Raw genomic sequence first — 144,179 nt, 5'->3', positions numbered from 1 at the left:
TAATTTAATTCAGGTCTTAGTGCTCGCTACTGCTACACGAACGGCGTTAAAAATCGCGAGCGCAAAGATATTGATTTAAGAGATTAGGATCATGTTGTATACCCCAGCAGCGTGTTTATACCTCAGCAGGATCATGTCATCTACCCCTGCAGCATGTTTATACCTCAGCAGGATCATGTTTTCTTCCCCTGCAGCATGTTTATACCTCAGCAGGATCATGTCATCTACCCCTGCAGCATGTTATACCTCAGCAGAATTATGTCATATACCCCTGCAGCATGTTATACCTCAGCAGAATTATGTCATATACCCCTGCAGCATGTTATACCTCAGCAGGATCATGTCATCTACCCCTGCAGCATGTTATACCTCAGCAGGATCATGTCATCTACCCCTGCAGCATGTTTATACCTCAGCAGGATCATGTCATCTACCCCTGCAGCATGTTATACCTCAGCAGAATCACGTTGTATACCCCTGCAGCATATTATACCTCAGCAGAATCACGTTGTATACCCCTGCAGCATGTTATACCTCAGCAGAATCAGATTTACACCAGTCGTAATGCATGGTTAACATACCAGCATTATCACTTCACAAACCTGCATCAACATTTCTACTTCAGCATGTCCTGTCTTCAGCCAAGCAGTAGAAAACATCACAACCTCCATCACATGGGTTACACTGTAACGCAGGTTCACCCCAGGTTAGTTAACATCCATATATCACCAATGATCAGAGCTCCAGATAAGCTTTTGGTATTTTACCCATGCATTTAAAAATCATTGGGTATCAGTAATTCTATCCGGTATTCAAATTCCAGTTACCCACTAGTTTTTAAACATGTGGGTATTTAAGTTAAATATTTAAAAACACTATTCATCTAGGCCCTGCAAAATGGTTTCGTGTGGGTTCGAGAGCTTTAAACGGAATGCCCGTTTATAATTTCAAAATAAGTTGCTGATTTGCTAATCGAATATGCAGGGTTACTTCACAATATTTTGATGATACACACAAGTTTTATTTTTGTAGCGTATCTGTCGTTGCGTATTTGATAAGCTTGGATTTTATTTTACTGCGTATTTCTGCATTTGTGATGCGTGTTTTACGCAGATACGCAGCTTATCTGGAGCTCTGAATGATGCATCATCACTGTTGTAGTTCAGTATTCTACCCCGAAGCAGGAGAAATGGGGTTTGACATCAAATTCAAGATGATTGCACTTACGTACATAGCGATGTGCATGCATGTGTGTGTGTGTGTGTGTGTGGCTACTTGCATTAGTCTGCACTTATGCTGGTTTTATAGTGCTAGCCTACTGAGATACCATGTCACAGTTCAACATGGATATCCCACTCAGACACAGTATACTGACTCCGAGCTGACAAGTCCTTGTTTTAGCCCCTTTATTCCGAGCACGAGGCAGGGTAACAAAAAATATGACGTGGCCGGGGATTGAACAACTGACCTTACTCTCTCCAGGCAGACCCTATATAGTCTGGACCATTGAGGCAGTCTGCAACATGAGACTTGTTTAGCAAACAAGTACATTAGTAATGGTGATTCAGCTAGGAAACAGCTGTCAGGAAATCCTGTTTTGTACATTTGGAAAACAATCTGATGTTTCCACAGATCTTTGTCGCTGAAGCTATTTTGACCTACAAAATAAAAAAACCCATTGCAACTAACAAGTTCTACAGAGCTATCTGTGTCAATCTCTCATGTCATGACTTTTTCATGACTACAGTCAATCTTTCATGTCATGACTTTTTCATATGACTACAGTCAATCTGTCATGTCATGACTTTTTCATGACTACAGTCAATCTTTCATGTCATGACTTTTTCATGTGACTAGTCAATCGGTCATGTCATGACTTTCTCATGACTATAGTCAATCTCTCATGTCATGACTTTTTCATGACTACAGTCAATCTTTCATGTCATGACTTTTTCATATGACTACAGTCAATCTGTCATGTCATGACTTTTTCATGACTACAGTCAATCTTTCATGTCATGACTTTTTCATGTGACTACAGTCAATCTTTCATGTCATGACTTTCTCATGACTACAGTCAATCTGTCATGTCATGACTTTTTCACATGACTACAGTCAATCTGTCATGTCATGACTTATTTTTCATGACTAGTCAAAGTGTCATGTCATGACTTTTTCATGACTAGTCAATGTGTCACGTCTTGACTATGAGTGAGTGAGTGAGTGAATATTGCTTAACGCCGCATCAGCAATTTTGCAGCTATTCGCGGCGACACGTCTTGACTATAGTCAATGTGTCATGTCATGACTTTTTCATGACTAGTCAATGTGTCACGTCTTGACTATAGTCAATCAGTCATGTCATGACTTTTTTGGGGGCACAGGTGGCCCAGTCGTCTAAAGCGCCGCGATTCGCTGTGCAGAGTTGCGTCCCTTGGGCACGCCAGAAACCTATGATTGTGAATTCCAATCCCGGTTCGCCACGATTATGTTTCTAGGTTTGTCAGCACCATACCCGTGCTCCTGGGTTTCACTGAAGTGGTAAACGTCTGAGACCTGCATCACTTCGGGCTCTCCACCCACATTAAGCTGACATGCCGTGATATAACTGGAATAATGTTAAAAAGTGGGGTTAAACCCAACTCACTCACTCGTGGACTTTTTCATGACTGCGGTCAATCTTTCATGTCATGACTTGTTCATGACTAGTCAATCTGTAATGTCATGATTTTTTTCAAATGACTAGTCAATCTGTTATGTCATGACTTTTTCATATGACTACAGTCAATGTGTCATGTCATGACTTTTTCATATGACTACAGTCAATGTGTCATGTCATGACTTTTTCATGACTACAGTCAATGTGTCATGTCATGACTTTTTCATGACTACAGTCAATGTGTCATGTCATGACTTTTTCATGACTAGTCAATGTGTCATGTCATGACAGATAAACTATCGTAATATAAAAAACTTGGTCGTACAAAAAAGAACACATTTTCCACTTGACACTTATTTATTTGAATGAAATGAAATATTTGAGTTGAGTGAGCAACGAGACACTATAATATTATAATTTAGCATAGCATCAACATGATCAATTGTAATAGTGTATTTGTTTCAATACCTACAGCCATCTACAACATCTGCTATCAAATTTACTTGTACCAGCTGTGTACACTGATATAACTCAAGAGTTCTTAAATTGGATGCAAAGACAAACTGAGTGGTACCATTGGGGGTGTGGCACCCTCATGAAAGCATAAAGTAGCCATTTGTCATGTTGAACAATATTCAATCCTCAAAAGAAGTGACCAAAAGTTCTTACAAAACTGCCAGAGATTTACCCAAACCTGCTCCAAGACTTCTATTCCACCCCAAATCTGCAACAAAATGTCAGTAAAAATTCCCAAAATAAGAATTTCCAGTTTCATGTTTATCGTTTATACATAGTTATATGTTATATGAATAGTTAAAACTCATGTCATGGCTTTATAAAGGTGAGTGAGTGAGTGAGTTGGGTTTAACATCCCTTTTAACAGCATTCCAGTTGTATTGCTGCGTGTCAGCTTAATGTGGGAGGAAAGTGATGTAGGTCTCAGACTTTAACCACTTCGGTGAAACCCACGAGCACGGGTATGGTGCTGACAAACCTAGAAACATAATGGGGCGAACCGAGATTGGAACCCACAATCATAGGTTTCTGGCGTGCCCAAGGGACGCAACTCTGCACAGCAGTCGCAGCACCTAAGACGACTGGGCCACCCGTGTCCCCCTTTGTAGAAGTGACTGGTCTTTCAATGATAACATGGTCAATAAGGAAGAGGCTCTAATGTTCACGTTTACATTATTGCATCAAATGTAAACATGGTAAAGTTACTCAGGGCTATATGCGACACACAAACGTTGAGAATGGACACAGAAAAAGGATATACCGTGTCCTGAGGGACGCACGATATATCTTTGTACCTACAGAACATCAAAAGCATTTGTGGGTGTCAGCCATTTTGTCCATCAACCCTGACCTCTGTCGAAATGATCATTGATTCATCCCAGGCTCTAAAGTAATTACGAAAACGTACAGTACACAACATTACTGACAGGACCCTTATATTGTCTGCAAGGACCCTTAAAATTAATGATTGTGAACCCTGGACCCCTACTTTTACTTCAAACTAAAACCCAGGAACTCATGCCTGGGGCTGGGACTGTACACCAAATGTGGGATCCTATCTGAATCACAATGGCCAAATACCTGGCACACCAACAATTTACAGTTGGCGGGGTCATGTATGGCACAGTTGATGAAAATATTTTTGTTTTCACTACTAATTAGTGTTTGGAGTAGCAGTTATCAATGAAAACATTTAAGGTAAGAATCAACATTTAATACTTAGTGTGCAACTGTGATCGATACTTGTACTCAGAAGTAAAAAAGCATGATCCACAGATGCATCATCCCACTCCTACACGTTTTAACATACAGTGTTAACATGGTTTAAAAAGATTGAATAAAGAAAAAAATAAGTAATCAGAAACCCAATTTTGAGCAAAAAACCCACATTGTTTCTCAATTTGCTTGCCAAAGGCAATTAGGTTGGATGCTTAGACAAATCCCTGACTTATATCACCAGGGCCCATTTTGCATGTTGGCAGGAAAACCAAGTTGCGCCAGACTAAACCAGGTTGCACCCTCGTCCCATCAATTTATCAAAGTTGAAACACAGATGCATAAACTCATCTAAATAAGAAACATTACTGTGTTATATGTCATGAAACTGACACAACAAAGAAAGTTTGTTCAAAGATTGATGTTGTGTGGACATGTAAGGCTTAATCAGACACAAATTTGAATTTATGGTACATGCACTGACTCAGCCAAGTAGACATAAAAATTGGGCTGCATTTTTCAATAATAGGTTGCACTGGTGCATGTTTTATAAGCTTAATCGAGCCATGACCACGTAAACATGGTAAACTAATACTGCAATCTATACCAAACCCTTTTGAACATGCTGAGTCTACGAGCCAAAACTCGTCCTTTGGCAACGTTTTGAAAGCTTTTAAAGATAATTATATGGGTTGTTATGAGCTGAGCTTACAAGACAGACAGAAATGTCACTAGACAGCCTTCAGTGAGTGAGTAAGTGAGTGAGTATGGTTTTACGCCGCTTTTAGCATGTTTAGCAATATCACGGCGGGGGACACCAGAAATGGGCTTCACACATTGTACACATGTCGGGAATCGAACCCGGGTCTTCGGCGTGATGAGCGAACGCTTCAACCACTAGGCTACCCGACTGCCCCTCTCAGCTTTCAGAGCAACGGTGAAAGTTGCAGACTGATAAAGCCCGGAGAATTCTTGTACATGTAATAAATGTAAGGTTAACATAATATACTAGTCAAAAGACGTTAAAGAACACCTGATTTGTTTCTTGACTTTAGTTAAGTTGTCATGGCTGGTGGATATTACAGCACACAGCCTTCCAAGAGTGGGTCTTCTTGTTTTGAGTAGTATATAAATGCCATCAGCAAACACTACTTTTCTACACATACAAAATCTTTTTCTCATCGTTGAATGTTGTTGAAACTTGTCCTACTTCCAGTACTCACAGAGTGACTTGTTACCATTGTTACAGCAGTCTTTGAAATTCACGCTAGGCTGCTAGTCCAAGTCTACTATAATGTGCTGCGGACAAGTAAAAATGAAGTGTTGGTAGACCCCACTGACTAGAAGCATTTGATGGCAATAATTCTGAACCTCAACAGGCCATGTTACAATCACTGCTTCACACCTTAGTTGAGGCCTTCTTTCATCCCAGTGACAGTAACCATGGTAACAATGTACAAAATGATGTCAAAAAGTATTTTTTAATCTTAAAAGGATTAATAATATTACCGAGAACATATTAATGAGAAAACATGAACATGATGAAAAAGGTATTAACCGGAATAAAAATAAAAACCATTGTTAAACTTTGTCATCATGATTAGTCTGCCTACATCATGTACATTACCAAGCTTTTTCTTCTGCATGGTTAGTTTATATACATGATATAAGCTTAAATAACAATACCAAAAGAAAGCCCACAGTACTGAGGCTTTAGACTCACACATGTAGCTAAAATGGCAAGCTATGATACCTGCCATTCACGCAATGATTCAATAAGACAGAATCTGACACTGCCTATCCAGCCTTCGACATTCACGCTAGCCCGAGACCACTGTTGTGCTGTCAAGTAAAAATCCCATGATGGGAGTCCACATTGAACCAGTTCTCAGTGCTCCAACTTTGCTACAAATTGGTTTTGAAAAAACTGACAGGAGTATAAAGAGTCAATATTTCTGTCTTGTTCAAGCAGTTCTTGGTACAAACTAAGTGAAATAAGTTTTACACTAGTCCTCTGGACACGTCTCAAGATGCTGAATTTCTAAGGTTGTTAGAGCCCCAAGAATTACTACTACTGTAGACATGAGCATTATCATATTTAGAACACATAAATACACTGATGCACAATTCACATTCCAGGTAGCTTCAAGTCATGAATATGCTGAAGGAAACATGGATTTTACTTTGGTACAAAATCCATTACGATGTCAAAGAACGCTTTCCTCACCTATGCAAATGCAAAACGTTTCACTGAGGTGAAGCATAGTGAAAATATTAATTTCTTTTTGAGTATTGAGAAATCTGATGCTTCATCAGTTTCCAACAACCATATCCTTGCTCTGCCCCCCAAGTGGATTGTCAGTGTTCTCTGTTCTGATATCTTCATCCACACAATCCATCGGCTCTATCTTTGGCTGTACCAGTGCTTCAGACGGCTGGACAACGCCTAACGATGACCCTTCAAGCGTGTTCATCACAGAGTGATTCTTTCGCTGAATGGAATGAATCTCAGTGTCCCCAGGTGACTTCAGGAGTGATTCCGTCTTCCGCTGAACGTCCACAGATTGAATCACACTTAATGACTCATCTACCAGAGTGTTCAACCCTGTGTCTTCGTCCACTTGAGAGGACTGGATCTCATTCATTGTCCGCACAATCAGTGAACTGATCATTTGCTCACTAGTTGGGGGTAATTCTGATGTCTGGTGCTCACTGTCCAAGCATTTAGTTTTGTCTTTTGCACTCAACTTCAACCTCCGCAGCATCTTCATGTCCTCTGGATTGCACTCCGGCTGGTTCTTCAGCCATCGAATACACTTCTCAAAATGCACCACTGCATCTGCATCGCTAGGGAATGAAGGTTTTCGCTTTCTCTTTTCATTTGGTTTGTTTTCACTGTTGAATATTGCAATTTCCTTCTTTACTTTCTCAATGATCTCCACATCTGATAGTAAGGGAAAAAGGAGAAAAGAGTCCACTTTGTCGACCCAGTCTGCTATATCCTGCAATGTGACATCGTTGAAGAAATCATGACGGGACAGAATTTCAAGGATTTTTTCTGATACTGATTGTTGCTTGTTACACTCATTGTCTGGAATCTCAGTTTTCCTAATTGACAAATTCCTGAAAAATTCAGCCCATAAGTGTGCAATGTCCCCTCGCTTTGCATCACTCCACGCATCCACCGAGAGCTGTAGAGCTGTTTCCAGATTGAAACCATCTAAGTACTGCTTAAAAAGGAATGTTTTTGTTGAAGGTGTAGCACTGGACACAGCAAAAGCTTTCTTTACTTGTGAGAGTCTATATTCCTTTTTGAAAATTTCTGGGATACCTGAGCAGAGAGAGAGTTTTTTGTTGGTACAGTTTGGTGGCAGAAAGATTGCACGAACTGAACCATCTTCTGTTGTCAGCTCATCTGTGGCAAATGGGTGTGCTGGAGAACTCTCAAGAATTAGTACTGCATTTTGTGAATAACCATTCTTCTCTGCTTCAACTTTCACTGCGGGAATAAAACCATTCGTGAACCAATTTTTCAAAATAACTGGATCCAAACTGGCATCATCTGTGGTAACAAGTCGAGATGGAAGATCTGCATTGTCTTGTGGCCCAGCATCACTTCCTGGGTTGGCAATGACTAGCAGTGGTAGTTTGTGTGATCCTGTTCCATTTACACACAACAGAAATGTTAGTCTCTCTTTGGCTGATAACACGTCAGACTTCATCATTTGAGCTATTCTGACAGGCAATGACTTCCATGACAGTCGAACTTCACAGGCGTAATAGATCTGATGTTCAGCCAACTCTTTTTCACGAATATGAGCTTTCAGTTTTTCTTGGAAAGAAGAAATGTCTTTTTGCATAACAGCATTGAGGTCAAGTTCCGCATGTAAGTGTTCAATGCCACAACGTTGTTTGAAACGAAATAACCACCCAGAAGATGCTTTGAACTTTGTGTTCTCTCCATTAAGCTTTTGATCAAAGTAAGCTGCTTTGCGTGTGATCACTGGTCCAGTGATGAAACTTCCCTTTATCCTTTCTTGAATATACCAGATATGCATGCATCTCTCAAGTATTTCGTGAGTTGGCCTTCTCATCACCCGTCGTCGCTTTGTCATACCTTCATTTGCTAATGCAGTCGAGCAGAAATCGAACAGCTGCTTTCTATTTCGCATTATTTCGTGAACGGTAGATTTGCCGATGTCATAATGAACAGCGATATCACTTGCCCTTTCATTGTTTTCTAGTCTCTGAACAATGTCTAACTTTTCTTCGAATGTCAAAACCTTCCGTTTTCTCACTGTTGCGGACATAATGAACAATCGCGGTCACTGTATAATCACTGACAGAAAATGAAGAAAGTCTTCATTTGTGAGCTAAACGTCAACACTTTGACTAATAGAATACGCAGCAATTGAGAACATCATTGTGCGGTCGATCGCCACATATCGTAAATGTGGTATCATTCTCAAAAGTTAAAATATTTGGATAAATACGAATACTGACATTAATTTTGTCACTTGGGCGCCATATTTGTAAGGGCGGATAACTCTAAGTTATTGTTTTACTGGTTCCTGGATCCTCCGCCTTGTGTCGCTGCGCTCCCTTCCTAAACTGGCTACACTGTTGGTACGCGACGCAAGCTTAGCGGTGGACAGGTCTGTCAGTGCTCATCATGCTCATATTGGTGGATTCTGGCTGAAAGATGTAGGATCGATACAACCTAGATCGCGAGAAATATTTAAAGAAAAACCTTTTTTCACCTTTATTTACATCTTCAAACTAAATATGTGTATCTTTTTAATTAATTCTTCATTTATTACTTTATCAGATTACAATGTATTTAACTGGTGAAGATCGGGGAGCCCTATAATTTATCTCCAGCAGTCGTAAGAGGCGACTAACGGGATCGGGTGGTCAGGCTCGCTGACTTGGTTGATAGCTAGATAGCTAGATAGATATTCTTTATTTCCTCCAGATATTGAAGATACATATCATATATGATATTATGTATAATTACAGAGCTGTATAGTAAATTTAACAATATTATGAGAAATGATAACTACAAAATGCATGACAATCAAGCATTCTTATAACTGTTTTTGTAACAGATACAGCCATTTCCTACAGTATCTTGACACAATAACCATAAGGTCACCCCATAGACTTTGAGATAAAGAGCTAACACACTCAGGCATACCTCCAAGTAGTACAGACAGATTATATCATCGTCCTCACTACATAGTCTTGTAAATGAAGAGACATCTATCACATCACAAATGATTTCAAATAGTTCATTTCTGTCATTCATATTCAATGTACAATACAAAAAGACATGCTTAATAATATCACGAGCTACAATTCTTCATCGACATTCCCTAGATTCTATATTTAGGCATCCCAGCCGTACAAGATGAGACAGGTTTGGGAACTGTTCAGGACGTTCAAGTGCAAGCAGCCAGAGTCTGTGTTCTTTATCATTACGTAGCGAAACATATCTATTTAAGTTAAGTCTAGATAGCAGCTTAGAGCATACAGCGCTTGATTTCAATTACTGGAGTGTCTGGTCCAGACTCGAGTATTACATGGCGCCGTCATATAGTTGGAATATTGCAGAGTGCGGCGTTAAACAAACACAGAAAAAAAAGTGATAACAAATTGTCAAGGGGTCGCTCTATATATTTCCTGAACAATTTAACCCTGATGTTACCAGGTTATTAAGAGGAAGATCTAACATCAAAACGAACGCAGTTCTTCTGTTTCAGAATTTAAATAGGCATATGTGTGCATTTGTAAATGCTAGTATTCTATTTGTGCAGCCATTTGTGCAGCTATTGTACACAAGACACTAAAATAAAGTAACAATATTATTAAATCGCCTACCACAGAACATAAAATCATAAAATGTGGAAACTATCGTTATTGTGTGTAGATTGAATATTGCTGAGAGCGGCGATAAACAACACAAAAAACCGCACAAAACACATTTATAAGAGTATTCATTTTTTAAGTTTCAGGAGGATGTCTAACGATGCGAGGATGCGAGGGGCTGTCCAGGTTGTGTCATTTACACAATCAGACTCAGTAGTCGGCCAAGATCTTTGTGGTTTACTGCGTGTGTATAGAGACATAGAAACATAGACGTGTGGTTGCAAGACATGTTGCTTATAATGAAAGCTACTCACAGTATGTTATCTACGGCAGGCGAAAGTGATATGTCTTAAATATTGCGAAAAGCTGCGTAAAATCAAACTCATCGACTTTGTTTAAATATTTCAGCTTAGTGGGATGGGATGACCCTCTACGATTTGCTGACATATTATTACTATACAAATACATGTCCAGAACGACAGAGGAATTGAAATTTAGGACATGGTAGGGTGCTGGTCCTTGTTCAAATTACATTCTTTCTTCATGGCGAAGTCTTTGTCACTAGGTGAGCGTATTCATTGAAGCTTGCGTAAAATAACAACCAGCTCCAAAGAACTCAAAAGTCCCCACGCTTAGAGTGAGTAAGTATGGTTTAACGCCACTTTTAAGTAATACCAAGGATATTTCACGGAAGGGGACACCAGAAATGCGCTTCACACATTGTATCCATGAGGGGAATCGAACCCGGGTCTTCGGAGTGACGAGCGAACGCTTTAACTACTAGGCTACCCCCGTACGATTAGTGGTGAGGTGAGGTAAAATGGGGTTTAAAGTCGTGTTCAAGATTATTACACTTACATAGCGACGTGCATGCACGTGTGTGTGGCTGTTTGTACTAGCCCGGACTGATGCCGATTTTATAGTGCTAGCCCACTGAGATACCATGCCGCAGTTTAACATAAATACCCCTGTATTATACACAGTATACTGACTCTGAGCCGACCAGTCCTTGTTTTAGCCCCTTTATGCCTAGCTCCAGGCAGGGTAACAACAAGTACCATCTTTTAACGTTCTTTGGTATGACATGGCCGGGGATCGAACCCCGGTCTTCTCTCTCCGGGCGGACGCTATACCACTAGACCATGGAGGCGGTTCGCTCGATTAGAGGTGGTTGACTTGTGAACAACCAGAATATATTTTATCATCCATTTTAATACAATGTAACATGCCTTATTACATGTACATATTATTGCTTTTCGGCACCATGATACAGTAAAGTACGGTTATAACGAACTCAAAGGGACTACTTATTTTAGTTTGTTATAACCGTAGTTCGTTATAAGTACATATACAGCATGACTACAGCAAGTAGTCGGGACCAAAAAGTAAGTTCGTTATATCCGTCAGTTCGTTATAAGCGTGTTCGTTATAACCGTAGTTTACTGTACTGGGGTAATCGAACATTCGAGACAAGCGGAGTTAACAAAATAAATGCACCGGTTACAACATGATCATTGTGTATGCTCAAAGATCTACACTAGACAGCTATATACACATATACACATAAAGCTACTGTAATTAGATTAGTACAGGGACTGCACGTTTTAAGCCCCCTCGTAATTCAGCCTATGGACATAAAAATGGAAACATAAAACGCTTTTAAGCCCATGGGCTTAAATAAAATTGAAATATTGATTGATCTCCCTCATCGGATTTTCTTCAAACAGACTTTTTGCACGCTTCTGTATGGCCAATTTGCACCAACATTGCACCTTAAGCGCTGTTAGAGCTTTCCCTATTTCCAATCCAAAAAGAGGCCCTTACGTGGGTGATGTTCTTGATAGTTTGACAACGCATGTGACGGACATGCGTAACTGCGATAACGGTTTGCTGTTACTTTATTGACAATGGTCATTTCAGTTTTAGAACGTGTTCTTCACTCATAATTTTAAAGTTGAAAAATAAATAATGCCTTATGTTGAAATGTTGCTCTCTCATACCATTTGTGAGTATTGTTTCATTAATCTTGGGATATTCATTCGTGCTTTTTCCTTTTTCGTGTTTAAACCCTGGGCTTAAGTTTGGATAAAACGTTACTCAGTTAAAATAGGCAAAATCCTTAATTAAGCCCAGGGCTTGAAAAGCTGCAGACCCAGGAATATTCTCTTAACAGAGAAGTTTCATGGTGGCTCTTGAAATAGTCAAAGGAAGGATATAGTCCCAGGTAGAGAGGCAAATGGTTCCAAAGAAGCGCAGCTCCATAGCTAAAGTGAGTGAGTGAGTGAGTTGGGTTTAACGCCGCTTTTAACATTATTCCAATTATTATTTAACATTATTCCAATTATTATATCGCTGCGTGTCAGCTTAATGTGGGAGGGAACCCCGAAGTGATGTATGTCTCAGACGTTTACCACTTCGGTGAAACCCACGAGCACGGGTATGGTGCTGACAAACCTAGAAACATAATGGGGCGAACCGGGATTGGAACCCACAATCATAGGTTTCTGGCGTGCCCAAGGGACGTAACTCTGCACCGCGAATCGCGGGGCCTTAGACGAATGGGCCACCCGTGCTCTCACAGCTAAAAGATCTTTGACCAAAAGATTTCAGGTTTTGCACCGGGACAGTTAGAATGTGATGTCAACAGACCGTAAGGCTCTACAGCGAGTGTTTGTGTCAGGGGGTCAAACAGGTATTCTGGACCAGTGTGGTGAGATTTGTAAGCAGAGCAGAAGACACTGTAGCCTCCTCTTGTCATAACAGGAAACCAATGCAGGGTTGTAGGTAAGGAGTGATGGCACTTCACCGTGACACTCGTGCTGACAGTACGAGCTACGGTGTTCTGATCGGAGTGTTGGATAGGAGTTTCTGACATACCAGACCCCGTTGCAATAGTCCAGCTTTGACAGCACCAATGATCTGACAAGTGTATGAGCTGCATTTGTTGTCAAAGAGCTGCCGATGTTCCTGTGGCGGAGGTAACGTGCCTTGCAGGTGTTATTAACATGGCTCTTCATTGTTAACACTGAGTCTAGACGAAGTCCTAAAGGTTTTTGGACAGAAAAATATGATTTTCTGCACAACATTTGTTCCTGAAAACTATGTGGAAAAAGTCCTCGGGTAACACGATAAAAACCCCCATTTCTTTGGTAGCCTGAAAAAGAAATGAGTTGTTGGTACTAACACAAATCCCAGGCCCCCCATAATCAGTTATATGGAGAGATGTAGTGTGTACATTGGTCAGCACCCAAACGTCGAATGCTTATTTGTCATACGGCCAGAACTCATACAGTGTGATGGGAGGGGAGATGGTGAATTAAACTAGCACGTCAGTGCAAACATGGGGTCGTCTGGAGGGGCCACATATTCAATATTTGATGTGGTTTAGAAAACTCCCAATGTTGTCAGTAGCTAAACGCGAGATGATCAAGTATGATCAACGTACCGAGGCTTAACAATGGTAAAACACAACGCTGTAAAGTAAAATCTGTTTAACTTATTGTTAATTGTGATCTCCATTTAATATTTTGCAACGAATACATACATACATACATACATACAGACAGACAGACATACATACATACATACATACATACATACAGACATACAGACATACAGACAGACAGACAGACAGTGTTTTATCGTCATTTCAATTCAGTAGTACATGAGTATAAAAAAGGACCTTTATTAAAGTAACCTTAAAACTGGTTAAGTCACTAACACCTACGATAAAGAATGCGTCAAGACGAGAACCAAGTCAGTTTTCACAAGATGTTCGTGGCAATAAATCCCGACATCGCAGCAACAGGATTTTGTGTTGTGACAGATGAAGACTCCCGAGACTGTCGAGGATGTGAAATTCTTTCTAAAGGAGTGAAAAGCTATGCTTTTTTATTACTTGTCGCATGACAACAGAACCCCAGAAGGCATTTTCAAGCACGTCACGGAAAGGTTTTCCGTCTTTCTCTGGGGATCTACTTACCATTCTTGGAATAAATTGTCGTGAGTTTAGGCGATTTGCGTGGAATGGGATTGGTAAATTGCATTTCATTTCTGAGAAACAGTACCAGAGGTACAGAAGCTCACCTTTATTCAGAGATATAAAACGGGAAGGTTGCCTTTTTAATGACCTTGCACTTTGTTGTCTTTACTGATAACCTAAATAATGACCCCTAAGTCATATTTCCCTGATAGAAATATATATTCTTTTGTATATAATTTGTATCATCATATAATATGTTTTCAGAAACTTTTCTGTAAACACACACGTAGAAATATATTCAGATTCTGGCGATTGTCCAGTCGGTACTTCAGACTGTACTCCAGATTGTCTCAGATTTCCTCTTTTAAAAGGTAAACCACACATCAAACCTGTATAATGAATATACCTTTCGCTCTGTAACATTGTCAACAGTGCAGTGGTTATCTCGTTCCCCTAACTGTAACCAAAAACTGTATGTAATATAACATAGCAGGTTGATCAATTCATGCCTTACATTACTACATGTTCATTATCTATTGTTGTGGAAGAGGGGGGTCTGCAGAATACAAAGCGACATCGAAGGTGGGAGAGAGGGAATACACTGTGTAGGGATGGGGAGGATTGGTGATGAGATTGTGGATGAGGATGAAGATGAGGATGAAGATGAAGAGGATGATGAAGATGAGGATGAAGATGAGGATGAAGATGTAGATGAAGATGAGGATGAGGATGAAGATGAGGATGAAGGTGAGGATGAAGGTGATGATGAGGATGAGGATGAAGGTGAGGATGAAGATGAGTATGGAGATGAGGATGAGGATGAAGATGTAGACGAAGATGAGGATGAGGATGAAGATGAGGATGACGGTGGGGATGAGGATGAGGATGAAGGTGAGTATGAGGATGAAGGTGAGGATGAAGATGAGGATGAAGGTGAGGATGAGGATGAAGATGAGGATGAAGATGAAGGTGAGGATGAAGGTGAGGATGAAGATGAGGATGAAGATGAGGATGAAGGTGAGGATGAGGATGAAGGTGAGGATGAAGATGAGGATGAAGGTGAGGATGAAGATGAGGACGAAGATGAGGACGAAGGTGAGGATGAAGATGAGGATGAATATGAGGATGAGGATGAGGATGAAGGTGAGGATGAAGGTGAGGATGAAGATGAGGATGAAGATGAAGATGAAGATGAGGATGAAGATGAGGATGAAGATGAAGATGAGAATGAAGGTGAGGATGAAGATGAAGGTGAGGATGAAGATGAGGATGAAGGTGAGGATGAAGGTGAGGATGAAGGTGGGGATGAAGGTGAGGATGAAGATGAGGATGAAGGTGAGGATGAGGATGAAGGTGAGGACGAAGATGAGGATGAAGGTGAGGATGAGGATGAAGGTGAGGATGAAGATGAGGAGGAAGATGTAGATGAAGATAAGGATGAAGATGAAGATGAGGATGAAGGTGAGGATGAAGATGAGGATGAAGGTGAGGATGAAGATGTAGATGAAGATGAGGATGAAGATGAATATGAGGATGAAGATGAGGATGAGGATGAAGGTGAGGATGAGGATGAAGGTGGGGATGAAGATGAGGATGAGGATGAAGATGAGGATAAAGGTGAGGATGAGGATGAAGGTGAGGATGAGGATGAAGATGCGGATGAAGGTGAGGATGAGGATGAGGATGAAGGTGAGGATGAGGATGAAGGTGAGGATGAAGATGAGGATGAAGGTTAGGATGAAGAGGATGATGAAGATGAGGATGAAGATGAGGATGAGGATGAAGATCAAGATGAGGATGAGGATGAAGGTGAGGATGAAGATGAGGATGAGGATGAAGATGAGGATGAGGACAACGAGGAAGTCAATTTATCATAATTATGCCAAAGAGATAACCGAAACATACACAGTGGATATGGAAGTATGAAGATCTCAAGGTGAGTTAAGAACAACCCGTGCTTCTATCCAGATGTTACATACAGAGAATGTCTTGTTTAGTACTGATGCAACATTGATAGTTCCGCTTGATTACATTCACATATACTGGAATCAATAAACCAATAGGCCACATGTAATCATGGATTCGCTTTGGAAAGTATTTAATATATTTTGGAGCGTCAGTTTTATTTGTGAGGAAAGTCTTTGATCGCGTTAAATGAAACCCATAACCACATGGACTAATTCCTGCTGTAGTTAATTGGCATTCAAACCCACAAATGGATTCTTGATCAAATGGACGCAACTCTGACCAACGAGTTGCCACGCTCAAGATCGCTGGGCCACCCATGTCCAGTTGTAGCCGAAATTACATCCAGGGGGCACGGGTGGCCCAGTCCTCCAAGGCGCTGCAATTCCACGTGCAGAGTTACGCCCCTTAGGCAAACCAGAAACCTATGATTATTGGTTCGAATCCCGGGTTGCCCCGATCACGTTTCTATGTTTTTTCAGCACCTTAGACTTGTTCATGGGCTTCACCGAAGTGATAAACGTCGGGCTTTCCTCCCGCATTAATCTGAAACGCCGTGATATAAGTGGAATACTGTTAAAAAACGGCATTAAACTCACCTCACTCACTCACTCAGCATGACTAGTACGCTTGTCAGCACCACACCCGTGCGCACGTGTTTCACCAAAGTATTAATCATCTGACACCTGCATCATTTCGGGTTTTCCTTCCACATCAAGCTGATACGCCCTGATATAGCCAGGATACTGTTAAATGCGGCGTAGAACCAGTCTCGCTCACGAAGCGAAATCAACGAGAAGTTTAAACTGTATTCAACAGGTGTGTCAAAGTTTGTAAGATGTCTAAACAACTCAATGCAATCATAGCGGTCATTTTAGCCATTCAACAATTTGCAACATTCAGCATCGCGGTCCTATACTGTCCAAAGACCACAGCTTGTACTGAACCTCGTTCCACAGAGCGATCTTAGCACTAAGACGATCGTAAATCCAATACTTTTACAGACTTTAGGTCTGACGTGTGGAACGTGGCGCTGGTGAGTTCTGGGAGTGGGTGTTTGGGCCCCGTTCCACAAAGCAATCTTAGCGCAACGATGACTGTAAGCCTATGTTAAAGTGAGGAAGTTATGATCACCTTAGCGCTAAGATCGCTTTGTGGAACGGGGCCCTGAACTGTGTAACCATTGGTAGTAGATAGTGGGGTCATCGCACGAGATACGATGACCTAGTCATTTCGATAACAGCTTAGTATCTCTGTTCCCACGAAGCACCCTAGTCTACTCCCGTTCAGTAATTGTGACAATTAAATTAATTTTCGATTTGCGCTAAGGCAGTCTTCAGAAACTGTTTGAGCATGTTAAGGTAGAAGCGTTCTGATCGTCTTAGCGCTACGACAGGTTTGTGGATCGGGGACTTGTGGGTGCATTAAGTAGCGTAGGACCCGTGACGATCCGGATTAGAATAGGTCTTCAGCAACCCATGCTTACCGTAAAAGCAACTAACGGAATCGGGTGGTCAGACGCGCTGACTTGGTTGATGCATGTCATCGTATCCCATTTGTGTAGATCAATGCTAATGTTGTCAATCACTGGATTTTCTTGTCCAGATTCGATTATTTACAGACCGCCGTCATATGGCTGGAATATTGCTGAGTGCGGCGTTAAACATCAAACAAAGACAGTAGCGTATCGTAGAGAAAATGATCATGACTCCTGGAGCGAATGCTGATTTGAGTCCCAGGTTTTCTGTACGCAATCGACCAAGGGACAAAGGCAAAATGGTGGGTAAAATGAACAATGAGCTGCCATCAGAGGTTGTTCAACATCAACCACATCTTAAGGGTGCTATGACACACCATCAGCCAGGTTGTACATCGTAACAGCTGCAATCAGAGGTTGTTCAACATCAACCACATCTTCAGGGTACTATGACACACCATCAGCCAGGTTGTACATCGTAACAGCTGCCATCAGAGGTTGTTCAACGTCAACCACATCTTCAGGGTACTATGGCACACCATCAGCCAGGTTGTACATCGTAACAGCTGCCATCAGAGGTTGTTCAACGTCAACCACATCTTCTTGGTACTATGACACACCATCAGCCAGGTTGTACATCGTAACAGCTGCCATCAGAGGTTGTTCAACGTCAACCATATCTTCAGGGTACTATGACACACCATCAGCCAGGTTGTACATCGTTACAGCTGCCATCAGAGGTTGTTCAACGTCAACCACATCTTCAGGGTACTATGGCACACCATCAGCCATGTTGTACATCGTTACAGCTGCAATCAGAGGTTGTTCAACGTCAACCACATCTTCAGAGTAGTATGGCACACCATCAGCCAGGTTGTACATCGTTACAGCTGCAATCAGAGGTTGTTCAACGTCAACCACATCTTAAGGGTACTATGACACACCATCAGCCATGTTGTACATCGTAACAGCTGCCATCAGAGGTTGTTCAACGTCAACCATATCTTCAGGGTACTATGACACACCATCAGCCATGTTGTACATCGTAACAGCTGCGATCAGAGGTTGTTCAACGTCAACCACATCTTAAGGGTACCATGACACACCATCAGCCAGGTTGTACATCGTAACAGCTGCCATCAGAGGTTGTTCAACGTCAACCACATCTTAAGGGTACCATGACACACCATCAGCCAGGTTGTACATCGTAACAGCTGCCATCAGAGGTTGTTCAACGTCAACCACATCTTAAGGGTACTATGACACACCATCAGCCAGGTTGTACATCGTAACAGCTGCCATCAGAGGTTGTTCAACGTCAACCATATCTTCAGGGTACCATGACACACCATCAGCCATGTTGTACATCGTAACATCTGCCATCAGAGGTTGTTCAACGTCAACCACATCTCCAGGGTACTATGGCACACCATCAGCCAGGTTGTACATCGTAACAGCTGCCATCAGAGGTTGTTCAACGTCAACCACATCTTCGGGTTACTATGACACACCATCAGCCATGTTGTACATCGTTACAGCTGCAATCAGAGGTTGTTCAACCTCAACCATATCTTAAGGGTACTATGACACACTATCAGCCAGTTTGTACATCGTAACAGCTGCAATCAGAGGTTGTTCAACGTCAACCACATCTTCTTGGTACTATGACACACCATCAGCCAGGTTGTACATCGTAACAGCTGCCATCAGAGGTTGTTCAACGTCAACCATATCTTCAGGGTACCATGACACACCATCAGCCATGTTGTACATCGTAACATCTGCCATCAGAGGTTGTTCAACGTCAACCACATCTCCAGGGTACTATGGCACACCATCAGCCAGGTTGTACATCGTAACAGCTGCCATCAGAGGTTGTTCAACGTCAACCACATCTTCGGGGTACCATGGCACACCATCAGCCATGTTGTACATCGTTACAGCTGCAATCAGAGGTTGTTCAACCTCAACCATATCTTAAGGGTACTCTGACACACTATCAGCCAGTTTGTACATCGTAACAGCTGCAATCAGAGGTTGTTCAACGTCAACCACATCTTCTTGGTACTATGACACACCATCAGCCAGGTTGTACATCGTAACAGCTGCCATCAGAGGTTGTTCAACGTCAACCATATCTTCAGGGTACCATGACACACCATCAGCCATGTTGTACATCGTAACATCTGCCATCAGAGGTTGTTCAACGTCAACCACATCTCCAGGGTACTATGGCACACCATCAGCCAGGTTGTACATCGTAACAGCTGCCATCAGAGGTTGTTCAACGTCAACCACATCTTCGGGTTACTATGACACACCATCAGCCATGTTGTACATCGTTACAGCTGCAATCAGAGGTTGTTCAACCTCAACCATATCTTAAGGGTACTATGACACACTATCAGCCAGTTTGTACATCGTAACAGCTGCAATCAGAGGTTGTTCAACGTCAACCACATCTTCTTGGTACTATGACACACCATCAGCCAGGTTGTACATCGTAACAGCTGCCATCAGAGGTTGTTCAACGTCAACCACATCTTCGGGTTACTATGACACACCATCAGCCATGTTGTACATCGTTACAGCTGCAATCAGAGGTTGTTCAACCTCAACCATATCTTAAGGGTACTCTGACACACTATCAGCCAGTTTGTACATCGTAACAGCTGCAATCAGAGGTTGTTCAACGTCAACCACATCTTCTTGGTACTATGACACACCATCAGCCAGGTTGTACATCGTAACAGCTGCCATCAGAGGTTGTTCAACGTCAACCACATCTTCGGGGTACCATGGCACACCATCAGCCAGGTTGTACATCGTAACAGCTTCCATCAGGTGTTGTTCAACGTCAACCATATCTTCAGGGTACTATGGCACACCATCAGCCAGGTTGTACATCGTGACAGCTGCCAATAGAGGTTGTTCAACGTCAACCATATCTTCTGGGTACTATGACACACCATCAGCCATGTTGTACATCGTAACAGCTGCACACAAAGATTTAAAGAAATGTTGAGACCTATATATCACTGATGACTGTCGGACCAGTCGATATCCCAGACTCCTGGACTATTTATGCAAGTGAACTGAGCCGTAAGCCTTCTAAATATAAAATGTATTTTAGTTGGGACATATGGGATCTTGTGATGTGGACTTAATTAATGCCTAGCTTGTTTTCGACTGTGCAAAGGAGACTTCGCAAATAGACAGTATTACTCTCCCCGCCACAACGATCCTCTATAAATCACACGTGGATTAATGAGGCAAGGGCACACACTAGACGCAGTCTTTATAAGGACTTCCCAAACGGAGCCCGCCTCCGTGGCCTAGTGGAAAGACCGTCTGTTCGGAGAGTGGAAGGTCGGTGTTTCGATCCGCTGGCCGAGTGACAAGACGTTAAAAGATTTATTTGTTGTTATCCTGCCTGGCGCTCGGTATTAAGGGAATAAACGTAAGGATTTGTCGGCTCGGAGTCAGTATTGTTACGTGTCAATTTCCAAATTGAAACAATATGTTAACCCAAAGACTTATATAGATGTATATACGTCTTTGGTGAACCAAGAAATCTGTACGTAAAATAATTTAGTGTGAAACCAACAAACAGCCATCAAATGGTATACAATCAACAAATGTATTTACAAAATTGACTGAACGCGGTACACAGTCCGGACAAGTACAAGCACGCACGCACGCAAGCACGCACGCAGTTTTATTATACATATGCATGATAAGGGTGCACAGGTGGCCAAGTCGTCTAAGGAGCCGCAATTCGCTGTGCAGAGTTGCTTCCCTTGGGCACAACAGAAACCTGTGACTATGGGTTCGAATCCCGATTCCCCCGGTTGTATTTCTAGGTTTGGCAGCACCATACCCGTGCTCGTGGGTTTCACCAAAGTGGTTAAAATCGGGCTTTCCTCACACATTGAGCTGTTAATCGTGATATAACTGGAATACTGTCCAAAGCGGCGTTAAACCAAATTCACTCTCTCAGCATCATTAGTATGCTTCTAAAAAAATAGGGGAGGGGCGCAGCCTTGCCCACACATCACCATCATTCTCCTGGGTCCGCGTATGGTAATGCCTGAATCATCACCTCCTTTGGACGCCTTCCAAACTGCTGCGATTCTGCAATGATCTGTGCCGCCCAGACAGCCAGACCATGATCTTCAAAGCACACTTACCACGATGCCGTCTTTAGTAAACGTATTTCTATTATACACCGAGGAGCAACAGAAACTATTCCTCTCAGGTGATTTTGTCATAGGTTGATTTTCATTTGAAAAAATGAAAAAATATGAAGTTAGCGATATTGTATTGCAAATTGACTGGCTCTTAGGCAGCACTCAAGGAATACGTCTTCATTGTTAAATAAAAAACAATTGATTTAGAACTTTTAAAAATTAAAAAAGAAAACCCCTTTTTAATTACAATCGAGAATGCCCTTTCTACGAAGATTTTGAAAAAAGCGTTATGGACTCTTGCTAAACGGTTGTTTGATCAGGGTTCCAACATTCAAGGCCTTAAAGCTGTTAAACGGTTTTATGGCAGACATTTGGAGACTTTTCCAAATTTGGCATCAGTAACAAACATGATGCTTGATGCAATTCCCTATTTTGAGTGTACCACATGATTTGCCTTTGCCTTTGCGGTGGGGCAGGATACGCTCACCTTTTCGTGAACACCCGGTATCATCACTATATGATTGTGATTCATAAACACGCGATCATCATATAGTCGGAATTGTACAATAAGACATTTGTTATGGTTATGGGTAGATTGGGTTGGTTGGTTGGTTGGTTGGTTGGTTGTTTAACGCCGCACTCAGCAATATTCCAGCTATATGACGGCGGTCTGTAAATAATAGAGTCTGGACCAGACAATCCAGTGATTGATACCATGAGCATCGATCCACGCAATTGGGATTGATGGCATGCATCAACCAAGTCAGTGAGCCTGACCACCTGATCCCGTTAGCCGCCTTTTACGACAAGCATAGTCGCCTTTTACGTCAAGTATGGGTTGCTGAAGACCTATTCTACCCCGGAATCTCCACGGGACGGGTAAATTGGGTGGTAAATGTAGATCAGTTGGGCAGTCAGTTACATTTTGTACAATGCCCTGTTGAATGCCGAGATCACAATGAGTATGAGTCCGTATGACTCGTAGGCCGTTGTATTTTGCATTATGACAAGGACAAGAAGTATGGTGGTTTTTCACAAATCTATGCAGGTTCCTTTGTAGTTTTCCCCAGGCTTTTCATCCAACGTAACAATCAACCCAAGTGGATACAGCTCTTTTGAGAGGGGACGGTGCACCTAGAATGCAATTAGGGAAACAATTGACTTTGTTGGTAGACAATTAGTTAATTTCTCCTTTTTTGAAAACATTGTCACAAAATGATTTGGTTATATGTTTTGTGTATACACCAACACTATTAGACACGACAAGGCTGCATGATTAGTATGCTGCATGATTAGTACACTGCATGATTAGTATACTGCATGATTAGTATGCTGCACGATTAGTATGCTGCATGATTAGTATGCTGCATGATTAGTATGCTGCATGATTAGTATGCTGCACGATTAGTAAGCTGCATGATTAGTACGCTGCACGATTAGTACGCTACATGATTAGTATGCTGCATGATTAGTACGCTGCATGATTAGTATGCTGCATGATTAGTATGCTGCATGATTAGTAAGCTGCATTAGTAAGCTGCATGATTAGTACGCTGCACGATTAGTACGCTGCACGATTAGTACACTGCATGAATAGTATGCTACATGATTAGTATGCTGCATGATTAATATGCTGCATGATTAGTATGCTGCATGATTAGTATGCTGCACGATTAGTAAGCTACATGATTAGTACGCTGCACGATTAGTATGCTGCACGATTAGTACACTGCATGAATAGTATGCTACATGATTAGTATGCTGCATGATTAGTATGCTGCATGATTAGTACGCTGCATGATTAGTATGCTGCATGATTAGTAAGCTACATGATCAGTAAGCTGCATGATTAGTATGCTGCATGATTAGTAAGCTGCATGATTAGTAAGCTGCATGATTAGTACGCTGCACGATTAGTACACTGCATGAATAGTATGCTACATGATTAGTATGCTGCATGATTAGTACGCTGCACGATTAGTATGCTGCATGATTAGTAAGCTACATGATTAGTAAGCTGCATGATTAGTAAGCTGCATGATTAGTAAGCTGCATGATTAGTAAGCTACATGATTAGTAAGCTGCATGATTAGTACACTGCATGATTAGTATGCTGCATGATTAGTAAGCTACACGTTTAGTAAGCTGCATGATTAGTATGCTGCATGATTAGTATGCTGCATGATTAGTATGCTACATGATTAGTATGCTGCACGATCTGTACGCTGCATGATTAGTATGCTGCATGATTAGTACGCTGTATGATTAGTATGCTGCATGATTAGTATGCTGCACAATTAGTACGCTGCACGATTAGTATGCTGCACGATTAGTACGCTGCATGATTAGTACGCTGCATGATTAGTATGCTGCATGATTAGTAAGCTGCATGATTAGTACGCTGCACGATTAGTCTGCTGCACGATTATTATGCTTCACGATTAGTATGTTGCACGATTAGTATGCTTAACAATAAGACCCAGACCTACAGTTTGTTTGGTTGTTGTTTAACGCCGCACACAGCAATATTCCAGAGGTCTGTAAATAATTGAGTCTGGGCCAGACAATCCAGTGAAATGCATCAATCAAGTCAGCGAACCTGACCAGCCGATCCCGTTAGTTGCCTCTTACAACAAGCATTGGTTGCTGAAGACCAGTTGTATCTTGATCCAAATGGATCTTCACGGGTTTACCAGACCTGAAGAATAAACCTTCTGCTTCCAATTTCATGGGTTTGCAATATAAGGTCAATCCTTTGACAAATATATGGTCAATAAACGTTTTCAACCCTACATTGTGCCATGTATTTGTCAAGTACACCTATAAAAGTTGAAGTATCTGCACCGCGAACTGCAACAGCGTTTTTATTACACCTTCTGGAGGCTTGGCCAGCTTGCGCTCTACGTTGGTCTTTGATGTTGTCTACCGAAAGAAGACTTTCAGTTCTTCAGTTCAGCAAACAACTGAAATTAATGATTTTTTTGCATAATGATTTTTTTCCTTGTACGTCTTTACAAAACTAAAAAATACAGAAATTACTGCTGTAGGTTTGGTTTTTTTGTTCAAAAAGGTATTTCCCATATTACTAAAAAAAACAGATATTTAGTATATCTAGGAGAATCTAGGTTCGCCCTAAATTATTTTTTTCATTACTTTCGTTGTCTGGTTTACAAATCAACAGTCTGGTGGTCATGTTTTACCAACCCGACTGGCTATGACACTAACCCAACTGACTACAGAACTACCTTATCTTGTTATAGCACTAACAAAACTTGCTACAGCCCTAACCCAACTTGCTACAACACTAACACAACTTGCTACAGCACTTACGCAACTTGCTACAGCACTAACGCAACTGTCTGCAGCACTAAACTTCCCGCAGTTAATGCTATACAGCAACCAACGGAGAGACATATTTCTTGATTTGATCACGTACCTTCAAGATCTCCAAAGTATTCTGAGAGATCTGGTCAATGTATTATCAATAGCAGATCTAATGACAGGAGGGGCGGTCGGGTAGCCTCGGGGTTAAAGCGTTCGCCGAAGATCCGGGTTCGATTCTCGAAAATCGAGTACAATGTGTGAAGCCCATTTCTGGTGTCACCCGCCGTGATATTGCTGGAATGTTGCTAAAAGCAGCGTAAAACCATACCCATTTAATGACGGGATTTGTGTAGAGGGATATGGCAGACTGCAATGCTGTAGATACTATTTTCTTGACACTTAGTTACCATGGCTATGGATTCTAAAGACCTCATGTGAACTATTGCTTGATAGTTTCATAATATATTTTTTATTCATTAGTTATAGAATGTCAATGGAATACATCTTGCTTTATTCACTCATAAATTTCCGCGGTACATATCCAAAAAGGAAGCTTATCTAATTTTTAAAATAAGTTACCCAAATCGAGTACAATGTGTGAAGCCCATTTCTGATCTCCTCCGCCATGATATTTCTGGAATATTAAAATAATACTCACTGTCATCACTAATTAAATTTGCATGTAGAAACTGTTTTATGTTTCAAATCTATGGTTCTGAAAGATTAAAATATTGGAAAAAAGTCCATTAATAATCAAGGTTCAAAGTGGGAATGAGTGCCTCAGACATTACAGGCCTGCATTTTGCTGTGTTTTCTCAGCACCATCCCCTGTTCAATGATCTGCATTCCTTCAGGTTTCCCACCACACAAAGTGGACATGTTGTGACATGGCAAACACCTGGTGTCATCGCTGACTTTCTACTCATATAAGCTCTTAAAAGAGCTTATTCTATGCCAGTGCAATTTTGTTGGAGATGCTGGTAAGGCAGCACATGCTTACCCTTTTCACGACCACCTGGTGTCATCACTGATTTTCAATGATCCATTCATATGAGCTCTTAAAGAGCAGCACATGCTTACCCTTTTCACGAACACCTGGTGGCATCACTGATTTTCAATGATCCATTCATATAAGCTCTTAAAGAGCAGCACATGCTTACCCTTTTCACAAACACTTGGTGTCATCACTGATTTTCAATGATCCATTCATATAAGCTCTTAAAGAGCAGCACATGCTTACCCTTTTCATGGACACCTGGTGTCATCACTGATTTTCAATGATCCATTCATATGAGCTCTTAAAGAACAGCACATGCTTACCCTTTTCATGGACGCCTTGTGTCTTCACTGATTTCCAATGATCCATTCATATAAGCTCTTAAAGAGCAGCACATGCTTACCCTTTTCACGAACACCTGGTGTCATCACTGATTTTCATTGATCCATTCAATGATTTTCAAAGCTACATTGCCTTAGGCCCAATGGAATCTGTTTTGGTGGATGGTTGAGACTGGTCGTTTGACGTTTTATACATAATACTGAAATACTGGTCTAGCCTCCTGAAACCAAAGTCACTCACTCCCTGACCAATCAGATTTTACAGGACTCGGACATTGGACTATTGGATTAAGTCAAAGACTGTTATGTGCAGGCCGCGGAGACACCGCTTGGAATATCACAGACAACAGACTGTACAACCATCACACAGATGTTCGCCTTTTTTTGCAGTAAGCAATGTAAATGCATTACAGACTGAGGAATCGAACTTGAATCTGCATGAAAGCTAACACATGACCCACTGGGCCATCAAATCAGGCACCCCTGCAAATAGATAAATAAATACAAACACAAGAATCTCCATAAATCTTAATCTTTATTTACATTTTGAGACAAATAATGACAGTTAATAAATTTTTGGAAAAATTATTAATCATTTGGTATTCAAACTAAAAGGTTTAAACAGTTCAGCATTTCTCATGATAATGTTAACAATATCAAAATCTTATTTTATATTTCATGAGCAGGATAAAACAACATTAGGTGGGACAAAATGTCGATGTTGACTTATACATAACACAATCATGTCATATCTCTTTGTAAAGACACCTGTCACCTACTATAGGACTGGGTGCTGCCGAGGTCATGAGGGCAGTATGTAAGTTAGGTTTAACACCACAGAATTCCACTGATATCACTGTGTGTCAGCTTAATGCTTTAAGTCCAAGTGATGCAGGGCTCAGATGCTGCCCATCAATGAATCCACAAACAAGGGTATGGTACTGACATACCTAGAAACATAATCTGGACAAACTGGGATTCGAACCTAGGTTTCTGGCTTGCCTGAGGGACACACCTTTGCATATCAAAGATGACTGACGACTGTGCCGTGCCCCACAAAGGGACAAGAGAATCCTCCACTCCTATCTTACATGACAGGTGCCTAAGTTAACCATTGTATAGAACATGTACAATAGCATTGGATTCATGTGACATTTCAAAACTGTATCCACTGGCACATTAATCATGTTATCAAACAAAATGGATTTAAAAAGCATATCAAACAGTAGGGTACAAAATGTGCCTACAATGTATACCGGTAACACATAAAGAGCTTATCCTACAGGTAAAACAAGATCAGGACGTCTAGGCCAGGCAGTTCGCCAATGGTAGAGAAACCCGTGTGGTGAGTATTATTCATAAATGTTCCAGTCTTTTTCTTGTTTGCCAATTGAATGTCAGGAACAATTTGTCAGTCATCTCCACAAAATACTGTTTATATCTGACAAAATAATTCAGCCTCAGGACTGTTTTCCACTCAGACTAAAAAGCATAAAAATAAACAATTAGTCATTCTTATTACTAGTCCTCGTAGTAGCAGTATCAGTAGCAGCAGTAGTAATGGTATAGTTTTCTAAAACCTTCCGTCAATGGCTAAATTTTTAATATTTTAAAAACCATTTTTCTTAAAAATAATCTGGTACCATTTTTACTATTTTTTTTATTTGGCTTTACAACTTGGGTTTGCAGATCTGTATACCAAGGCTGGTATTTCAAACATGTATGGTAAGCATGATGACATTTCTGGACAACACACAGGCTTCACACATTGTACCCATGTGGGGAATCGAACCAGAGCCTAGGGCATGATGAGGGATCACATTAACCACTAGGCTACAACAACGCCCTCTGATATAAGAGCTGATCCAATAGATAGTGATGGTGTGGTATGAACGACATACAGGACATAGCAGAACAAGGAGCCTTGTTTGATGTAGATGCATGGTGACACAGAGGTACCTGCTGATCACCAGAGTGGAACATTGCACTGGATTAGTGACACTTGTCACTGGCCCATTATTGCAGTAAAGACAATTGCAAGTTCATTCAAAGTCAGACCGGTTTGTTCAGAAAAAGGATTGAAAGCTACATCGTGACTACAAGTATATCTATAAGTGGCATTTTAGAAGATGTAGTATCATACAGTGTTTGAAATTAACATAAGTTTGGTAGTCCAAGTAGATAGCAACTCTGTAGACTAACATCTACTCTCTGAAATTAACATATTTTACAGAAAAAACAGTTGTTAAATTATAGTTATAAAATATAATAAAAAGGAGCCCAGAGAGTTTCTCCACTTACCAAACATTACATACTTGCATGGGCTGTACATGTTTCAGGGTCTGTATGAAAGACAAGCAACTCTGACGCAGATCATTTTTGCAGTTTAGTGTTAAGAAAATGTAATTTCTAAACCTGTTATCAATAAACACAGAGTTAACTTATAGATTTCAATTTCATTATTTTTTCAATGCAACAATTCCAAAACTACACCAAAACATTGCATTGAAACAATAAATAAGTTGAAACCCATGAGTCAATTCTGTCTCCGTTACAGCATGACTGACACATCAACAGCAAGTTCATCTTATCTTAAAATTAAAGTCAAATAAATTTCTGACCATAAAACTAATTATTAATCCTGTCCAAGAGGTAGCCTACATTCTCTGTCTGTTTGTTACAAAAGTTTATCTGTGACCAGTTAGATAGTCAGCCTGCAGACAAGAACACAACCTAAGCAGTTTTCTACTTGAGGGAACTGAAAACATTGGATATTGTTGACCTCATAACAAATTCTTGAAAAAAAATTATGCATCATATCGTTGAAAAAAAGAAAGAAATTGTCTGCCACAAAAATTACATTGTTGCATTGTGTTTGTTTTTAAAAAATGAATTTTGGCTCACAGTCTTCATTAAAAAAACATCTGGTTTTGCAGCTGCAGCTGAAAAAATACCTGCTCTCCATACAGCTTTAAAATACTTACAAATTTCTTGAAATAATCTTTGAAATTTTGTTTTTGTGATGAAAAGCAATGAAGTATGACTTGATGAAAACTGTAAAATTGCTTGAAGGACATGATATAACACTGGTAAACAATTAGAAATCTTGCAACACAACTGGGGCAGTGTCAGCATTTAATAAGTCCTTCTGAGACTAAACATGTGTGAGGGGTCCCACAAAATCTCAGATATACAGCCTGGATTTAAATACACATCAGTGGATCCTGCATGACTAAGGGAGGCAACTTTTCCCAGTTTACTCCTATGACATATAACTTCATTCTGTAGTCCCCAATGAATCATGAAATAATGGGATTACACACTTGTGTCCTCCTTGTCATTCATAGCATCATCACCTATAGTCTTCATCACCTATAGTCATCATCACCTATAGTCATCATCACCTATAGTCTTCATCACCTCCAACATCTGCAGAAACTAGTCCAGGGTAATTTGTCCAATAGATTTCTGTGATGTGTCTTACTTCATCAAGTGATGAATGGTAAACAGAGAGTTGTCAAATAACACAATTGTTAAGTCAAACATCTCCTGGAAGAAGCTATCCTGTCCTGAACACATCTCCTGAGGTCAATGACACTTTACGCCGGAATCTTGTCTACTGAGGGAGCCTCTATTTAATATTCAAAAGACCTAGTTTATTGTCAGAGACAGGAGGAACTTTTTTTTTGTCATTGGTTAAACACATACATACAAAATTAACTTATTCTTTACAACACGTTTCTTTGCAGGACATCCCACATCTTCAGCATACAATTTTAGTTGTAGGTAACACAATTTACACAATTTAAATAAATCAATTTTTTTTAAAAATGCCCATGTCCCCATCTCCCCAGAATATCGAATGATGGATCCCGTATCATACTACAAAATCCTATTCAAGACCGTGGACTTTTTTCACTGATAATGATTATTTCAAAATATTTTTTTAAATTCCTTTGTCCAAAATCCAATTATTATTTAATGAATTTCTTATGGAGAATCTGAGCTATTCCAAGTCATTAAATAACAAAATAATTTCAGCATCAGCTCATATCTGACAATTATCATAGTTACCGTATTCAACGTAATAAGCACCCAGGGCGCTCTCAAAATTAGAAATAGGGGGCTCTTATTAGAATAAAATTTTGGTGAAAAAAAACAGAGTTGAAAGATCGTAAATTTCGTGGTTTATGCTGACAGCCTGAAATGTTTATATAAGACAAATATATTTTTCCAGAATTTAATTGCCCATATTTAAGGGTGCATATAACACATGAGTGCATATTATACACGAATATATTCCCTGGTAAGTCTTGTGTACATTAATCAATCGGAAGGGGTGTGAATTGGGACTGTTCACTAGCCAATATATTAGCCATGGGCGCTTATCAGAGCGGGGCGCTTAATACGTTGAATACGGTACTGGTGTAGCCCAAATCATTAGCCACACCTACAATAACACACAATTGTGCATTGAAATCATCACTAATGAGCCTCAGTAACCTCAAGATGCACAACAGAAATTGTACAAGTTGTAGACCAAGGTCTCAACTGCCCTGTGCCCCAAGTAAACCAACAGATGTCCCTCCGAGTCCTTGTGACAGCCATTGCTGAAGGATCAACAGACAGACTTGTTTCCCTCCAAGGAATCAATCGGCCTCCTCCTGGTGTCCATTGCTATCCCTGTCAGACTCAATGTCTCTGCAGCATTTGTCTTCATCACAGACCTGTCAGTCTTCATTACTCTATACAGTGTTTATGTTTTCTTCCTGCAATATTTCCTGACCGTAATCCCATGAGCATCTTCCCTCTTTCTGTCATATTCAAGTTCACATATCAGTTCAGCAGTCTTCACTTGCAAGATGTCCTACATCAATTATCTCTGTATTTATGCATTCCATAATTGCAAGCACCTTCTCTCTTATCCATACACATCTAGCATCTTTGTTATTTTCCTTTTTTAACAGTCTTCCTCTAACTCCTCTCATATTTATTTCCCTGTCTTACAAGCCTTCTGTTGTCTGACAGTCCAAACATAGGTTCTTTCCCTAACCAAATCCAATGTGACACAAGCCTTACAAGCTTTGTCTTGTCCAGTATTCTGAAACATAGCTAGTACCCTCTCTAATAAAACCTCCATGAAGTGTGACACACCCTGTCTTACAAGCATTCAGTTGTCCACTTCTGACACGTAGCTACGTTCCGTAACAAGGCCTCATCTCCAACATATCATGCCCTTACACAGTATTTCTCTTGCATCATTAACCTTCTCAAACCCATCCTACCCAGTGAAGTCCATATCAAAATATATTCTCCCTCAGGGCAATGTAGTATTTTTTTACAGCCCTGATCAAGGATTTGCATTTCCCTCCACTGAGCCTGTTCCTCTCACACACTCATCATCCACACGGTAGAAAAATACTCTGTACTCGTCCTTGTATCACAGGTTATTCACGCCGACGTTGACGCTTCTTCTTCCGTCTCTTCTTCTTCCTCCTCTCACTGTCCGAGTCAGATGAGGATGAAGAAGAATCTGATGAGGATGATGAGGATGAGTCGGAGTTGCTGCTGCTACTGCTGCTGCTGTTGTCAGAGTTGGTGGTTGAGCTGAGGTCAGAGGAGCTGTCACTGTCCGAGGATGACGAGGAGTCGGTGTCAGAATCGGAGGAGGAAGAGGAGGAGCTGGAGGTCTCGCCATCAGAACTGGAAGCAGCAACATGTTAGTTATGAGTGAGTGAGTATGTTGAGTTTAACACTGCCTTGAACAGTTTTTCAGTTATATTGTTTAATGTTGAGGAAAGGCCAAAGTGATGTAGGTCATAGACGTTTACCACTTTTGGGATACCCACGAACACAGGTACGGTGGTGATAGACCAAAAAACATAATTCGGGCAAATTGGATTTCGAACAAATGACTATAGGTTTATGGTGTTTCCCAAGGGACAGAAATCTACACAGTGAAGTGCAGCGCCTTGGGTGACTGGGCCACCCGTGGCCTCCGATGGCAGTTATGACTAAAACCTGTCTCATTCCAACAGCAGCAGTCAATACAGGAGTAATGATATACTGACATCACATAATCTTTAATAGAGAATACACCCGTGAAGATCCGGGGTAGAATAGGTCTTCAGCTACCCATGCTTGCTGCAAAAGGTGACTATGCTTGTCGTAACAGGCGACTAACGGGATGGGGTGTTCAAGCTCACTGACTTGAATTGCATGGATCGGTGCTCATGATGTCAATCACTGGATCGTCTGGTCCTGACTCGATTATTTACAGACTGCTGTCATATAGCTGGATTATTGTTGGGTTGGGTTGGGTTTGGTTGAGATCGGATGGGATCGGAGAAATGGGGTTTAACACTGTGTTCATGATTATTGCATATATATAGCAATGTACATGCATGTGTGTGTGTGGTTGCTTGTACAAGTCTGGACTAATGCTGTTGTTTTACTGCTGGTTCACTGAGATACCATGCTGCAGTGTAACATTGCAACATTAGAGCAATATCCCTGTGGACAGGTGTAATGCCAAACATTGTTTCAGATAGACCAATGAGGGAAAGTTTCCATGGCTGGATAGACAATAGACAACTGCCCAAACATCATACTATCAAACAAATGCTGTTTATCTTATATAATGTTTGCAGTAGAAAGTACAGAAAGCAAAATACAGTTTTACAAATATCAAACCTCTTCTTGTCTGTAGTTTTGTATGACCCATTGTCAAAAGCTTAAAGGCCGGGTCAAGATTGTCCTTAAGGTCTGTAGCTATAGTATTTGACTCAGGGAATCTTTAACATTTTACTTTAAATCCCCAGAGTAAGGCTCAACTGCGAGACAACCAGAGAATCTATATATTCAATACCGCGATTATCCTATAGGGGCCTCGTTTCCAGAGAGCAACCCGTAGAGGACCCAAATGTCAATCCCACAGTAGGTTATAGCCTAGCAGAATTAAATAATGAAAACAGCAGCAAATGTTAAAGACATGCAAGAGGTGTGACACTGCAAGTCCCATAGAGGTCCTCAACTTCATGTTGTATGACCTTAATGTACTTGTAAAGTCAATTAAAATTATTTTAGCTGGAAAATCTGTTGTTAGCTGAACAATCTGGCACCCATGGGGGACGTGAACGTGTAACTTGATTTAATTTCCTGTCTTAAATCCTAATACATTTAACCATTGTACCATCAGGCTTATGACAGAGTGAATGATTTAGGCTTAATGCTGTTTTGAACAGCATAAAGGTAAAAAGACCAAACCAATTGGTGTCAAAATTATTGTATGTTGCAGTCAGAACATTGATTAACTTTTCCAGCATCTAAGATTTACTACCTATGAGCAAACTAATCTTTCTATTTACAGAAATATATCAATATATTGCTTTTTCATACCTTCATGTCAGATCTGATTGGTTCACATGATCTCAATAAAATACTATGTATCTCGCCTTGGAAGGAATTAAATTTCTCAGCGGGAGAATAAATCTCTTATACCCCACCATGAACGAGACATGGATTTGAGAGGTAGGATAAATCCCTTATACCTTGCTTCGAAATGAAAAGCTGCATGCTTTTTCCGGAGCCATTGAAAGTCACGTGACATAGCACGAGCTAACCTCCACTCAATTGAACAGCTGTTTTCTACCAATTTTGAATTTTGTTTCAATTCTTTTACGATGTCATGCATAAACATGTCGGTAAGATAAATGCATTGTGGCAGTATCACTCAGGGTACATGGGGTTTTATATGTGACGTGAGTTGTATACCATTTATATATACCCATTGTATACCGAGTGATCCTGCTATAACTTGTATTATCATCCAACAATGGCTAACACATATCAAGCAATGTCTCCTTACTTAGGATACATCACTCAGTGAAATTGCATCACAATGCTTTGCGACCTGTGAAGATTCCGGGGTAGAATAGGTCTTCAGCAACTCATTCTTGCCGTAAAAGGTGACTATGCTTTTCGTAAAAGGCGAATAACGGGATCGGGTGGTAAGGCTTGCTGACTTGGTTGATATATGTCATCGATCCCAATTGCGTGGATAAATGCTCATGATGGTAATCACTGGATTGTCTGGTCCAGATTTGATTACGTTACAGACAGCCGTCATATAGCTGGAATATTGCTCAGTGCGGTGTTAAACAACAAACAAACAAACACAATGCTTTGCAAACCATTGTCACATCATTGACATCATCTTGGTTGCCAAGATGCCACAATCAAATGACATCATTAATCTCTCTGCCTCTAAATCAGGTTAGTTGTACTTATTACTGATTAGAAACTGAAAAAGTTGGAAAAAGATTTACACTGATAAACAGAATCTCAGCCTCATGTCTTTTGGTGTTTTAAACTTTTATCAACTTGTGATGATAGATATATCAAAAGACATGAGGCAAACATATTCTATTTAAGCTGCATTATCAATATTCACAGCTATCCAGAGGGAGGAGGCATTGCTGGTTTCTGTAATTCATCAACTATATAGAGAATCTCACTCGAGTGTCATTTGATATCAAATATATTAACACGAGTTGATAAAAGTGGAATATCTCTGAGGCTTGCCGAGGAGAATCAATTTCATTGCAGCAATATCTACAGTATAAATATCACTTGATCTCACCCAAGCGATATCTCCTGTGGAAGCCAGTTTTGGATGATAAATGCTTTTATACATATACATACCCATGCTTCTTCTTCTTTTTCTTTTCTTGGATTGTTGAAGTCTTAGCTCTGTAAAACAAGCAGCAAGTTCACTATACAGGATCAGCATACCGTATTTGCCATAATAATACTCTGGGCACTAAGAAAATTGACAAAAGCGGGTGCTCATGAGTTATATAACATGAGTTATATCTTTTTCAGAGAGGGGGGCATGGGTGGCCCAGTCGTCTAAGATGCTGCAATTTGCTGTACAGAGTTGCATCCCTTGGGCTCACCAGAAACCTATGATTTTGGTTCGCCCCAATTGTGTTTCTAGGTTTGTCAGCACCATACCTGTGCTCATGGGTTCACTTCAGGCTTTCTTCCCACATCAAGCTGACACGCTGTGATATAACTGGAATACTGTTAAAAGCGGTGTTAAACCCAACTCACTCCTTCACTCACTCACTTTTCAGAGACTGAGCAGTAGAGAACAAACTTAGGTCAAACGTCAAGGAACCGAAAACATTAACAAAATATATCAGTAGTCACGAAAAGAAAATAGTTTCTTTTGGTGCCTAGCATAGTTGCAAAACAATTATATACCCCTTCTGTGCAGCCCTTTCCTGTCCCCTAAAAAACTGTTACACACACAAGAAAATGTGTGTCTCAAATAAACTTTAGGTCTTTATTCGAGCGCTTATAAAGATTTCTTATAGATTGGTCTAGAAGTTGGTCAGGGGCGATTAATGCAGCAAATATGGTACATAAAACACCTCGCAAAGCTATAACTATACCATTTGCATAATCGCTTGATGCCCAGACATTCTGTGAGACAATCATCTCTTACATACATAGCAAATGCATCCCCGGAGACTGTCATTAGGAGAACGTTGTAAACAAGGGTGGCATCTTCCAGGAAAACAGACCGAGCCGTCTAGTTCTGCAACGCATGCACAGTATTTCAGACATCACCCTGCACCTGTGATTATCTGTGCATGATTTCAGGGACATTTGTGACAGAAAAATATGATATAGCTGCAAGTTATTAACTCTACATACTCAAAATTCATCCCAAACGAATATTTTCAAAGCCATCCATTCCTTTACATTCTACTTTTGGCAATCCTACTTAGGGGAAGATTGCTCGACAACCATTACAACTACCCACTGAAATTACAGTAATTTCGGTAAGAAAATCAAATTTTGCCACATATGAATTCTGATATTACTGTTATACTACCAAAACAATTTTTGTCTACTTTACCAAATATACACAGCAAGATTACAAAAGCGAAAGAATGATGACCTCATTAGACTGTCTGGTAAGGGTTGAACACAGCAATCTAAACAGATTAGAATGCTGTTATCTATTTCTAGCTAGGGTACTCTTTTGAAAGAGCCCCTGTCTGAGGGCCACAGCAATTTAAACAGTTGAATGCTGTTATCCCCACAACATGTGATGAGTTCTAGATCTAGCTAAGGTTCTCTTGTGAATAAATCCCTCCATCTGAGTCACATCATACAGAGGTGTAGTAAACTGAAATGTCTTTCAAATGAGGTAACACCTCCTAAGCCTATCACCAGATGGTAATAACTACTGGAAAAATATAACTTTGTTAATTTAAGAGACAGTGGAGTTGCTTGAGTGTTAAATGTTCAATTGATGGTGGAGTGAGTGAGTTAACATTGCTCTGAGCTGCATCTGCAATCTTGTAGCTATTCTCAGTGATGGTTGAAACAGACAACTAGGCAATATTCTCCAGCTGAAGCCTGGAATATTCGATCTGAAGGTGACTGAGATGAATTCCCTGTATTCACAAATTGCCATCCCTGGACAAATGTTCTCGATTTTTTTGCTTTCTCATTTCAATTTAGAATCCATTAAACTATCACATGGCATGGAAGGTGCCAGATGTGTGTTTCAAGAACATGTAACTCTTCATGAGGTCCTGTTTGATATGGAAAACAAATTCACAAATTATGCCAATATATCCTTGAACAGTGTGAAATGGGCAGTTGTTTAGGACAAATAGGTAGAGACAAGCATATCAGCTTCACTGATCTGGCAGTTCAGCAAGCGAGATGTGGAACATATTACCGGAACTTCACTAATAATTATTATCTTTCCATGTTCCAAGTAAAGAAATGGATCTTACTTTTTCAAGCCAATGTCAGTTTTTATTGTCATTGATAGGAACATTCAAACCACTTTCACTTTCATAGGGATAGTGATTTCTGAGGAGAAAATGTTTAATGACAAGAATGGAAAAAAAAGATCTTGGCATATATAAGCTGCTTGGATCTTCAGTCGACAACAAGTCTTTACACCGTTAGCTTTTTCATTGCTCACTAAACGTAGCTACATGTAACAGCACAGTAGTTGCTCCAAATCATATTTCAATATGGCTGCTTTGGCAGCCATGTTTAATCGGATAAGAACTCTCTTAGCATTTAACAATGACATGCAGTGATGTTTCATCTCAGATCGTGCAGTGTTAGAGGAGATGTGACAACATTAAATCATACAAGGAAGATGATTTATGGAAAATAATCAATATCATAAACCCACACAATCCTCTCCACAGGTGAGTGAAAAAGATCCCAAAGTTAATGCCCCATGAATATATAACCCTCAAAAAGCCATTTCAAGTAAAACTCAATCAACAGAAGTAATCAATCATGAATAATAAACCCTGAAGCAATTTCCACAGAAAATAAATGCCGAATTGATGACCCAAAACTTTCCACTGCAAATGGAATGTGACTCACAAGAGCTCTAGTTTCTGTTTGTCTTCTTCCTGTTTCATTCGCTTGATCATTTCCTTGGTGCGTGACGGCCGGTGGACATACTTTCTCTTGCCCGTACACTGATACGTCCAGTGGCCAATCTCCAGGCACTTCTGACAGCGAACCTTCTCTGAGCTCTGCTCCCTGAAACAGACAAGACAGGCCATCAGACTGACTGGCAAAATTACTCCCACAAATCACACAAGTCCCCTTGGGACCTGCACATCTTCAGTCATTATAAGGAATTACAACAAGTTTGATGAATTTGGCTCACAATTCAGCAACTTTGATGTAAATTTCTCTGTAGCAGTGACGACAGTCTAAAAAGAAAAGTTTCCCAAGTGAATTAATCTGGATATCAATCATGATTAATTGGATATCTCTATTTGTCCTGATCACATTTTTCTCACCAATGGCTGAGCTATAGGATACTTTTTCTTCGTTATGAAATCGAGTGAATGATAGGCACGTTTTTTGGTGGCGATATCTCACCAAACAGTGCATCACCCCTAATACCTGTACATGCAAATAAATCATTGCTAACCTCAGGCTGTGTGATTAATCCATTATTCTGTCGATGCAAGTTTCCTTCACAGCAATACACGTGAACCTCCAATCAATGTCCTAACGTGAGAGCTGTCAATATCGACAGCTATCACGAGCAAGTGGCTAGTCTCATTATCACATCTTTGATGCTCGATACGTAATTTCGGTTGCAACACTACTGGGATGCAGCCAGGCTGCTGCTGTTGTAGAAATGCGTTAATTACATCCCATCCCATCACTGAAGGCCTTTTTCAGTTGAAAGTGAGAAAAGATACAATGGATGAGATGAGAGAAACATACATTTTCTCTTGATAATGGAAGCTTCAAAACTACAGAGGAAACCGCTCCATATTTATAACTAATTTGTAGGGGCTATCTCAAAGAAATGGGTATAAATGGGCACAGGATGACAGAATATTGGTTTTCGTTTGTTTTTAATTCACATTTTCTAACCAAATGACAGTACTCTTTTCCTTGCAAATTGAAATGTCTTTTTGCTTTAATGTCCCTGAGTGAATGAAAGAATCATGTTTTACAGTAATTGACGGCAACTTCACAGCAATGCCTGTTATCAAGCCCGATCCCGACAGACCATTGTCGATGAAGTCTGATTAATAGAACCACACAAAACAGTGTGTGATAAAACCTGATTCATAGAACAAGACAAACTAGTGGTTGATAAAATCTCATTTTTTGAACCAGACAAGCAGTGGTTGATAAAATCTCATTAATTGAACCAAACAAGCAGTGGTTGATAAAATCTCATTTATAGAACCAAACAAGCAGTGGTTGATAAAATCTCATTTATAGAACCAGACAAGTAGTGGTTGATAAACTCTCATTTATAGAACCAGACAAGTAGTGGTTGATAAAATCTCATTAATTGAACCAGACAAGTAGTGGTTGATAAAATCTCATTAATTGAACCAGACAAGTAGTGGTTGATAAAATCTCATTTATAGAACCAGACAAGAAGTGGTTGATAAAATCTCATTAATTGAACCAGACAAGCAGTGGTTGATAAAATCTCATTAATTGAACCAGACAAGCAGTGGTTGATAAAATCTCATTAATTGAACCAGACAAGCAGTGGTTGATAAAATCTCATTAATTGAACCAGACAAGCAGTGGTTGATAAAATCTCATTTATAGACCCAAACAAGCAGTGGTTGATAAAATCTCATTTATAGAACCAGACAAGGCAGTGGTTGATACATTCTCATTTATAGAACCAGACAAGGCAGTGGTTGAAAATTCAGATTCATGGAACCAGACAAAGCAGTGGTCATTAAAATCTAATTATTAGAACCAGAAGTCCCAGTTTGCTAGTGAGTCCCAATCAATGCTGTCTGTTAGTGAACAGTGTAGGAAGGTTGGTTTGTTTGTTTGTTTGTTGTTTAACGCCGCACTCAGCAATATTCCAGCTATATGACGGCGGTCTGTAAATAATTGAGTCTGGTGATTGATATCATGAGCATGGATCCACGTAATTGGGATCGATAGCATGCATCAACCAAGTCAGCGAGCCTGACCACCTAATCCCGTAGGTCGCAGAGTGTAGGAAGGACAGACAAGAAGAGTGAGTGAGCGAGTGAGTATGGTTTTACGCCGCTTTTAGCAATATTCCAGCAATATCACGGCGGGGGACACCAGAAATGGGCTTCACACATCGTACCCATGTCGGGATTTGAACCCGGATCTTCGGCGTGACGAGCGAACGCTTTAACCACTAGGCTACCCGACCGCCCCAAGAAGAGATAAGACTTCATTACCAGAGCTGCATGTATATCACACAGTAACGTACACCATAGGGATTCTGGTTAGTACAGAACACCAGCAACAAATGCGTGGCATACAAGGCAACAAAATGGTGGGGTTGTATGGCTTCAATTGGTTGCTCGCATGTCATACAATCCGACGGAGGGTGAGAAGGCTCATATCAATCTCTGGTTTGTCTGAGACTGATTTGAATATAACTGTTCATTTGATTATTTGGAATATTGCTGATTGAGGCATTAAACAACAAACAAACAAACATTACAGGTCCATGGCAACATCAATCTAAATATGTTTCCACAGCTCAGGATAAAACAGACACCTTGCATATAACAGACCTCATCAAGGTCAACCCGTGTCAACCCGTGTCAACCAGTGCCCACCGGTGTCAACCAGTGCCCACCAGTGCCAACCACTGTCAACCAGTGTCAACCTGACCTCCATGATCATCAAGGGGAGATAATTAGATCAGCCCCCTCAACTCCAGATCAAAGCCATCCACGATGATGTCACCCATTCTATGACACATGACATAATTGTTTATGAAGCCATCTCCATTGAGCCGGATCACCCAGACAAACGGTAAATCAATGTTATTGACTGTGCTGCACTGGGATACTTTGGCAGACTGATTGTGATGTAGAGCTTTCAGACAGAACCAACACTAGGATGACAAATCCATTAGTCCTGTCCTGACTGAAACACAGCCATGAATGCAGTCTGACATTTAAAAATAATGCTGATTCCATAACCCTTCTCATGAAATAGAAATCTTCCTATAATGGTAACCAGACTTTCATCACCTGCAACTTGTTGACTGTGTGTGCATGGTCTTCTGTCTAGGCCTCTTTCTATCATTTGAGCATTTGTCCTGATAGTGGAAGGTCGGGGTTCAATCCCCAGCCGTGTCATACCAAAAGACGTTAAAAGATGATACTTGTTGTTACCCTGCCTGGTGCTCAGCAAAAAACAGACTAGTACATGTACAAGCCCTGAAGGCACACACACACACACATACACACACACACACACACACACACACACACACACACACACAGCTATACAAGTGCTATGATATGGACAAGACCTCACCTCTTTGGACTAAGTATAATGAGAGGACGCGAGCACACACATAAAACAAAGTGCAATAATTCTGAACGCAACATTAAACCCCTTTTCACCTTCCCTCTTTCTATGATTGACTTGGAATGGGAATTAGTATCTCTCCATTCAGAATACATGTACTTTGAAAGCTACTTGGAAGCTATGGAACACATCAATCAATAATGAAGTCGGATCAGGACCACAGGTTATATTGCCATTCAGATTAAACCAATAATTGTAATTCATCTGTTCATGTGAATCAACTGAAGTTATGCACCATCACTGACACTGACCGATTCACATTGACTGTTTTACTTGTGCTCACCGACCGATGAACATCCGGGTTAGAATTGTCTTCAGCAACCCATGCTTGTCATAAGAGACGACTAAAGGGATCAGTGGTCAGGCTCGCTGACTTGGTTTGAAGTATGTCATCATATCCCAATTGCATAGATTGAAGTTGATCCCTCACTGGATTACTTTTTGATAGGCATTTAGAAGTTGGAGTACTAAGTAAGGATAAGAATTTATGGATGTACAACTTCTTTATTACAATTAAGAGCGACGTTTGGTGTAGGTTTTAACACCGTTATCACTTGCTTGACAACGGTGGATTGCTTGGTTCACATTTGATTACCGTATTTGACATATTAAGTGCCAACGGACATATTTGTTAATATATTGGCTAGTGAACCATCCCAATAAACACCTCTTCCGATTGATCAATGTACACAAGACTTATTTATTAATGTATATAATACGCACTCATGTGTCATGTGCACCCGTAGTTAAGGGCAATTAGATTCTGGATAATATGTCTGTTTTGTGTAATACATACAGACTTTTCTTTTTTATTATTTCAGAGTGTCAGCATAAACCATGAAATTTACGATCTTTCAACTCTTTTCTCACTAAAATTATATTCTAATAAGAGCCCCCCATTTCTAATTTTGAGAGCGCCCTGGGCCCATATTACATCGAATACAGTATATACAGACCGCCATCTGGAAGATTGCTGAATGCAGCGTTTAACAACAAACAAACAAACAAAAGTTGTGCTCACCCGTCGTACAACAGTAAAGAGAACATCTCATACACTACAGTAGCACCATGGACATAAACAAAACAATTGCTGTTTCAAAGTTGATCATGTAATAGAGAAAAAATTGTTGAGAAAGCAGCAAGATATTTATATGAAGCAGCACAGGACTAGATCTGATACATAAAGCCCCTTTTAGCACGTTTAGTCCCACTGGAAATGTCAAAAGGAAAAAAAGGATTTTTTTTTGTAACTTCAAGAGCAGATCTATGAGTAAGTCTGTGACCCACCCTGATGGGTTATATACCATGTTTGAACTATCTTTATCTACATGAAATCAAACAGCTAGGACCAAATGCTTGCACATGCCAAACCTTAGAACCCCCCCCTACCCCCACCCCCCCAAAAAAAACCCAAACAACCCCAAAACCACCAAACAAACAACAAACAACAAACTAGCTTTTTAACATTGTTTAAATAAATATTATTTTATATTTTTACAATTGGTCTTGTTATAAGTTCAAAACATGGAAGTGGTAAAATGAAAAACATATATGTAATGTGTGAGATAAGAGCTTGCCCAATAGCCTGTGGCTACTTTATTTTATTCCTGGCAAGTGAAAATAAAAACAGCTAGCCCGACGAGCTTACTTAATTGCAGCTGTCAAATATGAACATGCTTAACAGGAATATCCTGCCAAAATGGCCAGAAATCTAGATTCTATGTGGGCGAGTTCTGACTGCAGGGATGTACTGTACATGTGTCATGCCTGTTACAGTCCCTTGTTACAGTCCCTTGTTACAGACCCTTGTAACTTGTTCTACAAGTGACAAAATCCTGTTTGATATTGACTGAGACTGAAGCTCCAATGTTATTAAAACTTGAATACCAGATTTCTTCTTGTACTGGCACACCTGGCTATTCACATCTAAAATTTACAAGCAAAAACTATCTAGCCATACTGGCGAGTACTGTTGAAAACTTAATTCTCACAATGAGTATGTCGCTCACTTAAAAACTGACTTTCACTTTGCATGAGTTAGTTGGAGTATCAACCTTTGTAGAGCGAGGGCCAAACTGTATGAACGTCGGAGCTTGCGACCATTTCTAACAGTTTTACTTATTTCTTAGCAGTTGCAGATCCTGTGAGCCAAGAGGGTCAAAATCATACCTAATGTCCTAGTCTACTGTATAGTTGCAAAACAGGTGTATTTCTGCATTTGTGTAACTTCAGAGATTTAAATTCAAAGAGTAAACTTTGGCCATTTCTAGTTTCATGAAAAATATCAACCCAAAAGAATGACTGAACATATACTACTCTAAAGATGTTTAGAAAACCAGATTTTACATATAACTATAGTTAATCTGTCTACTACTACAGTAATATGAAAATAGCAGGTTATGTCATGCCATCACAGATTGACGATAATCACTTGAAAAAATTGGGTGTTTTTTTAACTTTTTTTAAGAGTAATAAACACTTTTTCCCCTGGACTTGAGCCACAAGCTCCTTCACTTTTCTCATGTCCTCCAAAACATAATGTTTACGATACTTTCCAACTGCTTTCATGTTTTATATGCTCTGAGCATATTAGCAATAAAAAGACATCACTCCCTTTGATGTAAAATTCCATTTTGAGATGCTACATAATAACAAGAATGCTTCAGTCTTCATACATCAAATATCAAAATGTATGCCATCATTAACTAAGGCCTTTTACACAGCCATCTTCAGATGTCATCTGCTGTTTGACGATCCTCTAAAAGATCTAATGCTGTCGCCAGGTAATATCATCCTGCTCATCGCCCCATCATCATCTAAACCTTGGCCTAATTACTGTCAACGTAACATTTGCACATCGTACAATGGGATGGTATGATACGAAGCATGATGTTTTGGAAGACTGATGGTGAGGAGATGAGGTATAAAGTGATCAAACAGTAACCCAGACTAATGAAAGGCCATGCAAACATCTTTGTGGCTAACATGGTTACTATGGCAGAACAGCTTCATCAGCTCTCGCTTGGATCAATCGCCCTACAGAGGGACCTGCTTTTGGCACTTACTCATTTCACACAAAGTCTTCACCCACCCTAAGCATGTTCACAGCTGATCATCATTAGATCATCGCGACCTTTGATACCTTAATTCGGGTCTTCAGAAGAATAACACGATGGACCATTTTAATCTCTTCTCAATGCTCCTTTTTCTCACAAGTCCAATTATCGCGAGTTAGCTGGCGGCTGTCTGTCATTCTCGCGACATTTAACTACGCGCTGAGTGAGATTTTCTCTGGGGAAATACAGCTCAAGTATATAGATTCTTGTAAGTCCAATGACACGTTCCCCCCCCACTAACACCAGGCCAAATCACGAATATGCACCCATCACTATCCATTCATCCATGGATATTTTGATGAGACGATCACATGTCGGATGATCCACACGTTCCTAGGATTGATCACAATACTAATACAGAGATCAATTTGTAGTAGAAATTGTGGTCACCTCTAACAGTGTACTTTACAGCGTCTCTAAATACATTTAATTTCACACCCTTTGCTCAGCATCTTTCGTATCAGGCTTGATGCGTTTCAGCTGATGGCAATCGCAATTTGGAAAACATTGGGGTTATCTTTCAAGCAGAAGCTGCAGCCATTAAAGCAGCAGTGTCATCCTAATCACAGGGGGACCTGTCTCACAGCACCTCCTTTGGAGTGTCTCAATCTAAATTTCCTACCACCAAAGCTTCAGAAACAAACTCTCAAAAGTCTCATAACAGAAAATGGATGAAAATGAATTAAATTATAAAATGTCAACTGTCATGCAGAATGTTGTGTCAAACCCTTGCAGGGGATATATTTCTTCCACTGATGGAAATTAAAAGGGAAAAGAGAGGATTGTCCCTAATTTAATTTGATGTCCAATTTTAAAAATTTAAGCTGCAAACAATCTCATTAAAATCACATCTTAGATTTCGCTACTGCTAAACAAAGATCTGAGGACATCCCATTACGGGTCACATCAGAATGACCTTTAATGAATTTTGACCGACCAATGAAATGACTGACAAGAAATCGACAATAGCCAATTAGAAGGCAGCTTTCTCGAGCTTTACGACACTAGTTTCAAACTGGCGACTATGCTTTGAAACATATTTTGACGTATTCTCGATTAAAAAATTTTAAACCGATAAGAACATTCTGGAATGGCTTAGATGGCCTAGATTGTATGGATATAATCATAAAACCCGTAACTGTCATTCAGAATACCCCGTGTTAAATATTTCGTGGTTGCATGCATGATTGGAAAACACATTCCGACTGTCACTTTCATGATCTGGTAAGCGACGCTCTGATTGGTTGGATGAAAGGTCGTTTCTGACATGACCCTTAATGGGATGTCCTCAGATCTTTGTTTAGCATAGCGAGAACTAAGATTTGATTTTAATGAGATTGAGCTGCAAAGGGATGTTACTTCATTTTCTACAGATGCATATTTCTCCTACAAATAGTTCTGATTTTGTAATATATTTCAAATTCTCTAAATCAAAAACTAATCTGACAGATCAGGACATTATATCATATATTTTATATTTGTTTTAGACAGACAGACATTTTATTCAGTATAAGGCCACTGGCCTAAAATACATGAGCATAGCAGAAATATAACCATCTTCACCATATAGTCATACATACAGAAGTAGATTTGTATTTATATCAAAATAATTTAAGGAACAGTTTTTCATATTTGCTTTACCTTCAGGGGCAATACACTTATGTTGTGCAATATATCATTAACTTGTGATGAAATCAGGTCTATGAAAGAGTGAATGGATGGGTGGTTATATATTTACCCATTAAGTTATTTCTTTGGAGATTATAAAGTTCACACACAAACAAAATATGCAATTCATCTTCAATCAAACATTTTCCCTTACTGAGACAATATGAACAGTCTTTCTTCATATGGTGTAAAATGGTGTTTCACTGTATTTACTGCATCTGAAGCGTTTTAAGTGTTTACAAAGATGCAACAATTACTAGCCTGACTGTGCATCTTTACATATTTCAGGGGAAATGCCTTGTATGTGTTAGTTTGGAATACAAATCACATCATCATTGGATTGAAATTGAAAAATCAATCCCAAAGAAATGGCTTAATGTAAAGATGATTGAGCAGAACATCGCTATCCAGGGGTAACACATGTGATTAATGCTGCTGAAGAAAGTTATCAATTCAGATATTATAGCATTTTTTACTTATAAGGATGAATACAACTTAATGACCAAATCATGTTGAACATCACCGATCATGCAAACATTTTCAAAGAATATTTTGTCACCAATTTCACTGACATTTATTATTGATGACATACAAATATGGGAAAAAACCTACCTGTTGACAGTGTTGTATAAGTTGTTGCACAAATAATTAGTTGAGACATAAACGAATGGTACAGTAATGAGCAAACAGACATTTTCAAAATGGCTGCCGTGGTGGCCATCTTAGAAAAAGTCCGAGAATTCAATGAGCAGTTTTTAATAACAACTGAAACTTGATAAAAGTCTCAGCCATAAATAGGTATAACAAGTGACAGAAGAGCAGATGTAAATGTGCAAACGTAAAATTCTATGATAAATAGCCAGTTAGGGCATGCAAACAGATGAATGGCAACCAATGCAAACATTAGAAAACGTACATTCGGTTTGAGGTTAGCTACATGTTTTTTGGACAGCTAGAAGAATGGATGATTGACAATATGCCCTGATGTACATGACATTTATGTACTCACAAACCTCTACATGCTTCGGTCCCAGCTAGCTAACTATAATCCACTCCTCTCCGACATACCAGAGCAAGACAAAAACAGGCACTGTAACCTTTCACGTTATCACTTTATGAATCTTCCAACTCAAAATTAGAATACTTATACCTCAGAATGGTAATGTCATATCGTGTTGGCTTAATGTAGCCAGAAGAGAGAGTGATTTGAAAGCCTTGACATTTTCTTGTGTGCTTACATACTGATTCCGGAAAGGTTGATCTGAAGAACAGTTGTCAACATATGTCAATCTTATTGTGGTAACATATTTTACTGTTCATAATGCAACTACTTCCATTTCTTAACATTCATTTAACCTATTATAGTCACTGATTTTTATGTGTGTGTTGAAACGTCTTAGTCAAATGTGACATAACTTGACATTCTATTCTGACCTTGAATCCCAACAGGCCTTAGGCCTTACATTTCTTGGTAGGTTTAACGAAACCGAACGCCCCCCAAAAAAATGAAAAAGGGAAGAAACAGGCTTTTAACACAAAATATTAAGTCAGACACCATTTAAAATTAGGTGAAACAAAACCACTACAAGATTTTATCACCGCTGTTCCTAAATGTCCTAAAACTTCTTTATTCTAACAAAAAAGACAATCAATTATCTTGTTACCGTTTCGCAATCTAACATCAATGATGGTAGTAGTTACAAGTTTGTTATTCATTCAATAGAACTAATCTGGAAATATAAATTTAGATTTTTTTTTTATTTTGGCCTACTACATTGAAATTTAGACTAAAAATCCTTGTAAAACACCCAATAAAAAAGGCTTTAGAGCTTAACAGAAGTCAAGCTTAGCGTAAACCCTGCTCATCTCACTTCCTGAGAAGACAGTTAATAGGTTTATAGCCACAGGTCTAAATGATCAAAACATTTCACAGAAACAGTTCAGCTGGGAACAATCTGGGGTGTATCACTCATTGCCATTCCTGCTCTTAAGTGATCTAATGAAATAAAATCTAATAAATGGAGAAATAAAGAGACAGCACTAATATTGGGTGGGATGGATGATTTATGCTTGGAGGAGGGTTAATGAGGACCTGTGTTCACTGTGACGGAACACTACAAAGGGACACATTTTCTGGAATTCCAGTCAACAATCAGGTTCTTCTGCACATAAGGCTCACTGTCTCAGTCCCCGACTTAAGACACAAGTCTGAAGCCCAAGTCAAGTAGAATTCTGTCTATTAACCTCAGCTTATACTACTCCAAATAGTAACACCAGACCCACGAAGATCCGGGGTAGAATAGGTCTTCAGCAACCCACGAAAGGCGACTACACTTGTTGTAAGAGGCGACAAATGGGATTGGGTGGTCAGGCTTGTTGACTTGGTTGATGCAAGTCATCGTATCCCAATTGCACGGATCAAAGCTCATGATGTCAATCACTGGACTGTCTGGTCCAGACTCGATTTACAGACTGCCGTCATATAGCTGGAATATTGCTGAGTGCAGCGTTAAACAACAAACAAACAAAACAAAACAAAGTACCACTAAATTCTACTGACAATGATCCTTAGGGCCAAGTGGGCCCAAAGCTCCCAAACTTAGTGCCACTGACTGCTGTACTTTTGTTAAGGTAATAGATAAATATGTTGGTTTTCTAGTCACACGAAGAAACACCTCATTAATCAATGTTCCAGTGAATCTAGGTGCAGGGTGGCCCAGTCGTCTGAGGCGGCGCAATTTGCCTTGGGCAGGCCAGAAAGCTATGATTATGTTTCTAGGTTTGTCAGCATCATACCCATGCTTGTGGGTTTCACCAAAGTGGAAGTCTAGACCTGTTTCAATTTGGAATTTCCTCCATCATTAAGTTGACATGCCATGATGTAAATAGAACCCAACTCACTCACTCATGCAAATGAATCCCAAAAAAATCAAATGAGACAAAAATGATTAGTAGTGTATGCCACACTAAGCAATATTCCAGCTATATCTGTAAATAATCAAGTCTGGATCAGACAGTCCAGTGATTGACATAATGAGCTTCGATCTATGCAATTGGGACATTATGACATGCATCAACCTGACCACCCAACCCGTTAGTTGCCTGTTACGACAAGCATGGGTTGCTGAAGATCAATTCTAACCTAGATCTTCCGAGGGGAATCGTACCCTGTGCAAACATAGCCAGACTGTATATATTTAATGCTATCAATAAAGATAAAGATATCCTTGCAGTGATCGTGTCATTAGTATCAGTAAACTAATTCATTATAAGTGAGAATAGGTTTTTGCTGCTTTTAGCAATATCATGTCAGGGCACGAAGAGCACTCTTCACATGCTCTACCCTTGTGGAGACACAAAAATAAACAAAGAGAGAGCCACATATTACTTGGACAAATATTTCCAAATAAAATATTTTCATAGCAATACCGTAATACATTGTGCAGAACTTGAAAAATCTTCAGTCTTAATATCAGTAAACCTAAACAACAAACCAGAGTTTCAAACCTCCTTGTACTCAGTAATAAAGAGCCTTAGCATGGTTGAAAATAAAACAAACCACATATTGGAAATACATATACCTTGTTCCATAATTTATTACATGAAGTTAGGGACAAATGTACGTGGTATTAGTAAACTTTGAAATACATTGAAAATGATACAAATACGAACACGATCTATTAATTTTATTCGACAATTTCCATTGAAAAGTATTCTACTGGTTGGCACACTTGAATTCCAATGGGCACACCATCTCAAAAGTACCTGTGACCCACATGTATAAACCTACAGTTCTATCACTGCAAACAATGCAATATTTCAAGTCCCTCTGCTGTCTGCTGGTAATAACTCTGAAGATCAAGCACATTTTATATGCCAAGCTAATATTAGCAACAGTATCTCTGACCATAAAGTCAGGAATCTTCATGCTGAATTAACCACAGAGAATTGAAATATAACAATACAAATAGAATCAGTTCACATACAGAATAACGGCCACATTACTCAACATAATCAAAGTCTAGCAGAAATATCATGCACTTTTATTGAGCAAAAACAGCGACATTGTTAATATAAAACGTCAACACCAGATAATCACCAGTTTTCATTATCTGCTGAATCATATTCCATTGTACATAAATGGCAAAACAGCAGTGAAAGAGATCACTGAAAATCAGGGACAACACCAGGTGTTTGTGAAAAGGGTAAACCCCACTGGCATCTCCAACCAAATTGCACTGGCATAGAATAAGTTCTTTAAGACGAGCAGTCTGACAAAACACTCTTGTGTTTTTATGTACCAACACACATTACCCCACAAAAGACCCGACTATTTGTACAAGAGAATCGTTCTCCATATGCAGGACTCATTACATGCCTCTGCCTATATCATGTCAACAAGCAAAACAGCTGCTCCAGCATCTAGCTGTAGATTCTGTGACCAGCAATGGAGTAGTTGACTCAGGCAACAGGTAGTTGTGCTATACATAGGCTGAGAGCAGTGCCAAGAACATAAGTGTGGTATGCAGCCGAGAGGGGAATGTCTTACGTTACACGCCTAGAGAATACCCAATAACCCACAGACCTGCACACTGCATGCACAATCAGTTTGATAAACATCAGCCCCTCAGCTAAAATGTTGTTGACATATCTTTAGAAAATTTATTTTTGTTGATGGTGGTAATTTTGGTCTGTTTTACGTTCCCTGCACTACAATGGTCATCGAAAGTCTTAGTAATAGAGAGCATTGATGGCTGGATGACAAGGAAATCAGAACGTCAGCAGTGGTTGGACTTGACTTGCTAAAGTCCATAAGGCAATAATTATTGGTTTAAATCATAACTTCTAGATTCCATAAATGATAAGAACAAGTTGTCCCTATTAAAGACTGGCATCCTTAGAGCTGACCGCTTGTCTAGACTTGCCTATTTTAAAGATAGAATTATTATTCATCCATGGACAAATTATTCATTTGGAGCAAGGCTATGGGTGGACCTGATGAGAAAACCACTATCCTTAAAACTGTCTATGACTGAAATTATCATAAGTTATTTGCATTTCAATATTTAAATTAACCTTCAGGCAGGAACACCAGGCAGCATTAGCTTTTAGAACTGATTGTTATAAACGAGGGCGAAAATCAGGGCTTTGGGTGTTAAATCATGATAAAAACAATTTGATAACTTTTACAATGTTTTTCATATGGATTTAAATTATAGACTTAAATCTTATGGTTTATGTTGGTAAATTATATTAGAGATCTTTTTAAGAAAGTGATAAAATTGTAATTCCTTGTTTATTTGTCAATTTTGTCTTTAGTTATTTTGTTAATTTTATTAGCATTTCAATCAATTATCCTAAGGCTAACATAATCTGATGAAACTGCTACGCAACCATCAGAACTTGCAAAAGCCAGTATCTATCTCTATAATAAAACAAATTAAAGAATTCATGTCACTTAACATTCTTAAAACTTATATCTGAATATGTATCCTTTTATATAGTTATAATGCAAGTCATTGCAAGATCAATTAACCCACTGAGGTTGACAGGCCGTTATCAACTGTCAACACATGAATATTACATGACAAGTTATACATGAATTGAGAGCCGGTGAAAGGGAAAATAAATCTTATATTGTCAACATATTTATATTACATTACTAATCAAAACATATTGTGGGTGAAATCAGATATTCATTTGGACCCCTAGATATTTTCAAGACTGATTTTCTCAGGCAACATAACATAATCTAGAGTCAGGGATGGAAAAAACCCAAGAACTACATACCTGGATAGCAGTAACACAGCAATATTTCCCAAACTGTTTGAAATTCTACTAGTCCTTAGGAAAACTTTAACATTAACAAGACTGGTCCCAGCTAGCGGGCTTAGTGCAAATTTCCAGCCCTGTACAATAGATGAAACAAGCCATGGTATTTAGCAATCTTGAATAGTCCTGAGTATAATAGCGGTAATATATAGGACATCCCCCTGATACACGGCAGTTGTGCCTGTCTCTAGGATATCTTTGATATCAACAAGATGTGACAATCAAAGCACATTGATCTACCACACATGCTTGCTTCAGTTCCATATATGAAAAGCTTTAACATTAGTATTTCATAGACATTAAACACTGGTATAAGGAAATTGCATACCTTGTGATGAGTCAGAATGAGTTCAAGCCGACATTCACAGTTCCTGAGACAGCACAGAAAAGTTGTGTAAATGGCCCAGCCTAGTCCTACTGCTGATGATCGGGAGAGTCTATGAGGAAGTGGGGAGACACTGCCAACACCGACGAACTCAACTAGCGCCAGCACCAGAACGTAAGTACCCTACAGTCACTCCACATAAACTGCCTGCCTGGTAAAAGCTTGGATCAAGATGGTTAAAAGAGTCCATTAATTGTCACTCAGATTGACACGGTGACCAAAATAACCCTCGAGGAAGACACCAGCAGAGACTGAGAAATTAAGGTTCCCATGTGTTGGTCTGTCTCAGCATTGAGATTCACATCAACAAACCAAAGCATCAAGTTTTCAACTTGTCACCATGGCAACCTCGCTGATTCAAGTGGAATGATAATATGAACATTTCCAGTTTTTCTAAGCCAGCTAACTTCAAACATTAAAAGTCTATTTGGTGACTATATTGAGAATGTCCAATTCCTTGATCCATCGGTCGATCAACCAACTGTTTTCCTTGAAGGTATTCGCCACCTCCAAGCCCCTGGGAACATGCAAACGCATTAGCCAACTTAGGGACACAGACTAGTCTTATTACATCCATGGCAATAGGTAATCAATTGCTCTTTTGCACTTGTCCCATGAAAACCGTACAAGCTTGGGTTACAAATGATGTTATGAGCATGGACTGTCCTCGATATCCTGGATTCAGTGGGGCAACAGTGCGTCTTGGGGACAAGGCTTCTAATACTAACAATCTAATTACACCCCCATTATTCCACCTGACAAACATCAGTAATCTTTGTCAGTGTCAACTCTCTGCACAACCACCAGTGTTAGGGTAAAACCGAGACTCAGCTCAATCTAAGACTAAAGTTGGATGACATTTTGCCGGCACCAGGGACAATCGCTGTCACTTACCAGCCCCATGTGTGGATGTGGATGATAAAATCCACAACACAATTTGCATCCTTGAATCTTCTTCAATAATTGTATCTTTACATTACACACAATTCACAGGCTGAAAATGATTTTTGCAACACGGGGACTACTGGCTGTGAATTCTCAATGAATTACCATTAAAATCTGATGTAAATGTAAATGATGGTATTCATCGACATGTTCCCTGTGACATTTCCAAAGATCAATAGAATCAGAGGTTGCAAAAATGTTAAATTCAGCCAAGTTGTATTTTGCAGATAAAACCCAGCAGGAAGTAGCAGATATAAACTAAGTGCTGCTGTGAGTGAAAGTATTCCAGGGAAATTCCACGCAATCATCCCCAAATCAAATACAATTAAGTTCAAATGTTTTGAAAGTCTTGGAGCACTGGTCGAAGGAAAATCTGGACTATTTGCTCACGGGGTGAAGTGCACTGCAAACTTCAGAAAAGTATGTAGCAATTCCCAAATTGTTGTAATGAATCTTTTTCAGTTTGGGATTCACTGAATTAAATCTTTCATTTATCCTGAACGTCACAATATTTTTATCAGCATGATCAGAGATCTGAGGTCTTAGGCTCAAACAAAATAATAATCTAAAACATTTCAGAAGTTTTGGTGTCATGTTTTCGGGATCATATGAATTGTTCATATCCCCTTTGATATCACGAAGCTGCCATGACAGCGGACAAAAACAGTGCATACTGAAGCCTAAACTCAAGAAGCACCAACCAATTATATTTGTTTTTTTTTTTTTTTATCAAAATACCATATTTTCAATTTTCAAATGTACAAGAATACAACTAAATATGTATGTTTTTTTCAGAAAACTTACAAATATTTATGGAAAATTAAACAAAAATCTTATTTTTCCCTATCCATAATTATTATTTTTTTATCAATTTCTTATACCAAATGTCATTACATTTTAAACAAATGTCAACGCGCATGTTGACGGGGAATTAGCTCTTGGGGGAATAAAGGACAAAATCGACATCACTGTCCCGGAACGCTTTATGCACAACATGTAAACAATAAACAACAATTGCACAATGAGCGGAATACCTGCTCTGACGACACAAACACAGCAATGAGCAGACTTTTCCAGCTCAGACGTACAAGAGGTGAGCGGAGCTCCAGCTCACCTCAGGGCGTTTCCTACGAGCAGCATATCCTGCTCGAAGTCGTCCCTATGCCAGCACTCGGAATACCAAGTCTGACTAACACCCTAGTAACTGTGTAATGGTAGCACATATATAGTAATGAACAACAATGGACAGACAAAGAGACAACGACGTTGCTTTGGACATATGGGCGTGATTAACAAACACAGTTCATGGGATGATCAATTAGGGCAATAAATGCCATACTATAAAAAGCAGTAGTTAAAGGGAAGTGATATGGTAGTCCAGGCTGACTGACAGTCAAAATACAATGAAATGTTGGTGAGGATTAACAACGGGGACTAGCGCCTAAAACGTAATGACAATTAAGTTATGGAGACATGGCTACAGGGTAAACTGCCCTTGAAGTCAAATGTACTGCAGACAATGGTAGTCATAAATCAGTCGCTATGACACAAATATGGCTGAATGAGGGTCATAAACAGGTTTTCAATAATTTCATGTTGTCCCTAGAGTGTGAGTGAGTTGGATTCAACACTGCTTTTAACATTATGTCAGTTATATCACGGCGTCAACAGGAGAGACAAAAGTAGTGTTGGTGAAATTCTTTTTTTGTGGCACTGACGTGTCCATCTGTTTGTTTACAAGTTTGATTTGTTTTGTTTTGACAATCTTGTGATTGATATCATGTGCATCGATCTAAGAAACTGGGATACAATGACATGCATCAACCAAGTCAGTGAGCCTGACCACCTGATCCGGTTAGTTGCCTGTTATGGCAAGCATGGGAAGCTGAAGACCTAGTTTTACCCAGATCTTCATGGGTAAGAGGCTAAGTAAGACTGTTGGTGTTTATCTTGAGCCGAGACTTATTGTGGAGAAACACATCACCAAAATCGGCCCGAGATACAGGTACAATATTGCCAATATCCGACGTCTTCTTACAACAGAAGCCACTCATCTCCTGGTTAAACCTTTAGTAATCTGAAGACTTAACTACTGTAATAGCCTTTTTTATCAACATCTCAAAGATCTCCTCTGTGAACTATCAACTGTAAACAGTCTATTCATTACACAGCAGCCCATGTTATAGCCCAGACTGGCAAATACTCACATATACCACTAACCTTGAAAACAACTGCACTTGCTGCCACTTGAGGCGAGAATAGAGTACAAAATCATCTCTCTCACTTACCAAAGCTATAAGGATACAGCACCTGAGTATCTCTCGGAGCTCTTGGAAAAATATACACCTCTCCAAGTTCTCTCCATTCTGACAACAAACGTCTGCTTAAAATCCCTGCAACCAGACTGAACCAGAGATCTTCCAAGTTCTGGGCTGTTACACTATGGAGTGGAGTGGAGTGGAGTGGAGTGCAGTGGAGTGGAGTGGAGTGAGTATGGTTTTACGCCGCTTTTAGCAATATTCCAGCAATATCACGGAGGAGGACACCAGAAATGGGCTTCACACATTGTACCCCCGTCGAGAATCGAACCTGGGTCTTCGGCATGACAAGCGAACACTTTAACCACTAGGCTACCCGACCGCCCCTGTTACACTATGGAACCAACTGCCACAAGAACTGAAATTGTCACCTACCCTTGCATCTTTCAAGAGTGGACAGAAAACACACCTGTTAAAGAAACATTACAGCCTAACATGAAGTGTGATCTTCATATAATGCATCAGTTGTAGCAATATTCCAGCAATATCTCGACAGGGGACACCAGAAATGGACTTCACATATTGTACCCATGTTAGGAATCGAACCCGGGTCTTCAGCGTGACGAGTGAACTATATGACCACACTGTAGCACTATGAACATCTACTTGCGACAGGAATTTGGTGCAATACAAGTCATCATCATCATCATCATCATCATGTCAACAGTCAAAAGTTCTGTGCCTTTTTTAAAAATAAATTACTAAATATGACACTGCATGTAACATGTATAATGGTCAACATGGTCAAGGAAACAAAAATAAAAAAAATACTTCTTAAAACAATTAGCCATCTGGACAGGGCAAAAATAAAATGGCTGATCAAGTGGCTGGGGAGATGTAAGAGACAGCCTGGACCTGACTAGAGTGCAGATTGAATATATTGTGACTGGATCAGATTGTGTTCAAGCTGTTTGTCATGCAGACATGCTGCCCAGTCTCCAGACAAAACATAGCATCGTGTTAGCAATAACAACATTTAGAGGTTAAAGTTAGTCAAAATATTGCTGGAGACTCTGCTGGTGGTCTCTCCATCTTGTCTTAATTCCTGTGTCTAATTCCATCGCTGAGAAGCAGGCAAGTGAAGAGGATTTACAAAGGAAACAGTATTAGGCAGTACAAAGCAGTATCAAGCAGTATCAAGCAGTATTAATCCTCCCTTGTTTGAACGTATCAGCATGTACATATATTAACACAATACGCTTATTTGAATATTCTCCTGATCTATGGGCAAGAAGTAAACCATGAAACAATATTTCAAACAATAAAGTAGCTGTTACAAAAGTCCCATGTCTTTTTGCATCAAGAGTTTCGGTTTTCATAACAAAACATATTTTCTGATCTATCCAGCACTATACAGGGAGTTAGAAATAACCAAGTTCATAAAAGTCGTATGTGTCCTAGGGCGAATATCACTTCACTTGCACCAGTTGTTTCAGCATCGGCCATTGTGGTTTTCCAAAACAGCTGATTAGTGCAGTTTTCGCAATGGGGGCTAAAAAGGATCAAGGAATAATGGGTAAAAAGTAAATCATTACTCGCATGTGTTTCATACTGATTTTAAGAAACCTTGTATAAGATTTCATGTATTACCCTCACATTTGCTGTGTAAACATGAAATACATGGATTCTGATACTCGTTTCATAAAATCAGAAGACACACGTTTGTATAGCTCTATAGCTATATGATCTGTTTATCACACATAATTGATATTGTTCACATATTGAGATCATAAGCCCACTAGAGGTGACGTCAGAAAGCAGATTTGATACTGTCACACAAATATATATTACTCAAAAGAAGTTAAAGACCACCCGATTCATTCTTATTACAATAGTTAATCTGTCTTTTGAGCAGCATATTTCACAACAATATTTTGTTTGTTTGTTGTTTAATGCCACACTAAACAATATTCCAGCTATATGACAGCAGTCTGTAAATAATCGAATCTGGACCAGACAGGCCAGTGATTGATATCATGAGCATTGATCTACGCAACTGGAATACAATGACATGCATCAACCAAGTCAGCGAGCCTGACCACCCAATCCCGTTAGTCGCCTCTTACGACAAGCATCTTCGCCGGTTACGACCAGCATAGTCGCCTGTTACGGCAACAAACAAGACCTTTTCTAACCCGGATCTTCACAAGTTCACCGAAAATAAGTGTCTCTATCTTGGGAACACATGATGATGAAACTGTTACATGCATCACTAGTGAGGTGTATAGGATCTTATGAGCTCATCATTCACAGAGAACCATTCAGCTTGTAAAATCCCATACCCTGGTTTTATAACACAGTTGTCACATTTGTCTATACTGCTGTCAGTGATCCATTCTTATTACCAATCCCTCAAGAATGTGCACACTGGTTGTCAATATCAATGTCCTGACATGAAAATTGAAGTAATTATCTGAAGTACTATTTTGGACTGGAACTATGAGTGGGTTTCACAGGATGAAATATCAATATTAGCAACTCAATCATCAGCTGATATATATATGCTCTGTATGACATTGATGGCTCCATTTGAAACATAACACTTAGCAAACTGCCTCTATCTTTCTCCTGAGGATTAATTATACATCAACAAGTCTGAGTTAAGAATATGCCTCCTGCTCTTGCTCTTAGTACTAACAAGTTTGCCTAAACTTGAAAAGTTTGACATCAAGAATGACACACATGTAACATGCGCTTGCAATCACCTTGATGTAAAGTACAACAATAGTTTCCCAATGCATTGTATGAGGTACAATCGAGTATACTCTTTCTATAAAGATTGAGTGTTGTATAATTCTTGCTCAAAGTTGTTTGATCAAGTTTAAAACATTATAGGCCTCAGTATAGCATTAAAAACTGTAGATATGTGGAGGACATTCCAAATTTTTGCCCCGTGAAGATTCCGGGGTAGAATAGGTCTTTAGCAACCCAGGCTTGCCATAAAAGGTGACTATGCTTGTCATAAAAGGCTACTAACGGGATCGGGTGGTCAGGCTCGCTGACTTGGTTGATACATAGAGGTTATCACGCGAGTGTGTTTGGGGAATGGTAAATATCCTGCATTAGGAATAACCATTATATTTAGCGAGCCTTGGCGAGTGTAGTCAGATGTACACACAGCGACGAAACGAAACAAGGTAACAATTCAAACATATTTTGGCCAAATCCAACTATTTTAATTTGTTGAGAAGGTTTCAAGCCACAGAGGTCTACAAGCACAGATATGTCTACTGTTCCCGCTTGGCTAGGCCTCGTGCCCTCACAAAATTGTTTCTCCAAAGTTGCCAAAACTTATAAAATGCCTTAGATACGTCACAGTTAGACACTGATTTTCAGTATATTAGACTGTTCTTTTGATAATGATATCTATTATCCCTGTAGTTTATCCAGATTCCCGATGGTTAATTCTGACTCGATCGCCGAATGACAAGGGCGACGCCATGTTTGTTTATAAACAGGGAAAGTAGTCCCTACTTGACCTTTGATATTTGCATCTCTATCCGCTTATGACCCCAACAGATATCGTTTTTATCTGTTGGCTTTATCCTGCCGAGAAACCTACCCATTATATGATAAATGTCATTGATCCAAATTGCTTGGATCGATGCTCATGATATCAATCACTGGATTGTCTGGTCCAGATTTGATTATTTACAGACCGTCTTCATATGGCTGGAATATTGCTGAGTGCGGCGTTAAATAACAAACCAACCAACCATTCCAAATTTGATGCATCAGTTACAAAATTATGTCTGATGCAGTTACCTTTATTGACTTACTATCAGTCCCATGTTTTTACAGTTCGACATTTGACTTCCCTTTGCATGTGTTTGTAGGGGTGCCAATGGTAAGGCAGGATACGCTCACATTTATCGAACATCTGGAATCATCACTATGCCAGTGATTCATAAACACATGCTAATGACAGTAGGAATTGTACAATCAACTCTGCTTTTAGAGTGAGTGAGTGAGTGAGTGAGTTGGGTTTAACGCCCCTTTTAATAGTATTCCAATTTTATCACGGCGTGTCAGCTTAATTTTGGAGGAGGTTTCTGGCGTGCCCAAGGGACACAACTCTGCACAGGGAATCGCAGTGCCTTAGACGACTGGGCCACCTAGCTGTGACCTCTCTGCTTTTAGAAGAGATTTCTTATGATTATAAAAAGGTTTATAAAAACCTGGTCATAAACTCCATCCAACATTGAAAGCACTGACAGGATCTTTGTAAAACTCTCTATCTGATACTCCAGGACAAGAATAGTTCCTCTAACATACTTAACAGACAAGATCCACTTGACTTAAGACAACAAAGCCTTCACAAGTTACGTACTGTGTTGACATCCACGTGAAAGGAGAGGCCACATCTACTCCATGCTCCAGCAATAGTCAACAGTGATTGAAGGACCAGGAGATGACCCTAACAGATTTAGCAGTTTGTGTCTGGAGAGGGTAGTGGTTCACTCAGGCCATTACTGCCTCGATTAGATTAGTCTGTGGCCTACATCTGACAGTCGGACCATTGTGATCACAGTGCCACAATTCACTGGGATGACCTCAAACCGACTCCACTCACACCATCACTCATAGCCTCAGTGTGAAACGGCTCAGTGGAACATTGTCAAGTGACGAGATACTGGTCATGTATTATGCTTTCAGAGATTTATCTTAGCTTCCAAACTCAGCGCCCTTGCCAGGAAAATGGGAAAATATGGCAACATTGTTCAAAACAGGATGTTTTTAATGTTCATATTTTTTCTGAAGAACTGGTGAAATTTTTAATTCAAATTGTGAAATTTTACTGACATTTGCTGCCCATTTGGGGCCGAATATGCAGGTCTCCATAAAGGCCTGGGATAACTGATCAATATCAATATCAATATCAATATCAATATTTATATATATATATATAATGAGTAGGTACAATAAGTTCCATATTACATGAGAGAGTTATTTTTACGCAGCTTTTAGCAATATTCCAGCAATATCATTGCGGGGCACAACAGAAATTAGCTTCACACATTGTACCCATGTGAAGAATGGAACCTGGGCCTTTGGCGTGATGAGCAAATGTGTTAACCACTAGGCTAGTGACCCCACCGCCCTGCATAATCCATGATAAAATGTAAACTTAATTTTAGTATTTAAAACACTGTTTTCTCAAAAACAACTTTTTTTGCTAAACACGTTTAACATTTTATTAGCGACAATATGCTTTCTCAAAAATCTTCTTCTTTTTTGTTAAACTCTTATTAATATTATTGAAAGGAAATAACCCAAAACATTAACAGTATCAAACTTTAAAATTTTGCACTTGTCACACTGATCTGATATTGCTCATCAACATTCAGACCATGCTGCAATAATATGGCAGTACCAGTGTACCACAAATCTATCATACCATCGTTTGGATAGAGTTTGAGTGACGTATATATAATCTCTGAAAATGTGTAATTTTGACAGACACAAGCAACTACATTTAAATAAAAAAGGAGCCCCATTTAGATGGAGGTTTGTGGAAAATGTAGACTTTCTTCATTTAGGGCTGTAGCACCGGTATCCCAGCAAGGGCTTGGCGGAAGGGTAAATAATATGATTCAGGAACTGTAGACAGACTAGTGACTGCATGTGTCTTGTTTGTTTGTTTGTTTGTTTCCAGCTATATGACGATGGTCTGTAAATAATAGAGTCTGGACCAGACAATCCAGTGATTGATAACATGAGCATCGATCCATGCAATTGAGATATGATAACATACATCAACCAAGTCAGCGATCCTGACCACCTGATCCCGTTAGTCGCCTCTTACGACAATCATAGTTGCCTTTTACGGCAAGCATGGGTTGCTGAAGACCAATTCTACCCAGATCTTCATGGGTCTGGTTGCATGTGACTTGGGGGCTAAAGTGATCCAGAAACCCTAAAGAAACACACTTTTGCACCACCTACTACAAAATGTGTTATGTTTCATCTGTCGTTTCAATTTTATGCATTGAAAAAATACATACAAGGAAAAGTTATTTGTTTCCTAAGAAAACCCCTCACAGGCCCCTTCAAAGACATAACAGGCAGTTCCTACTCTGAGAAGCCAAAAGTTTAGGTTGGCCAAAGAAACAGGATCAATTTACATGATCACAATAAGAAAGATTTTCAAATCATGAACAGTTACTAATGGCTAACTTAATATAATCGGGCCAAAATACAAGTCTAGAAATTTAGAAAGTGTTTCGGGTTAAACATGTCAAAAGACATGTAATCTAATTAAGTGCTACTTTATTAATGATGTTCCCCAATTTTACCAATATTTGAGAACATAGAAGTGCACCCTTTCACATCAAATATTCAAACTGGATGGTATTGAAAGTGTGTGCATGTCAAAATTTAAATTTAAACTTGTTCCATGAAAACTATTAAAATTTAAGCCAATTATGTTTACACCTAATAGCACAGATTAAATCACTAAATCTTTTATCAAATTATAAATGCCAGATCAAAGCATATAAAAAAGTTATCGTCTTTTCAAGTCTTGAAAGTTATTGACGGATTGTCACTTTGTATTCTGTGGAGAGTCAGAATCAATTCAGAATCACATAAACCTTTTGAAACTTAGTTCCTCCATAGACTGTCAACAGTTTTTCGATGTGAAACCATTGAGAAAAATAGCAATGTTATTATTTCTATTACCATGCCAACCCAAGAAAAAATATCCATTTACTTGATTCAGAAATGCGATACATGCATAGCCTCTAAGCCGTCGATCATAAATCTTTCACAATTCTTAATAATTTTTCCTTAAAATAAATTCCGATAATTTGATTTATGGAAAGTGAAAAGCCTCTTCCAGAATAGCAATTCCTTCACATGAATCAAAATTGACAGCGTGTGTCAATGTGTTGGCAATATCACACCAAGTATAATTCCACAACATTTAATACAGTTCTATGGAATCCAAAGAACTGTTTGAAACATCAAATTGAACTGAAAATAAGCAATGGACATTCTGAGTTTGTGACAGACATGTAGAAAGCTTTATCGTCATGCTAAAGACCAGAGAGTAGCAGAAAGGTTGCCCTTTTCAAATTCTTTTTCAACTTATAGCTGGCTGAAACTAATTTCAACAAATACATATTTAAGACTGTAATGTAATTTCCTGAAAAATGATCGCTGTGTGACTTCTGTAAACCTTTGACAGTGTTCTGCTTTTGTAACCAATATCTTTGGCTAATAGATAAGAGAGACCTTCAAGGACCCAGTTCATCATGGATATGGATGGGACTATCTGATGTAAAAATATCTATAAGAAAAACTATTTCTTCTTTGCAACCCAATATTAGTTGATAGCAAACTTTTGGTTCGAAAAAATTACAGATGGCAGAAAAAACAGCCCTTCAATTTCCATGGACATTTTTTGTCTCATCTTCCTTTCCCAAAATATTTGTTCATCGTAGAAGTCTGATTTAAGTCGATAACCAATTTTCAAGAAGTAATTATACATGGCTGAAAAGAGCCAAGATTTTGAAATGTTGTCTACAAGCAAAATATTTGCTCAGTTCCAAAATAATAACCTAATATTCCTCAGTGATTTTGGAAAAGTATAAATCATTAGATTTAAATACATCGTCAGAGTTTTCACATCCACAGTTTACCACTTATCTTCAACCTGCCTGGATGAACACGTCAAGAAGTGTGTTCCACGTACATCCCTATCTCACACGTGTGATCAAGTGCACTTAGAGGCAGGAAACAGGAAATGCATCATATGTGATATGTCATGAATATATCAGGGATGGCTAGAGCACCTGTCTGTCAGGTATTAACTGACCGCTCATTGTATATCATGCATAAATCAGGAACTGCCAGAGAACATGTCTGTGGTATTAACTGACCACTCATGATATATCAGGTATATATCAGGAACTGCTGGAGAACATGTCTGTGGTATTAACTGACCACTCATGATATATCATGTATATATTAGGAACTGCTAGAGCTCCCGTCTCTGGTATCAGCTGACCACTCATGATATATCATGTATTTAATATAGTGCTAACAAGGTTATAGTGTGCGGTAATGCATGGCTCACAAAAATTACTCAAGTTTTACACTGACATGATGTTTTCCCCCCATCTTAAAAAACGATATCAGCTGCTCACCATGAGCACGTAACACGAGAAATACCAGTCAACAAATCCAAACAGAAGTATGCAACTTAAATCCCATTATTGTACTATCTGATTATTAAACTGTGTTCATTGTATATCTGGACTTATGTTTGTAAAATCTTTTATCAATTTTATTCAAAATTGCATTCAATATTGATTAAATTGATTTTGGCCACATAATAAGTAAAGTGATCGGTAGGGTTTTAGCGAGAGATCACTATATTATATTTTGTGTTTCCAGAACTGCGTATTCACTGTTCCTGTCATCCAATCATGAACACTGGTTTAACAAGTTACAAGAAACAGTCATCATGCAGGCTAAACAGAGAAGACCTGTTGAGGCACTACCAGTCTAAGATCTTAAGTGTTTAGGCACTACCAGGCCAAGATCTTAGTGTTTAGACACTACCAGGCCAAGATCTTCCTGTTTAGGCACTACCAGGCCATCATCTTCCTGTTTAAGCACTACTAGGCCAAGATCTTAAGTGTTTAGGCACTACCAGGCCAAGATCTTAGTGTTTAGGCCCTACCAGGCCAAGATCTTAGTGTTTAGGCCCTACCAGGCCAAGATCTTAGTGTTTCAGGTACTACCAGGCCAAGATCTTCCTGTTTAGGCACTACCAGGCCAAGATCTTAGTGTTTAGGCCCTACCATGCCAAGATCTTAGTGTTCATGCACTACCACCCCAAGATCTTAGTGTTTTAGGTACTACCAGTCCAAGACCTTTGTGTTTAGGCACTACCAGGCCAAGGTCTTAAGTGTTTAGGCACTACCAGGCCAAGATCTTAGTGTTTAGGCACTACCAGGCCAAGATATTCCTGTTTAGGCACAACCAGGCCAAGATCTTAGTGTTGAGGCACTCCCAGGCCAAGATCTTCTTGTTTAGGCACTACCAGGCCATCATCTTCCTGTTAAGAAACTAACAGGCCAAGATCTTCCTGTTTAGGCACTACCAGGCCAAGATCTTAGTGTTTAGGCCCTACCAGGCCAAGATCTTAGTGTTTCAGGTACTACCAGGCCAAGATCTTTCTGTTGAGGCACTACCAGGCCTTCATCTTCCTGTTTAGGCACAACCAGCCCAAGATCTTAGTGTTTAGGCCCTACCAGGCCAAGATCTTAGTGTTTCAGGTACTACCAGGCCAAGATCTTCCTGTTGAGGCACTACCAGGCCATCATCTTCCTGTTTAGGCACTACCAGGCCAAGGTCTTAGTGTTTAGGAACTACCAGGCCAAGGTCTTAGTGTTTAGGCACAACCAGGCTAAGATCTCAGTGTTTAGGCACTCCCAGGCCAAGATCTTCTTGTTTAGGCACTACCAGGCCATCGTCTTCCTGTTAAGAAACTAACAGGCCAAGATCTTCCTGTTTAGGCACTATCAGGCCAAGATCTTAGTGTTTCAGGTACTACCAGTCCAAAACCTTAGTGTTTAGGCACTACCAGGCCAAGATCTTCCTGTTCAGGCACTACCAGACAAAGACCTTAGTGTTTAGGCACTACCAGGCCATCATCTTCCTGTTTAGAAACTACCAGGCTAAGATCTTCCTGTTCAGGCACTACCAGGCAAAGACCTTAGTGTTTAGGCACTACCAGGCCATCATCTTCCTGTTTAGAAACTACCAGGCCAAGATCTTAGTGTTTCAGGTACTACCAGGCAAAGACCTTAGTGTTTAGGCACTACCAGGCCAAGATCTTCCTGTTCAGGCACTACCAGACAAAGACCTTAGTGTTTAGGCACTACCAGGCCATCATCTTCCTGTTTAGAAACTACCAGGCCAAGATCTTCCTGTTTAGGCACTACCAGGCCAAGATCTTCCTGTTCAGGCACTACCAGACAAAGACCTTAGTGTTTAGGCACTACCAGGCCATCATCTTCCTGTTTAGAAACTACCAGGCTAAGATCTTCCTGTTCAGGCACTACCAGGCAAAGACCTTAGTGTTTAGGCACTACCAGGCCATCATCTTCCTGTTTAGAAACTACCAGGCCAAGATCTTAGTGTTTCAGGTACTACCAGGCAAAGACCTTAGTGTTTAGGCACTACCAGGCCAAGATCTTCCTGTTCAGGCACTACCAGACAAAGACCTTAGTGTTTAGGCACTACCAGGCCATCATCTTCCTGTTTAGAAACTACCAGGCCAAGATCTTCCTGTTCAGGCACTACCAGGCAAAGACCTTAGTGTTTAGGCACTACCAGGCCATCATCTTCCTGTTTAGAAACTACCAGGCCAAGATCTTCCTGTTCAGGCACTACCAGGCAAAGACCTTAGTGTTTAGGAACTAGCAGGCCAAGACCTTAGTGTTTAGACATTACCAGGCCAAGATCTTCCTGTTTAGGCACTACCAGGCCAAGATCCTCCTGTTTAGGCACTACCAGGCCAAGATCTTAGTGTTTCAGGCCCTACCAGGCCAAGATCTTAGTGTTTCATGCACTATCAGGCCAAGATCTTAGTGTTTAGGCACTACCACCCCAAGATCTTAGTGTTTAGACACTCCCAGGCCAAGATCTTAGTGTTTCATGCACTACCAGGCCAATATCTTAGTGTTTAGGCCCTACCAGGCCAAGATCTTAGTGTTTCAGGCCCTACCAGGCCAAGATCTTAGTGTCTAGGCACTACCACCCCAAGATCTTAGTGTTTAGACACTCCCAGGCCAAGATCTTAGTGTTTCATGCACTACCAGGCCAAGATCTTAGTGTTTAGGCCCTACCAGGCCAAGATCTTAGTGTTTAGGCCCTACCAGGCCAAGATCTTAGTGTTTCAGGCACTACCAGGCCAAGATCTTAGTGTCTAGGCACTACCACCCCAAGATCTTAGTGATTAGACACTACCAGGCAAGGATCTTAGTGTTTAGGCCCTACCAGGCCAAGATCTTAGTGTTTAGGCCCTACCAGGCCAAGATCTTAGTGTTTCAGGCACTACCAGGCCAAGATCTTAGTGTTTAGGCACTACCAGGCCAAGACCTTAGTGTTTAGGCACTCCCAGGCCAAGATATTCCTGTTTAGGCACAACCAGGCCAAGATCTTAGTGTTGAGGCATTCCCAGGCCAAGATCTTCTTGTTTAGGCACTACCAGGCCATCATCTTCCTGTTAAGAAACTAACAGGCCAAGATCTTCCTGTTTAGGCACTACCAGGCCAAGATCTTAGTGTTTAGGCCCTACCAGGCCAAGATCTTAGTGTTTTAGGAGCTACTAGGCACTACCAGACCAAGACTACGAAAGGTGAAGAAATTGACAACACTTTCTATTTGAGTTAAGAACAAAAAATAACCTTCCTCATTACTTTGCCAAAAAAATGTTTTAAACCTTCCTTCCTCATTAGCATGATCAGTGTAAAAACAAATTTGCCCAAGAAACACTGAGTTTTTTTATGCAACGTCGATGTCATTACTGCCTACAATTGTATGACAATGAAATACAACTGCTAATAGTATTCACCACATCGACGTTTCTCTATAGATCTTCACTCTCACTCTGGCATCCATACTGTCAGAATGGTTCAGTTTATTGAGTTGGGTACTTTGTTCTACAGATATTATTTGCTCTGATAGTTATTGTTGATTCGGGATTAATCATCCTGGAAAATCTGAAACTAATTTGAAATACATTCTTCCCTGGGGAGAACTGGTTTTCTCTATCACATAAAACTCGAATAAAATAACTTGGAATCAGACTTTGCACTTTTAAGTATTAATTTTCTTAAATGCTTTCCAAATGAACAGAGAAATGATTTTGAAAATGGGAAAATGTACCACTTCAGCACTTAAGAGGGTATGTAGTTTCATGATGCTACTTTTAATCGTTTCGGACTTGTCTTGAAGTGATGGTTTTGCTTTGGTTGTTGTTTAACACTACACTAAGCAATATTCCAGCTGTGTGACAGTGGTCTGTAAATAATGAAGTCTGGAACAGTGACTGATGTCATGAGCATCAATCCACGCAATTGGGATACGATGACACACATCAACCAGGTCAGAAAGTCTGACCACCTGATCTCGTTAGTCACCTGTTATGACAGGCATAGTCGCCTGTTTCGGCAAGCATGGGTTGCTGAAGACCTATTCTAACCCAGATCTTGACGGGGCATGAAGTGATGGAACGAGGCACTGACTGAAGCTCAAATTTGTCGTGACTGGGGGTAATAGAACTTTACAGAATTGGTCTGAACCTGAGTAAGTCCTAATGATTGGCACAGATAGAAGTCAAGTCTAGACGAGCAATTCAACTCCATGCTCCTCACAATGGCCGACAATGCAGTAACTGAGTGCAAGCATGGGACCTTGTCATCCACACGTTTCAATATCGGGAAACACTATTTTGTGTTGTATGCTTTGGTAATCACAACACCATTTACAGATACATATAACATCAGTCCACATTTGTTCAAGCATTTTAAATTCATCAGAATACATTTACAGACTAGCTGAAAAGGGCACCCTTGTGAAAAAAGACACAAAATTAAAGAGGAACCTCATAGCATGATTTGTTCATGAGTGCACAAGACATATAGTATACTACTCAATATTTGATAGGGATGTCATTTTATTAAAATATATACGTGACATAGTATGAGAATCCATTTTGTGATTCATTGAAAGAAATAATACCCATATTAAAAGTGAAGTAGCATGATAAGGGTGATTAGGCTTGGTGACATGGTTGGTGCATGTCATTGTATCCGAACTGCGTTGATCAATGCTCATGATGTCAATCACTGGATTATCTAGCCCAGATTTGATTATTTACAGACCCGCATCATATATCTTGAATAATGCTGAGTGTGGCATTAAAGAACAAACAAACAAATCTTATAATTTGATCTGATCAATTATCGTCCAATTAGGACTATTTCCCCACAAAGTTTTTTTGGCATTTCATTACTGTTTTTTCTAAAATCAGTTACCAATACATGTTCTATTGTTGGCTGACCCTCCCTTGAGTCGTCATGTTCTTTTCGTACCTCTATCTCCATTCCCCATCCAACACCCACACTAAATCATGATCTTCTTATCACAAATAGATCCGCAAGAAATGGTCCAAGTTCATTTTTAGATTACCACTAATAATGATTCGCCAGTATTTGACAAAATAGTGACAATAATTCCCTATCAGCTGTAGCCCCAATCATCATTTATAGCCATGATGGAGACACATTATGTACCAGAAGGTAACCCTTAGTCCTCTCACTGAAGACCAGCCAATCTCTGACAGAATTGATGTCCTCACTTCCATATTCCAAGGAACGCTGCACACACACACACAGTCCTGTGTTCCCATAGCCCGAAGACATTAGCTACACAAATCGAACACAGCAATAACAAGTGGAATTGAAACAGTAGTAGAAGTGTTCTGTATGTAGTTGATGAGACAGACAACATCAATACTTGATAAGTGGGGGACTGGAGGAGACAGGCTTTTATTCTCTGGAGTCCTGTGTGAGGTGATGGGTGGTAGGCAATCTTCAAGTCTACATACATCTTGTCATGGAAAGCCGCTCATGCAATTCATTGATGGGATTTGTTGTCATAATGAATCATATTAATGATCGTGAATTACACACTATTTTCTGCAGCTTATTACTATCTGTGTGAAACTTTTTCAACTTTAACAGGGAAAATATTACTGGAAAAATAAGTTGAAAGAAATTCACAACTGTTTTAGTGGGTGTTTTTGCAGCTAATTAAATCAAGAAAGAAATTTCAAAGTTTTCAAATGAGGACAGGTGTGAGTTCATTTCCTGCCAATTTACCACTGCTTCAGTGAGAGAGTGAGTATGGTTTTACACCACTTTTGGCAATATTCCAACAATATCATGGTGGGGGACACAAGAAATGGGCTTCACACGTTGTACCCATGTGTGGAATTGAACCCTGGTCTTCAGCGTGATGAGCGAACGCGTTAACCACTAGGCTACCCCACCGCCCACCACTGCCTCAGATGGAGTGTGCAGATTTGGAGGCATGCTGGTGTGAGTGAGTGAATTTTTAATGTCAATCAGCATTATTCACTTCTAGATACAAAATGGCTGCCTGAGAATCATCAAGTCAGGGTCAGGCAAAGCAGTGCTGGAACGGGCAATGATTAGCACCAACAGGGTACGATGAATCTCTTTCAGTCATGTCACCCATTGTCAACCTCATTTTAATTGGCTGTTAGTGACTGAGTTAAATAATGATTGGAACAGAAATAATGTCACATCACAATGTTTCGTTTGTTAACGCCACACTCAGCAATAATCCAGCAATATGATGGCAGTCTGAAAAGAATCGAGTCTGGACCAGACAATCCAGTGATTGACATGATGAGCATCCACCTACTTGGGAATTGGGATACGATGACATGCATCCACAAAGTCAGCAAGCCTGACACCCAATCCTGTTAGTCGCCTCTTACAACAAGCATAGTGCCCCTTATGGCAAGCTTGGGCTGCTGAAGACCTATTCTAACACGGATCTTCACGGGTCTCATATAACAAAGTGACCACTTGAGAGAAACCCACAAAGTACAGGGATGGTGCTGAAACATAATCAGGGTGAATCAAACCCTCGATCAGAGGTTTCTGGCACACTTAAGGAACGCAACTCTGCTCACATCTTCCCGAGGCAAGGGAGTTAACTGACTATAAAAGTCCAGTTTCCACCCTTGCCGAACTAGGCTGGTATTATCCAATCAAAATCGCGCAACGAAATCGAAATCCGCGAGACTGTTGTTCAGATTTTGATTGATTGCAGGATTTGCAAAGCATGTGTACCGCCAACTCTTTGTCAAAATATATATTCCAAATCTTTTCATGTTTTTAATCAAGGTGCTAACGTGATTTGATGCACTTTGTGATGTAAGACCCGTTTTATCACAATATAGATCTTGATTATCGATCGGTGCTGTAATTTTTGTTTGAAGCAAATGCAAGTGATACGAGAGGTGGAATCTGATTGGTCTGTAGGATAGGCTTAGAAGGGACATAACTCGTAATAGCCACTGATGGTGCTACGATCAAGCCCAGGAATTCCATCCTTAGATTACTGTGCCACCCTAGCCCCAGTTGGCTGTCATGACAAGATTTAGTTGCTGGGAACCTATTCTGACGCGACACACTGCATCATCCCTTAACAACTACTGCAACATGCCAGAAACTTCATTACAAGCTTTAAATGAAAAGACTGTTTGGACATAATTAAGCAGTCTTTCAAAAGCAAACTTTCTAGTCCATAACGCAACTTGTCCTTCCACATAATTCTCAGCAGATTAACCAACAAAGTCATCACCTTCAAGTATCAGAGTGAGTGAGTGAGTTGGTTTTTTTTTTTAAGTTAGCAATAGCAATAGTTATCTTTTTCATCTGAACTTAGTTATTGACAATAAAAACATATCGATCGTCACAGAAAACAATATGGCGGACAAACAAGATTTAATATACGACCAGCTACTGAAAACGATAAAATTCCTTTTACATGGCAGAACATCATCTGCAAATCTTCATTGTAAGTCAACCAAGTGAAAGTTGATAACCACGACTTACGAAAGGATTGTCCAGACTTTGAGGGTTTGGCAGATCTGCTCGGCAGATCGGCATCGGTCGACTGGCTGTCTTCACGCTTTCGCTTCTTGTCTGAGGTTACGTATCATAGCATTGTGAGGATAATGCCTTACATCCATGATGCAAGGTATTTATGTACAGTTGTAAACACCTTTCACTCAAATAAACAAGATGTTCTCAGTAGTTAATCCTCGACTCAGTGTTGCTAATCAATGTCAACTCAGTGCCTATTGCAGTGATTGACCGCTTGGACTATAATGTAGGTACGATGTATTTACAGCAATCAAAACAAACAAAGCTTGTCAGTGTGGATAATCTTTATTGTGTTACAATTGCAGACAGAAACTGCTCAGTCCTAACTATAGATAATGTCCGGTCAAAATTTAAGAATGTCCGGACAAAAAAATTTAAATGTCTGGTAAGCAATATTTAAAACCGGCCATTTGAGATTCCCAATCGGACATGTCCGGCACATATGACTGTTTCCGGACCCCTGAGTTTAACGCCACTTTTGTCAGTATTCCAGTTATATCGTGGCGTGTCAGCTGAATGTGGGAGGAAACCCCGAAGTGATGCAGGTCTCAGACGTTTACCACTTTGGTGAAACCCACAAGTATGGTGCTGAGAGAGCTAGAAACATAATCGGGGCAAAGCAGGATTCGAACCCACAATCATAGGTTTCTGGCGTGCCCAAGGGACGCAACTCTGCACAGCGAATCACAGCACCTTAGACTTAAGTATAAGATGTCTACAAGACTATTTGCCATGGCTAGCACTGTGGGTAGCGTCAGTTTCCATGACCTTTACATAAGGACATTCTTCTTCAGTATTACCACTGTCATTCTGTTCAATATTCTTTCGGATATTTTGAAATCTTTCTGTCAATATGGCATCCATCTGGATCTTTGACCTGAAAACCTAGTGTTGATTCATAAAAAAGCAGAAATGTTGTTTATTTTGGTTTGTTTAGGATGTCAGTCTTCTCATTTCAGTTTCATGAATAGGACAAGAATCAGGAACACCAGATGATATTTTAAAACATACCCAAAACATAAATCTTGTGCTTGCTGCTACTGAGCTGGTAAACATGACTACACCAGCAGATAATTAACTGAACTGTTAAAAGTTCAAATACAGTTCACTATTTCCATGACTAGGCAAGATTTTTTCAAAACTTGGTTTACAAATCTACTAACTCAAAAATATTGAATTGTGAAAAAAAATAAAATTGAAAAGCAGTGTTTTTTTAATTCCGCCGATCAGAAGTAGGCAATATGTTAAAAAAAATGAACTCATTTACCATGCTTATTGTCAATATCTAAATAACTATTCAAAATAATAAATTAAAAACATGTTGAAAACTTATTTTAAAAATTCCGACGTGCATACACACTTCTTTCCCCCTACCTACCCTACCAAAATATAAAATATATACAATGTATTTGAAATGGGAATTTTTAAAATTTTAGGTTTCATTACCTGCCGACCTGAAGTATGGGGCCCTAAAAAAAAAAAGTCTGGCCCTAGAACAGAAAACAAATGTGCTGTTTCCAATATTGAAATCTCCCCTGATTTTAACTATAGCGGACTGAAGATATTTATAGGTGTCCCAGACTGAGAAGCAGATTATGTTGAAGCATTTAAGGCTTATTTCTGTCTAAGTAAATTAACAAGCAAGATTCATGTACGTCTTCTGTGTTCCTGTACTTCTGTATCACTTGGTATTGCTATATCAGCAAACATCACCCTGTCCAGCCTTCAGGCAATATTCAAAACACCATCTGGTTACCAACGCCAAGGCTTAATCCGAATATAATTCCAAGAAAAAATCCATCATATCAGACACAGTTTTAAAACAAAAAATTAAATTCCTCACCAAATTAGTAACTCTCCTTAACATGCTTAACAAGTTTAACAGCTGCAATTGATGAACACGTTCCAGCATTAAGCTCATTGAAACCAAGTACATGTAGTTTCTATTTCAATGGTCTCCTTTAAGAAAATATGACGGTTATCGCTGGAATTTCAAGTTTGAAAATTTGACTGATTACATTCAATTAGACTTTTCATGTCATTAACCTGCTATATAATCAATGCAATAGGATGCTCTAGTGGCAGGAAACTTGCATCTGGTGGAAATAATGACTCCTCTCTAGCCTTGTCAAGTTGGATGATTAGGTTCGAGGCAACCAGTGAAGAAGAGTCGGAGGAATACTTGAATAATCTTTGCTGGAAGGGACTCGGATAATTTGGAGAGCTGAAGTGAGAAGATTCACCTACATAAGACACTTAATCTGATCCTTCGTCCTGACAATTTTCAAATTAGCAGGCGATAAACAGACAGTTCTGTGGAACTTTGTTTGGAACATTTGAATAAAGATTTCAGAGTTACACAACTTCGCATTCAGGGTCAACAGAGGTTAAAATGATCAGACACTTGCTAACAAGGCGATATGAACAAATCAGACACTTGCTAAGAAGGCGATATGAACAAATCAGACACTTGCTGACACAGCCAGATGAACAAATCAGACACTTGACAACACAGCCGGTTGAACAAATCAGACACTTGACAACACAGCCAGATGAACAAATCAGACACTTGTTGACACAGCCAGATGAACAAATCAGACACTTGACAACACAGCCGGTTGAACAAATCAGACACTTGACAACACAGCCAGATGAACAAATCAGACACTTGCTTACACAGCCAGATGAACAAATCAGACACCTGCTAACACAGCCAGATGAACAAATCAGACACTTGACAACACAGCCGGTTGAAAAAATCAGCCACTTGCTAACACAGCCCAATGAACAAATCAGACACTTGCAAACACAGCCAGATGAACAAATCAGACACTTGACAACACAGCCAGATGAACAAATCAGACACTTGACAACACAGCCAGATGAACAAATCAGACACTTGACAACACAGCCGGTTGAACAAATCAGACACTTGACAACACAGCCAGATGAACAAATCAGACACTCACTAACACGGCCAGATGAACAAATCAGACACTCGCTAACACAGCCCAATGAACAAATCAGACACTTGCTAACATGATCAGATGAACAAATCAGACACTTGACAACACAGCCAGATGAACAAATCAGACACTTGACAACACAGCCAGATGAACAAATCAGACACTCACTAACACGGCCAGATGAACAAATCAGACACTCGCTAACACAGCCCAATGAACAAATCAGACACTTGCTAACATGACCCGATGAACAAATCAGACACTTGACAACACAGCCAGATGAACAAATCAGACACTTGACAACACAGCCAGATGAACAAATCAGACACTCACTAACACGGCCCGATGAACAAATCAGACACTTGCTAACATGACCCGATGAACAAATCAGACACTTGACAACACAGCCAGATGAACAAATCAGACACTTGACAACACAGCCAGATGAACAAATCAGACACCTGCTAACACAGCCAGATGAACAAATCAGACACTTGTTGACATGGCCAGATGAACAAATCAGACACTTGACAACACAGCCAGATGAACAAATCAGACACTCGCTAACACAGCCAGATGAACAAATCAGACACTTGCTAACATGATCACATGAACAAATCAGACACTTGCAAACACAGCCAGATGAACAAATCAGACACTTGACAACACAGCCAGATGAACAAATCAGACACTCACTAACACGGCCAGATGAACAAATCAGACACTCGCTAACACAGCCCAATGAACAAATCAGACACTTGCTAACATGACCCGATGAACAAATCAGACACTTGACAACACAGCCAGATGAACAAATCAGACACTTGAAAACACAGCCAGATGAACAAATCAGGCATTTGCTAACACGGCCAGATGAATAAATATGAGCAACATCCCACGCTGTCATTGTCTGATGACACACCATCAGGGTTGCCAATTCCATTTAGTTGCCACTTACAAGTCACTATGTGTGAGAAGCAGAGAATTATGTAGGATTCCAAACTTAAAGAGCCCTTGGCAAGCAATTGGGATTTTTAAAAAACTTTTTCATTTGAACATTGCAGTCATCATGCTCATTCAAAGCAGAATGTAAAAAAATGCTCTAGAAGCCTCTTCCTCTTACTTCTATCAGTGGAATACAAGTCAATTTGACAAAGTCATATCACATAAACATGAACTAGGAACAATTCTCAATTCCCATTTGGGAATTTTTACTGACATTTGCTTTCAGACTGGGGGCTGAATATCAGCTTCTCAACAGGCCTAGATAAGTCCCTGATCTGGAGTGATTGTGACATAAAAAATATATCTAGAACCTAAAATACACACAGACTGACAGCCTGAATCGTCACCTTTGATCAAAAAGAAAACGATCATGACAATATAACAATTTGAAATACTTTATCGCAGTTTCACCTGCTGCCTGTATTACCAGCCATAAATCCTAGCCTGCTTCTGCCTTTACCCAACACCAGCTCATGACACCCAGACACTCATCAGACACAGATACAGACACACATCAATCTGACCACACATTAAACCCTAGCCATACAATCCAGAGATATGGTAATGGCGGTCCACAAACCCAAATAATGCTAGCAATTGCGTACCAAACTACCCAATGAACTGACTCGGGTCAAATTGTCTTGAACTGGCTGGCCAAGGTGTTTTCTAGCCAAATCTCGGCTGACAGTGAAAACGGCCTTTCTTCACTTTCACCAATTTGCAGTCGCTGTGAATCAGGACTGGAGCCACCAAGAATAGCAATGACACAAATTACCCACCCAGGGATTCAGTGTGTAGTCCTTGATGACAGGAAGAAGACTTCCTGGATAATCCATTTGCAAATTCAGACATTTGCTGTTATGTTGAGTTCTGATCTACTTTCTTCATCGGAATCAGGAAAGTGAACAACCATTCGCCTTCGATGTGGCATTTCCCGACAAATCAAGCTGGTTCATATTTCCAACCTGGCATTTGGCAATGACTCATATGTTCATTCAACCAGAATTGAATATATTTCTTCATTCATTTTTTAGGAAACCTGAGCTGAGAATAAATCCATGAAAAAATAATAAGGCCATTTTGCAGCAATCAAATTGCAAATTTGTGAAAAACGACAAAATAATTTTTTTTGAATCCCAAAAAATCGGAGCATGCATCATTTGGGCAGATTACAAAATGTCAATATCAAATGCCAATCAAAAGGGATGATAACAGCTGCTTCTCAGTTAATTTGCACGACAACCATCACATAAAAAACAATTTCAGACAAGACTTGGCTGCTCTTATAATTGTTACAAGATCCAAGACAGCAGTAAGCACCAAAGACGTTCAAACCAAGCCATGAAACATCCTTTCAAAAGTAATCTTGTGAAAATTGAAAATAAACGATATTTGCAGGAAAGGAGTTCTACAGAATCGAAGATGAAGATGAAAACTGTGGACAGAAAAATCACCCGAAGATGATCAATAACCACTGATATTTTTTGCTCATTAACGCTGAAAAAGACGGAAATTGCCTTTCTTGATGCAATACCTCCAAGGCGATTAACTTAGACCCTGCGCGACGTCATCGACTTTCTTTCAATTCTGGACAGTCACAGTATCCATGATAGTACTATGTCATTTTTGAAGTGCTGTGTATACGACATATTTAGAACTGGCAGACCATCGAACCACGATTCCCTTGGGGTCAGACAAGTACTGTGTCGATGGAGATTAAGCGTTCCATATATGCAGAATCCGGTCTCCTACGATCATATCGACTGGACACAAATCTGATTTCCAACAGATTTCTGACAGGAAGCAAAGACCAGTTCATGCCTAAAAGGTGCCATCTACATATGTTTTATGTTGTTCTGTGACAGCCTCAAGCAAAATGATCTTATCAATATTTTGAAAGTTTTCATTCATATTTGTTCAAACTATGTGAGTGGTGTGACAGCATGGTCAGTGTCTGCTGCTAATTGTGCATCCTACCTTGCTTCACTCTTGCCCTTTCAAGTAACAACAGAAACTGGTTTGGGTTTTGTTGAGATTCATTGTTTATATCTATATCCAGCTTTGAAAGGCATTCAGCACAGTTCAGCAATATTTTCCACATAAAATCCACACAGGTGTTTTTTTTGTCATTAGATTTCTTTGTTTTTTAGCACAGCTGTCTGCAATACTGGTATTCCATTTGTTGTTTGTTGTTTAATGCCGCACTCAGCAACATTCCAGCTATATGACGGCGGTCTGGACCAGACAATCCAGTGATTGACATCATGAGCATCGATCCACACAATTGGGATACGATGACCTGCATCAACCAAGTCAGCGTGCCTGACCACCCGATCCCGTTAGTCGCCTTTTACGACAAGCATAGTCCCTTTTTACGGCAAGCATGGGTTACTGAAGACCTATTCTACCCCTGATCTTCACGGGTCCTACTGGTATTTCAATTATATGAAGATGGCCTGTAAATAATCAAGTCTGGATGAGACAATCCAGTGATTGATATTGTTAGAAAAGATCCTTGCTGACTGGGTACCATGACACACCATCAACCAAGTTACAGAGCATGACAACCCGATACATTTAGTCCCTCTTAAACAGAAGTATTCTATTCATCCACAAAATGAGAAAATCTTTCCGAACATTAGTGTTACATCTTAAATATGTGGACAACCTCTGCTAGCTTTCATCCAAGTAATTTGTCATCACTGGTACAATTAAAGCTTTTGTAAAGATAAAAGATAGGATTTTTTACAATATATAGACATGACTGAATAGCCAGTGCCTTACACTTAGCAAAGTACAAATTGTGATACTGTATTTTTGGGGTGAAGTCCCATCTGGGATTCGAACCCACACTCTCATTTGATTAGGTAACTTACTGTCTGACATCATTTCACAAACCGAAAACAAAATGTGTACAGTGATTCCTCGACATAACGCCCTCGATATACCGCTAACCCGGATGCAGCTTGGGGTAACCCTTGGCTCCCAAAATACATGAAGAATTTCCCTACAAAGTGTTAATGCAACAACGTGACAAATAAACTAATGCGATTTAATTCCGAGTCGCAGTACACGTGTGTGTATTTGTTACACAATAACGTTCATGATACATTGTAGCCAGCTGCATGTGATTGTAACGATTCTGCCTTGTGCACCGATTGTGAAAAACAAAATGTATACAGATCTGGCATTATACTCACACAAAATCAAATCACAGCAACGAGAAATTTCAGCTGCATTGTTCGATTTGATACTCATCTCAGCTTGTTGTGATTGGTGAGATGACACGTGAAATGTCTTTGAACTTCAAACCGACCACGTGTAATGGCTTCTGGTATTTGTGAGTGAGTGAGTGAGTTGGGTTTAACGCCACTTTTAACAGTATTCCAGGTATATAGCGGCGTGTCAGCTTAATGTGGGAGGAAAGCCCGTAGGTCTCAGATGTTTACCACTTCGGTGAAACCCACGAGCACAGGTATGTAGCTGACAAACCAAGCAACATAATTGGGGCAAAACTGGATTCGAACCCACAATCATAGGGTTCTGGCGTGAACTCTGCACAGCGAATTGCGGCGCCTTAGACAACTGGGCCACCCTTGCCCCCGCTTCTGGTATTTAATCCGGACTTTCAACAGTAAACGTGCAATTTATACAGTTGAGTGCCTACTGTGCCACATAGAACAGACTGCGAGATATGAGGACCTCCACGTGATACAAGTTCACAGTTTACTGTTGCAAATAAAAGCAGCATAACGGGACAGTCAACTTTGAAATACTGTCTGTAACAGTGAAACTCTCCATCACTAATCAATACATCGGTTATTTCTCAGTCAGTATATTGATAGTGACATTAAAAGGTAATGACAATCGCACACTGAAGCATAATTTAAAAAATATATTTAACAAGAACTAGATTGTTTCAATGAAGTTAAAACATGGCTCAGTCCTTTCTTGGTAAGGTACACTTTTTTCTGTTTTATCATGACAACTATCAATATCAGTGTCAATATCGGTTATTTTCAGAGTAAAATTTCACTACCTGATTTGATCTGAAGAATCAGTACATATTGAAATACATAGGACTTTCGGGATACAATTACAAACCCACCTCCAGCTATAGCAGTATTTTCACATGAATTAATATGAAATTGAAACCGACTATTCAGATGAAATCTCACTTCAGAAGTAACCTACACATCGGAATTCACATCTTCTGTCTGAGATTGAGCCAGTTTTGAAATATAAAACCCCTGACATTTAGAATCCAACTTCTCAAACAGGCAAGGAAAATGTTGATGATTGATCGTGAATTTTCATCAGGCTTCCGCTATAAATCTTTAGTAACCGTCTCCTCCGTGTTTCATTAAAGTAGAAATGATTTTCTATAAGAAGGTGATTTATTCTGCAATAACCAGTCTTACGTTTCATATGGTATTGGATGTAGAACCTTCTAGGACTCAAACACTGGGTAATGAGTTGGGTCCTCGAGACGAGAATCATGAGAATCACGTGTGAGTGGGTTTGGGCGGGTGGTGAAATGTGGTTTAATGTTGTGTTCAAGATTATTGCACCTATGCATCTCGTAACGTCTTTTGGTATGATGCAGCCAGGATGACCAAACCTTCATCTCTCTGGGTAGACACTCTATCCACTAGGCCATGGAGGCGGTCGTGAGTGACTGGATGGCTTTGTGAGTGATTGGGTGGGTTTGTGAGTGATTGGGTGGGTTGGTGAGTGATGGATGGGTTGGTGAGTGATTGGGCAGGTTTGTGAGTGATTGGATGGGTTGGTGAGTGATTGGGCGGGTTTGTGAGTGATTGGATGGGTTGGTGAGTGATTGGGTGTGTTGGTGAGTGATTGGATGGGCGGGTTTGTGAGTGATTGGATGGGTCTGTGAGTGATTGGGCGAGTTTGTGAGTGATTGGATGAGTTGGTGAGTGATTGGGTGGGCAGGTTTGTGAGTGACTGGATGGGTAAGTGAGTGATTGGGTGTGTTGGTGAGTGATTTGATGGGTGGGTTTGTGAGTGATTGGGGGGGTTTGTGAGTGATTGGGTGGGATGGTGAGTGATTGGGTGGGTTAGTGAGTGATTGGGTGGGCAGGTTTGTGAGTGATTGGGTGGGCAGGTTTGTGAGTGATTGGGTGGGCATGTTTGTGAGTGATTGGGTGGGCAGGTTTGTGAGTGATTATGTGGGCAGGTTTGTGAGTGATTGGGTGGGTTTGTGAGTGATTGGGTGGGTTTGTGAGTGATTGGGTGGGTTGGTGAGTAATTGGGTGGTTTGGTGAGTGATTGGGTGGGCAGGTTTGTGAGTGATTGGGTGAGTTGGTGAGTGATTGGATGGGCGGGTTTGCGAGCAATTGGGTGGGTTTGTGAGTGATTGGGCGGGCGGGTTTGTGAGTGATTGGGCAGGTTGGTGAGTGATTGGATGGGCGGGTTTGTGAGCAATGGGGTGGGTTGGTGAGTGATTGGGGTGGCGGGTTTGTGAGTGATTGGGTGGGATGGTGTGTGATTGGGCAGGTTTGTGAATGATTGGGTGGGTTGGTGAGTGATTGGGTGGGTTTGTGAGTGATTGGGTGGGCAGGTTTGTGAGTGATTGGGTGGGCAGGTTTGTGAGTGATTGGGTGGGCAGGTTTGTGAGTGATTGGGTGGGTTGGTGAGTGATTGGGTGGGCAGGTTTGTGAGTGATTGGGTGGGCAGGTTTGTGAGTGATTGGGTTGGTTGGTGAGTGATTGGGTGGGCAGGTTTGTGAGTGATTGGGTGGATTGGTGAGTGATTGGGTGGGCAGGTTTGTGAGTGATTGGGTGGATTGGTGAGTGATTGGGTGGGCAGGTTTGTGAGTGATTGGGTGGGCAGGTTTGTTAGCAATTGGGTGAGTTTGTGAGTGATTTGGTAGACTGGAGAGTTATTGAGTGTAGTGGTGAATAATTGGATAGGTTGATGGGTGATTGGAAGGGTTAGTGAGTGATTGGGTGGGTTGGTGAGTGATTTGGGGAGTGAGTTGGTGGGTTGGTGGTTGGTGGTTTGTTGAAGCCCGAAGTGATGCAGGTCTCAGACGTTTACCACTTCGGTGAAACCCACGAGCATGGGTATGGTGCTGACAAACCTAGAAACATAATCGGGGCGAACCGGGATTTGAACCAACAAATGGGTTGGTGAATGATTGGGTGGGTTGGTTGGTTGGTTGGTTGGTTGGTTGGTTTGTTGTTTTACGCCGCACTCAGTGATATTCCAGCTATATGACGGCTGTCTGTAAATAATAGAGTCTGGACCAGACAAGCCAGTGATTGATCAGACTACTCCTGACACATCACAAAAGGGCTGTCATTATCAGTCAGTGATTAACCACATTAGTTCATAAATGTCCACTATCCCAGGCCTGAGGACATAAGGACTCTTCACTTCTTAGATCTGTTATTTGAAATAGTTCACCTCCAGGCAGACTGTATTTTCAGATGACATTTACTTTAGATACTGGTTTGACGTTTCTCCCAGCTTCAAATGACAGAAAACACATCAACCTTGAACTCAAACCTTTTTGACCATTTGCATGAAAGGCTTCAACAAATCCACTATCATTAAACAAACAATCAATAGAAACATGATCATGATAATTACAACCTAGAACAGAAATGTCATGATTAAAGTGAAAAAGCAACTACCCAAACTAGCAACTTAAAAAGAAATAGGTTCAAATTTCAGCAACTCACCTGTTCTAAAAACGCTGTCTACCCAAACCACGAGACAAGCAACAGTACGCTTTCATTGTTCACCTTGACTCAATCACTACAACTCCGACTTACTGAGACAGTCACACAGAAGCAATTGAGACAAAAGATGTTCGTAATTGACCAACTGAATTTGCACTGACGAAAAGAAAAAAAATAATCAACTAAATCAATTAACTTTTTTTTTCAAGAGCGGATGTGACAGAGCGTAGGCACTATATTGATTGAGGTGAAAGTGCCGAAAGCATTGGAAGGGCAAGGCGCGGCTTAAGTATCGACAAAGCTATTTCACATTTATTTTATGTTTTATTTCAGGCGTTTGTGTTCATCACAAATCTGGCATCAGGTGGAGGGGTTCGCCAAGAGATTGAAAACATGTGACAGCAATATGCAAATGGCACTGAACTCAAGTGACAATCAATGCCCATATCGCTAGGTTTAGGGAGTTATCACCTCTTGACGAGGAGTAATAGCTTTTGCTGCACTCTGCTAGGAAACATCAAGACCAATAATTCCTTCTTTGAGAAAACAGAGATCTCTGTGAATTAAATCTCCAACAAAACTCAACCCAACTGCCAGATAAGAGACTGAGCCAAGAAGTCAAGATGAACTCCTTTACAGTCATGCTGATGTCAATGCACAATTGTACATGTTGACATAGCAAAAGCAATCTCATTAAAAACTGGTATTTTGATCACTCAGTCTTGAATGAGCTGGGATTAACATTGCTTTGAACATTAATTTAGTTAGGTCAGAGGAAAGCTGCAAGTGACACAGGTGAAATCTGAAAGTATGGGCACAATGCCCATGTGAAGTGGCCTTTTCTCCTCAATGTTCAATGTGTGGTAATCATTATTTAGTTAAAGGCCACAGGCCCAAAGAACATGACATTGTGGCCCAAAGAACATGACATTGTGACCCAAAGAACATAACATTGTTACCCAAAGAACATGACATTGTGGCCCAAAGAACATAACATTGTTACCCAAAGAACATAACATTGTTACCCAAAGAACATAACATTGTGACCCAAAGAACATAACATTGTTACCAAAAGAACATGACATTGTGGCCCAAAGAACATAACATTGTTACCCAAAGAACATAACATTGTGACCCAAAGAACATGACATTGTGGCCCAAAGAACATAACATTGTTACCCAAAGAACATAACATTGTGGCCCAAAGAACATGACATTGTGGCCCAAAGAACATAACATTGTTACCCAAAGAACATAACATTGTGGCCCAAAGAACATGACATTGTGACCCAAAGAACATAACATTGTTACCCAAAGAACATAACATTGTGGCCCAAAGAACAAAGCATTACGACCCAAAGAACATAACATTGTTACCCAAAGAACATAACATTGTGGCCCAAAGAACAAAGCATTACGACCCAAAGAACATGACATTGTGGCCCAAAGAACATAACATTACGGCCCAAAGAACATAACATTATTGCCCAAAGAACATGACATTACAGCACGAAGAACATGACATTACAGCACAAAGAACATAACACTACGGCCCAAAGAACATAACATTATTGCCCAAAGAACATGACATTATGAAGAGAACATTATGCAGAAGAGCTCAGATACATGGGATATATAAGATTTGTTTGTGTGTTGTTTAACGCTGCACTCAGCAATATTCAAGCTATATGACGGTGGACTGTAAATAATTGAGTCAGGACCAGACAATCCCGTCTTGGGATATGATGAACCAAGTCATAGAGTCTGACCACCCGATCCAATTAGTCGCCTCTTTCGACAAGCATAGTTGCCTTTTACGGGCAGAATGGTTTGCTGAAGACCTACACCACCCCGGATCTTCATACATATAAGAGCACACAGTTTTAGTATGGCTGTTTACAGGCAAATCTTTTCTTTGATATTACATAGATTGGAGCTACATTTGACTCGGGCAGTGAGGACTTCAGATCAGTTGACAGAGGGAGCCACTTCCATTCAAAAGCCTCACTCTTATTGTTTTTGATTGCAATAAATTTCTCATTGTGGTACGTCCCTCAAGTTTTTACTGATGGCTTGTTACAGCAAAACAGTTTGCTCAATTGTCTCATGTTTTTAAAGATGTGACTCCATGACATCATGCAATGTCCACAACAGAATATTTCACGCTATAGCAGTCCCTTCCATGTGAGGTTCAGAACTAATCAATCAACCATCTTGTATGTCTCTATTGGGAGCTCCAGAACTACCCACCTGAAAGATTGCCCATCTGCGCTATAGGGTATTTAGCAGACCTTTACATCTCAGATTGAAACTGTGAGGATTCCAGGTAAGAATATAGGTCCCCAGCAACCTTTTCGTATGTTAAGGTGACGTAATGGATCGGGAAGTCAGGCCATGTGACTTGGTTGATTGCATGTCCTCTTATCTCAATTGTGTGGATTGATGTTTTTGGTGTTAATCATTGGATTGTCTGGTCCAGACTCCAAACTATTTACGGCTGTTGTAATGGAGCTGGAATATTACTGAGTGGGGCATTAAACAGACAAACATTTCTGATTGGCTTCACACCTTAAATATGCTTGAAACTTATATACTGATTTGTTCCTTAATTACTACCGCCATCATATAGCTGAAATACTGCTGAGTGCAGCGTTAAACAAACAAACAAACTGTATACCATAATTTATTACTATTGAATTCACTGAAAATGAACTTTGAGTGAGTGAGTGAGTATGGTTTTACGCGCTTTTAGCAATATTCCAGACATATCACGACAGGGGACACCAGAAATGGGCACCACACATTGTACCCATGTCGGGAATCGAACCCGGGTCTTCGGCGTGACGAGCGAAAAATGAACTTTGAATGAGGAGTTCAGACCAAAAACAAAAAGTGCCACAGACAGTACAGATTTCAATGAAATAAATCTCTACACCACTCAAACACACTGTTCAAAGTTGTCTCCCTTAGAAGAAAGGATCTGCTGATCATTGATCTTAGTATCAGCTTTGTTGGTACGTTAACTGTGCTCGTGGGTTACACAAAAATGTAGACATCTACAACCTGCGCCAAACAGATGGATAAAACACTGTTCGAAATGATAAAACAGTTGACAGTCAGGATGACCTCTTGTTTACACAGCTTTTCAATTCCCATAACTCTGTGTAGGAATTCAATTCGGCCTGGGCTTGCACATTTTATCCCTTTTTGTTAGCAAAGAAGTATAACCTACCATGAAGATAGATACTAATAGTAACATACATTCATTATATTTGTATTATGTACTTTTGAAAAATAATTAACTTTAATCTTGACTAAGAAAGAGAAAAATGTTAAACTGTTGGTTAAAACCCAAGACTGACCATTCTGAGTACCCTGAACAGCTCAAGACCCTATGCAAGTCAGTGAAACCTGTCTCTGTTTACAGAACACAACCAACCCTACAGACACACTGCTACTAGTGCACGCAACACAAACAAACAACAACCAATGATGCTGTTGAATATTACTTTCTTTGATGTAACAATCAATTCCCACTGCAGTCAACTGGTGGCACATCACTCCATGTTGATGAACTAACAGTACATGAAAAGTCACTTCTCAGTTCGACGTGCTGATGCGTGTGGACATTATACTTCATTGGCTAGTTTAACATCCATTATCAACATGCACTCGCTTATCATGCTTATGTCCAGATGCTATCACGCGCACAAACATAGACTGTTAAGAGGGTTTAATGGGACCGTGGAAATCTACATTGACATGAAGCATGTTGAAATATAAAACAAAGTGGAACAGATTGATTGAGAAATATCAATAGTTTATGAAAGCAAAACCATGTGTATCTTTTTAGATCCTTACGGGAGCTAACATCAATACTAAGCATGACAAAGGACCGGTCTAAATTATTCCACACAGTGTTTCAGAAGGGTTCATTTTCTTCGATATGAAGTTAGTCATCCAAAACATCTGAAAGAATTTGTTACAAGATTTAAATACATACAAGGCTGTCCAATCAAAAGTTGATAAAATCATGAGCTTGTGAAAAAAAATAATTGGTCTCTAGCAAAATCACTGCAGCATTTAACAGGTTCAAAAGCAATTATTATTTTATTGGTTTTACTAGCTGGTGGCTTGAGATCATCTGGTTCATATTAAAGTGCCTGTAGGCCCTTAGCAGTGTTAGCATTCTAAGCCTTAGCATGGTTGGTTTGGGATGATTTTATCAATATAAAAAATCAAATCTCTTCACTTCAGCTAACTCTCTGGTTGATAAATCTTTAAGCGTCTTGGTCAATATAATTACCATATAAACTTGACGTTTATTTTTTGAGGCTATGTTTGTCAACAGTCTAAACACTGAATAGGGTCGTGGTGGGGTAGCCTGGTGGTTAAAACGTTCGCTCATCACCCGGGTTTGATTCCCGACATGGGTACAATGTGTAAAGCACATTTCTGGTGTCCCCCATCGTGATATAGCTGGAATATTACTAAAAGCGGCGTAAAGACATACTCACTCACTCACTCACTGATTCACTCACTCACTTAAACAGCCACATATTCTGATACAAAATCTATTTTTAGTAGCCAATTAGTACCACCATTAAATTGGATGACATCCTACAAGTTTGTTTTCCTTGTTTGGCTTGGGTCTGTGCTGTCAACATCAAAACTTCTTAAAGGTAAGCATGAAGAAACAAAGTACATACTCACTGCTGTAGTTTGGATATAATTTCACAAATGCTATCAAAATATTGTAGAAGATTTAAATCTTTGGTGTTTGCATTTTAGTGTATTTAACATATAGTTAGTTCAATTGGCAATATTTGGGTAGTTGTAACCTGTTGGAGGTCACAACACTTTCAAACACTCCTGTTGCAGCCCTACCTCCCTGGTTTGTCTGGTTTAGTAGTCGAGCCTCTGCCCAGAGACTGGGAGGACCGGGGTTCGAACCCCGGCCGCGTCATACCAAAAGATGTTAAAAGATGGTTATTCTATTTACCCAGCCTGGCGCTCGGCATTACAGGGTTAAAACAAGGGCTGGTCAGGTCGGAGTCAGTGTACTGTGTCTGAGTGGGGTATTCATGTTAAACTCCGGCATGGTATCTCGGTGGGCGAGCACTATAAAACTGCCATTAGTTCGGACAAGTACAAGCAGTCACACACACACACATGTGCATACACAACGTTATATAAGCAAAATAATCTCGGACGTGACACTAAACCCCATTTCACCTCACCTCATCAACCAGTACACTGTATCATGTATATAATCTCATTCAAACAAGGCTACCCAGGTTACAATTGTTAAAAAGTGCTTGTTGTAAGAGGCAACTAACAGGATCGGGTGGTTAGGCTCACTGACTTGGTTGATGCATGTTATCGTATCCCGATTGTGTGGATCGATTGCTCCGGACGTCAATCACTGGATTGTCTGGTCAAGACTCAATTATTTACAAATTTATTTACAAAGCCGGAATATTGCTTAGTGCAGCGTTAAACAACAAACAAACAATCAAACAAATAAAATATACCTACATTTCCTTTCGGGTACACGTATTCCTGTGATTTACTATTGAGACGTGATTCAATAGAATACATCAATAACATGGAATGAATTCAATCAGACTGACATGATAATGTTCTCTTCCCAATTTCACTAATACTGTACTGCGAAATACTCTACAGTCGGCAAGAGCATGTTAAATCTTCTACCGGTATATCAGTCAGACTTGTGATGTGTTTCATTCCAGGTCGCCTTATACACGGAGTATAAGATTTTGGGTTGATTTTTAAGGCGTGTACAGGGGGGTCGTCTTATACGTGGGGTCGCCTTATACACAGCGATATACGGTACATCACAAGATTAATGCATCACCAAATTAATATGACTGTCGACCTCTGGTCTAAAGACGCTACGCAATTAATTTGAGTAGCTCTACCTTGGAACTGTAAAACTAATAAGAAAGCGATAACACATAGACTAAGAACGCCATGACATAGGGCAGAGTCATAGCAGTTTGGGTGAATAATTAAGCATAGCATAACTATGATAACAGAGTGCAAAACCCGTAAAATTCCGGGGTAGAAGAGGTCAACAGTATCTCCTGCTTGCCATAACTACGGGATCGGAAGGTCAGGCACGCTGACTTGGCTGATGCATGTCATCATATCCCATTTGGGTAGATTGATGCTCATGGTGTCAATCACTGGATTGTCTGGTTCAGACTTGATTATTTACAGACTGCTGTCATATAGCTGGAATATTGCTGAATGTGGTGTTAAACAACACACAAATAACAAACAAACGAAAGAGTGCAAAAAATACCACAAGTGAATTATAAAAGTCCTTATAATGTTTTTAGTTGGCTTACACAAATAGAAACAAGACTTTCCAACAAAATATTTTGTCTCATTCTGTTATACCATTATGTGAATTAAAACAAACAGAAAGATTTTATCAACACTGTTGGTAAGAAATGATGAATAATACTTACACAAATATTTTTTCTAATAACCATGATAACAAAAAAAACTATCTTTTGGTATCTTGTCATGTTTTAACTGGACTGCTTTTCATTCATCATGTTTATCTGGAAGTCAGAGTTGTGTTTCTCGACCACCCACACTGAAATTTACGCCAAATGGAAACTAATGAGGTCCTCATAGCCATTTCCCAAAGAGCAAAATCTCATGATGCCAAATTCAAGTTTCAGTTTAACGGGCGGGATAAACATTTTGGCACAGACTCCCTAGAATCCGTTTTGAGGCCTTATGACGTGGTATATACATGCTATACACCGATGCTGATGACATGACCACATGCAATATAATGTATAACACACACTAACATAACATGTGCAGGCATAGGCACCATGCACCGAACAGATCTCATGTTGGGAGGGTCAGGCAGTACATCTACAAATCCTACTCCTGATGTTACTGTCAGCACATGGTGAGGACAGATTCTGCTTTGTCTCTTAAACATCCATTTCTGAACCATGTTATTTCTATTATGAACCATTGCCTACTGGAGCAGCATTTGCAATGACGTTACAAGCCAGCACTCACTGTACAAAGACTTGAAGGTACTCCTGCAAGTTCCTCATTAGACAATCATATCAAACTGAACAGGGTGAGTGAATGTTGTTTAGTGCCACAGTCATTCATATTCCAGCAACATTACAGTATTATTAATATTCGGGTCCGGCAATCTAGTGACGTGATGCTCATGATGTCAATCACTGGGTTGTCTGATCCAAACTGGATTAATTACAGACCGCTGCCAAATAGCTGAAATATTATTGAGTGTGGCATTAAACAACAATCTCTCTCTCTTATAAATATTTGAGTCAAGATTAGTGATAGAAATAAAATGCACCGATCTACACCATTGAGGTATGACGATAAAAGAACACCCATACATCTCTCTCTCTCTCTCTCTCTCTCTCTCTCTCTCTCTCTCTCTCTCTCTCTCTCTCTCTCTCTTTCTTTCTCATTTAAAGAGTTACATTGTCTGAAGTTGAAATCAGTTAAGATTAATTTTAGGGACGATAATGATTTTCTTCATGTAACAATACAACTTTGAATTTAATAATTTGCATATGCAAAATAGAAGTTGAAATAGAACAGTCAGTATAAGTAAACATGGTTGAACACTACTGAAACACAACTCTGCACAGTGACTTGTGGTCAAAAGCCATCTGAGCCCCCTTGACTTGTATGTAGCAGCCTGGCTGGAACTGCTTGTGGCTGTAATGTAACCATGTCTTCACTGAACATGCCAATAGAGCCACAGGCCAGTAAGAGGTTCACGTCAGCATTGGAGCAACACTTACTGTGATGCCAGTCACATTAGCAATAGACCGATAGCTAGAGACAAATATGATCAAACTAGGTTATTAAATGACGACCAGTGGCCAAATATAGCAGGGTATAGTGTGTTTGATGGGGTTGTCATCCATGATGACATTCTCACAGTGATCTTATCAAAGAACGCCTGAGTGTCACCTCATATGTGAGGTATTGGGGTTTTATCCTTGATATGGAAACCTGACATATTTTACAAGCTTTGACAAACATGTTTATAATTGTATATTTATATTTCAACATCATTTACAGCATTATTATGCCAGATGTGCTTGTGAACAGAGACACTAGAAAAGAATATTGATTTCAAGAATGTTCAGAGCCTTGCTCTTAAATCCGGAAAATTAGAGTTGTCACAAAATCAACAGTGCAGACCATACATGTTGATCGTTGGCATGGAGAGACAGATATTTCACTCTTGTAGATCTATGTTGACAGTTAACTTGGAGAGACATTGTACAAAGGCTCGAAAAATCCACTCGTCCGCTAATTGATGAGTGGCGGTATGTGTAGGGCGAGACAGAAGTGAAAAAACATTCGTCCTACCGGGCCAGTAAACATTTCATTTGTATCAATTCATCTCTTATCGTTTTCAATGAAATATACAGGATAATTTCAAACCTTAAATATGATTTCATATCTTGCCCATTCTTTAATAGTAAAAATAACGAAATACATGTTGCTTATATCATAAATAGACAGCATACAGTTACTTGGCAACTGTTTGTTAGAGAAATGAACAGAAAGTGCGTTTGAGAAGCTGGTTTTGAAAATAGTTTTTACAGCGAGGCAAGTATATTTTTTTTATTTTTGTTGTAAGCAACTTGTTACAGACGCTCAAATGTCAAAGTGAAAGTGAATGATTTTGTGAGGGGATATACGGAAATTTTTAATCGGGAAGGATGAGGTTGATCTGATTACTAACGTGCTAACAGGCCAAAAAAAAGGAACATTTCTAAAAAACAAGTACGGCTGTAAAAAACAAATGAACTGCAAGACACATGGTTGAGCGAGTTTGAATGGGGGTGATGAAGGTAGCTGACAGTGACTGTGAATTATTTTGTAGTCTGTTGTCAAATCAAAGGTTAATTACATAGAATGCAAATAAAAACTGTGAACATAAAACTTTATAAAAATTTAAAAGGGTAAGTGAAAATATTGCAGAATGAGTACAAAATGATATACAAGTTGTGTTAAACACATTTTTAAAGCTCTATCGTACTCTTGTACAAATTAACAGTTAACATGGAGAGACAGGGGAGTTAACTTGGAGAAATAATGTTCTTGTGTACAAGTGACAGTTAACTTGGAGAGGCAGGACAGTTCTCGTACGTCATGAAAGTTAACTTGAAGAGAGACATTGTGCTCTTGTACGTCATGACAGTTAACTTGGAGAGATAATGTACCTGTGTACAAGTGACAGTTAACTTGGAGAGACAGACATTGTGCTCTTGTACATCATGACAGTTAACTTGGAGGGACAGACATTGTGCTCTTGTACATCATGACAGTTAACTTGGAGGGACAGACATTGTGCTCTTGTACATCATGACAGTTAACTTGGAGAGACAGACATTGTGCTCTTGTACATCATGACAGTTAACTTGGAGAGACAGACATTGTGCTCTTGTACATCATGACAGTTAACTTGGAGAGACAGACATTGTACTCTTGTACATCATGACAGTTAACTTGGAGGGACAGACATTGTGCTCTTGTACATCATGACAGTTAACTTGGAGAGACAGACATTGTGCTCTTGTACATCATGACAGTTAACTTGGAGGGACAGACATTGTGCTCTTGTACATCATGACAGTTAACTTGGAGAGACAGACATTGTGCTCTTGTACATCATGACAGTTAACTTGGAGAGACAGGACAGTTAACTTGGAGAGACAGATATTGTGCTCTTGTATGTCATGACAGTTAACTTAGAGGGATAATGTACCTGTGTACAAGTGACAGTTAACTTGGAGAGACAGACATTGTGCTCTTGTACATCATGACAGTTAACTTGGAGAGATAATGTTCCTGTGTACAAGTGACAGTTAACTTGGAGAGACAGGACAGTTAACTTGGAGAGACAGACATTGTGCTCTTGTACATCATGACAGTTAACTTGGAGAGATAATGTACCTGTGTACAAGTGACAGTTAACTTGGAGAGACAGGACAGTTAAATTGGAGAGACAGACATTGTGTTCTTGTACGTCATGACAGTTAACTTAGAGGGATAATGTACCTGTGTACAAGTGACAGTTAACTTGGAGAGACAGACATTGTGCTCTTGTACATCATGACAGTTAACTTGGAGAGATAATGTACCTGTGTACAAGTGACAGTTAACTTGGAGAGACAGGACAGTTAACTTGGAGAGACAGACATTGTGCTCTTGTACATCATGACAGTTAACTTGGAGAGATAATGTACCTGTGTACAAGTGACAGTTAACTTGGAGAGACAGGAGAGTTAACTTGAAAGGGACAGACATTGTGCTATTGTACGTCATGACAGTTAACTTGGAGAGATAATGTACCTGTGTACAAGTGACAGTTAACTTGGAGAGACAGGACAGTTAACTTGGAGGGACAGAACATTTTGTGAGTTACACTGGATTAGTGCACTGCTTCCAACACATGATGAACCCAAGAATCAGACTTGAACAGCATAAAATCAAAATGGAATAAATGTATCATCCTAAATGACAACAAATTGGCAAGAATGGAACGACTATAGTCAGTGAAAACATCACCATATCATTTTACATAAATAATACCAATAATTAACAATTTACCATTCAATGCATATTCAGCATGTTCAGTTGACAAAAACATACAATATTCTCAAAGATTTACTCCATTATTCAATATTCTCAAAGATTTACTCTATTATCATTGATTATTCTCTAATCTAACATAACCAAAAATTTACTTAAACTTATTGTCAGGGCCACAATTCTCACAGGTCAATTGTACAAACATCTCTGCATTAAAATATTTCCTCACCCAAACAGACACATTCTTGATTTGATTTGCAAATAAATGCACACATTCACAATCAACCACAGGCAGCCTGTCACATTAATAAAAGCAGAGGCTTGTCAAGATTCTCCAAACATCTCCCAACCAAGACATGCTGAAGTTTCAGCTACTGCCTTCCCAGCTTGTATAGATCTGTGGATGTTGAGACTGGGAAGACTTCAAAGGATGAAGGCGAGTGAACCCACGAGTCTACTCAATGGCTTTTTTGAGAGAAGTGTCATTACAGGACATATTGCTTCCAATGACCTTTTGTGTGCTCAGAGACATCTATCTCAAACAACCCGTCTCTTCAGTGATTTCTCAAGCTGCAAATTTTCCTGGAAAATGATTACTTAAATTTGTGGGCATGTGAGTTAATCAGATGCTGATCACAAGGTAAATGAGCACTAATTATTTGTGATAGCATCTGTAGTCCTTTTTAGTAAGATGTTGGCTAATTAACTCTTTAGCCTAGCCATGCAATCCGGTTGTAGGTGTTTTTGTAACAAAACTTATTCGTAGCCATGGAGAATTCGTAGCCACTCCCAACATGTAGACAACATTCATGGAGAACTTGTCGACACACAAAACAAAACATATTGGGAATATTGAAATAAGGTGAGTCTGGCATTCACTATTGCATCTCTTGGCTTTAGAAAATCTATGACAGATAGCTGATAGTTCTTGTGGTTGCTTTTAGTGTGTAAGAGGTCACCTTCTGCCTTAGCAATTTCAGATGATCTGCCCCCATTTGGGACACATGTGTGAGAGTAGGGTACACATATATCTAATGGGAGTTTAAGTATCAATAAAATTTGTATTTTGTTTTGTTTTTGTATTAATATGATATGATGTTTGATTGTTAGAAACTGATAGAATTTCTTTTGCTGCTCTGTTTATAAACATACGATCACTCTATGCCACTTCTGCCAGAGATACAGGCCCTCCTATCTATTGGAATTAAAAGTGTTGAATGAGATAAACAAAATGGAGATTAGATGTGTACAAAATGTCCTTCTGGATTGTCTACGAGTTCACTGTAAATGGTGTCAACGAGTTGGCGGTGTCTACGAACTTTGTTCATCCATGGCATACATCACTACCCACACAGCACTAATCCAAATCTGAGACATGATCCCAATAATGTGCATTTCTACTGCTGACACCGGCACCTTTTATAACATTACATTCACCGTGTTCAGTGGGGCAACAATGCTGAAAGAAAGTTTTGTAACGGAGTCTTCCTAGGCATTCAGAAGTTGGATGTAAGCATGACAAGAAGTTTTATTAATATTATGAAGTGCAAGAAGTAGCTCTGAAATGATGTGTATGCATACAGAAGCCGTTGTTATCCATAATAATACTCCTTCTCAAGTGTTGTAAAAAGATAGCAATCTTAAACCCATTGATTAATCGTACCACCAACTATACCAGCTGATTACATAGAGACAATGTCCCAGTCTCACTCAATATGTTCAAAGCACGAAGTACAACACCCATATTTTGAATGGAAATATCCATCAGACCGTGAAGCATAGGGCTCATGATAAATATAAAACATGACGGTCACAGACCGTCAGTGTCAGTTGGATTTTGTGATGAAAATTGATGTTGGTGGTGTTTTTTTGTTAGTAATTATGGAAAAAATACAAATATATGTTATTATAATCTGTAGTTATTGTCAAAAATAGCAAAATGATTCAGTGTCACTATTTGGTGAAAAATCCAATTCACAAAAGCGTATTTAATAAGGTATACTTACTTTTTCTTCATGAAGAGTGGACGTATGGAGGACGCCATTTTCGATGTAAGGGAAGTAACTTGGTAAATGAGCACTTTATGGGACCCACTAGGCAATGTATGTCGAGCAGAGCACATTTTCGAATAAAGAATTTAAATTTACATGTGCGTATTTCGCCCGAGAATAACAGTAACAATGACCATGTTTTGAATACGATAAAACAGGATATTCGTAATAAAATGAGATTGTTACATGAATGTGCTTGTGAACTGTATCAACATCTGCAGTGAAGATGCATTTAATTCAATGTCTATAATTATGTGGTTCAAAATCAGCGAGTAAATGAAACAACAAAATACGTGTAAGATGAAATGCATGCGACAATGTGTACATCAGTGTTTAGTCGGGAAACGTTAATTTTGTAGCATGTATGTCGACATGTTGGTTTATTGAAAGTTCAAGCCACGCATTCACGGAAACAAAACATACAAATCATGTGCGTGGAATGTTGATGCTATTCTTTTCCAGCAATAAGAGATACTTCAAAATCGTCTTTATCATATTGTTTGATAAGCATTACTTAGAAGTTGACGGATGACAAGATAGACACAATTTTATGGATAACAACTTCTTTAATACTGTAAAAGGCGACGTTTCGGTATAGATCCTTATACCGTTAATCTATACCGAAACGTCGCCTTTTACAGTATTAAAGAAGTTGTTATCCATAAAATTGTGTCTATCTTGTCTTTATCATACTTATATTTGTGTAATAATCTCTACTGTATGCTTCCATATTTTTAGCCAAGTTGATACATTAGCTTCCTGTGTCAACATACGTTTTCACACAAAGTTGGTGTCTTTATTACGCCAACAATGGTGTCTGTATTACGTCACAGATCATGTCTGTATTACGTCAAAAATGGTTCAGATGTTTTTTTTTGTATTACGTCAGCAATGGTGTCTGTATTACGTCACAGATGGTGTTTGCATTACGTCACAGATGGTGTCTGTATTACGTCACAGATGGTGTTTGCATTACATCACTGATGGTGTCTGTATTACGTCACAGATGGTATTTGCATTACGTCACAGATGGTGTTTGTATTACGTCACAGATGGTGTCTGTATAACGTCACAGATGGGGTCTGTATAACGTCACAGATGGTGTCTGTATAACGTCACAGATGGTGTCTGTATAACGTCACAGATTGTGTCTGTATTACGTCACAAATGGTGTCTGTATTACGTCACAGATGGTGTTTGCATTACGTCAGCAATGGTGTTTGTATTACGTCACAGATGGTATTTGCATTACGTCACAGATGGTGTCAGTATTACGTCACAGATGGTGTCTGTATTACGTCACAGATAGTGTCTGTATAACGTCACAGATGGTGTCTGTATAACGTCACAGATGGTGTCTGTATAACGTCACAGATGGTGTCTGTATTACGTCACAGATGGTGTTTGCATTACGTCAGAGATGGTGTCTGTATAACGTCACAGATGGTGTCTGTATTACGTCACAGATGATGTCCGTATTACGTCACAGATGGTGTCTGTATTACGTCACAGATGGTGTCTGTATAACGTCACAGATGGTATTTGCATTACGTCACAGATGGTGTTTGTATTACGTCACAGATGGTGTCAGTATTACGTCACAGATGGTGTCAGTATTACGTCACAGATGGGGTCTGTATAACGTCACAGATGGTATTTGCATTACGTCACAGATGGTGTTTGTATTACGTCACAGATGGTGTCAGTATTACGTCACAGATGGTGTCTGTATTACGTCACAGATGGTGTTTGCATTACGTCACAGATGGTGTCTGTATAACGTCACAGATGGTGTCTGTATAACGTCACAGATTGTGTCTGTATTACGTCACAGATGGTGTCTGTATTACGTCACAGATGGTGTCTGTATAACGTCACAGATGGTATTTGCATTACGTCACAGATGGTGTTTGTATTACGTCACAGATGGTGTCAGTATTACGTCACAGATGGTGTCTGTATTACGTCACAGATGATGTCCGTATTACGTCACAGATGGTGTCTGTATTACGTCACAGATGGTGTCTGTATAACGTCACAGATGGTATTTGCATTACGTCACAGATGGTGTCTGTATAACGTCACAGATGGTGTCTGTATTACACCAGCAATGGTACCTGCTTTACATGCCTGTAGTATTATACGACAAAGGTACAAATAAAAGCGACAAAACTCTTTCCATGTCCATGTTCTCTGCCAAAAGCTGAGTCAATCGTACAATTCCGACTATATCACGAGCATGTGTGTATGAATCACTATAAAACAGTGATGGTACCAGGTGTTCGCGAAAAGGTGAGCGTACCCTGCCCTGCCGATGGCACCCGTGACAAACACATGCACAGGCAATTCAATTGTTCACATGAAAAAACAACGACACAGAATCATATATTACAAGTCAAAGTTGGGAACTGCATCGGATATCATTCGTGTCACTGATGCGTCAAATTTGGAAATGTCCTCCACATGTCTACCATAAAACGTTTGGAAAGTTTTGCGGAGGCCTTGATTGATGTAACTTTGTGACCTTGTAACACAATTTTAAGTTTAAACGTTAAGTATCTAATAGTGGATGTGTTGAGAGTAACAGTAGTGTCTGTTTGTTGTAATGTTCAGCAATATTCCAGTTATATGACGGCGGCCTGTAAAGAATCGAGTCTCGGCCTGTAAAGAATCGAGTCTCGACCAGACAACCCAGTGATTAATATTGTGAGCAACGATCCACGTCGTCGGGATACGATAACACGCAATCATGAATGTCACTGAGCCTGACCACCCAATCTATCACGTCGCCTCTTAAAACCAGCATTGGTTGCTGAGGACCTATTCTGGTCCCAACGCTGGTTGTATATGTTGAACCTTAGGGATGACGAAAGAGAAAATTTGACCATTTCTGTTTACATGTCGCCCTAGATGACCACAATCGTTTCTCGGAATGTGCTACATGAAATAATGACAGTTATAACGACCTATAACATGTGAAAGAGGAACTCCACGCATCACGCTTACACGAGGCATAGGTTGCCACAAAAGGTTATGGACAAAGATTTGAATAATTTCTTTTTTTTTTTAAAATACGATTTCTTTCCGACTTCGAATTCTCTCCATTTTTTTAATTGTATATGATGTATGCATATTTCGGTTATATAAACATAACAACGTATTTAAACAGGCGACTGTAGACTAACACCCAGTCACTGAAATGAATATATTTTGCAGTAAACAAATTACTTTAATAAAATATAATAGAAAGGAGAGCAGAGACTCTATTTATTTTTATGAACTGTAGGAATCTAGACTTGCCAACTGATATAGACTTGCATGGGCTGTAGTCGATATATTAGTTTCAGGGTCTGTGTGACAGACTAAGGCAGCTGTAGGCGTGTTAAACAGTGCGTCCAGTCTCATCTATGAAACTCCACACATCGCTGAAGGATATTATGGACGCATCAATCATCGCGTGTTGACGACGATTAAAGTTGTGAGGCGGTCACAAGAATAGCTGTAAAGAGGATACAGTAATTTGACTTCACTTTCAGAATAAGATAAAGGTATATATTTACCTACTCATACATAATTTCGATGCATCAGCATGATATTAATTCTTTTGATCAAAGTACCTACAAATGCTCAAGTTCATTGACAATGTTGTGAGTTATTTAAGTGGGTAGGCGAAAACCGGGGGCCTGTCCATGAGTTGGAGGGGGGCTCGGGCGCTTCCTCATAAAATTGGTTTTTGCTTACATTTTAGATTAGCCTAGTTGCGCCCCCCCCCCCCCCCCCCCCCCACACACACACACTGTCCGCGATCCCAAACCATTCACAATGACAGTTGTCTTGACTCTCACCAATACTCTGATACCATTCACAACACATACATATGAGAGGTGTGAAATGGTGTTTCAACAGCACCAGCCAAACTCCATGGCTTGGCTAGATATTTTATTACTAGCCAATTGCAGATTTAAGTAGACACAGTTTTTTACCCTACCAAATACAAAGAGAATGTTAGGTTAGAACTTCAATCTGAGTCAGTATCAATTAAATCGGCAGAGCGATGGCCAAAGGAAACACGAGATAGAAATGACAACATGATGCATTCGGATACCGTTCCAGATTTGTTGTTGTTGTTTTTTTGTTTTTCGCCACATTCAGCAATATTCCAGCTATATGACGGCGGTGTGTAAATAATCGAGTCTTGGCCAGACAATCTAGTGATTGACATCATGAGCATCGATCCACGCAATTGATTTTCGATGGCATGCATCAACCAAGTCAGCGAGCCTGACCACCCGATCCCGTTAGTCGCTTCTTGCGAGCGTGGGTTGCTGAAGACCATTTCTAGCCCGGATCTTCACGGGGCACTGGATTAGTGCTGCTGTTTATCTGAAAAGAAACTATATTGTTTCTTTATATCGATGTGGAATAAAATGACAGTCCATCTTTATAAGCCTATCTGAGTGTATAATGTTGACGGTGAACAATTCTCCAGCCTAACCGTAGTTGATTAACGAGGTGTGGACATTAAACAGTCTAGACGCAGCAATAACTGCCTTGAGTGGAACTGAGACATTATCTCTATAGGATAATCCTTTATTGATCAATTGATCAAAGTCATAAAGTTGATTCACCAGACAGGTAAAGTGTTATTTTTCAACGAGGTGTTATCTCTATCTTGCTCTGCCAGTTGCCCCAGCCCTGTACTCACAGGCAGAAAAACAGTTTGATATCACGAAAATACATAATTATTATTGTTTATAGGCACATAGGTTAATTAGGTCATTTCTTTCAAAAGGTAAAGTCATGGATAAGATGTGAAAATGACCTTTTTCGCGAGTAGGGCGGATAGAATTTATATTGGGAGAAGTTTCAAGATTTTGACTTACATTAAATCATATGATAACTAAATGTTTTTAGATACCATGATACTTTTTCATCCCCAGCAAGTGCTTAGCCACAACGCACTTTGGTTAAGAACTTGCTGGGGATGAAAAGGCATTATGGTAATAGAAAAGATCTCACTTTGGTGAAGCACTTGCTGGGGATGAAAAAGTATTATGGTATCTAAAAACATCTTACTTTGGTTAACATTGTAGACATTTGCTGACATATTTGGCCGCTGGCTTGCTCCTAGGCTTATTATTTTTTATTAGATGTTTTACAAAACAAATGGACAAACATGGTGGTCGAAAAATATATAAAATAAATATTCAACTTCCAGATTAGAACTGCTACTAATACAAACGCGGATCCAGCATTTTTAAAAGAGAAGGGTCCAAAATATCAAAATCCTCTCTTAGTCACTTTTACTGCCCGCCTTGTAATAATTGAAAAACACACAAGTTTGAACATGGCAAGAAAACGGCGAGGTAAGGTGAATTGGGGGTTATCGTTGCGTTCAAAATTATTGCACATACACGACGAGCATGGGCTCGCGCGTTTGTGTTTGTGTGTGCGTGCGTTTGTATACTTGTGTGCCCGGGCATATGGGCGGTCAGGTAGCCTAGTGGGTAAAGCGTTAGCTCGTCACGCCGAAGACCCATGTTCGATTCCCGACAAGGGTACAATGTGTGAAGCCCATTTCTGGTATTCCCCGCCGTGATATTGCTGGAATATTGCTAAAAGCGGCGTAAAACCATACTCACTCACTCATTCGTGTCGCTTTTATAGTGCTAGCCTACTGAGATACCACGCCGCAGTTTAACATGAATAACCCACTCAGACACAGTATACTGACTCCGAGCCGACCAGTCCTTGTTTTAGCCCCTAAATGCCGAGTGACAGACAAAATAACAAGAAGCGCCATCTGTTAACGTCTGTCGGAATGACGCGGCCGGGAACCATACCTTCCAGGCAAGATACGAAAAGATATATTTGATTTTGCTTCCTCTTTTAATTTCATTTTTTTGTGTCTGTTTGTTTGATTTCCCTCCCAAAACCACATTTTAATGCCACTGGGCAACATGTCTTTATGAGTTTGATATTAATGTGCGAGCAAGACAAACGTAAGCGGGCAGTCATCTGAACGGGGGCCAAAAAGGAGTTATAATACCCCTCCTCGTCATACAAAGAAACATATCCATTTTAGATTTCAGGACATAAGGCTCCGCATATTATAAATCAGCTCAAATTGTTTCTAGAGAATGCTATAGTAAAACTGTTGTCAATGATATTGATATTTTAACACCCTATGTGATATCCTGGATGTAAATGCTTTTGTTAAGATCTGGGAGGAAGATGATGAGTTATTTACGTTTTTACTTGGTGGATGTCCAATAGAATGTATTATGGATCTAGAAAGAGATTTGTAGGCAGAAGTTATAATCAATGTAAGCAGCTTTGCAAGGAAATGGCGTTACCAGCTTAAAAATAGTATGTTTATGAACATGTGTAAATATACCCCCTATATCTATCTGTGTATAAAAAACATTGACCACAGGGGCTGAAGTTGAACTTCAAGTAAGCCTTTATCATTAACACAAAGTTCAATGTTTGGGGCCGTAATGGGTTTAACACTACTTTGAACAGTCTTTTGATAAAACACTGCCTGTGTGGTCATCTTAACTGGGTTGTAAACCCCGATGTGATTGGACGGCAACCGTGGTCTTGTCGACAGGGCGTCTTCCTGGCCATGTGGTGACAAATAGACATTAAAAATGGTACTTGCTGTTACCTGCCTGGCGCTCAGGATTAGGGAATAAAACAAAGACTGGTTATCTCAGAGTCTGTATACTGTGTAAGGGCTATTCATGTTAAGCTGTGGCTTGGTATCTCAGTGGTCTAGCACTATAATACCGGCATCAGTCAGGCCTAGTAGAAGTAGTCAGGTACATATACCTGTGCATGCACTTTGTTGTATCAGAGTGTTGACTGAATTATGTACTTGTGAAATCTTTTGTTTTGGACATTACCTTATGTGACAGACGTACATAAACAAAGACTTGAGTCAACTGAGCAAATTGGTTCGCATCTGACAAGTCAGTAAACTATGCAGGGATCTGTGACCTTTGGAAAATGGACAGACTTGAGGAAGGTGCAGTGATCAAGTACTTGCAGATAAAGACCTTAACACCAACAGCCATCCATGAAGATACTCCAGTACTCCACTGGGGTAGGATGCCCCTTCTTGTGCCACTCCTGTGGTAGGCCTCGCTGACTTGGTTGAAGCATGTCATCGATCCCAATTGCGTGGATTGATGCTCATGATGTCAATCACTGAATTGTCTGGTCCAGACTTGATTATTTACAGACCACTGTCATATAGCTGGAATATTGCTGAAATGGGCGTTAAACAAGAAAGAAACAAACAAATGACAGTAGGTTACATTGCTTGATCAGTACGCATTCACTGGAGAGTGTCCATTGCATCATCAGAGAAACTTTGGCAGTGAAGAAAGTATCAGCTCATTGGGTGCCAGAGCTTCTGACATCTGATAAGTAACGCGCCAGGAGCATGTATCCTGACAACCTGGGTCTGTTTCAAAGCTGATCCAAGCACCTTGGGCAGTCTGGACCAGGCAGACCTTGAGCCTATAAACAATCAACACGCACACCGCAACAGATGACACATTCCCAGCCTTGAACTGGCTCACTGATTGTCACCAAAATACATGGATTGTTGCTCATATCATCGACCACTGGTGCGTCTGACCATAGTTCAGAGGCACACAACCAACATGCCCAACACTCCTGATGGTGCAACATACACAATTCATACATCTATTATAACAGAATGTTCTCTTTTGACAAGAAACAAATAGATTGCCTGTGTCATGATCATCTTGAGAATGGGAATCGTGTACTGATAGCCTTCAACAAAATGTGTCGGAATTTCTTTAAACAAATTTACAATACATAAAAGTAAGCAAAAAATTGATGGAACATTCAACACAAACAAAATTAATATTTAAAGTCATATTTATTTACAATATTTATATCATAATACAAAGTCATAATCTCAATATCAATGGACAACTTCCTGCGAAAAAGTAGCCAGTTACAAAATTTAGAATAAATATTGTACTAACTGAAGAATATTAATTGCTAGAATAGGTTCCAAGTGCCAGTTTCGAAAACATCTTCCCCAGGCAAGGGAGTTTCCACTGGACTTTAATAGTCAGATAACTCCCTTGCCTCAGGAAGATGTAATGGAAGCTGACTAAATACAATGTGTGGCTACCATTACAGACTATGTAATATGAATCATTGAGCCTTGAGTACTTACAGCACTATGTGAACACTAGAAACAACATTCACTTACTCACTCAAGGACACATGAGTTTGTAAGGCCTGACCAATTAAATGTCTTGTTTCATAGATACTTGTTTTCAATGATATGCCAAAAGCAACAAATTATAGGTATGATTTGAGGTATATTAATGATTACATTTGTGAAAAATAAGATATGTTATATACCACTCAGAAGAAGTTTAAGAACACCTGATTCTTTCATATCAAAGTAATATGAAAGAATCGGATGTTCTTTTACTTCTTTTGAGTGGTATATTTCATCAAAGCATTTCAGATATGTATGGTTTTCACTTAGGGGAAGATTGGTCCTAATACAAACTATTTTCATCATGGTTTATCGACAATGTTCATTACATTTCTGTCAAAACTGTTTCCAGATATAAGTAGAACATATCCCGGTGAACATTGACTTTGATTCTACCAATATGAGGACAGAGATTTGACAGATACAAGAATCCTACCTATAACACAGGAATCCGTAGCATATCCAAAACATAGGAATCAATCATTGTACACAAACAAAAAACAGCGAGGAAAGCCCAGCATGTGTCAAATTATCATAAGAAAAACTCTTTTGATGAATTGCTTGTTTAACGACTTACTCAGCAATATTTCAGCTATATGACTGTGGCCTTGAAATAATCTAGTCTGGACAATACAACCTAGTGCTTGGTATTAGGAGAAACGATCAGAGTACATTGACACACTTCACCATACTGATGCTCCGAGTTGCCCGTACAAGCCTCGGCTGCTGAGGACCAATTCTAACCTGGAATCCCAATAGGGCCACTGTATTTGTTTTCAATGAGTTTGAGTGAGTTGGGTTTAACGCCGCTTTTAACATTATTCCAGTTATATCACGGCGTGTCAGCTTAATGTGGGAGGAAAGCCTGAAGTTATGCAGGTCTCAGACGTTTACCACTTCTGTGAAACCCACGAGCAAAGGTATGGTGCTGACAAACCTAGAAACATAATCGGGGCGAACCGGGATTCGAACCAATAATCATAGGTGTTTTCAATGAGAGTACAGTGTAATGCTACAACTACATGTCTATGATAGATTATGTCTTGCTTACATCATAGGTCAGCATCATCAGATACACAAAAACACACGATCATATTTCAGTATTGTACCTTTCAGATTAATGTTCAACATCAAAGTAATGTGACCTTAATATATCACTTACATAATACAGTCGGACCTTGTGTTTTGAACTTCGATGTGTCCAATTTCCGGTTGTCTCATTTGGGAGACCTACGTATTCAAATTATGCCTAAACTTCCAAGGTCCCTACGCCCTCGACACAACGAGGTTTGACTGCAATGATGGACTACTGCCACCAAGAGAAATGACTAATTCAAGACTTTCATAGATGTTATTATTGGAAAACAAGTAATAAATGTCTTGGTTCATGGATTTGACAAGCCAGAAAGCAACAATTAGGAAATAAATCAAAAAATAAAATAAATTATTCTGATTTGACCAAAAGCTTGTTTGTTGATACAAACTTAAAAACTAAACAAAAACTAACAATAATTCCTCTATATAACAACTCACCTGCTGAACTGTACTTGTTCATCTCAAAAAAGATTAAGGACATGACAGAGGAACTACAGTACCATAAAAGTATTGGGTAATCCTTAATTTGTTTAGAGTAGTACATATACATAGTATCATGACATGGCCACCCCTTTAGGAGAACAAAACCTCTCTGACAGTGTGACTTGGTGACAATCTTCAAACATAGTGCATTTCTAAACACCCACTCATACATCTGTTTAATGAACATATTCAGACAATATCAGTACAGGAGTGAGTTTTAGCTATATTCCAGCAAAATCATGGCGGGGGACAACAGAAATGGGCTTCACACATTATACACATGTCCGGAATCGAACCCGGGTCTTCGGCATGACGAGCGAATGCTGTAACCACTAGGCTACCCGACCACCCCCAGAACAAGAACAAACATTGGTATTTAGAACATGTATTGTCTACTTTTCAAGGTAATTAATCCACAGATTTTTTCCCCCACAAAATAGCATGCAGATACTTGTTAGTCCGACAATGTGAGAAAAGTAAAACTGTAGAAACTGAACTGGCAAGATAAGAACCAAACTGTTCAGGACTTGGCTGCTGAATGACACAACCCAATATGTACTCAGTAACATAACAGACTAAACATGGGGTATTGGCACCGAATTCTTCAACATGTACACAAACCACAGATAACACAACAACTTAATAAATGAAACAAAGAAAATAAATGATCAACTTCCATTTTTGTTTAGTTTTCAGTCCTTCAGGCAAACTGAAAAGCCATCGGTATCAAAACAATGACGCAGGATCTGAAAACTTGTTTCCACCATTAATCGTGTATCACAGAGCTATAGAATTTGTGCTGATTCAGCACTCAGTATTCAAGGACTCAATCTGCTTCCTCTGTATCCCGGGACTGCTTCGTCCTAGCTAGGACATCAAGCACTGTCTGGTGTCCTTCTGAGGCTACTCCTGCCCATCACCGATGTACTGCTCTATTGCCGAAATCCGAGCATTCATTGATACAATCACTGTCTGCACCTGAAATCACAACACTCAGATGTGAGGCTGGAATATTATTACTCACCCTCATTATTGTTTCTTTTTTAATGCTGCACTAAGAAATATTCCAGCTACATGATGGCGGTCTGTAAACAATCAAGACTAGACCTGACAATCCAGAGATTGATATCAAGAGTGTAAATGCATGAAGTTGACATTTTGCTGTACGAAATATATGAAAATACAACTGTCATATGTAAACTATTAATTGAATTTTTTTTTTAAGAATTGTTTTTAGCTCTATTAATATTTTGCCACTGCATAAATCAATGTCGAAAAAAATATTAGTGGGACCCTTTTCAGTGGCGATGTTTGATTGTTGTTTAGTGCGTCCTCATCTAGTTGACGGTGGCCTGTAAATAATCAAGTCTGGACCACACAATCCAGTGATTAATATTGTGAGCAACGATCCACATAGTCAGGGTATGAGGACACACTAAGCCAGTGAGCCGGACCACCCGATCCACTAAGTCAACTCTTACCACCAACATAGGTTTTATTGGACCTATTCTAAACCAGAATCCCGCCTGGAATATTGATGATGTAACTGTTTATAAGTACATAATTAGTAAAGCAATATTGGGGTACATAGAATAACTTCCAAAAGTTACTTTAGCCGAAAGACTTTGATACCCTGTGAAATTCTAACACTGAAAATTTAGTGTGAAAATTTACCTTCAGTATGTCAGCCTGCAGTTTGGCCAACAGCGGCAGTTTGGAATCATCGTCTGGTATTTGGACCGACCTGCAACTCCCTACCTCATAGCTGTAAAACACACAACAGCAGTTAGCATCAACATTACTGTGGAGGAAGAAGTTTTTTGCTGCTTAAAGCTGAGTCAGCAATATTGCAGTTTTATCACTAACATTGCGAAGTGCATGCATGTGGTAGTGTGGTTGCTTGAGCCACACTGGTCTTAAGGCAGTATTACAGTGCTAGCCTACTAGCACATGCTGCAGTTTAACATGGACACAACACTCAGACACATTACACTGACTCCAAGTAAGTACTGTGTTTAACATGTTTAAATGTCTTTTGGCAAAAGATTTCTGCAGTATACATGTAAGTGACCCAAAATAATTTAATTCACCTCAGAATTCAGTAAAAAAAATAAATTTAACTGATCAAAATGTTTTGAAGGCATTTTCTATAACACCTGCACATAAAACAATGCCTAGCAGAATTGGAAATACAATTTAAAGGGCAAGTCATCATGTCTACAGAGATGTTTTATCTCAAAACTGTATTGACCAAGTTTCACCTGTTTGTTTACCTCAATTCGCTGATGGGAAACAAATCATACGTTGTAAGTTTTGTCTGCGAATAACACTAGAAAATTCCGCCCACATTAAATCCCCTGAGGAATGCGCACTATACGCAAGAAATTATGGTACTTGCCTGTATATCGTTTTGAAAAGCATCAAGGCATCTGGATATATTCAACACTAGCGAAGGCTCACCTGCATGTCTTTGAGATTGGCTTTGAATTACCTGGACATACACTGTTCAACATTTGCTAAGGACCAAAATAGTCATCTTTAGTCAAAGGTGTGGACCTTAGCAAGTGTTTAGTATATTTGAAACTAGCTGTGACATACCTGTATATCTTTGAGACTTTCATAGATTTAGATGTGTTTGACATAGTGGTTATAGTGCTACAATAATTACAACACAAGATCGGTGTACAACCGCTGCACACACCTGGACATCTTGGAGACGAAGAGGCTGTACCTGTCCCTCATGGCATCGCGGTTCCTGGCAGTTGTCTTGTACATCATCCCTATCCCCTCGTTACACCCTCGGCAGTACAGCGGAACAAACGCACTGCAACAGGAACAACACACCAACATCAACACTGTAGACGACAATACAAACAGGAAATGTTCAACACTACATTCAATAGTGACTTGGTGAACAGTGTTTCAGTTATAACACAGTGTCAGCTCAATGTGGGAGGAGTGAGTGAGTGAGTATGGTTTTACGCCGCTTTTAGCAATATTCCAGCAATATCACGGCGGGGGACACCAGAAATTGGCTTCACACATTGTACCCATGTCGGGAATCGAACCCTGGTCTTTGTCGTGACGAGCGAACGCTTTAACCACTAGGCTACCCGACCGCCCCCAATGTGGGAGGCAAGTGATGCAGGTCTCAGATGTTTACCACCTTGGTCGAAACCTACTGCTACAGTTATGGTGCTGACAAACCTAGAAAAAATCATTGCAAAACAGGATTTGAACACATCATAGTTTTCTGGAATGCCTGAGGGACCAAACTCTACATGAAACAGTGGCGTCTAAGAAAACTGAGCCACCTACACCCCCCTGATTTGACTAATTAACACACAAATGAATCATGCATTCTACATCTATGATAAGGAGTGTATTGTAGCCATAGGTTTAAGAAATTAAAACAACAATTTAAAGTTGGGTACTCTATAAGCATAAAAAAGGGTGAAAAAGCATCAAAAGAAACATTTTTAGTCCACTTGTTTGTTGTTTAATGCTGCACTCTGCAATATTCCAGCTATAAGATGGTGGTCTGTAAATAATTGCCTCTGGGCCAGAAATCTAGTGACTGACATCATGAGCATCGACCCACGCAATTGGGATACAATGAAATGCATCAACCAAGTCAGGGAGCCTGACTACCTGATCCAGGGTCTTAATGGTCATTAGGAGGGACATAGAAGGGACATAACTCATAATAGCCACTGCTCATGCTGTGATTGAGCCAGGAAAGTGAGTGAGTGAGTGAGTGAGTGAGTGAGTGAGTGAGTGAGTGAGTTGGGTTTCACGTCTTTTTTAACAGTATTGCAGTTATGTCATGACGTGACAGCTTAACATGGGACAAAAGCCCGAAGTGATGCAGGTCTCAGACGTTTACCACTTCAGTGAAAACCATGAGCACAGGTATGGTGCTGAAAAACCTAAAAACATAATCAGGGCGAACCGGGATTCGAACCCACAATCATAGGTTTCTGGCGTGCGCAAGGGATGCAACTCTGCACAGCAAGTTGCGGTGCCTTAGACGACTGGGCCATCCGTGCCCGCCAAGGAAATTCCAGGCTAGTTCGGCAAGGATTGAAACCAACTTATAGTCAGTTAACGCCCTTGCCTCAGGAAGATGTCAGCTGTGTATAGCTATATTTCCGTGAATGCATTTTCACATCCTTATTTATAAGGTAATTCTGCATACCTTCCACAGTTCGGGGAGGACTTCAACTTGTCGAGAACTTTGACTTTGTCCGTGACCTCTGAAAGTAGAGAGTGGGAACAAGGATGTAATATCCAGATCTCGAGATAAGCTGTGTATTTGCATAAAATACACAGTAATCAACAGAAACATGCAGACAAATCACATCCTAGCGTATCAAATACGCAACAAAAACTATGAATGCGCTTATCCATAAATTGTGTCTACCTTACTGCTGAAATAAAATTAATACTTAAATCATAACTATTAGATAAAACAATTGCATATATTACAACCGTAAGATAAAACGATTGTGTATCAGCTGATTGCCAAATTTCCTTACCGACACACATACTGATAGATAGCAACTGAAAAGCTCATTGTGCCTAGTCAATATACATGTATCTTAACTAGTCACCGATTGTTAATTAAAATAGCGTCTTTCTTAAAATGCTAGGTTTTGCAAACAAAAAATATCTTCTCGGAGAGGGAGATGCAAGCAGACATACATGGGTATAATACTCTTCACATAGTTTAAAAAGATTTACAGGGAATGTAATGAAACAGGTTTTAAGTTAAATACCCAAATGTCAAGAAATAGTCGGGTATAGTTTGTTTGAATATCCTCAAAAACTTGTGAATATCCAATCAAAATTAAACCCCTGGGTGCAATACCTAAAAGCTTATCAATAGCTCTGATATCAGAGTGAGTGAAAGAATGAATGTCGCTTTAACCGATTAGAATATTACAGCCATAAAAGTCAGTTGACACTAGCCGTTATGCTTCAACAAAGTCAGTGAGTCTGACCACCCGATCCTGTTAGTCGTCTCTTACAAGCAGAGTCGCCTTTTACTGCAAGAATGGGTTGCTGAAGACCTATTCTACTACAGATCTCCTCACGCTATGAAGGTTCATAATCCAATGAACTTATACAAAGAGAAAGTTAATTCTGATAATTTTTTACATCTTTATTTTTTAACTCGAAGGATGTAGATCTATACACAATTTTATTTAGTATGTCTGACTTTATGTTTACACTGACAGCCATACAACAACCAGCTGTATCACGGAATGAAGTAGTTCCCCTCTGTTGTCACATAAGCGTATGCATGCTCACATTGTTCTACAGTGAAATCTTTTGTAGTTTGTTTGCAATATATACAAATCATATCATCATTAGACCAGAAAGGTCAGTTAAGAACTACCACAGTCACAATGACAGTGCATCATAGTGCATTTACATGAACTTCAGTTCCCCTGTCATGTGATCGACTTCTCATCCGATGAAAAATCTGTATATTGTGAACTTCACATTAAAAAATTATACTTGTTTTAACCCTGCTTTCTTTGTCAAACAGTAATGTTCATATATTTGGGTCGGTCTGGTAATTGAAACCATATAATTTTCCTTTTCAGCAGAGGTACGCATTTATTTTGTTGTTGGAAGCTATCACCTGCATAAAGAAATGAAGTTTGCACACCTCACATGCACTTCCTACATAAAAACCATGTGTAATTAACATAACCTGTTTGCAAGGTGAGTATCATGACACCTGGCCTAGGAAATGGAAAGACTCTATTAACAAATTTGTTCCATTGCAGACCTCTTTCTGGCTTCCTGATCATGTCTACAACCTATGCAATGTTCATCTTATATCTCTTTGATTATGTTCACAAGTAGTTAACTTTGCATAATTGGCAACATGATTACGTGTCCAGAAACATTGGTGTGATATGAAATTGTTACTTGTTGCAATTTGAGTATCCAGTGTTTGTTGTTTAAAGACATATGCAGCAATAGTCCAGCTATACAAAGGCAATCTGTAAACAATCGAGTCTGGACCAGACAATCCAGTGATTGACATCATGCGCATCGATCATCACAGTTGGGATACGATGACATAAATCAACCACGTAAGCGTGCCTGACCACCCAATCCGTAAAAGGCGACTAACTGGATCGAGTGGTCAGACTCATGACTTTGTTGATGCAAGTGTATCATCTTGTATTGATACAGAAAAAAATGTATCATGCATCGTATTGTCTCATAAAAAGACTTACAATGCACCGATGTATCGTTTCACCCCTAAATGTCAGTGAGAGTCAGTCATATACAAGAGGTCAGCATAGGTCCCCAGCACTCTACTGAATTACTTTTGATGGACAGGCTCCATAAATTGGTTAACTGTAGACAGCGTATCAAACGTTGTTTATATTAATGTCAACCCCTAGTTTGTTTGTTTTTAATTTCAAGCCACCTTGATATAGCTGGGATATTTGTGACTGCAGCATCCAAGCAAATGAGCAGGATGGACCAGGGTCCCAACCCTGAGGATATCATAAAGGACGTAAAAATCATATGGAATGACCGGAATGCATTACGACAGACCAAGTGTCAACACAGGGGAGACATGACAATCAACGTTAGTGCCGAGTGAATCCGGTATATTGTCGGGTGTCCTATATAACTCAATACTGACACACTAGTCTCACAGTGGACACCTGACGTTGTGATGTCTAAATAACTTCAAGTTACTAACGCTGAAGCGTGATGGTTTTCAAAGTTTCATCCGAACACACCCACGCCGTGGAGTCACCAAGAATACTTCTACAATTTTCGCACTGAAACACTAATGTCGGGTCGTCCACTGACTCTGACACTGGGTTTCGTGATACATTGTCTGAGGCTACGTCGTTATTTGTCTCCGAAGTGCTTAAATTCATGTTAGAGAACGCTGTTTTGGCAGATGTTTTCTTTTTTTGACGTTCCCGCGGATCTGGTCATGTGTTAGCTCTGCCTCCTTGCGCAGTTTCGTATCTGAGAAGGCTACTTTCGTAAAAACTAATATCAGATATATTTCTGCTTCCCGGCGCTCTGTTGATCTAACATATTCATGAATTTTGAGATGGTGATACATGTATAAGTGTGAGAATGCTGAGATGGTGGCGCATATATTGGTATGAAAATGTTGAGATGGTGATACATGTATTGGTGTGAGAATGTTGAGATGGTGATGAAAGTATTGGTGTGAGAATGTTGAGATGGTGATGAATGTATTGGTGTGAGAATGTTGAGATGGTGATGAATGTATTGGTGTGAGAATGTTGAGATGGTGATGAATGTATTGGTGTGAGAATGTTGAGATGGTGACGAATGTATTGGTGTGGGAATGTTGAGATTGTGACTCATGTTTTGGTGTGAGAATGTTGAGATGGTGATGAATGTATTGGTGTGAGAATGTTGAGATTGTGACTCATGTTTTGGTGTGAGAATGTTGAGATGGTGATGAATGTATAGGCGTGAGAATGTTGAGATGGTGATACATGTATTGGTGTGAGAATGTTGAGATGGTGACGAATGTATTGGTGTGAGAATGTTGAGATTGTGACTCATGTTTTGGTGTGAGAATGTTGAGATGGTGACTCATGTTTTGGTGTGAGAATGTTGAGATGGTGACACACGTATTGGTGTGAGAATGTTGAGATGCTGAAACATGTATTGATGTGAGAATGTTGAGATGGTGACACATGTATTGGTGTGAGAATGTTGAGATGGTGATGAATGTATTGGTGTGAGAATGTTGAGATGGTGATACATGTATTGGTGTGAGAATGTTGAGATGGTGACGCGTGTATTGGTGTGAGAATGTTGAGATGGGGATGAATGTATTGGTGTGAGAATGTTGAGATGGTGATACATGTATTGGTGTGAGAATGTTGAGATGGTGATGAATGTATTGGTGTGAGAATGTTGAGATGCTGATACATGTATTGGTGTGAGAATGTTGAGATGCTGATACATGTATTGGTGTGAGAATGTTGAGATGGTGACACATGTATTGGTGTGAGAATGTTGAGATGGTGATACATGTATTGGTGTGAGAATGTTGAGATGGTGATGAATGTATTGGTGTGAGAATGTTGAGATGGTGATACATGTATTGGTGTGAGAATGTTGAGATGGTGACGCATGTATTGGTGTGAGAATGTTGAGATAGTGATGAATGAATTGGTGTGAGAATGTTGAGATGCTGATACATGTATTGGTGTGAAAATGTTGAGATGCTGATACATGTATTGGTGTGAGAATGTTGAGATGGTGATACATGTATTGGTGTGAGAATGTTGAGATGGTGATGAATGTATTGGTGTGAGAATGTTGAGATGGTGATGAATGTATTGGTGTGAGAATGTTGAGATGGTGACGCATGTATTGGTGTGAGAATGTTGAGATGGTGATGAATGAATTGGTGTGAGAATGTTGAGATGGTGACGCGTGTATTGGTGTGAGAATGTTGAGATGGTGACACATGTATTGGCGTGAGAATGTTGAGATGGTGACGCATGTATTGGTGTGAGAATGTTGAGATGGTGATGAATGAATTGGTGTGAGAATGTTGAGATGGTGACACATGTATTTGTGTGAGAATGTTGAGATGGTGATGAATGTATTGGTGTGAGAATGTTGAGATGGTGATGAATGTATTGGTGTGAGAATGTTGAGATGGTGACGCGTGTATTGGTGTGAGAATGTTGAGATGGTGATGAATGTATTGGTGTGAGAATGTTGAGATGGTGATACATGTATTGGTGTGAGAATGTTGAGATGGTGATACATGTATTGGCGTGAGAATGTTGAGATGGTGATACATGTATTGGTGTGATAATGTTGAGATGCTGATACATGTATTGGTGTGAGAATGTTGAGATGGTGATGCGTGTATTGGTGTGAGAATGTTGAGATGGTGACACATGTATTGGTGTGAGAATGTTGAGATGGTGATACATGTATTGGTGTGATAATGTTGAGATGCTGATACATGTATTGGTGTGAGAATGTTGAGATGGTGATGCGTGTATTGGTGTGAGAATGTTGAGATGGTGACACATGTATTGGTGTGAGAATGTTGAGATGGTGACACATGTATTGGTGTGAGAATGTTGAGATGGTGATACATGTATTGGCGTGAGAATGTTGAGATGGTGATGAATGTAATGGTGTGAGAATGTTGAGATGGTGACACATGTATTGGTGTGAGAATGTTGAGATGGTGATACATGTATTGGTGTGAGAATGTTGAGATGGTGATGAATGTATTGGTGTGAGAATGTTGAGATGCTGATACATGTATTGGTGTGAAAATGTTGAGATGCTGATACATGTATTGGTGTGAGAATGTTGAGATGGTGACACATGTATCGGTGTGAGAATGTTGAGATGGTGACGCGTGTATTGGTGTGAGAATGTTGAGATGGTGACGCGTGTATTGGTGTGAGAATGTTGAGATGGTGATGAATGAATTGGTGTGAGAATGTTGAGATGGTGACGCGTGTATTGGTGTGAGAATGTTGAGATGGTGACACATGTATTGGCGTGAGAATGTTGAGATGGTGACGCATGTATTGGTGTGAGAATGTTGAGATGGTGATGAATGAATTGGTGTGAGAATGTTGAGATGGTGACGCGTGTATTCGTGTGAGAATGTTGAGATGGTGATACATGTATTGGTGTGAGAATGTTGAGATGCTGACACATGTATTGGTGTGAGAATGTTGAGATGGTGATGAATGTATTGGTGTGAGAATGTTGAGATGGTGATGAATGTATTGGTGTGAGAATGTTGAGATGGTGACGCGTGTATTGGTGTGAGAATGTTGAGATGGTGATGAATGTATTGGTGTGAGAATGTTGAGATGGTGATACATGTATTGGTGTGAGAATGTTGAGATGGTGATACATGTATTGGTGTGAGAATGTTGAGATGGTGATACATGTATTGGTGTGATAATGTTGAGATGCTGATACATGTATTGGTGTGAGAATGTTGAGATGGTGATGCGTGTATTGGTGTGAGAATGTTGAGATGGTGACACATGTATTGGTGTGAGAATGTTGAGATGGTGATACATGTATTGGTGTGATAATGTTGAGATGCTGATACATGTATTGGTGTGAGAATGTTGAGATGGTGATGCGTGTATTGGTGTGAGAATGTTGAGATGGTGACACATGTATTGGTGTGAGAATGTTGAGATGGTGACACATGTATTGGTGTGAGAATGTTGAGATGGTGATACATGTATTGGTGTGAGAATGTTGAGATGGTGATGAATGTATTGGTGTGAGAATGTTGAGATGGTGATACATGTATTGGTGTGAGAATGTTGAGATGGTGACGCGTGTATTGGTGTGAGAATGTTGAGATGGTGATGAATGTATTGGTGTGAGAATGTTGAGATGCTGATACATGTATTGGTGTGAGAATGTTGAGATGGTGATGAATGTATTGGTGTGAGAATGTTGAGATGCTGATACATGTATTGGTGTGAAAATGTTGAGATGCTGATACATGTATTGGTGTGAGAATGTTGAGATGGTGACACATGTATCGGTGTGAGAATGTTGAGATGGTGACGCGTGTATTGGTGTGAGAATGTTGAGATGGTGACGCGTGTATTGGTGTGAGAATGTTGAGATGGTGATGAATGAATTGGTGTGAGAATGTTGAGATGGTGACGCGTGTATTGGTGTGAGAATGTTGAGATGGTGACACATGTATTGGCGTGAGAATGTTGAGATGGTGACGCATGTATTGGTGTGAGAATGTTGAGATGGTGATGAATGAATTGGTGTGAGAATGTTGAGATGGTGACGCGTGTATTCGTGTGAGAATGTTGAGATGGTGATACATGTATTGGTGTGAGAATGTTGAGATGGTGACACATGTATTGGTGTGAGAATGTTGAGATGGTCACGCGTGTATTGGTGTGAGAATGTTGAGATGGTGATGAATGTATTGGTGTGAGAATGTTGAAATGGTGACGCGTGTATTGGTGTGAGAATGTTGAGATGGTGATGAATGTATTGGTGTGAGAATGTTGAGATGGTGATACATGTATTGGTGTGAGAATGTTGAGATGGGGATACATGTATTGGTGTGAGAATGTTGAGATGGTGATACATGTATTGGTGTGATAATGTTGAGATGGTGATGCGTGTATTGGTGTGAGAATGTTGAGATGGTGACACATGTATTGGTGTGAGAATGTTGAGATGGTGATGAATGTATTGGTGTGAGAATGTTGAGATGGTGATACATGTATTGGCGTGAGAATGTTGAGATGGTGATGAATGTATTGGTGTGAGAATGTTGAGATGGTGATACATGTATTGGTGTGAGAATGTTGAGATGGTGACGCGTGTATTGGTGTGAGAATGTTGAGATGGTGATGAATGTATTGGTGTGAGAATGTTGAGATGGTGATACATGTATTGGTGTGAGAATGTTGAGATGCTGACACATGTATTGGTGTGAGAATGTTGAGATGGTGACACATGTATTGGTGTGAGAATGTTGAGATGGTGATACATGTATTGGCGTGAGAATGTTGAGATGGTGATGAATGTATTGGTGTGAGAATGTTGAGATGGTGATACATGTATTGGTGTGAGAATGTTGAGATGGTGACGCGTGTATTGGTGTGAGAATGTTGAGATGGTGATGAATGTATTGGTGTGAGAATGTTGAGATGCTGATACATGTATTGGTGTGAGAATGTTGAGATGCTGACACATGTATTGGTGTGAGAATGTTGAGATGGTGATGAATGTATTGGTGTGAGAATGTTGAGATGGTGATGAATGTATTGGTGTGAGAATGTTGAGATGGTGACACATGTATTGGTGTGAGAATGTTGAGATGGTGATGAATGTATTGGTGTGAGAATGTTGAGATGGTGATGAATGTATTTGTGTTAGAATGTTGAGATTCTGAAACATGTATTGGTGTGAGAATGTTGAGATGGTGATACATGTATAGGCGTGAGAAAGTTGAGATGGTGATGAATGTATTGGTGTGAGAATGTTGAGATGGTGATGAATGTATTGGTGTGAGAATGTTGAGATGGTGATACATGTATTGGTGTGATAATGTTGAGATGGTGACACATGTATTGGTGTGAGAATGTTGAGATGGTGATGAATGCATTGGTGTGAGAATGTTGAGATGGTGATGAATGTATTGGTGTGAGAATGTTGAGATGGTGATGAATGTATTGGTGTGAGAATGTTGAGATGGTGATGAATGTATTGGTGTGAGAATGTTGAGATGGTCACGCGTGTATTGGTGTGAAAATGTTGAGATGCTGATACATGTATTGGTGTGAGAATGTTGAGATGCTGATACATGTATTGGTGTGAGAATGTTGAGATGGTGATGAATGTATTGGTGTGAGAATGTTGAGATGCTGATATATGTATTTGTGTGAGAATGTTGAGATGGTGATGAATGTATTGGTGTGAGAATGTTGAGATGGTGACGCATGTATTGGTGTGAGAATGTTGAGATGGTGATGAATGAATTGGTGTGAGAATGTTGAGATGGTGACGCGTGTATTGGCGTGAGAATGTTGAGATGGTGACACATGTATTGGCGTGAGAATGTTGAGATGGTGACGCATGTATTGGTGTGAGAATGTTGAGATGGTGATGAATGAATTGGTGTGAGAATGTTGAGATGGTGACGCGTGTATTGGTGTGAGAATGTTGAGATGGTGACGAATGTATTGGTGTGAGAATGTTGAGATGGTGACACATGTATTGGTGTGAGAATGTTGAGATGGGGATGAATGTATTAGTGTGAGAATGTTGAGATGGTGATACATGTATTGGTGTGAGAATGTTGAGATGGTGACGCGTGTATTGGTGTGAGAATGTTGAGATGGTGATGAATGTATTGGTGTGAGAATGTTGAGATGGTGATACATGTATTGGTGTGAGAATGATGAGATGGTGATACATGTATTGGTGTGATAATGTTGAGATGCTGATACATGTATTGGTGTGAGAATGTTGAGATGGTGATGCGTGTATTGGTGTGAGAATGTTGAGATGGTGACACATGTATTGGTGTGAGAATGTTGAGATGGTGACACATGTATTGGTGTGAGAATGTTGAGATGGTGATACATGTATTGGCGTGAGAATGTTGAGATGGTGATGAATGTATTGGTGTGAGAATGTTGAGATGGTGATACATGTATTGGTGTGAGAATGTTGAGATGGTGACGCGTGTATTGGTGTGAGAATGTTGAGATGGTGATGAATGTATTGGTGTGAGAATGTTGAGATGCTGATACATGTATTGGTGTGAGAATGTTGAGATGCTGACACATGTATTGGTGTGAGAATGTTGAGATGGTGATACATGTATTGGTGTGATAATGTTGAGATGCTGATACATGTATTGGTGTGAGAATGTTGAGATGGTGATGCGTGTATTGGTGTGAGAATGTTGAGATGGTGACACATGTATTGGTGTGAGAATGTTGAGATGGTGACACATGTATTGGTGTGAGAATGTTGAGATGGTGATACATGTATTGGCGTGAGAATGTTGAGATGGTGATGAATGTATTGGTGTGAGAATGTTGAGATGGTGATACATGTATTGGTGTGAGAATGTTGAGATGGTGACGCGTGTATTGGTGTGAGAATGTTGAGATGGTGATGAATGTATTGGTGTGAGAATGTTGAGATGCTGATACATGTATTGGTGTGAGAATGTTGAGATGCTGACACATGTATTGGTGTGAGAATGTTGAGATGGTGATGAATGTATTGGTGTGAGAATGTTGAGATGGTGATGAATGTATTGATGTGAGAATGTTGAGATGGTGACACATGTATTGGTGTGAGAATATTGAGATGGTGATGAATGTATTGGTGTGAGAATGTTGAGATGGTGATGAATGTATTTGTGTTAGAATGTTGAGATTCTGAAACATGTATTGGTGTGAGAATGTTGAGATGGTGATACATGTATAGGCGTGAGAAAGTTGAGATGGTGATACATGTATTGTTGTGAGAATGTTGAGATGGTGATGAATGTATTGGTGTGAGAATGTTGAGATGGTGATACATGTATTGGTGTGAGAATGTTGAGATGGTGACACATGTATTGGTGTGAGAATGTTGAGATGGTGATGAATGCATTGGTGTGAGAATGTTGAGATGGTGATGAATGTATTGGTGTGAGAATGTTGAGATGGTGATGAATGTATTGGTGTGAGAATGTTGAGATGGTGATGAATGTATTGGTGTGAGAATGTTGAGATGGTGATGAATGTATTGGTGTGAGAATGTTGAGATGGTGATGAATGTATTAGTGTGAGAATGTTTAGATGGGGATACATGTATTGGTGTGAGAATGTTGAGATGGTGACGCATGTATTGGTGTGAGAATGTTGAGATGGGGATACATGTATTGGTGTGAGAATGTTGAGATGGTGATGAATGTATTGGTGTGAGAATGTTGAGATGCTGAAACATGTATTGACTTCCCGAGATATTTTTTTCGATACGTCACGGAAATTCCATCGAAGGACCTGCGTGTGTTTATAACATAAACATTTCACAAACCTTCGAATTTGTGTTTCTGTTTTCATAACCTTTTCTTATGATCAAAGAGACATATATTAAAACGGTAACCTGAATGATCCGTCGTTGAAACATGTTCCCAGATTTCACTAGAGGTAGGTGTTATCAAATAAACGCATAATCTGTGAACTAATTCATCTGTTTACTCGAACAAAACAACATGATCCACAGCGGTTACCTCTCATTCTGCCTACAGTTTATAATACATGATACGTATTAGGAGATAGGGATACGTTCTATGTGACTGAATGCTTACTGAATACCTGTTTTCCCTTTCCCATAATAGACTATGCCTCTTAACACAAATTAGTTTGTTTTTGTTTCTTAAACGTCGCACTCAGCAATATTCCAGCTATATGAAGGCGGTCTGTAAATAATCGAGTCTGGACCAGATAATCCAGTGATGGATATCATGAGTTTCAATCCACACAATTTGGATACGATGACATACATCAACCACGTCATCAAGCCTGACCACCCGATCCCGTAAGTCGCTTCATACGACAAGCATTTTCGCCTTTTACTGCAAGAATGGGTTGCTGAAGACCTATTCTAACCCGGATCTTCGCGGGTTTAACACAAATTAGAAAGACCAGTATATAAAGAAATATGAATACATAGCAACCTATCTTGTCCCATAACATGCAGCCTGACATGGCTTCTAGTGACTGCACAACCCAGGCCCCACAATAACAGCTCACACTGTATAAGTAGAAATCTAGAAGTGACATATAATTCAATAACAATAATAACAACTGCAATTATTATGCGCCAGATTCCATTCACCAAGTGGATGCTCATAGCGCTACACTATTATTGCCCCGGTCAATGGATCAGTGAGCACTCAATTTTCATTCTCAGCTCCCTGGGGAGTATACAACCCCAGCTGCCTGTGAGGCGCTAGAAGGTTAACAGCCACATTACATTATCTCGTCCTACCGGGTACCCACTCACTGCTGGGTGAACAGAGGAACATTTCGAAGAAAGTCACTTGCCTAATGAGACACCTCATTTGTACATGGGGGCAGCACCGAAGCCCTAGAAACTCTCAGGAGTCAAGCTGCTGAACGTGGTCACCCATCCAACTACTCTCCGAGACCGACGTTGCTTAACTTCACTTGATTTGTGATCTGTGCGCTGTGCACAAGACCACGAGCCACCAGTCTGCATGCAAAATGCCTGGTCTTCAGAACGTTGACTGTATAACATTACAGGTTGGTGGCTAACGGGCAGTTTAAGATGGTTTTCGATGCCGACTGCATGTACAGCGTCAGAGTGCTACACGTTGTAATGTGTATTTCCTGCTTGTAAGGGACGCGTGAGCGCGGGGGACTATCTCAAGTCGGCATCTACTCACAGTCGTCCCTTGGTAGAAGACACAGGGGTCCTTCGTCGTGATTACCCCCAGAACACGGGCCAGAGGTGAGGTTACTCAAATTCATGAGATTTACAAAGGGGAAATTGATGCTATTGCCCCTTCCACGACCCTTCCTTCACAAGTATTGATGCCGACCTGTTGATACAGACGAAAGAACCAACCAACATTACCCACAACACTTGCTGAAGTAGACCTCCAAGACAGTGACAGCACAACACTCCCTTCCTTGTCATAAATGATGGTGCTGAGACAGCTTTTGACTCAGATGAGATGCTGAACATGATTGCAAGCATTATCTATGGATGATAGATGTTATGCATGTTCTAGTCTTTGAGGTTAGGTGAGGTGAAATGGGGTTTAACGTCGCTTCAAAGATTATTGCACTTATATAGCGACGTTCATGTACGTGTGTGTGTTTGTGTGGCTGCTTGTACTAGTCAGGACTGATGCCGACACAGTATACTGACTCCGAGCCGACCAGTCCTTGTTTTAGCCCCTTAATGCCGAACACTAGACAGGGTAACAACAAGTACCATATTTTAACGTCTTTTGGTATGACGCGGTCGGGGATCGAATCCCGGACCTTCCGCTCTCCGGGCGGACGCTCTACCACTAGACCACGGAGGCGGTCCCTAGTCTTTGAAGCCAGTTATATGGTATACATTGCTTGTTCTAAAATGTTCCCTTTGCTTTGCTCTTACGCATAACGGGGGCACGGGTGGTCCAGTCGTCTAAAGCGCCTCGATTCGCTGTGCAGAGTTGCGTCCCTTGGGCACGCCAGAAACCTATGATTGTGGGTTCGAATCCCGGTTCGCCCTGATTATGTTTCTAGGTTTGTCAGCACCATCCCCTTGCTCGTGGGTTTCATCGAAGTGGTAAACGTCTGAGACCTGCATCACTTCGCGCTTTCCTCCCACATTAAGCTGACACGCAGTGATATAACTGCAATACTGTTAAAAGCGGCGTTAAACACACCTCACGCACTCTGAGTGAAGTTAATGAGCAGAAGACAGGCTTGTCTCTGAGTCCTCACAGACTTTGAAACTGCGACAATCCGAGGAATTGAAGATGTTTTCCAGGCAGCGAATGAGTGATACTGTAGGCACAATGAGTGCTACAGTAGGCAGAATGAATGCTACTGTAGGCAGAATGGGTGTATTCAGAATGAGCTGTAGACTTAATGGGTGCTACTGTAGGCGAATGAGTGTATTCAGAATGAGCAGAATGAGGTAGAATGAATGTTACTGTAGGCAGAATGTATGTAGGCAGAATGAGTGCAACTGTAGACAGCATGTGTTTTACTGAAGGCAGAATGAGCTGTAGGCAGAATCAGTGCTGCTACTGGCAGAATGAATGCTACTGTAGGCTGAGTGGGTGTAGGCAGAATGAGCTGTACGCAGAATGAATGCTACTGTAGGCTGAGTGGGTGTAGGCAGAGTGAGCTGTAGACAGAATGAGCTGTACGCAGAATGAATGCTACTGTAGGCTGAGTGGGTGTAGGCAGAGTGAGCTGTAGGCAGAATGAGCTGTACGCAGAATGAGTGCTACTGTAGGCAGAATGGATGTAGGTAGAATGAGTGCTACTCTAAGCAGAATGGGTGCAGGCAGAATGAGCTGTAGCAAGAATACGTGCGACTGTAGGCAGAATGGGTGTAGGCAGGATGGGCTGTAGCCAGAATACGTGCTACTGTAGGCAGAATGAATGTTGGCAGAATGAGTGCAACTGTAAGCAGAATTGGTGGAGGCAAAATGAGATGGAAGCAGAATGAGTGCTCCTGTAGGCAGAATGGGTGCTTCTGTAGGCAGAACGAGTGCTACCGTACGCAGGATGGGTGTAGGCAGAATGAGGAGTCACCTCCACGGCCCGGTGACTTCATAAAGCGGAATACTCATCAGCACCGTGAATTCCTGCGCGCCTGACAACTTGCCACTCCCTGTGTCCAATCTTGGTTTAAACATTAATGCCGTAATGATAAAATATATTGCATGATATAACAGTTTACTACAATGATTTTAGGGCAAACATTTATCAGCTAACATTCAAATACTTATTGAATAATAAGAGCAAACAATGTAGTCTTTAAATTGTGAGATAATCACAGTTGATTAATAACATCTGCCAGACCCCGAGATGAAATGATGTATAGACTGAATAATTTCTCTAAGTGTTAATTTACCGATTTTTCAACATTTCCAATTTTCATATAACAGAGTTTTAAGATCGTACCCATTTGTATTATAAGACATATTATTTCCAAGAATGTAATAATTTGGAGATACCAATGAATTATGAACTTCATCTATCAACAAGAGCGGGATTAATCATTTTTAATATTTCTGTCAACTTTGTTTAAACTCAGATCACTACCACCTAAACTTTGCAGTGAGTGTATTATCTCGAGTTAAACTTTCCAACTGAAGTTCTGCGTCAAATATATAAATGTATGTAAAAGGGTGTACGGAAAATATTATACAATCTCGACTGGTTTGCCTATCGTAGAACGCTTGCGCTCATTGACGCACTACAGGACAGGGTACAAGTCTATATACATCCGAAACCTCATTTCAGGAAAGATATCGCACCAGAACACGAATATAACATATAATAGTATGAGTCTTATGTGATTTTAGTTACAGTGTGTTATGTTGATCTCTTATACTTTAAATCTCTATAGGGTATCTAACGCTATACTTTTTTTAAACGCTCTGCTTGACTGACCTCAACTTCCGGTAACCGTCCCTGACGGAATATTGAGATTGTGTCAAAACGATTTGGGGATATTATTTGATCATCATGGCTTACTCAACATGACTGCGTCACTGCATTTATGTAGATGATGATACGATTTCTAATCAGATAACGCTCCGGTGTCATGGGGTGTATTTTCTCACACGTTCAAGTCTTATTTTCAAAGTCCGAAGACCAAAAAGAAACGTCCATGTTCAGTCGAAAGAGTCGAAGTCGAGAGGTCCTGCTTCAGTCGCAGACGAGCACAATCATCACCCCAGCCAAACAACGCGGAGGTGGATCAAGCAAAGTGCCGTACTCGTCTCTGGAGGAACCAAGTGGGGAAATAACTTTAGAGGATGCGGTTTCTCGGAGAGATAAAGAACTTTTACAACGATTAATCTTGACAGGTGCGTTCCAGCCCGCACCGTTTGACATACACGAAAAGAAAAAGAACAATCCAGTAGAATTGGCTTGTAAACTGGGGTTTACGGACATTGTCGAAGTTTTTCTTGATAATGGCTGCAGTCCAAACTTACCAACATCTCAAGGAAGATTAATTCATTCTGTCCTGGAGGGGATGAAGTGCGAGTCCATATCTCTAGAAAGTGGACGGCGACTGATTCAGTTACTTTGTGACAGTGGGTGTGATGTCAACATCAATGATGCTCGATATACATCCACACTGATGTATGCATCAGAACTTGGAGATACAGTCGTGCTGGACATTATTCTACGGCACTGTTCCACATCACAACTCAGCTATCAATGTGGGGGGAGTTCGTATACGCCTCTCCACATGTCAACAATGAGAGGGGATTCTGAGTGTGTCCGACAACTGTTGAAATTTTCACCCAGTAAACATGTGAATATTCGTGACCACTATGGTAATACTTCGTTGGTCCTTTCACTAAAAACGATGGAAAATAATTTGAAGTATTTAAACTCAGCAAGGAGAGACATGGACAGTGACAATAATGCAAAACGGTGGCTTAAGGAAAAGGAAAAATTACTCCGGTTTCAACATTGTTCAGTGTCTATTGTAGAAAGTTTGCTCTTAGCAGGTGCAGATGCTAATATGAATTGTCGAGATGGTCTTGGATCCCCTCTACCTCATGCCCTCTATCTGTGTAGGCTTGATGAAACAAATGGATTTCAGGATGAGTCGGTCAGTCATGGGCATGAATTTACCAACACAATGCATTTAGTTTCAACGGAAAAGATTCAGAACTTGGAAAGAATTAGTACAGACGCCAATCATGAACCACAGGAATTTTCAGTTGTTGGACAAGAAACTTTCTCTTTATATGCTGGCGTTGTACGCTTACTCATGCTCTCAGGTGCTGAGATTAACACACCGAAAGAAACTCTTTTCTCAAGATACCCGTCACTTACTCCTTTGCTGGAAGAAATCTTTGAGTTTTGGACCAGGTACCAACATACAAAGCCACCAAAGTTGATGCATCTTGCAAAACAGACTGTGCGGAACCATTTGGCGTCATTGCAGAAACTTCATGAACTTGATAAACTCCCACTTCCAGAGAGATTGAAGAACTATGTAAAACTAAACTGCTTGTAACCATGGTAACATACCTTGTGTGTTCTAACTATATTATGTTAGGAATAACTTAATATGGGTTATATTTGTCAGACTGCACTTAATGCACTTAGCTTTCTGAGGGAATAATGAAAGAATGGTTTGAAACAAACAAGAAAAAACAACTTTTGATTTTATATTTTGTATTTCATGTATTTATTTATTCTTCATACACTTACCATGTGCTTACCTGGACATCATTTACAATTGTTTTTTAAATGGTTAAATCAAAGCTTGACAAAATTGACATTTTCAAATTACGTTTGAATCTAACAATGCTGCTGTGGTGCTATTCTAGTGTGCTAATGATGCATTTACATACTTTGCACTCACATTTACACACTGCTGTCAAAAAAGATTGTGCACTAATTGTGCACTGATATCTGTCTTTCTAGTTTTACCTACACCTACCTGTTACGCATGCATCAAAGACACAACTATTTCATTGCTATGAGAATGCATATTAGTTCCATGGACTAATTTCATAGCTCACAAATGTGATGTATATGGTATACATAGTATACATGGTATAAGTTGGATTTTACTGCTGTTAAACATACATGTATATACAGATATGACTGTCGTTTAACAGGAATAGTGCTGCATCTCACACGCATCACACACACACACATGCATGGCATATTTAGCAAGAAAGACAATCTTAATCTTAGCATGCAGAGCAAGGGATGTTTTTAGAATCATTATTTTCTGTTTTATTTCAAAATTATGTTTTACATCTCGTGTTGACAAGTTTAATTAGTGTCTGTTTTCAGGATGCTTTTTTAGCATTGTTTAATCATGTGATGTCGGAGATGTTGTCACGCACTACCTGTCATCGGGATGACACGATTCGCTGTGCAGAGTTGCGTCCCTTGGGCATGCCAGAAACCTGTGATTGTGGGTTCGAATCCTGGTTCGCCCCAATTATATTGTGAGCACCCTACCCATGCTGGGTTTCACCAAAGTGATAAACGTCTGAGTCCTGCATCACTTTGGGCTTTCCTCACGGCATTAAGCTGACATGCCGTGATATGACTGGAATAATGTTAAAAGCACTGTTAAACCCAACTCACTCTCTCTCACTCACTCACTACCTGTCATCACTTGTCATCTCAGTATCCCATCATGTCTTTAGATAGTACCGTATTCGACGTAATAAGCCCCTAGGGCTCTCTCAAAATTAGAAATAGGCTCTTATTAGAACATAATTTTGGTGAGAAAAAAACAGAGTTGAAAGATCGTACAATTTGTGGTTTATACTTATAGCCTGAAATCATACGATAGAAAAGTCTGTGCGTATCATACACGACAGATATATTTTCCAGAATTTAATTGCCCATAATTAAGGGTGCATTTAACACAAGATATAGTGAACTCACCTTGTGGTCCTGTGCTTACTCTCTCATTGATAATAATTAAGTTTATAATGACCTGTTTATCCCTGAGCTGAGCTCCTCACGTGTCACCAATCTGCCTATCAAAACATCCGCGGCCAAGCGCTGCTGTTCAAAGTGTCAATAAACAATTGAAGGCATTTGATTTACTCTTTAAGTACTGACACCTTGTCCTCCATTTACACCCTCAATTAACAATAGTAATTGAAGTGATTGAAGTGGATATATTCTCTACATGTACAGTCCACGCTTTTGTTATTTATCGAGAAACATGATAAAAGATGTCTGGTCGAAATGCGTATAACAAACGACGGATACAACAAACTAGACTAAGTGGTCATTTTGAGTTCCTTATACCATATTCGACGTAATAAGCGCCCCGCTTAAATAAGCTAATAAATTGGCTATTAAACAATCCCAATTAGCACCCCTTCCGATTGATCAATGTATACAAGACTTATTTATTCGTGTATAATACAAACTCGTGTGTTATATGTACCCTTAATGATGGGCAATTAAGTTCTGGAAAAATATATTTGTTGTATATAACATTTCAGGCTGTCAGCATAAACCACAAAATCTATCTTTCAACTCTGTTTTTTCCAGCAAAATAATATTCTAATAAGAGCCCCCTTTTTCTAATTTTGAGAGCACTCTGGGCGCTTATTACGTCGTTTACGGTAATTGTAGTTTACTGTATGTTATCAAAGGATTTAACATTAAAATCAGCTGATGTGAGGCTGTAACAGTGATCAGTGAGAGACATCTGGTCAAACCGACAGCCAAACTTGTCAGGGTTTCCTGTTAATCTGGAGATATGTCTCATAACTGCAGGGAAATCTTAAAGGTGAAGTATACCCCAAAATATGGTCCAGGAAGATGAATAAACTAAGTATATCATCATCATCATCATCATCATCATCATCCTTTTGCTCAGATTAGAATCTACGTAGAGTGCTGCCTAAGGAGTAGACTCTAAAGCTTTTGACTGAAACCTGGCATGGTTGAACTCATCAACATTAATGACAGTATTAACAAAGATGTTTTATTGAATGCCCTTAATTTATGTTATATGTTCTGAACATGCTAAGCAAGCACAAACGTAACCAAATTGATATTTCTCCAGTGTATTGCATGTTGTGATAGAGCTTAATATCATGCATGCTTGTGATATGTCTCGTGGTTGTTGCTTCATGAGCAGTGATAGGACAAGGGTATCCAAGTGGTTAAAGTGTTTCCTCGCCGTGCTGAAGAATCGGGTTTCACACCCACATTCATACACTGTGTAAAGCTCGTTCTGGTGTCCACAGCCGTGATACTGCTGGAATATTGCTGGAATAGGCTCAAACCTGTCTCACTCTCTCACAGTAGTGACAATGTCAAGCTGTTGATCAGGGCTATGCTCACAAAGCAGTTGCAGATTTAAGACTTGCATAACTCTAGGTTGAATTACAGGGCCCACTTGTGCAACACGATCTTAGCGCTAAGATGATCGTAACTCCCATACTTTAACATAGGCTTACGAGAGTCTTAGCGCTAAAATGGCTTTGTGCAAGTGGGCCTAGGAGTTCCAATCACCTTAGCACTACAATTACTTTGTGGAACTGGCTCTGAATATTCATTATGAAATATGGTATAAGGGAAACAATATTGCTTCATAAGTTAGGTGTAAAAACTGATTATCTTGTATCTGGTATCTTGCTATTTTACCATCAGACATGTACTTAAAGTAATAATTGTATGAATTTCAGATATAATGAATGACAAGGTACTTTATGATATCTACAGTAGTTATTTTAATTCACAATCTCACATGATCATTATTATGAGTTAATATCCACCTGCACCACTGCAGTGTGATCGGTGCTGTAATATTCTGTGGGATTTGGTAAGCATGGTTTATAATTGGGCTCCATTTATTATCATGATTATTAGGATTTCTGAAAAGTCACATAGTAAATATACTAAATGAGATTTGTTTATGTATGTATAATGTCCTGAAGGTAAAACATTTGTATTTCAGTAAAACTAATGGTCATATTTGAAAATAAATTCTGAAACATTCTTGTTTTGAGGACAGCAGGTATATGTTCATTGGCTACACTTTGCTACCTGAACTTCACCTGCAAACTGACAATGCCTTCACACTATCTGCTCGGCTCGAGTTGTGAGTCCAAAGGTTGACATAAGTACCATTTAGCTATATCTATATATACCGTATTCGACGTAATAAGCGCCCAGGGCTCTCTCAAAATTAGAAATAGGGAGCTCTTATTAGAATATTATTTTGGTGAAAAAAAACAGTTGAAAGATAAATTTTGTGGTTTATGCTGACAGCCTGAAATGTTTATGTACGACAGATATATTTTTCCAGAATCTGATTGCCCATAATTAAGGGTGCATATAACACATGAGTGGGTATTATTTTCGCGAAAAAATAAGCCTTGTGTGTGTACATTGATCAATCAGAAGGGGTGTCAGTTGGGATTGTTCACTTGCTATATATTAGCAAATATGGCCGTGGGTGCTTATTAGAGTGGGGCGCTTACTACATCGAATACGGTACCACATATTTGTCATAATCAGGCCTCACAAGGACCATATTGTCACTGCCCAAATGTCACTTGTTTATATGGTAGTCTATTGACCGAGAGCTCCCAACAGGTTTGCTGTTTGTCTGTGTGGAGCTTTATTGACTCCTGGTACACAGCTGGCTGTTGAGTTTCAATCTTGTAGGTATCATGTTATCAATCAATCTGTCCAATATGTGAGGCACGTAGGAATACCAGCAAATTCTGTTTTCAATATATCTACGATAGTTTATATTTCATGATTATTGTCCCACATCTTGTGATACGCCACAAATAGTTGCAAGACAACTGATATGACATCAAACAATACTCACTCAGTCACACTTTTCATCATGCTCTGAAGGCATTTCAACACAATATTGAACAAGTGTCAAATTTAAGAACAAGTGCTTCCTTTCTATTAGACACTATGATTATTCCGGTTATCACTCAATATGTTTGTTCTTGAACATGTCGAACACATATATTTTTAATCCAATTTTACTCCAACTAAATAATGTTAAATAATTACAAAGTGAGTGTATTATCCTGTTTCCTGCGATTCTGATTGCTTGACATTTAATCAAAATTGAATGTTATTTTTCATACCTGCAGAAAAGACTTCTTTCTCAAAAGAGATTCCCAGTATATCGTATCAATGCTACACTACATGTTTTTATACTTTTTGTGACTGTTACTCTTCGATATCCTTAATTAGTTCATAGTGAACGTGACAAGTTATGTTTATGAAACAATCATGGTTCTGATATATGATATTGCTCGAATTATATACTGCAGCAGCGTTAGAAATGGGCACTAGTCCTGTAGTCCCAAACTGCCCAAGTAATGGTATCCTAAGGACTAGTAGAAATGGGCCCATTTTAAGGGTTTTGCTATATGTTATCATTATAAGGACTAGTGGACAAAAACTGTTAGTTTCTAACCCTGCCTGCAGTACAGTGTTAGCATGGTTATTTTAGACAGGTTGGAGTAATTCAAAATAAGTCAAGCCAACAAACAGAATTAAAACAGAGATGGATTACAATGTGAGCAGACAAACTGCCTGGTATACAAAAATGTGGCCTGTTCCTCGGTGGCTTCTCATCCCAGATTTAGTTATTACAGGGCAAGATTTAACGACAAATTGATATGCAGCCAGCTGGACTTGCTCCTGTCAAAGGTTACTGGCCCTTCTCCAAACTAACTGGCCCCAAACTAAATGTTGGAGGCTAGGGCTGAGTTACCCAGGGGGACTGAAAAGTTTAGAACTCCTCCCCATAAAATGTCGCTTCCTGCACTCTGAGGTTAAATCTTTGCTTCCATTTGCCTCGTTTTGTGGCAATTTATGAGCAAATAGACATGTTGTTGTACAGAACATTACAAAATGGCCGCCGGTTTGTGTCATTCTACCGACATGATCTTTGAATTAACCATTCACACAACCTCATCCCCCCTAAATGTTTACTTATGGACATTACAGCCTACATTGGGGAATTACACAGTGTTGTTACCATGGTAATACTGTTGTTTTAAAAAAAAAATTCAAGCTTATTTTTATTCAAGCAAGTCACAATTATTCGGGGAATGTTGATTTATTTTGTTTATTTTACACAAATATGCAGCTTATGTGGAGATTGAATACTGTATTCATATATCTGTAATATTACCGACAGCATTGCTACAGATTATTCTTTGTGAAATCTCTTTGTTAGCATGCGCTTCATGAATAATGATGGCTGTCATCTAAAACTACGGATGATCATTTTTCCCCGAATACCTATTTGAGTTGCATGCTTTTTGTCAAGGTTTTCTGTATGAAGGAAAGGTTTGGCAGATTAGGGTCATATGTAATGGGGTCTTTTTTCTGTGTCTGTAGGTTATGTTCACAGCTACAATACAAAAAGGAATATATTGACAATCTGATGTAGCGTTTATTCATATATTGACATTGACTGCCACTAACGATTCAGTGGTATGTATGCTGTAGATTGGAACGGCTGTTACCATGGTTACATATGGATGAAAAAACAGATATTACCAGATTGAAAGAAACCTATGTACAATAGAAACAAGTTAGGCATATTCAGTGTGCAAGTAGCCACCTGCCTGCCAGCCCCTGGGTAGCCAAATTTGAACTGATCTTGAGATTTTGAAATGTCCACAGCCATTTGACTGGTTATTGATTTTTTAATGCACACTGCTCTAATAGTTGATGAAAATCAACAAAAGTTCTCCCATTTCTGTCAATCAATACAACCTTTAAAACTAAAACTAAAATAAGTATCCATAACGAATCAAGGTTACGAGATCAGAGTTACAAACTTCATAATATTTACCTCATGATTTGCATAGCCTACCTGGCCAGCAATATTTGAGACTATTTCACACACTGAGCATACGCCCTGCTCAAGTTTCATACATCATCAGTTTCCATGTATCTTTTGGAAATAGCCTCGTGTTTTGATAAATGAATGTTTAGATATGACACTTGTAACTACTGAAAAGTAGGTATGAGATCACAGTCCAGACGGATGCAGGGACTGAGTCTTGTATACAAGGAGGCAATGGAAGCAGTTATAGTCAAACAAACAACTGCCATGGTATAGTTAGGAGACGGGTCATTAGATAATCAATTTTTCTTCTGTATTTCATTATATATCTCTTTGCAGACCAAAACAATGTGAGGGAAATAAATACAGGATACCATGTACAAAATGTTTATTTCATATGAATGTATGTAGTAAGCAGTGGGTAACATTTTTCAGGTGTACATACAAATTATCCAGGGATGAGAATTTTCTGCGGATTTCGTTACATCAAGGATAATTTTTATGATGCATGCTATTACAATATACCGTGAGATCTTCTACCCCATTCACAGGAAAACACCTTTCTGACCCCCCTCATTCTAGGTATGAAAAAACTTTCCTTATATATATAGCTATGAAAAAATATCATATTGTCCGCCAGTTAACTTTCAGTGTTTTTCTTTTATTAAAAAACCCATTCTCATCCCTGTATACATGGTATGTAATATGTATAAATTATCCAATAGACTGCTTCGGATATACTGTTCAGTTCAGAAACTATGTCTCGGTTATGAAAATATTAATGAAAAAAGAGAGGATTTTTTATGAGAAACACATCATATAAAAATGGATGTTTTTATGAGTAGTCCATCATGGAACTATTTGGACTTCATTTGTGGATGTGAAAGTTTAGAGAACTATGGAATTCTTTAATTGTATTCATGTTGATTCTACGGCTGAATCGGTCGCCAGTATTCCATGCTTGTAATAAGAGTGTGCCAAGGTGGAGATTTTGGTCTTGATGACCTGGAATAGTGTGTTGTAACCAAACGAGTGGTGTCCTGTCCACCTAGTCCACCCTGTTCACCCTGTGTGATCAATACTGTCCTATTGCTGGCTGTACTCGCCATAATCAGGATAATGCTCAATTATTGTGTATATTTATATATCTGTTATAACTGCATGTGCATGCTTTGATTTGTGTAAGCATTGATGATGTTCAATGTTTGAATAAATTGAAAACAGTACCGATAAAAAAGAATGAGTCTTTATTATGATTAAAACTGAACTTTTCTCCATAGCCTTTGAATAACTGTTCTATGTGTGGGAGACCACCTCCGTGGTCTGGAGGATAGAGCATCTTCCTGGAGAGAGGAAGATCCGGAGTTTGATCCCAGGCCGCGTCATATTGTGTTTCACTATAAGAACGTTTGACACATTAATTTCAACCTTGATGATCAGTTTTGCCAAGTTTCATCTTTTTATTATCACTCAAAGTATGTTTACAGTGTTTGGATAAATAAGGTTTCTCATATATCTATCCATGGTGAACCGCCTCCATGGTCTAGTGGTAGAGCATCCGCCCGGAGATTGGAAAGTATGGGGTTCGATTCCCGGCCACGTCATACCAAAAGACGTTAAAGATGGTACTTGTTGTTACCCTGCCTGATGCTCGGCATTAAGGGGCTAAAGTCTGGGGTTCGATCCCCGGCCACGTCATACCAAAAGACGTTAAAGATGGTACTTGTTGTTACCCTGCCTGATGCTCGGCATTAAGGGGCTAAAACAAGGAGCCAGTATGCTGAGTAGGGTATTCATGTTAAACTTCGGCATGGTATTAAGTCGGCATTTAGTCCTGACAAGTACAAGCAGCCACACACACACATATACACAGGAGGTGCATGCTATATAAGTGCAACAATCTTGTGATTCTAAACCCTATCTAACCTCACCTCTATGTTAAGGTAGGGACTCGGGTGGCCCATGCGTCTGAGGCGCCACAATTTGCTGTGCTGAGTTTAGTCCCTTGGGCACGCCAGAAACCTGTGATGGGTTCGAATCCTTCTTTTCCTTTATTGTTTTTTCTAGGTTTGTCAGCACCAGACCCATGCTTGTGGGTTTCACCCAAGTGGTAAATGTTTGAGACCTGCATCACTCTGGGTTTTCCTCAAGTTGAGACACCCTGATATAACTGGAATACTGTCCAAAGCAGTCTTAAACCTAACTCACTCACTCTAGGTATAGGTTGTTATAGGAATTGTTGAAAGATAATTCCCCTGTGAAGATTTTTGGGAGGAACAGTTCTTGCCCACCTCATGGTTGGAGAACTCATCAAGGGATGTGTATCCTCGCCAAATGGCGTGACAATGTCATAATCATTTTATGTCCCTTCAGATGGATGAAAAAAACCCATTTGTAATTGAAGTGGACGTAAAATGCACTCAAGAACGCCGTACGATCAAAGTTTCCCGTTCCCAGATCTCTCTGGAACCCGGTTGGAATAGTATCTATTTTTAATGAGAGTGAATTTTTTGTCATTCCTCGGCGGACTATTTGTTATAATTTTCGGAAAGGTCTATGGGTAAGGGCGGGTCATTTATTACAGGGATGAGTGAGTGGGTCAGAGGGTTTTGATGTACTAATGTGCTGAAAATAATTACCCTCGCCTAATATGTCATATGTTTGGATAACTCCCTGTGTCCTTTTTTTTTTACCCTTTTCACGACAAAATGCAAAAGCACTTTCTATTTTATAATCAAATGTCCTTTTTTCATGACACCCCCCCCCCCCCCCCCCACCCCAAATATGTGAATTATTTTTTATGACCCTTACCCAGAGACTGTCATATATTTTGGTGACCCTCCCCTCATTCCCTGTGACCCATATCTTGTAAAAAATGTTCTGAACTGAACAGAAAGTACGCGAATTTCTACATTATTTACTCAATTGTTTTTAACATGTCATAGTTGGTCTTCTTTATGTCGTTAGTTGTCGTTAGTTAGATCCTGAAATGCATGACATTTGAGAGACAGTTCACCGCAATAATTACGATTGATACAACAATACGATTAATCATTTCCCAATATTTTTCAGTCATATTTATGGTAAAATATAGTTCCATTCTTTGAATGTGTTTTTGGAGATATTACATTGTTGGGGCCCTTATTTGATATATAAAATATTCCACATCTCCCACACTCCACGCAGTTTTTAAGGAAATACGGTACAGAATCACTTAAGATGTTATTGACATATTCTTAAACTTGTAATATTGTTTTATTGCTTGTATGAGACAAGAATATTCCAGAAAATTTGTTTTAGTCATAAATGTTTTTTAGGTCTAAAAGATCTAGTCAGCTCCCACTCTCATCTATAAAATCAGTTATGAAGTTAATACTTTGTCCCGAGTAGTTTTAAAATTCCTTTTTTTATGTCTGTATTTTGCCATAGCTGTTCTGATAAGATATGTTTTTCCGCTTTTATAGAATTTCCCTTTTTTCTATTAAGCTTCCCATGCATGTGACATCTTCCCAAAATGTATTAGTCCTTGCTTTGATGACCTGTTCCAAAATGTAAAGCTGCCATGTGTGCAGAAAATCAGTTTAAGTTGGGAGTTGTATTATTAATGAAACGAGTGGTACGTTTAGAGTGTGGGTGTGAATGGGACACACGGTTAATCCAAGATATCTTTTCAGCAGTGATTGTATGTTTGATATCAGACACTCTAATGCCACCCTCTTCATGAGGTTTAATTCTAATATTTCTTCCTTTAGTGTCTGGTTTGTTGTTCCATATAAAACGAAAGCAACGTGTTTCTAGTTCTTTTATAAACTTTCCTCTTGGGTTAGGTCGGGTTGAGGAAAGGTGTGTTAGTTTTTGTAAAATAAGACTTTTTAGTACTGCAATTCTACCTAATGGCGTCGGGTGATGTGCTAACCAAGAGCTCATGATAATGTTTATGGTTTAAATTTAAGTTTGTCTTTGTATTTTGTTCTACCATTCATGACACATTGTGGGTCAAAATAATGTCGAGTAGAGTAAAACTATTTTTGATCAGTCTAAATTTCACTTTTTTGCAAATAGTTGTATCAGAGAAGCGTTGTGAGCCTATCCACAACTCTTGCATTCTGCTTGTGGTAATTGTAGGGCCTGGAAAGGACGCATCAGTTTGATGAGTTTCTATGTTTGTTTTGAAGACATTGTTCAGATCCGTGTAGTATGAGCGATGTATCTTCTAACTGTTTGATTGGCATTCTAGAGGTTGGCAAATAAGTAAGATCTGCCAACTGGGAAGTTATATTTTCTGTATCATCAATGCTTGTTTCTTTATTTTGTTATTATTACTTGGCGTTATTGCCAAAATTTCAGCTGATTAGCGTTTTATGTCAATAAATACCGTTAGGTGTGGCAAGGTTTGGACGGGCGCTGGGCCGATAAGGTTTCGCTCGCATGCCTGCTTGTACAGTGGGAGCCCTTTCCAGCCCTCATGCTTCCGTGGGTGGACACAAATGCATATAGCTCGTCTGCTGTACAGTAGAGAGCACATGGTTTTCGCTGCTGCCGCTCGGTCTAGCGCACGTCTCCGCCTTGCACACCTGGCCTTTTATATCCTTTTATATGTTAACTGAAGTCATCAACATCCCGGCCCGGGAATAGGTCTTCAGCAACCCATGCTTGCCGTAAAACGCGACTATGCTTGTAGTAAGAGGCGACTAACGGGATCGGGATGCATGTCATCGATCCCAATTAAGTGAATCGATGCTCATGTTGTCAATCACTGGATTGTCTGGTCCAGATTGGATTACTTACAGACCGCCGTCATGTAGCTGAAATATTGCTGAGCGCGGCGTTAAACAACAAACAAACATCAACCCCCCCCCCCGCCATCTTTGTGAAGCTATACGAAATAAGAACAGCGATCTGATTGGATATCGCGTTTTCACACAGCTCGTGATCTACGCGATGTGGCGCCAGGGTCGAGCCAAGCAAAGTGGGCTTGGTTTTGCTTTGATGTAGGCTAGTGAACAAGCTTGCCTCGGCAAGATGCTGACACTGCGACAGTTGTTTAAACGCCGAAGTGAAACCCCCATTTGAACCTAAGTTCAGCACTTGCATTGCGCAAAGAAATAATTACATTTTTCGAGTTATGCTCTGGAAACGATGCCTACCCTCTTTTGATGTCCAACATGTTGCCATAGAAACGCAAAAAAATCCTGCATCGCACAAGGCTCCAGTTCAGTGTATGCCTGATGTTTAGACAAAGTTTCATGAATAAACATTGAATGACGTATGACTTATGCTCCGGGAATTAAACGTGACGGGTGGACCAATTTTCTACCTCCCCTGCAAAACTTTATTTGGGCGGGGCATAATTAAATAAACCATTTAAGTAAATGTGTATGCACAATTATGTACTTTAGTTTATTGTAAGAACGCGCGCATTTGTTTTTGCAACAATATAGTTCAGTTCATATATACTGAACCGCAAAAGAAACGTCACCCCAAGTAACATTCGTGAAAAGTTGTCATTAAAAAAAGAAAGCAGATGACAATAAAACCGATCGCCCAAACGCAACCTTGATGATCAGTTTTGCCAAGTTTTATATTTTTAATATCACTCAAAGTATGTTTACAGTGTTTGGATAAATAAGGTTTCTCATATATCTATCCATGGTGACGTTTCTTTTGCGGTTCAGTATACTTAAAAAAGCAAGGATCCTTAGTTTTCGGGCAACCAAATTGCATATAATACGACGATTATTTTCCCCTTGTTGTCAACCCAACATCTCTGTGTTTGTCGTCATTCACTTGATGCTCAGTTAATGAACTTATTAGAGGTATAATTAGTGGTAATAATTACCTGACAAAAGGTTCCCACCGGGCTTTTGTGTGTCAATCAAAGAATTGCTTACGAATTTGGTTTGAGGTGGTGAATGTATTACATGTTATGTAATATGCACGTGACAGCACAACAAAAAAGGAATGATCAGTTGAGTTACAAAATAAACCTCACCGATAAAAGGATTAGCCGAAAATACGTTGATTGATTAATCGTAAGCGTTTATATGTAGGTTTACTCAAGCAGACGGAATACCCCCATATCTGGGCGGGAAGTGCCTATCTAAAAACAACATACTTTGTTCAAAGGATTAGCCAATACTACGTTGATTGTTTGCTCATTGTTATCTAACTCAAAGGATTATTTTTAAGAACCATGGACATCATGAAAATAGTTGTCACGTGTGCTCTCTCACCTCACCAACGAGACACAAACTTACGTGATCCGTTGAGAAACGAAAAAGATTTATAAAATCGACAAAAGCTATAAACATTTAAAAATATTGCTTTTATACAAAGACACGTGACATCGAACGAGTTTTATACAGCTGCAGATGTATGGGATACTGTTTACTCCTGTGGATATTTGCGGATACATTTATCGAACAAGGTATGTAACTGCCTGATATTATACATATAACTTTGGTCGGTTGTAATTACGATATTTACATTTTGTTTACATCCATCTAATGTTGCACTGACAGAATGATTCTTGTTCCTCTATGTCATCGTTGGGAAGTTCTTCGATGCGAGACAGACAACACCAAGTCGTTTTCACAAGCCTTTTCGTTTGTAGGCGTGTATATGTTACAGTCAACGTGTAAAATGTTATTCACCTGGGCAATTTATAAAATGTCTACATATTTCAGTCATCTTACAAATTGACTGAAAAATGACTACAATTATTAAAAAGTTCAAAAATGCTTAAAAGCACCACAATAGACTAATAATGCTAGGATTAGAAGCCCAAACATATAGGACTGTACTTTCCTTTTCTTTTAGTCGTATCATTATTGTTCAATGTGTTAAGGGACGCCCCTTTGGTGACAGCAGTCAGAAAACATAATAATGATTAAAACTATCACTATCGTCAATTCTACCTGTCTACAGATTTACCCTTGTCGTGATTAGTCGTGAACTAATGTTTATCGGTATACATGGACAAATGTTGGAGGCTATTCAAGGTTTATGTATGAATGTGACATGTTCCGTAAAGCTAAATGATTTTATCACAGATTCTTTTAATGTAACACTTGGTGTAAAACAAGGATGCAGATTGTCGCCCCCATTGTTTTCCATTTACATTAACGACCTGGTCACTGATATTAAGGGTGGTATTGAAATTGATGATTCTATTTCTCAATACTGTTATATGCTGATGATATTGCTTTGCTTGCCGCAGATGAGAAATCTCTACAGGAAATGTTACATGTTCTAAATAATTGGTGCCAAAAATGTCTATTAAATATAAATTCAAAGAAAACAAAAATAGTTAATTTTATTAAGAAATATGTAACCAAATCAGCGTGGGTTTTCTTCTGCGGTGAACATGTCGTTGATAATGCTTGTACTCTAACGGCAAGCATAGTCGCCGTTTACAGCAAGCATGGGTTTATGAAGACTTATTCTACCCCGGATCTTCACGGGTCACGTGAGTGGGAACTCTTATCTCCCATGCCAATACAATGGTCAGGTATACTGTATGGTAAATTACATCACTTGCCGTCATGGTGATGACACGTCTAATTAAATAACATCCCTGTTGACGAGTTGTTATGACAAAGTCGACATTTGATGCACCATGTTTAACAAAGGTGAAATCCTGGTTCCCAACACGCCCGTAAACACGCACAGATTCCCATCGACCAGAAAAAACAATGATGAGACCGGAAGCACGGTTGGCCCAGTGGTCTTTGCAGAGTTGCGCCCCTTGGACACGTCAGAAACCTATGGTTGTGGTTTCGAATCCCGGTTCGCCCCGATTATGTTTCTAGGTTTGATAGCACCACACCCGTGCTCGTGGGTTTCACCAAAGTGGTAAATGTCTGAAACCTGCATCACTTAGGGATTTAAGCCGAGGCGCCATGATATAACCGGAATACTGTTCAAAGCGCCCTACACCCAACTCACTCAATGAAGGGACAACCTAAGGACGTTCTCTTTATTGTCCATTATCTCCCTTTGTGGAATGCGATCCACACCTTGTATAGCGTCACTTTCTTCACCCACACGGGCATTAAAATCCAGACACAGACAGAAATCGGTTAGAGTAGGTCTGCAACAACCAAAGCGAAGCGACTATCGGGATCGCGGACAAACGACGAGCACAGTCGCCTGAGGTGGGGTGAAATGGGGTTTAATGTCGCGTTCAAGATTGTTGTACTTATAAAGCGACGTGTGTACGGGTGTGGGTATGTGTGTGTGGCTGCTTGTACTGTGACCAGTCCTTGTTTTAGCCCTTAATGTCTAGCGCCAGGCAGGGTAACAACAAGTATAATCTTTTAACGTCTTTTGGTATGACGCGGCGGGGATCGAACCCCGGATATTTCACCCTCCGGTCATTGTAATAAAAGCTTTCGTAATTAAATATCATTTTCAATCAACTTAGTTAATAAAAAGTGCAACAAGTGTGGCGTCTAACTTAATGGGGTTAATTTCGGCTTATTTTCAGCTTTAGCCATTCTCCAAGTGGACACGCTCCCGCATGCCGCTGTATAATAACCAACAAACAAATATGGCCAACAGGTATACGGAATACTGCAGGATTACCCAACATATAGATGCCCGTTTGCATGCCACTAGATGCTGTGGCCAGCGATAAACTCTATGACCCCATTGAACACATCTGGGACATGGTATAGGTAGACGTATAGGCCGCCGACCACGGCAGACGTAGAGGCCGCCGACCACGGCAGACGTATAGGCCGCCGACCACGGTAGACGTAGAGGCCGCCGACCACGGTAGACGTATAGGCCGCCGACCACGGTAAACGTATAGGCCGCCGACCACGGTAGACGTATAGGCCGCCGACCACGGTAAACGTATAGGCCGCCGACCACTGTAGACGTATAGGCCGCCGACCACGGTAGACGTAGAGGCCGCCGACCACGGTAGACGTAGAGGCTGCCGACCACGATGGCTGAATGTAGCAACGTGCTGCAAGGCAAGTGGGACTGATTCCTTCAAACAGCTGTTGGGAGACTAACGCATATTATAGATAAATGAATGAATGTTTGACAAATTGAGGAATGAGACAATAACTTAACGTGCAGAGTCGCTCGTCTGAGCTTGCCGTTTTCGCTCGCCTGGGTTCTACAAATAAATGTCTTCGTGTTTCATTTCCAGTTCGATTTTTTTCCAAATGTGTTTTACCATTCTCAGGGAACTAATGTTGGAATACGTGTCAAGTTATGTGCAGAAATTAAACAATCACCTGATTCATATCACGCCACAGTATGTATTCCTACGCCATGAATGTTCATCAATCTTTTGTCTGCTCTGAATCATATATTTGTTTTATCAAACAATTGTAGTCAACACATGTTTTCGTTGTTGAATTTAATTATTTAAGGATGGACTGTATATTTTTTCGGTTCCTTGAGGTAGGAATCGAAAAACCGATGTCAACCTTCGTATAAATCCGAGTCAATCTTTAAAGGGATGCCAGTTTGAATAATGCTTAAATGATATCTGCCGACGTGATTTTATTGTCTTTTATGGTGGTGTTTCAAGTATTGTGGTTAAAGGTATGGTTTGGGTACATTAAGTAAACATTATGCAAATCAAAACCGATCTTCATTGAATTCACCTTTCAAAATACTGAAAATACTTCTTTTTTTTTGTTGACATTTTTTATTCCTTTCGAAGAGTTGTACACCAGGTTCAGAGGTTACACAGTAGGTTTAGTCAATTGTAGTGACAATACGTTACATAGATGTACATTTCTTGTGATATAAATATAGCATGCATAATTGAAACACACCCACGCACACGCACACGCGCGCGCGCGCGCACACACACACACACACACACACACACACACACATGATATGCCTCAAGAAGAGCGTGAAAAGTTGTATCGATAGTCAGATATAACTAAAACAATTATGGTAGTATTGCTATTTGAGGCATAGCTGATCTATAGCCTTATTGTACAAGGCATGATTATTATATTAATTTGTGTAGGATTTTTCCCCATTTTCGTTCAAGTTGTAATAGACCATTGTTTTTGGTGGCAATGAATTTTTCAATCATCGCTGTCTCTTTTAGTATTTTCCTAAAATTATCAAAAATTGGTTTCTCGCCCTTAATACTTGATATAATTATATATCTATATCTTTTACTGGATATTATAATATGATTAAGTAAAAGTTTATTTTTGTCGAATCCAAAAATAACTGAGTATTTGGTAAGTGAGATCCTAGTATTTGTGTCAAGGTTTAAAAAGGTTTCCAGTTTGCTCCTAAAGTGTTTAACATATTCACATTCCCAATATACATGTATAAGGTTTTCGCCATTTTAGTCACAAAAGGAGCAAATATCATTATCAACTAGTTTCATTCTTAATAATTCCTTTTTGGTGTAAATTATTCTGTGGATAAACTTAAACTGAAAGTCAATCAATTTAGTATCTTTAGTACATTTTCTGAAATTTGAATAAACTTCTCTCCATTGAATATCATTATCAAAAAGAGATTGCCATTTTCCATTTACTAAGGGTGGTTTTGTTATTGTAATTAGTCTATCATAAAAGTACCTAGATCCTTGAACGGGTATAAATATATCCCTCAATTGTGGACTAAAATTTAAGTCATATATTGGTATTTTGATATAGTGATTGACAGCGTCTCTCCATTCTTTAGGTATACTAAGTTTAACCTTATTATAATCTAATATTGTACCCTGTATATCATAACGTACTTTTAATATTTCAAACGGCAAAAATCCATTCTCATTACATAAGTCCTTAATTGTCACTATACCCTTTTTAAACCAATTTTTAATTATGTAGTTTTCATGTTTAAATTGGTGATTTAGCCATAGGGGCTGTGATAGAATTTCGGAGATCCTTTCTGAATTTGTTGTAAATTTTCTGCCGTAATTTCCCCAAACATTTAAAACATCTCTCCAAAAAGGGTTTTTCACACATAAATATTTATCAGCATTGACTCCTAAATTTATCATATCAGTGAAAGAAATAACTGAGGGATTATCACATGTACTCTTTTTTAAATACTTTCTTAAAGTAGATAATTTTAGTGATTCTATAAATATTTTAATGTCCACCATTCTAAGCCCACCATCAGCATAATTTTTCAGATTTTGCCTTTTAATTTTATCTGGTTTATTATTCCATAAAAAAAAACTAAAAAAAATTATTTAAATTTGTAATAAAATCTTCTGGGGGGTTTGGCAGTGCCATAAAAATATGGACAAGAGTTGAGAGAGCCAATGACTTGATAACAGTAATTTTACTTATAAGAGTCAAGTTTCTTCTTCTCCAGTTTGCCAATAACCTATTTATTGTTTCAAGTCTTTTTCGGGTATTGATAACCCATAGATCTTGCAAATGGGGGTTGAGAATAATTCCCAACACTTCAAAATTGCCTACATGCCAGTCTAACTTCACAAATATTTGTTGAGCTCCCTGCTTTCGACCCGATCCATATGGCTTTTGTTTTATCAATATTTATTTTAAGTCCAGACATTTTAAAGAAACAATCAAGTATATTTATTGCTGCATACAGGCAGTCAGCCTCTCCGTTTAAGAATAATTGTGTGTCGTCTGCATACTGACCTAATTTGTACTCTTTCTCATTCAATACAATTCCTATAATGTTTTTATTTTCTCTTATCATACAGCCTAAGATTTCCACAGCAAAAAAGAAAAAGATATGGTGATATTGGGTCTCCTTGTCTGCAACCTCTTTCATTAATAAAGAAAGAACACATATGACCGTTTTGTTTTACACAAGAGGATGCATTATTAGTTAGTAGGTGTATCCATTTTATCATATAAGGCCCAAAACCATACTTTTCTAATGCCCTGGAAATAAACTGTCTTGATATTGTGTCAAACGCTTTCTTAAAATCAATCAGCAGCAACATTCCTGGTCTATTTAGTCTTTTACATTCAAACATAATGTCATACAAAAGTCTTGTGTTTTCGCTAATACATCTTCCAGGAATAAAGCCAGTTTGATTATCATGAATTAGGTGATCTAAAGTTGCTTTCATTCTATTTGCAATACATGTACTAATTATTTTATAAAGTGCATTCAGCAATGATATTGGACGCCAGTTTTTTAGAAATCTTCTGTCTTTGTTTCCCCTGGGTATACACGTAATGACTCCCCTTTTCATTGTATATGTCATTTCCTTATTTTCAAAAGTTTCGTTTATGAATCTAAAAACCCATATTTTTAAGTCTTTCTAAAAAAACTTAAAGAATTCTATTGGAAAGCCATCTACTCCTGGGCTTTTCTTATTTTTCATTTGTTTTACTGCCTTTGATATTTCATCTAAAGTGATTTTTTCTTCTAAATTAACCCTTAAGTCTTCATTTAGACTAGGTGTTTTTACATTTTTGAGTGTCCCCGTCAGTAATTAATACTGAAAATACTTGGATCAACCCCTGTCTGGTCACTAATCATTTCCGCTTTAACCAAAGAGTTCACGTTTGTTTTGTGATTACGTCATTATAGAATGGAGATACACTTGTGCGTTTTCAATTATCAACTTCGGTTCGACATAGCTGTAAAAGCGTTAAAATGGAAACCTCGTGCTATCGCGGGAGTGGTTGGTTTTGGTTTGTTGTTTAACGCCGCACTCAGCAATATTCCAGCTATATGACGGCGGTATGCAAATAATCGAGTCTGGACCAGACAATCCAGTGATTAATATCATGAGGATCGATCCACGCTATCTGGATCGATGACATGTATCAACCAAGTCAGCGAGCCTGACCATCCGATCCCGATAGTCGCCTTTTACGGCAAGCATGGGTTATGGTGAATACAGATATACAAATCAGAGTCGACTGTACGTTTCACGACAACATCAAGA

General features: G+C 39.6%; 5 protein-coding genes across 5 annotated transcripts; 2 read left to right on the top strand and 3 right to left on the bottom strand.

Annotated features, from left to right (window-relative positions):
- Window positions 1-5,191: 5,191 nt before the first annotated feature.
- Window positions 5,192-8,910, bottom strand: LOC139450140 (tigger transposable element-derived protein 2-like). Its single transcript, XM_071231805.1, has one exon. It carries the CDS (start codon window positions 8,698-8,700, stop codon window positions 6,703-6,705), a length of 1,998 nt encoding a protein of 665 aa, XP_071087906.1. The 5' UTR covers window positions 8,701-8,910; the 3' UTR covers window positions 5,192-6,702.
- Window positions 8,911-14,851: 5,941 nt separating this feature from the next.
- Window positions 14,852-16,117, top strand: LOC139450964 (coiled-coil domain-containing protein 1-like). The gene is made up of 3 exons (XM_071232787.1): window positions 14,852-15,797; window positions 15,828-15,947; window positions 15,984-16,117. The coding sequence occupies exons 1-3, from the start codon at window positions 14,852-14,854 to the stop codon at window positions 16,115-16,117; spliced, it is 1,200 nt and encodes a 399-aa protein (XP_071088888.1).
- A 10,958-nt stretch (window positions 16,118-27,075) lies between these two features.
- Window positions 27,076-94,821, bottom strand: LOC139449747 (zinc finger CCHC domain-containing protein 10-like). Its single transcript, XM_071231271.1, has 4 exons — window positions 94,771-94,821; window positions 37,968-38,129; window positions 35,238-35,285; window positions 27,076-32,237 (listed from the first exon to the last, which is right to left on the bottom strand). The coding sequence occupies exons 1-4, from the start codon at window positions 94,806-94,808 to the stop codon at window positions 31,982-31,984; spliced, it is 504 nt and encodes a 167-aa protein (XP_071087372.1). The 5' UTR covers window positions 94,809-94,821; the 3' UTR covers window positions 27,076-31,981.
- A 7,953-nt stretch (window positions 94,822-102,774) lies between these two features.
- On the bottom strand, window positions 102,775-111,650 carry LOC139449830 (protein Mis18-alpha-like). The gene is made up of 5 exons (XM_071231379.1): window positions 111,402-111,650; window positions 108,864-108,921; window positions 107,367-107,489; window positions 106,340-106,430; window positions 102,775-105,643 (listed from the first exon to the last, which is right to left on the bottom strand). The coding sequence occupies exons 1-5, from the start codon at window positions 111,583-111,585 to the stop codon at window positions 105,569-105,571; spliced, it is 531 nt and encodes a 176-aa protein (XP_071087480.1). The 5' UTR covers window positions 111,586-111,650; the 3' UTR covers window positions 102,775-105,568.
- Window positions 111,651-123,417: 11,767 nt separating this feature from the next.
- Window positions 123,418-132,482, top strand: LOC139449801 (E3 ubiquitin-protein ligase MIB2-like). The gene has a single exon (XM_071231336.1). It carries the CDS (start codon window positions 123,551-123,553, stop codon window positions 124,982-124,984), a length of 1,434 nt encoding a protein of 477 aa, XP_071087437.1. The 5' UTR covers window positions 123,418-123,550; the 3' UTR covers window positions 124,985-132,482.
- The last annotated feature ends 11,697 nt before the right edge of the window (window positions 132,483-144,179 follow it).

This window comes from Haliotis cracherodii, unplaced genomic scaffold (assembly GCF_022045235.1).
Source record: "Haliotis cracherodii isolate W230 unplaced genomic scaffold, xgHalCrac1.p SCAF_8, whole genome shotgun sequence".
NCBI classification, from domain to species: domain Eukaryota; kingdom Metazoa; phylum Mollusca; class Gastropoda; order Lepetellida; family Haliotidae; genus Haliotis; species Haliotis cracherodii.
This window is presented reverse-complemented; position numbering and strand designations above follow the sequence as displayed.

Bases quoted from the DNA above. Each gene is read 5' to 3' on its own strand.
- LOC139450964 (XM_071232787.1), top strand. From the start codon at position 14,852: ATGGGGAGGATTGGTGATGAGATTGTGGATGAGGATGAAGATGAGGAT. The intron at 15,798-15,827 runs GTGAGGATGAGG...GTGGGGATGAAG, and splicing joins AGATGAGGATGAGGATGAAG to ATGAGGATGAGGATGAAGAT. The intron at 15,948-15,983 runs GTGAGGATGAAG...GTTAGGATGAAG, and splicing joins AGGTGAGGATGAGGATGAAG to AGGATGATGAAGATGAGGAT.
- LOC139449801 (XM_071231336.1), top strand. From the start codon at position 123,551: ATGGGGTGTATTTTCTCACACGTTCAAGTCTTATTTTCAAAGTCCGAA.
- LOC139449830 (XM_071231379.1), bottom strand. From the start codon at position 111,585: ATGAATTTAAGCACTTCGGAGACAAATAACGACGTAGCCTCAGACAAT. The intron at 108,922-111,401 runs GTTAGTAACTTG...CTCTACTTTCAG, and splicing joins GAAAACCATCACGCTTCAGC to AGGTCACGGACAAAGTCAAA. The intron at 106,431-107,366 runs GTGTGTGCAGCG...TGTGTTTTACAG, and splicing joins TTCGTCTCCAAGATGTCCAG to CTATGAGGTAGGGAGTTGCA.
- LOC139450140 (XM_071231805.1), bottom strand. From the start codon at position 8,700: ATGTCCGCAACAGTGAGAAAACGGAAGGTTTTGACATTCGAAGAAAAG.
- LOC139449747 (XM_071231271.1), bottom strand. From the start codon at position 94,808: ATGGCGTCCTCCATACGTCCACTCTTCATGAAGAAAAA. The intron at 35,286-37,967 runs GTGAGTCACATT...CTTGTTTTACAG, and splicing joins AAACAGAAACTAGAGCTCTT to AGCTAAGACTTCAACAATCC. The intron at 32,238-35,237 runs GTATGTATATGT...TGCTGCTTCCAG, and splicing joins AAAAAGAAGAAGAAGCATGG to TTCTGATGGCGAGACCTCCA.